Genomic DNA, 108,237 nt, shown 5'->3' with positions numbered 1-108,237 from the left:
ACCTTATATAGACAGGTGTGTGCCTTTCCAAATTTCCAATCAATTTACCACAGATGGACTCCAATCAAGTTGTAGAAACATCAAGGATGATCAACGGAAACAGGGTGAACCTGAGCTAAATTTCAAGTCAATTTAGAGTCTCACAGCAAAGGGCATGAACACTTACGTAAATACGTTTTTTTTTTTTTTTTTGCTTTGTCATTACGGATAGATGGATTGTGTCCTGGGTGTCGTGAGGGTGAAATCAGCCGCAGGAAAGCAGAGTTCAATAAAGTGCTTCTTTAACGGAGAACTACGGTCCCCCCACTTACGGGTGCTCAAATCAAATGCCCCAGACACAGGGAAACGAAAAACAGTCCAGCACTAAATACACGAACATGTACATCTAATGCAAACACCAGGGTTACAATAATCAATCCCGCACAAAGAACCAGGCGGGCCGGCTGACTAATAAAGCCTCACTAATACAACCAACTCAAAACAGGTGTACTCAATAAACACATAAGGAGGGGGAGAAAAGAACGGGAAGGGGAGCCAGATTGAAATATAGTATATAGTACAATCAAACCAGATTGAAAAACATTTTTCCTCATGTTAGGGGTGTATACGGGAGGCGAAGTCAGGTGCAGGAGAGCAGAGTGTAGTAAACGCACTTTAATAATTAATTCCATTCCAGGAGTGGCTTCGTAAGAAGCATTTCAAGGTCCTGGAGTGGCCTAGCCAGTCTCCAGATCTCAACCCCATAGAAAATCTTTGGAGGGAGTTGAAAGTCCGTGTTGCTCAGCAACAGCCCCAAAACATCACTGCTCTAGAGGAGATCTGCATGGAGGAATGGGCCAAAATACCAGCAACAGTGTGTGAAAACCTTGTGAAGACTTACAGAAAACGTTTGACCTCTGTCATTGCCAACAAAGGATATATAACAAAGTATTGAGATAAACTTTTGTTATTGACCAAATACTTATTTTCCACCATAATTTGCTAATTAATTAATAAAAAATCCTAAAATGTGATTTTCTGGATTTCTTTTCCTCATTTTGCCTGTCATAGTTGAAGTGTACCTATGATGAAAATGACAGGCCTCTCTCATCTTTTTAAGTGGGAGAACATGCACAATTGGTACCTGACTAAATACTTTTTTGCCCCACTGTAAAAACATAAACGTGCCAAAACCACGGAACATAACAAAAGTCTGACGATATCCACATAACAATCAATAATTACACACAAAGACATGGAGAGGAACAGATGACTAAATACATGCAGTGTGATTATGGAATGAAAACCAGGTGTGAAACAAGACAAAACAAATGGATATATGAGAAATGGAGCGGTGATGGCTAGAAAGCCGGTGATGTCGCTCGCCGAACGCCACCCGAACAAGGAGAGGAGCCGACTTCGGCGGAAGTCGTGACACCTCATCATTTTTAAAATGAGACTGTAACGTAACAAAATGTGGAAAAATGGAAGGGGTCTGAATATTTTATTTATTTTACCTCTATTTAACGAGGCAAGTCACTTAAGAACATATTGTTATTTACAATGACGGCCTACCAAAAGGCAAAATGCCTCCTGCTGGGACGGATATATATATGGGGCTGAGATAAGAAATATATATACATATACATAAATACAATTTAAATATTTTTGTTAATAAATAGTTATAGGACAAAACACACATCACAACAAGAGAGACACCACAACACTACATAAAGAGAGACCTAAGACAACAGCATGGCATGGCAGCAACACATGACAACAACATGGTAGCAAGACAACATGGTAGCAGCACAACATGGTAGCAGCACAACATGGTAGCAGCACAGAAAATGGTACAAACATGATTGGGTACAGACAACAGCACAAAGGGCAATGTAGAGACAACAGTGCATCCCGCAAAGCAGCCACAACTGTCAGTAAGAGTGTCCATGATTGAGTCTTTGAACGAAGAGATGGAGATGAAACTGTCCAGTTTGAGTGTTTGTTGCAGCTCGTTCCAGTCGCTAGCTGCAGCAAACTGAAAAGAAGAGTGACCCAGGGATGTGTGTGCTTTGGGGACCTTTAACAGAATGTGACTGGCAGAACGGGTGTTGTATGTGGAGGATGAGGGCTGCAGTAGATATCTCAGATAGGGGGAAGTGAGACCTAAGAGTGTTTTATAAATAAAAATCAACCACATGGTCTTGTGACAGATATACAGAGATGACCAATTTACCGAGGAGTATAGAGTGCAGTGATGTGTCATTTAAGGAGCATTGGTGGCAAATCTGATGGCCGAATGGTAAAGAATATCTAGCCACTCGAGAGCACCATTACCTGCCGATCTATAAATTATGTCTCCGTAATCTAGCATGGATAGGATGGTCATCTGAATCAGGGTTAGTTTGGCAGCTGGGGTGAAAGAGGAGCGATTACAATAGAGGAAACCAAGTCTAGATTTGAATTTACCGTCTAGCCATACTCCCAAGTACTTGTATGAAGTGACTACCTCAAGCTCTAAACCCTCAGAGGTAGTAATCACGCCGGTGGGTGGAGGGGCATTCTTCTTACCAAACCACATGACGTTTGTTTTGGAGGTGTTCAAAACAAGATTAAGGGCAGAGAAAGCTTGTTGGACACTAAGAAAGATTTGTTGTAGAGCGTTTAACACAAAATCCGAGGAGGGGCCAGCTGTATAAGACTGTATCATCTGCATATAATGGATGAGAAAGATTCCTACTGCCCTGAGCTATGTTGTTGATGTAAATTGAGAAGAGCGTGGGGCCTAAGATCGAGCCTTGGTGTACTCCCTTGTTGACAGGCAGTGCCTGAGACAGCAGATTTGCTGACTTCATACACTGCACTCTTTGAGAGAGGTAGTTATCAAACCAGGCCAAATACTATAGACATCAAGAAAGCCAGTCAGTTGATTATTGACAAGTTTTTCCAACACTTTTGATAAACAGGGCAAAATAGAATTAGGCCTATGACAGTTAGTATCAGCTTGATCTCCCCCTTTATTTCAAGGATGAACAGTGGATGCCTTCAAAGCAATGGGAACCTCCCCAGAAAGGAGAGACGGGTTAAAAAGGTTGGAGAAAGGCTTGGTGATGATAGGGGCTGCAACCTTAAAGAAGAAAGGGTCTAAACCATCTGACCCAGTTTTTTTAGGGTCAAGTTTAAGGAGCTCCTTTAGCACCTCGGACTCAGTGACTGCCTGCAGGGGGAAAGTTTGTAGAGGGGCAGGGGAAAAAGAGGGAGAAGCATCGGGGATAGTCGCATTAGAAGGGGTGGGAGATGAGGGAATTGAGGAAATGTTGGATGGGCAAGGAGGCATGGCTGAATCAAATAGGAATCCTGACTTAATGAAGCGGTGATTAAAGATCTCAGCCATGTGCTTTTTGTCAGTAACAACCACATCATCAACTTTAAGGGACATTGTGGACCTGTGAGGAGGAGGGTTTAGTCTCCAGGTCTTTAACCATTTTCCAGAACTTCTTGGATTTAGAACCACAGAGAGAGAACTGCACCTTTAAGTAACTAACTTTGGCCTTCCATATAGCCTGAGTGCACTTATTTCTCATTTGCCTGAACGAGAGACAGTCAGCCTGAGTATGCGTGTTCAGAGCCTTTCACCAAATGGATTTCTTGAGATGGAGTAACTTATTAAGATCACAGTCGAACCAGGGGCTGAACCTATTTTCAAATCTAATGTTCTTCATGGGGGACATGTTTGTTAACAATCCCACGGAAAACATTTTTAAAAAATGCTCCAAGAGTCTTCGACAGAGGAGATCAAGCTGATTCTATATAAATTTACAGAGGCCAGTTCATGAAGGAAGGTTTGCTCACTAAAGTTTTTTTTTTTAGCAAGCGTCTAACAAATCAGGACAGGTCATTTCACTGAGCAGCCACTACTATTAACCAGATCTTTGATACAAGTCCCTATGAGACCTGGTCGACAGTAGTGCAACGTAGAGAACAGAGTGCAACGCAGACAAGGATGTAACACAGCTATAAATCAGACGTTTTAACTACACTACCGGTCAAAATAACACCTACCCAATCCAGGGTTTTTCTTAATTAAAAAAAAATATATTTTCTACATTGTAGAATAATAGTGAAGACATCAAAACTATGAAATAACACATATGGAATCAAAAAAATAAAAAATAATGCGAAAACAAATCAAAATATATTTTAGATTTCAGATTCTTCAAATAGCCACCCTTTGCCTTGATGACAGGCCATTACTGTTGTTGTTGAACATTTTACGTTTTGGACGGCTGAATTGGCATCACTGCTCACATGGCCCTTTTCTCCGACAGCTGCCATCTCGCTCTCTGTAGTTATATAATCTTCCAGGCTTAACAACATATTTTGCAATATAAAGTGACACAACCACAGAAGGGGGAGGATCGCGAAAAGGCAACACGCGCCACTGTTCTACTGTTTGAAAGGAATAGGGGAGGATGTACTGATAGGATAGAAAGGAATAGGGAAGAATGTACTGATAGGATAGCTACCACTATTATCTCAATAGAACTGCAATACAGACAGAAAACCACAGAGAGAGAGAGAAACAGAGGGAAAGAGAGAGAGAGAGAAACAGAGGGAAAGAGAGAGAGAGAAACAGAGGGAAAGAGAGAGAAAGAAAGAGACCAAAACAGAGGGAAAGAGAGAGATAAACAGAGGGAAAGAGAGAGGAACAGAGAGAGGGAAAGAGAGAGGGAAAGAGAGAGAAACAGAGAGAGAGAGAGAGAGAAACAGAGGGAAAGAGAAACAGAGAGAGAGAAAGAAAGGGAAAGAGAGAAAAAAGAGGGAAAGAGAGAGAAACAGAGGGAAAGAGAGAGAAACAGAGGGAAAGAGAGAAAAAGAGGGAAAGAGAGAAACAGAAAGAGAGAGAGAGACACAAAGAGAGTTTATGCATAATAACAAAAGCATTCAGATAGTACCAGTGAATTCGGAGGTCATTATAGATAATTATAGCAGACTAATGCAGCCAAAGTCTGCATTCCAAATGACACCATATTCTCTATCAAGTCTCATAGATCTCTGGTCAACAGTAGTGCATTATATAAGCCCCGGTCAACCGTTGTGCACTATATACAGAATGGGATGGCATTTGGGATGCAAACAAAGGCTAATGTCTTTGCATAAGAAGACAGTGGAGTGTGGTGGATGGTGGTACTGAGACACACATAAAGCTAATGTTGTCTTTACACAAGAAGACAGTGTAGTGTGGTGAACGGTGGTACTGAGACACACATAAAGCTAATGTTGTCTTTACACAAGAAGACAGTGTAGTGTGGTGAACGGTGGTACTGAGACACACATAAAGCTAATGTTGTCTTTACACAAGAAGACAATGTAGTGTGGTGAACGGTGGTACTGAGACACACATAAAGCTAATGTTGTCTTTACACAAGAAGACAGTGTAGTGTGGTGGCTGGTGGTGGTGAGACACACATAAAGCTAATGTTGTCTTTACACAAGAAGACAGTAGAGTGTGGTGAACGGTGGTACTGAGACACACATAAAGCTAATGTTGTCTTTACACAAGAAGACAGTGTAGTGTGGTGAACGGTGGTACTGAGACACACATAAAGCTAATGTTGTCTTTACACAAGAAGACAGTACAGTGTGGTGAATGGTGGTACTGAGACACACATAAAGCTAATGTTGTCTTTACACAAGAAGACAGTGTAGTGTGGTGAACGGTGGTACTGAGACACACATAAAGCTAATGTTGTCTTTACACAAGAAGACAGTACAGTGTGGTGAATGGTGTTACTGAGACACAACGCTTTTTCCAAACTGGCAGCGGGATGAAAAAAAACAATGCTTTCTTGGGGTTTCACCCAGCGAGGTTCACATGCCTCGCCACTGTATCAACCCTGACCCCGGCCCAATCTCAGCTTGGGGATAAACTGCTGTCAGAGGGTTATTATTAGTCTGTGGGAAAAAGAAGAAGACTTGGCCTGCATTCCAAATGCCATTCACAGTGCTCTGGTCAAATGTAGTGCCTTTTAATAGGGACGCAGCCTTGGCCCTCTTGGCTGTTCATTTTCTATTCTCTCAAGAACAAACTTCCTGTCAGTGAGAAAAACTTGCTAATATCTTACAGCATCTATTTACTGGGGTGGCAGGGTAGCCTAGTGGTTAGCGCGGTGGACTAGTAACTGGAAGGTTGCAAGTTCAAATCCCTGAGCTGACAAGGTACAAATCTGTCATTCTGCCCCCTGAACAGGCAGTTAACCCACTGTTCCTAGGACGTCTAAGAAAATAAGAATTTGTAAGAACTGACTTGCCTAGTTAAATAAAGGTTAAAAAATAAACTGATAGCTCTAATCAGTGGTAGCCTGGGCCTGCTGTAGGGAATTCTGGGAACCCTGATTTAGACAGTGTCTGGGTCTTGAGAGGTAGAGAGGCCTTTTAGATCACAATGAATATAATATAAATGAATATAATATATATATGAATGTACATGAACAGGGGTGGATGGGTGGAGGCTGATCCTAGATCAGCACTCCTACTCTGAGAGGCTTGATTACATACAGCCCCTGGTCTTGACCCCATCACTGCAGTTTGTTGTATCCATACAGACACACTTCAAATCATTTGAATGAACAGTGTCAAATAAAATTGATTGATTGATTGATTGATTTAGGCCTGCCGGATAGTAGTCCTACATCTTGCAACAACAACAAAAAATAAGCCAAGAATTAACCGATGATACACACTGTCTGTGTATTCTTCCCAGTCTTGCCATCTCCTCCACCCCAGCAATGGAAAATTCCAGAAGTTTTAGTGGCTGGTGTGAGACAGTAAAAGTCTAGAGAATGTGTTAAACACTGCCATCTAGTGGTGGGAATACTACAGGACGCAAAGAGTTCAAAGATTCTCTCCTTGGCCTTCTCATTTCGGTAAAAAAAAAGTCAGTCCTCCACCCTCTCTCCTCCGTGACCCAGAAGCCTGATAAGTGGTCTAGGAGATGTCAGTTTGTTAGTAGGCAAACTGAAGAGTATCCTCCCCTCCTCCATGGCCACCTTTCACCGGGGAGAAGGAAAGTATACGCATGTTTAAAAATGATATGTTAATTATTTTATCTATAAAAAAAAAATGTCTTGTACAACTAACTTCATATGTTTTTATCAAATTAGTTTTTTTTCCATTCAAATGAGCATCAAAGAAGAGTGAATTTAAACAATAACAATAACAATAACGAGTACTGATGTTATTGTTATTTACAGCTGAGGACATGGTTCTTCTCTTAGCATAGTTCACATGTTCATCAGAAAAATGTTTAAATAAAGACTAACAACTTTGAGACAGAAATACAGGCTGAGTTATTGTACAATACAGGTGTAAGAACATAGTACAGAGGAGCTTGTGAAATTATCCTGGTTTGTGTTATTTGGAACAATCCTGAATGAAAATCATCCCCTGGGTTAATTACACCGGAGGCTGCCGTGGGGACAACGGCTCGTAATGGCCGGAACGGAGTCAATGGAATTGCATGACACAGCTGGAGACCACGTGTTTGATACCATTCCACGAATTCCGCTCCAGGCATTACCTCGAGCTCGTTCTCTCCCCAATTAAGAAGTCACCAACCTCCTGTGGTTAATTTCCTTCACTGTATTGGAGAATATCAACGTCTTAAACAATTCCCACAGCGATTCCCACAGCGATTCCCACAGCGATTCCCACAGCGATTCCCACAGCGATTCCCACAGCGATTCCCACAGCGATTCCCACAGCGATTCCCACAGCGATTCAACTAAAACACCAGTCCAAATAATACTCCTTAAAACCATTGGTCACTCAAAACGAGCAAAATTTAACAACTAAAACACCAGTCCAAATAATACTCCTTAAAACCATTGGTCACTCAAAACGAGCAAAATTTAACAACTAAAACACCAGGCCGAAAAATACTCCTTAAAACCATTGGTCACTCAAAACGAGCAAAATTTAACAACTAAAACACCAGGCCGAAAAATACTCCTTAAAACCATTGGTCACTCAAAACGAGCAAAATTTAACAACTAAAACACCAGGCCGAAAAATACTCCTTAAAACCATTGGTCACTCAAAACGAGCAAAATTTAACAACTAAAACACCAGTCCGAATAATACTCCTTAAAACCATTGGTCACTCAAAACGAGCAAAATTTAACAACTAAAACACCAGGCCGAAAAATACTCCTTAAAACCATTGGTCACTCAAAACGAGCAAAATTTAACAACTAAAACACCAGGCCGAAAAATACTCCTTAAAACCATTGGTCACTCAAAACGAGCAAAATTTAACAACTAAAACACCAGTCCAAATAATACTCCTTAAAACCATTGGTCACTCAAAACGAGCAAAATTTAACAACTAAATACAAACGTCTCTGCATCTGCAATTTGACGACAACAAAAAACACAATTGAAAACAAGTCCTTGCTTCTCCGTCAGGATCCATGAACATAACAGGAGCTGCTAGCCCACCCTGAGGGGCGGAGCTACCAGGACGACACCATCCCCTCTGACAAACAACATGGAGATGTTCCTGTTTGTTGCCTGGGAAACAGAAAAACACATTAAGTTGCCGTCCTGACCCTTCTTATAATTTTGCACGCCCAATTTTTCAGTTTTTGATTTGTTAAAAAAGTTTGAAATATCCAATAAATGTCGTTCCACTTCATGATTGTGTCCCACTTGTTGTTGATTCCTCACAAAAAAATACAGTTTTATATCTTTATGTTTGAAGCCTGAAATGTGGCAAAAGGTCGCAAAGTTCAAGGGGGCTGAATACTTTCGCAAGGCACTGTATATATATAAATATATATGTGTGTATGTGTAGAATAAGTGTTTAAACCATGTATATTATGCTGCCTGAACTTCTGTTGTATCCATGTTGATGCTCCTTTTATGTTTCTCCTGACAGTCTCCTACGTTTAAGGGATTTTTGTGACTAATGACTAAACTATGTATACATTTCAATCAGAACTATGACTAAACAGAATACTACTATGTTACTGTATGGATGTATGAATCTTATTATAATCATAATACTGAATGTAAATGTGCGTAGTTTTCATCCAGAATTAGAAGGACGGTCTGTTCCTTGTTAGAAACGAATGGAGCTATCGTCAGACTGGCTGGAATGCTGTGTTCCTTACAGGACATCCTGTCTCGACCCAGGGAGGGGAGAGACCTTGGGCCAGTAGTAGATTATTTAACAGGTGGTGGACGATGTGGGAAGGTTTGTGAACTATACTGCCATTGTATCGGAGTGGAGGAAGGACAGTTTAAAACCTATGACGTCATTTTTTGTTTATAATAACCTGTTGTAAATTGTACCATGATCAGTGCTCTCGAGAATAAACGCTATTGATTGATTTTGAGACTGGTCTCTGTCTATTTTATGAAAATAAGTATCTTACAAATTCTTAGAAATGGGCAGAGTTTTTTAACTGAATTGGTTGATTAACATATAGGAATAAAATTCCTTTAGCAGTTTTGTAGACATTGCTAGAGTGGATTTCCACAGCTCCGTAAAACTCTAATTAGCATTAGAACTCCAAGTTCCTGGGGTTCAATTTAGCAGGGGGCACAGATACGAAACCACTGTAAATAGCTTTGGATTAGTTCAAAGGTCAAGACTGATTCTACAGTGGCAAGTGTCAAGTTAGTCCTCTAGTTTGGCAAGACAGGAAGTTGAAGTCAGGAGTTTACATACGCCTTAGCCAAATACATTTAAACTCAGTTTCACAATTCATGACATTTAATCCTAGTAAAAATTCCCTGTCTTAGGTCAGTTAGTATCACCACTTTATTTTAAGAATGTGTAATGTCAGAATAATAGCAAAGATAATGATTTATTTCAGGTTTTATTTCTTTCATCATATTCCCAGTGGGTCAGTTTACATACGCTCAATTAGTATTCTGTAGCATTGCCTTTAAATTGCTTAACTTGGGTCAAATGTTTTGGGTAGCCTTCCACAAGCTTCCCACAATAGGTTGCGTGAATTTTAGCCCATTTCTCCAAACAGAGCTGTTGTAACTGAGTCAGATGTGTAGGCCTCAGGTGTGTATGATTGAGGTCAGGGCTTTGTGATGGCCACTCCAATACCTTGACTTAGTTGTCCTTAAGTCATTTTGCCGCAACTTTGGAAGTATGCTTGGGGTCATTGTCCATGGAAGACCCATTTGCGACCAAGCTTTAACTTCCTAACTGATGTCTTGAGATGTTGCTTCAATATATATGCACATCATTTTCCTGCCTCATGATGCCATCTATTTTGTGAAGTGCACCAGTCCCTCCTGCTGCAAAGCACCCCCACAACATGATGCTGCAACCCCCGTGCTTCACGGTTGGGATGGTGTTCTTCGGCTTGAAGGCCTCCCCCTTTATCATCTAAATTATTTACATAACATTGGTAAATATGGCCAAACAGTTCTATTATTGTTTCATCAGACCAGAGGACATTTCTCCAAAAGTACGATATTTGTCCCCATGTGCAGTTGCAAACCGTAGTCTGGCTTTTTTATGGCGGTTTTGGAGCAGTGACTTCTTCCTTGCTGAGCTTTTCAGGTTATGTCGATATAGGACTCGTTTTACTGTGGATATATATACTTTTGTACCTGTTTCCCTCCAGCATCTTCACAAGGTCCTTTGCTGTTGTTCTGGGATTGATTTGCACTTTTCGCACCAAAGTACGTTCATCTCTTGGAGACGGAATGTGTCTCCTTCCTGAGCAGTATGACGGCTAACGCTAACCCTGGTCACATGGTGTTTATACTTGCGTACATTATTTGTACAGATGAACGTGGTACCTTCAGGTGTTTGGAAATTGCTCCCAAGGATGAACCAGACTTGTGGACGTCTTGGTTGATTTCTTTTGATTTTCCGATGATGTCAAGCAAAGAGGCACTGAGTTTGAAGGTAGGCCTTGAAATACATCCACAAGTACACCTCCAATTGACTCAAATTATGTCAATTAGCCAATCAGAAGCTTCTAAAGCCATGACATCATTTTCCAAACTGTTTAAAGGCACAGTCAACAAAGTGTATATAAACTTCTGACCCACTGGAATTGTGATGGAGTGAATTATTGTAACGCTCGTCGTTGGAATGAGGTGAGGACCAAAGCGCAGCGTGGTAAGTGTTCATCTTATTTAATGAAATAATGAAATTAATGAAAGAACTGAATAACAAACAACCAAAACTGTTCTATCTGGTGCAGACACACAAAGACTGAAAATAACCACCCACAAAACACAATCGAAAACAGGCTACCTAAATATGGTTCTCAAACAGGGACAACGATTGACAGCTGCCTCTGATTGAGAACCATACCAGGCCAAACACAGAAATAGAAAATCATAGAAAAACTAACATAGACAACCCACCCAACTCACGCCCTGACCATACTAAAACAAAAGACAAAACAAAGGAACTAAGGTCAGAACGTGACAATTATAAGTGAAATAATCTGTCTGTAAACAATTGTTGGAAAATTGACTTGTGTCATACAAAAAGTAGATGTCCTAACTGACTTGCCAAAACTACAGTTTGTTAACAATAAATGTGTGGAGTGGTTGAAAAACTAGTTTTAATGATTCCAACCTAAGTGTATGTAAACTTCAGACTTCAACTGTATCTGCTCTGTATACACTGATCCAGGCAACCAAGTCAAAGGATGATCACCACTGTCTTAACGGCTGCTACTCACGTGCAATCTGCCCCGGAGTTCTCTGTCATTCCTCATCTTCACATATATCCTCTCATCCAGACTGAGAACCGATCAGATCCAGAGGCTCCTCCACTGTGTTGCTGATGATTTGCTGCAACAGAGACCAGATTAGATTTTGGTTTTATGCCCACTTAAAAATGGTAAACTATCAGTGAGAGTAATGTACTCATTCCCATTAGCACAGGGCAGCACACAGTTGGTCCAGCTTCGTCCGGTTTGGCCGGGGTAGGCCGTCATTGTAAATAAGAATTTGTTCTTAGCGGACTTGTTAAGTTAAATAAAGGTTTGTCTTCATGGTTGTCAATAAGGAGCCTAAGGTTAGAATCACTTTTTATGCATAGATATTAAATGTAGACTTGAAGATGCTTGATGTCACACGAAGGCCTCTGAAAACTACGTAACACATGAATGTATTTTGCATGATTTGTCCAACAACAACATCTGGTCCAGTGCGTTAGCGCTCTGGACTACAGCTATTCAAACCTATTTAGCACCATCCATGACCAACCCTATGCAAGTAAACCACTGTAAGTCTTCTATAAGTAGGTCTGGTCCTTTATGGCACAGGAGAAACTGCAGAGTTGCTTGTTCACATTCTCTAGTGTCACACACACACACACATTACATGACCAAAAGTATGTGGACATCTGATTGTCAAAGATCTCATTCCAAAATCACAGGATTTATTTATTTAACTAGCCTAAACACAGTGAGTTAACTGCCTTGTTCAGGGGTAGAACGATAGATTTCAACATTGTCAGCTCTGGGATTCGATCTTGCAACCTTTCGGTAACAAGTCCAACACACTAACCACTAGGCTACCTGCCACCCATTAATATGGAGTTGGTCTCCCCTTTGTTGCTAAACTCAGCAGAAAAAGAACCCTCCCATTTTCAGGACCCTGTCTTTCAAATATAATTTGTAAAAATCCAAATAACTACACAGATCTTCATTGTAAAGGGTTTAAACACTGTTTCTCATGATTCTTCAATGAACAGTGAACAATGATCATGCACCAGTGGAACAGTCGTTAAGACACTAACAGCTTACAGACGGTAGGCAATTAAGGTCACAGTTATGAAAACTTAGGACACTAAAGAGGCCTTTCTACTGACTCTGAAAAACGCCAAAAGAAAGATTCCCAGGGTCATTGCTCATCTGCGTGAATGTGCCTTAGGCATGCTGCAAGGAGGCATGAGGACTGCAGATGCGGCCAGGGCAATACATTGCCAGGTCCGTACTGTGAGACGCCTAAGACAGCGCTACAGGGAGACCGGACGGACAGCTTATTGTCCTCACAGTGGCAGACCACGTGTAACAACACCTGCACAAGATCGGTACATCCGAACATCACACCTGCGGGACAGGTACAAGATGGCAACAACAACTGCCCGAGTTACACCAGGAACGCACAATCCCTCCATCAGTGCCTAGACTTTCCGCAATAGGCTGAGAGTCTGGACTGAGGGTTTGTAGGCCTGTTGTAAGGCAGGTCCTCACCAGACATCACCGGCAACAACGTCGCCTATAGGCACAAACCCACCATCGCTGGACCAGACAAGACTGGAAAAAAGTGCTCTTCACTGACGAGTCGCAGTTTTGTCTCATCAGGAGTGATGGTTGGATTTGCGTTTATCGTCGAAGGAATGAGCTTTACACCAAGGCCTGTACTCTGGTGGGGGATCGATTTGGAGGTGGAGGGTCCGTCATGGTCTGGGGCAGTGTGTCACAGCATCATCGGACTGAGCTTGTTGTCTTGAAGGCAATCTCAACGCTGTGCATTACAGGGAAGACATCCCCCTCCCTCATGTGGTACCCTTCCTGCAGGCTCATCCTGACATGATCCTCCAGCATGACAATGCCACCAGCCATACTGCTCGTTCTGTGCGTGATTTCCTGCAAGACAAGAATATCAGTGTTCTGCCATGGCCAACGAAGAGCCTGGATCTTAATCCCATTGAGCACGTCTGGGACCTGTTGGATCGGAGGGTGAGGGCTAGAGCCATTTCCCCCAGAAATGTTCAGGAACTTGCAGGTGCCTTGGTGGAAGAGTGGGGTAAAATCTCAAAGCAATAACTGGTAAATCTGGTGCAGTTCATGAGGAGGAGATGCACTGCAGTATTTAATGCAGCTGGTGGCCACACCAGATACTGACTGTTACTTTTGATTTGATTCTCCCTTTTGTTCAGGGACACATTATTCCATTTCTGTAAGTCACATGTCTGTGAAACTTATTCTGTTTATGTCTCAGTTGAATAATGTTGTGTTCAAACAAATATTTACACATGTTAAGTTTTCTGAAAATAAATGCAGTTGACAGTGAGAGTATCTTTTTTTTGCTGAGTTTATAAAAGCCTCCACTCTTCTGAGAAGGCTTGCTGCAGGGGATCTGCTTCTATTCAGCCACGAGCATTAGTGAGGTCTGGCACTGATGTTGTGGCTCGCGATTAGGCGTGGCTCGCAGTCGGCGTTCCAATTCATCAAAAAGGTGTTTGATTGGGTTGAGGTCAGGGCTCTGTGCAGGCATGTCAAGTTCTTCCACACTGATCTCGACAAACCATTTCTGAATGGACCTCACCTTGTGCATTGCCATACTGAAACAGGAAAGGGCCTTCCCCAAACTGTTGCCACAAAGTTGGAAGCACAGAATCATCTCTCATGTATGCTGTAGCGTTCAGATTTCCCTTCACTAGAACTAAGGGGCTTAGCTCTAACTATAAAAAGCAGCCCAAGACCATTATTCCTCCTCCACCAAAACTAGTTAGCAAAAGATTCTCTATGCACTGGGGCAGGTAGCGTTCTCCTGGCATCCTCCAAACCCAGATTAGTCCATCAGATGCTGAAGCGTGATTCATCACACCCGAGAACACGTTTCCACTGCTCCAGAGTCCAATGGCGGCAAGCTTTACACCACTCCAGCCGACGCTTGGCATTGTGCATGGTGATCTTAGGCTTGTGTGTGGCTGTTCGGCCATGGAAAACCATTTCATGAAGCTCCCAATGAACAGATCCCGAGTTGAAGTTGCTTCCAGAGGCAGCTTGTAACACTGTAGTTAGTGAGGGAGATTTCCAGATTCAGAGATTTTTGTAGTTCGTTCCAGTCATTGGCAGCAGAGAACTGGAAGGAGAGGCGGCCAAAGGAAGAATTGGTTTTGGGGGTGACCAGAGAGATATACCTGCTAAAGCGCGTGCTACAGGTGGGAGATGCTATGGTGACCAGCGAGCTGAGATAAGGGGGGACTTTACCTAGCAGGGTCTTGTAGATGACCTGGAGCCAGTGGGTTTGGCAACGAGTATGAAGCGAGGGCCAGCCAACGAGAGCGTACAGGTCGCAGTGGTGGGTAGTATATGGGGCTTTGGTGACAAAACAGATGGCACTGTGATAGACTGCATCCAATTTATTGAGTAGGGTATTGGAGGCTATTTTGTAAATGACATCGCCGAATCGGTAGGATGGTCAGTTTTACAAGGGTATGTTTGGCAGCATGAGTGAAGGATGCTTTGTTGCGAAATAGGAAGCCAATTCTAGATTTAACTTTGGATTGGAGATGTTTGATGTGAGTCTGGAAGGAGAGTCTAACAGTCTAACCAGTCTTTACAGTCTAACCAGACACCTAGGTATTTGTAGTTGTCCACATATTCTAAGTCAGAACCCTCCAGAGTAGTGATGTTGGACGGGCGGGCAGGTGCAGGCAGCAATTGGTTGAAGAGCATGCATTTAGTTTTACTTGTATTTAAGAGCAATTGGAGGCCACGGAAGGAGAGTTGTATGGCATTGAAGCTCGTCTGGAGGGTTGTTTACAGAACTTGAATTGTTGCATCTCATTTGTGTTTCTATCCTCTGGTGACTAGCTAGCTAAATTTCCTAAATTTGCCGTCGCTGTCTATCGTTGTCTCTGATTGAGAATCATACTTAGGCAGCTTTTTCCCACCTGTGTTTTGTGGGTAGTTGTTTTCTGTTTTGTGTGTCTGCACAAGACAGGACTGTTTTGTTTTGTTCCACTTTGTTATTTTGTTTCAGTGTTCAGTTTGAATAAATAATCATGAACACGTACCACGCTGCGCTTTGGTCCACTCCTCCTCCTCCTTCTTCTTCAGACGAGCGTGACATTAGCCATGGACAGAGATAGGGATTTGGACGTTCAATTAATATGCCTTACTGGCCAATGATTATAATGGCGAATCTGAATCAACCTTAAATTCATACATTGTGCCTCTGGCCTGAGAGGATGGAATTTCAATATGAAGCTAGATGTAGTAGGCTAATGTTAACTAGCTGGCTAATCTTTGCACATGAAAGTAAGTTAGCCTTGCGAGCAAGCATTTTAGCCAGGTAGCCTAGGATAGAAAAACTAAAAGTGTTTAGTTTTTGACAGTCATAGACCGTTTCGGCAACATGAAAAAGAGAAGGATGGAATTGGCGTTTCTCTACAAGTAGGATGAGACAACATGTTTTTCTCCTGTGACGATCTGAAGCATCAGGTTACAGTGGGTCCTCTCTACAGTGTGCTCGCTCTCTCTCTCTCTCTCTCTCTCTCTCTCTCTCTGTCTTTCTCGTAGAGGGGGAATGTCATGACTCTCCTGTGAAGATCTGGACCTTCTTTTTTATATTTTCAGTGGTATTGTTAACAAACACGCACCCATAAAGAAAATGAGAATTAAAAACAGGTTCAGCCCCTGGTTCGACCGTGATCTTGCAGAGTTACACCACCTCGAGAATTCCATTTGGTGAAAGGCTCTGCACCAGCATACTCAGGCTGACTGTCTCTCGTTCAGGCAAATGAGAAATAAGTGCACTCAGGCTATCCGGAAGGCCAAAGTTAGTTACTTAAAGATGCAGTTCTCTCTCTGTGGGTCTAACCCCAAGAAGTTCTGGAAGTTCTCTTCCTTTAAAGTTAAAGTTGAGGATGTGTTTGTTTCTGACAAGAAGCACATGGCTGAGCTCTTTAATCACCACTTCATTAAGTCAGGATTCCTATTTGACTCAGCCATGTCTCCTTGCCCATCCAACATTTCCTCATCTCCCACCCCTTCTAATGCGACTATCCCCGTTGCTTCTCCCTCTTTTTCCCCTGCCCCACTACAAAATTTCTCCCTGCAGGCAGTCACTGAGTCCGAGGTGCTAAATGAGCTCCTGAAACTTGACCCCAAAAAAAACATCTGGGTCAGATGGTTTAGACCCTTTCGTCTTTAAGGTTGCAGCCCCTATCATCACCAAGTCTATCTCCAAACTTTTTAACCTGTCTCTCCTTTCTGGGGAGGTTCTCATTGCTTGGAAGGCATCCACTGTTCATCCTTTAAATCAAGGGGGAGATCAAGCTGATACTAACTGTCATAGCCCTAAAACTTGTCAATAATCAACTGACTGGCTTTCTTGATGTCTATAGTATTCTCTCTGGTATACAATTTGTTTTCCGGATGTGGATATGGATGTTTCACTGCAACCTTAAAGGTCCTCAATGATGTCACCATTGCCCTTGATTCTAAGCAATGTTGTGCTGCTATTTTTATTGACTTGGCCAAAGCTTTTCATACGGTAGACCATTCCATTCCTGTGGGCCGGCTAAGGAGTATTGGTGTCTCTGAGGGGTCTTTGGCCTGGTTTGCTAACTACCTCTCTCAAAGAGTGCAGTGTTTAAAGTCAGAACGTCTGCTGTCTCAGCCACTGCCTGTCACCAAAGGAGTACCCCAAGGCTCAGTGCTAGGCCCCACACTCTTCTCAATTTATATTAGTAACAATTTACATCAACAACATAGCTCAAGCAGTAGGAATATCTCTCATCCATTTATATGCAGATGATAGTCTTATACTCAGCTGGCCCCTACCCTAACTGTGTGTTAAATGCTCTACAACCAAGCTTTCTTAGTGTCCAACGAGCTTTCTCTGCCATCAACCTTGTTCTGAACACCTCCAAAACAAAGGTCATGTGATTTGGTAAGAAGAATGCTCCTCTACCCACCAGTGTGATTACTACCTCTGAGGGTTTAGAGCTTGAGATAGTCACTTCATACAGGTACTCATACAGGTACGGTGCACTGTCCTTCTCTCAGCACATATCAAAGCTGCAGACTTGGTTTCCTCTATCGTAATCGCTCCTCTTTCACCTCAGCTGCCAAACTAACCCTGATTCAGATGACCATCCTACCCCATGTTAGATTACCGAGATGTAATTTATAGATCGGCAGATAAGGGTGCTCTCTAGCGGCTAGATGTTCTTTACCATTCGGCCATCAGATTTGCCACCAATGCTCCTTGTAGGACACATCACTGCACTCTATACTCCTCTGTAAACTGGTCATCTCTGTGTACCTGCCGCAAGACCCACTGGTTGATACTTATTTATAAAACCCTCTTAGGCCTCACTCCACCCTATATGAGATATCTACACTAGCCCTCATCCTCCACATACAACACCCGTTCTGCCAGTCACGTTCTGTTAAAGGTCCCCAAAGCACACACATCCCTGGGTTGCTCGTCTTTTCAGTTCGTTGCAATTAGCGACTGGAACGAGCAGCAACAAACACTCAAACTGGACGGTTTTATCTCCATCTCTTCATGGACACTCTTACTGACAGTTGTGACTGCTTTGCGTGATGTATTGTTGTCTCTACCTCTTGACCTTTGTGCTGTTGTCTGTGCCCAATCATGTTTGTACCATGTTTTGTGCTGCTACCATGTTGTGTTACTACCATGTTGTTTTTATGTTGTGTTGCTACCATGCTGTGTTGTCATGTGTTGCTGCCTTGCTATGTTGTTGTCTGAGGTCTCTCTTTATGTAGTGTTGTGTTGTCTCTCTTGTCATGATGTGTGTTTTGTCCTATATTTATATATATTTATATATATAAGAACAAATTCTTATTTACAATGACGGCCTACCAAAAGGCAAAAGGCCTCCGGCGTGGACGAGGACTGGGATTAAATATATATATATATATATATATATATATATATATATATATATTTAATCCCAGTCCTCGTCCACGCCGGAGGCCTTTTGCCTTTTGGTAGGCCGTCATTGTAAATAAGAATTTGTTCTTAACTGACTTGCCTAGTTAAATAAAAAAATAACACATGTAACATTTCTTACATGCATAATGCTTTGTGGACTCCACGGGACCGATGTTGCTCTCCGGTTTTGTGATGAAACAAAAGTGTGATTGAATTTATTCTGCCACTGTGTCTTCTTATTGTCTCGGCCTTAGGCCTACAGTACATTCTGAAAGTATTCAGACCCTTTGACCTTTTCCACATTTTGTTATGTTACAGACTTCTTGTAAAATTGATTCAATTTATTTTTTCCCTTATCAATCTACACACATACCGCCTCCCAATGACAATACAAAAAAAGGCTGTTTTAGTAATTTTAGTACATTTATTAAAAGTTAAAAACAGAATGTTAGAGCAAAAACCAAGCCATGAGGTCTGTGTCGATTGTGTCAAGGCACAGATCTGGGGAAGGGTAACAAACAAATTCTGCAGCATTGAAAGTCCCCAAGAACACAGCGGCCTCCATCATTCTTAAATGGATGAGGTTTGGAACCACCAAGACTCCTCCTAGAGCTTGCCGCCCGGCCAAACTGAGCAATCGGGGGAGAAGGGCCTAGGTCAGGGAGGTGACCAAGAACCTGATGGTCACTCTGACAGAGCTCCAGAGTTCCTCTGTGGAGATAGGAGAACCTTCCAGAAGGACAACCATCTCTGCAGCACTCCACCAATCAGGCCTTTATGGTAGAGTGGCAAGACGGAAGCCACTCCTCAGTAAAAGGCACACGACAGCCCTCTTGGAGTTTGCCAAAAGGCACCTAAAGATTCTCAGACCATGAGATACAAGATTCTCAGGTTTGATGAAAGCAAGATTGAACTTGTTCGCCTGAATGCCAAACATCACGTCAGGAGGAAACCTGGCACCATCCCGACGGTGAAGCACGGTGGTGGCAGCATCATGCTGTGGAGATGTTTTTCAGCAGCAGGGACTGGGAGACAGGATTGAGGGAAAGATTAACAGAGAAAAGGACAGAGAGATCCTTGATGGAAACCTGCTCCAGAGCATTCAGAACCTCAGACTGGGGCAAAGGATTACCTTCCAACAGGACAATGACCATAAACACACAGTCAAGACAACTCAGGAGGGGCTTCAGGACATGTCTCTGAATGTCCTTCAGTGGCCCGACCACAGCCCGGACTTGAACCCGATTGAACATCTCTGGAGAGACCAGAGAAAATACCTGTGCAGCGACGCTCCTCATCCGACCTGACAAAGCTTGAGAGGATCTGCAGAGAAGAATGGGAGAAACTCCCCAAATACAGGTGTGCCAAGCTTGTAGCGTCACACCCAAGAAGACTTGAGGCTGTAATCGCTGCTAAAGGTGCTTCAACAAGTAAAGGGTCTGAATACTTATGAAAATTTGATATTTGCAAACATTTCTAAAAACTTGTTTTTGCTATGTCATGTGATGTCATTATGGGGTATTGTGTGTAGATTGATGAGGTGGGAAAAAAAACAATTGTTTCAATTTTAGGATAAGGATGTGTGATGTAACAAAATGTGGAAAAAGTCAAGAGTTCTGAAATGTTTCTAAATGCACTGTATATATCACGGTGGCAAGGCATATGAACTAACAGGTTATAGAGCAAACAACAAAATTATCACAACACACAGGTTGTAATATAGCAATTTTGTTTGCTGGCTTCCCCAGTGATTTTACACATGCACCTCTACTGTTCCTCGGCCCAATTTACTAGTCTGGCTGTCTCTGGCCTCTCCATCACCTAGATATAATAAAAGAGCTCACCATTCTCGCAGTAACTCATTTCCCAGGATTCCTTGCGGTAAAAGGTATGTTCGATTTGTTCACAGAAGCAGGAGGACACACGAGATGCAGTTACAGATTGTCATGGAAATTCTAACCAGAACGAAAGAGAGACTGTAGATTCTTCGAACAACTATTATATTATAAAATTTGCAAATCTGGAGCAATTAAAAAATCCCTCCATGGTGCAGAGTTAAGGCTCAACGAACAAGAGTTGGGTCTCAGCTTTTATAGGTAGGTACAACCTCGTTTGTCTACGTGGCAGTTTAGCAGGTGTGTGAGGTCATGGTGGGTACATGTAAACTTTATTTAACTAGGCAAGTCAGTTAAGAACAAATTCTTATTTTCAATGACAGCCTACCGGGGAACAGTGCCTTGTTCAGGGGCAGAATGACAGATTTTTACATTGTCAGCTCGGGGATTTGAACCAACAACCTTTCAGTTACTGGCTCTAACCACTAGGCTACCTGCCGCAAACATAGCATACAAAACAAGGGATATCAACATAGCATTCAAAACAAGGGATATCAACATAGCATTCAAAACAAGGGATATCAACATAGCATACAAAACAAGGGATATCAACATAGCATTCAAAACAAGGGATATCAACATAGCATTCAAAACAAGGGATATCAACATAGCATACAAAACAAGGGATATCAACATAGCATACAAAACAAGTGATATCAACAGTTTTGTTACTATCTAGCTGCTGCTGCTCAAACTAGCCTCTGATCTTCATATCTCCACATAGCTGTGCCCTTGAAAGAAACGAAAAGGACAGGATGGACCAAAAACTGTGGTCACTCTCAGACGGCCCTTTGTCTTTGGTCGCGTGACTAAATTACACAAAGACAAGAGTGAAAAAACACTAGCTTCTTCATACATGACAGAAACAGACAGTGGAAATGACACAGTTTGTCATTTTCCCACCATAAGTGTGACACCTACAAATGTCAATCATGTTGAATTCATGAATGCCGATTGTCATAACAGTAGTGGTGTATGGGTAAAATCACTGGGGAAGCCAAGCCAGGGGGGGGGGGGGGGAACCTATGTGTTGTGATAATTGTGATGTTCCATCCTCTTAGGCCAGGGGCACAATGTATGAATTTATGGTTGGATCCGATTCACCAATATAATCATAGGCCAGTACGGATAATTAAGTAAAACCACAAGTTCGAGATGCAGCAATTCAAATTTTCTTCTGGCAATGACGTTTGGTTTCATGTGATGTGATTAGATCGAAGCCAAATCCAAACTGGCTTCCCTTTGCATTTTTTAGGGGGTGGACCAGGATCATTTACAGTTCAGCTTGCTCAGTTTAGCTCACCGCTGATTGGCTGTTATTGTATATATTTGTTTTCATCAAGGGAGGCCAAAATGCTATGTGGCTTCGCTTGCATTCAATGCTATGGGCGGCAACAAAATCACTCTTTTTCACAAGACTGCAGTCAGATAGATGGGCTACACATACAGAGACAGAGGGGGCGCTGTTTCGCTCGTTCGGGGCTTTCTCTAGTGTGATACATTCATCCTCTTGTAATTATTTTATGTTTTTCTTGATCAATGGAAGTCTGGCTTCCCTTGGCATCCATGAATACACGCCACTGCAATAGCGTAGTGTTGCCTTTTGCGTTATAGCCTGGTTGAAATGTGTCGCACGTCCACATGTCATTCGGTGAGTTTTCATAATTGCACACGTGACTGAAACCGATATACGGCTTTTTTTTTTCCACGCGTCCCCCGCCACGCGTGAGAGAATCTATAGGCTTCACTGTAGAGTCCGGGGATTACGCGTCACATAACTGCAGTAGACTACAGCCTCCTCGTTCTCACTGGTACCATCATCACATACCGCGCTGCTGATCATTTAAGCAGGAGAACTAGTGTCTGCCAATTTTAGCATTTTTATTTTATGTAAGCTACCCGAGGGGAATGAGTCCTCCGTTTGCGGTTGTTGCGGTGTTGGCCGCTTGCCTTTGCGGTGTGCCTCTGCTGGTGGTTTGTAGTGACCATCTAAATTACAGACCCATCATCGGTAAGCCCTTCCGAATCAATCTATTGGGTGAATTTGTATGTATGAGTGTATGAGTGTATCTGGAATGTTCCTTATATGCTGCTGCTGGTAATGTGTTATTCTAGAATGTTCTGGGACCATCATTGGAGCCTACCAATTTCCAACACGAAATTGTCAATTTTCTAGGAAGTGAAACAAGAGAAACTCACTTCAGAATGTCATCTTGATTGTATAGATTTGATAAATATCAAATATATGTTTTATAACTTTTCACTGATCAACGTTAATCCTCATGTAGCCATTGCAGAGTTATAGACCGGCTGCTCAATATTTCGCCTTCTAAAAAGCAGGTTATTTAGAAATGCCTCGGGTGTATATAGGCTAAGTAGCAAAATAGTCTGTTGAAATCGCCCATAGACGTTGTTGAGAGAGAGAGATAAGACGAACAATGAATCTGTGAGATGATGATGATGATGATGATGGCTGTATATATTAACCACACCTGTCTTCACAGTAACCTTTAACCCTATCCATCAGCTTTAAAGCAAACCAAGTGGAGGGTTTGTTGCTGTTTTTTTTTTTTTTTTTGCTATTCAAAGGAATTGGGCCTTGTCCAAGAAACAGGAGCCTATCCCCTGTTCCTGTAGCGCGAGGCAACTTGATGTACAACTACACCCACCTAGACATTATGCTAGTCTTGTTGTAGTTTTTTAATGGAAAGTGTATTGTTATTTCAGGTGTCCTGGCCCAGGAGAACATAGTAGGAGACCCTCATGCTCAGGGATCCTCCTACATCGCTGCTTCCTATGTGAAGTACCTGGAGAGTGCCGGAGCCCGAGTTGTTCCCATAAGAATACACCAAACAGATGAAGAATATGAGAAGATATTTCACTCCATAAACGGGTGAGTGAAATTATTGCTCGCTTATTATGTTTACTGTAAAGAGATGCCTTCATTCGGATAATTAAAATGCCAGGGACTATAGGCGATTTGAGGCGGCAGGGTTGCAAGTTCAAACCCCCGAGCTGACAAGGTACAAATCTGTCGTTCTGCCCCTGAACAGGCAGTTAACCCACTGTTCCTAGGCCGTCATTGAAAATAAGAATTTGTTCTTAACTGACTTGCCTAGTTAAATAAAGGTTCTAAAAAAAAAAAATTCTGAATGATTCTGATTGGTTGATTCTGATTGGTTGATTGGTTGTTTTAGGTTGCTGCTACCAGGAGGGGACGTAGATCTGGAGACGTCCCAGTTCAGTCGATTGTCAAAGATCTTCTATGATCTGGCCATCAAGGTACATAATATAATAAATGTATCAGTTCCGTACCCACCAAAATCCAATTAGGTTTTTATCCCTGATTGACGATGGCTGTTTTTGAAATTGTTTTCAGTAACTTATATAACAGTTTTAAATGTTGAGTATTCTGTTTGTTTCAGTTTAAGACTGCTCCCTTGACCCTTGACCTTTCTATAAACAGTGTAGTGGTGGAGTGTCCATTAGATTGCTTCCACCTGTTGGGCAGAACGTCCGGTTGATTCGTGGTCCTCTTGTCGTCGTTGTCTTCCTCTCTCCATGCAGGCCAACGATGCGTCCGATTACTTCCCTATTTGGGGTACGTGCCAAGGTCTTCAGCAGATGACCGTACTGACCAGCAACAAGAACCTCCTGACTCTAACAGACACCAAGGCTGTGGCCCTGCCTCTCACATTCACCCCAGGTCAGAGACAACACCACGTTTCTGTAGACTTCAGGAGTGAAGGCCTGTGTTTGTCTATGAATATTGATATTGTGCCTTGTACACTGCACAGACCAAGTTTCCCCTCCATAGGAGTACAGGGCTGTGTTCATTTGGGCAGCAAATAGAAATAAAAACATCATGTTTGCCATTGCTTGACTAAATGCCAGGGAGAAAAAACGTTCCCTGGACCAAAAGAAACTGATCTTGACAATCCATTTTTGACCTTTTTTAAAACTAGAATCTACAGTTGAAATAATAACCCCAGAGGCCAAAACAGTGAAGGATGGGCCTGGAGAAATGTAACTACTCTCAGATTCACAGCCAGCGCAATGGATGCAAGGACTGACCATCCATGATATATTATAGATTTATCATGTGTTGAGGCTATACATTGTTTACATTCACATTGTTTTCCAAACGTTAGAACAAAAAAAAAGGTTTATATTTTGGGGTTCTGATTGGGTACGACAGGCATTTTATGTTATATTCTTTAAGAATCAACAGGTGTATATATAAAATGTATGGAGCAACTAAGGATTCAAGCTTTTAATATTTGAGTTACTTTTGTTTACCACAGCTTCACAGAACAGCCGTCTGTTCAAGACCTTCCCCGGTAGCCTGCTACAGTCTCTGTCCGAGGACAACATCACCTCCAACTTCCACAGCTGGAGTCTGTCGCTACAGGTACTGTCTGATGACGTCAGTAAACACACATATGTCTCTGGTACTGTCTGACTGCTGGCTGACTTGTTTTTAGGACTGATAGACTTGTTCTTAGGAAAGGAAAGAGTACAGAAGTGACCACATAGTGTTTGAACAAACAATATTCTATAGAATTAAAATGCCTCTTTTTAAAAAATGTTAATTTATTGATTTAAAGACCGCTGTGTTTCGGGCAGCATGGTATTCATCAGGGTGAAGGCCATGCTGCCCAAACAACTCATCTGTTCGAAGGAGTTTGTTACATTGAACATGCCATACAAATAAAGGCATTTGTATTACATGAAGAGTGCCTTGGTCATCCTCGTTTTTTGTTGACCAATGAACCCCTTTTTTTTACCAAAGAGCAGCGATCTACAGAGCCCTACTATTGTGTTCTTATCAGTGCTTTCTTCCTAGTCTTTTCTACAAGCATTATTCTGTATGTGAATTATTCATCTTGTCAAAACACTGAGCTGAAAGTGTAATACCACCTTCTCTTTCCGAGAATATCTGAAGACTTGTTTGAATGTCTGTGCGTCAGAGTTACCATGTACAGATTACCTCAACGGGCCTGTGTGTCAGAGTTACCATGTACAGATTACCTCAACTGGCCTGTGTGTCAGAGTTACCATGTACAGATTACCTCAACTGGCCTGTGTGTCAGAGTTACCATGTACAGATTACCTCAACTAGCCTGTGTGTCAGTTACCATGTACAGATTACCTCAACTAGCCTGTGTGTCAGAGTTACCATGTACAGATTACCTCAACTGGCCTGTGTGTCAGAGTTACCATGTACAGATTACCTCAACTGGCCTGTGTGTCAGAGTTACCATGTACAGATTACCTCAACTAGCCTGTGTGTCAGTCACTTCGCCCCCACCTACATGTACAGATTACCTCAACTGGCCTGTACCCCCCCCCCCCCCCGCACACTGACTCTGTACCGTTACCCCCCTGTATATAGCCTCGTTATTCTTATTGTGTTACTTTTTTTATTTTAGTCTACTTGGTAAATATGTTCTTCTTGAACTGCACTGTTGGTTAAGGGCTTGTAAGTATTTCAAGGTAAAGTCTACACTTGTTGTATTCGGCGCATGTGACAAAGTTTGATTTGAATATATATATTGTCCTATTCCTTTGTAGACATTTCAGTTTCCTGTTTCCTAGACTAGAGCAAAATAAATATGTATGTATTTCTCAGCAACAATGTAACCTTTTTTTTTAAATTATTTTTTAAATTCCGGAACATTCCAAAATAACTGAATGTAATGATTCATGTCACCAGAACTACAGCCGGAATGTCAAACTGAAACGTTTCTACAAGATTCTGACCACCAACACAGACGGCAGGAGAGAGTTCGTTTCTACCATGGAAGGTACTGTACGGTGTCTGAGCATGGCCAGAGGGACTTTAGTCACAAGGTTAATTTGGCAGTCAAATGTTGTCAGTGTTACTGGTAGGACTTATCACTTTTCAGCTGATATCTGTTAAGCTGGTCTTGGACAAACGTTTTACTGTATTTGAACAGACTGTTTACTGTAGGTAAACATTATGTAACCATGGGATCCCTGCAGATGTGTGTGTGTGTGTGTGCAATCCTTCACAAGCAGGGTATGTTGATTCACACGTATTCAACTCATGGGTGATGTTTTTACAATACATTTACTTCTGTGTGTTTTATCAATCGGTCATGTCCACAAGACTCCAGGTGCTAATCAGCCACACTGTACCAGGATACTAATGATCTGTTTTCTGCTGTCTAATGGCCCACACTGTCCCTGGATACTGGACTGATCTGTTTTCTGCTGTCTAATGGCCCACACTGTACCTGGATACTAGAGTTGTTCTAGTATATATGTTCTCATGTCTGTTTTCCTGTTCTAGCATACCACTATCCATTCTATGCTGTCCAGTGGCACCCTGAGAAGAGTCCCTTTGAGTGGGTAGATAAACCAGGCATGGTCCACTCTGCTGCCTCCGTCAGAGCATCCTTCTACACAGCACACTTCTTTGTCTCCGAGGGTGAGTTATTTTAGTCCACTTTTCTTGGTGAGGGACTGTACAACGCTGGCCTGGTGAGGGACTGTAGATTAGTTATTGGACTGCACGACGCTGGCCTGGTGAGGGACTGTACAACGCTGGCCTGGTGAGGGACGGTAGATTAGTTATTGGACTGTACGACGCTGGCCTGGTGAGGAACTGTAGATTAGTTATTGGACTGCACGACGCTGGCCTGGTGAGGGACTGTACAACGCTGGCCTGGTGAGGGACGGTAGATTAGTTATTGGACTGTACGACGCTGGCCTGGTGAGGAACTGTAGATGAGTTATTGGACTGTACGAGGCTGGCCTGGTGAGGGACTGTACAACGCTGGCCTGGTGAGGGACTGTACAACGCTGGCCTGGTGAGGGACTGTACAACGCTGGCCTGGTGAGGGACGGTAGATTAGTTATTGGACTGTACGAGGCTGGCCTGGTGAGGGACTGTATATGAGTTATTGGACTGTACGAGGCTGGCCTGGTGAGGGACTGTATATGAGTTATTGGACTGTACGAGGCTGGCCTGGTGAGGGACTGTACAGTTATTGGACTGTACGACGCTGGCCTGGTGAGGGACTGTACAGTTATTGGACTATACAACGCTGGCCTGGTGAGGGCCGACAGATGGCCATCTTTCTGGTAAGAATAGTATGCCAAGGGCCTCCCGGGTGGCGCAGTGGTTAAGGGCGCTGTACTGCAGCGCCAGCTGTGCCTTCAGAGTCCCTGGGTTCTGCCGTAACCGGCCGCGACCGGGAGGTTCGTGGGGCGACACACAATTGGCCTAGCGTCGCCCGGGTTAGGGAGGGCTTGGTCGGTAGGGGTGTCCTTGTCTCATCGCGCACCAGCGACTCCTGTGGCGGGCTGGGCGCAGTGTACGCTAACCAAGGTGGCCAGGTGCACGGTGTTTCCTCCGACACATTGGTGCGGCTGGCTTCCGGGTTGGATGCGCGCTGTTTTAAGAAGGAGTGCGGCTGGTTGGGTTGTGTATCGGAGGACGCATGACATTCAGCCTTCGTCTCTCCCGAGCCCGTACGGGAGTTGTAGCGATGAGACAAGATAGTAGCTACTCACAATTGGATACTACGAAATTGGGGGGAAAAAAGAGGTAAAATTCAAAAAAAAAAAAAAAAAAAAAAAAAAGATTATGATTAAGGAGGCGGGGTGTGAATTCCACACAATCAAATGTCGACCGCATTATCTACCAAGGGAATTCTCTTCGATTATAATCACAGCCGCATATATTCCCCCCAAAGCAGACGCATCAATGGCTCTGAACGAACTTCAGTTTATGTAAACTTTATGTAAAATGGAAACCACATATACTGAGGCTGCATTCATTGTAGCTGGGGATTTTAACAAGGCTAATCTGAAAACAAGACTCCCTAAATTCTATCAGCATATCGATTGTGCTACCAGGGCTGGCAAAACCCTGGATAATTGTTATTCTTACTTCCGTGACGCATATAAGGCCCTCCCCCGCCCTCCTTTTGGAAAAGCTGACCACGACTCCATTTTGTTGCTCCCTGCCTATAGACAGAGACTAAAACAGGAAGCTCCCGCTCTCAGGTCTGTTCAACACTGGTCCGACCGATCTGATTCCACGCTTCAAGATTGCTTCGATCACGTGGACTGGGATATGTTCCGCATTGCATCCAACAACAACATTGACGAATACGCTGATTCGGTGAGCGAGTTTATTAGCAAGTGCATCGGTGATGTCGTCGCGAGACCGAAAGTGCAAACCACTGCTTTTAATCAGGGCAAGGTGACCGGAAACATGACCGAATACAGTGTACCTATTCCCTCCGCAAGGCAATCAAACAAGCTAAGCGTCAGTATAGCGACAAAGTAGAGTCGCAATTCAACGGCTCAGACACACAAGGTATGTGGCGGGTCTACAGTCAATCACAGATTACAAAAAGAAAACCAGCCCCGTCGTGGATGAACTTGCTCCCAGACAGACTAAACAACTTCTTTGCTCGCTTTGAGGACAATGCAGTATGACTGACACGGCCCGCTACCAAAACTTGTGGACTCTCCTTCACTGCAGTCGACGTGAGTAAAACATTTAAACGTGTTAACCCTCGCAAGGCTGCAGGCCCAGACGGCATCCCCAGCTGCGTCCTCGGAGCATGCGCAGACCAGCTGGCTGGTGTGTTTATGGACATATTTGATCAATCCTTATCCCAGTCTGCTCTTCCCACATGCTTCAAGAGGGCCACCATTGTTCCTGTTCCCAAGAAAGCTAAGGAACTGAGCTAAACGACTACCGCCCCGTAGCACTCACTTCCGTCATCATGAAGTGCTTTGAGAGACTAGTCAAGGACCATGTCACGTCCACCCTACCTGACACCCTAGAGCCACTCCAATTTGCCCAAATAGGTCCACAGACGACGCAATCGCAACCACACTGCCCTAACCCATCTGGACAAGAGGAATACCTATGTGAGAATGCTGTTCATCGACTACAGCTCAGCATTTAACAGCATAGTACCCTCCAAAATCGTCATCAAGCTCGAGAGCCTAGGTCTCGACCCCGCCCTGTGCAACTGAGTACTGGACATCCTGGTGGTGAGGGTAGGTAACATCTCCACCCTGCTGAGGGAGGAGGTGAGGGCCCTCTGAGTGTGGTGTCAGGAAAATAACCTCCCACTCAACAAAACAAAGGAGATGATCGTGGACTTCAGGAAACAGCAGAGGGAGCACCCCCTATTTACATTGACGGGACAGTAGTGGAGAGGGTAGTAAGTTTTAAGTTCCTCGACGTTCACATCACGGACAAACTGAATTGGTCCACCCACACAGACAGCATGGTGAAGAAGGCGCAGCAGCGCCTCTTCAACCTCAGGAGGCTGAAGAAATTCGGCTTGTCACCAAAAGCACTCAAACTTTTATAGATGCACAATCGAGAGCATCCTGTCGGGCTGTATCACCGCCTGGTACGGCAACTGCTCCGCCCACAACCGTAAGGCTCTCCAGAGGGTAGTGAGGTCTGCACAACGCATCACCGGGGGCAAACTACCTACCCTCCAGGACACCAACACCACCCGATGTCACAGGAAGGCCATAAAGATCAACAAGGACAACAACCACCCGAGCCACTGCCTGTTCACCCCGCTATCATCCAGAAGGCGAGGTCAGTACAGGTGCATCAAAGCGGGGACCGAGAGACTGAAAAACAGCTTCTATCTCAAGGCCATCAGACTGTTAAACAGCCACCACTAACATTGAGTGGCTGCTGCCAACACACTGACTCAACTCCAGCCACTTTAATAATGGGAATTGATGGGAAATTATGTAAAATATATCACTAGCCACTTTAAACAATGCTACCTAATATAATGTTTACATACCCTACATTATTCATCTCATATGTATATACTGTACTCGATATCATCTACTGCATCTTGCCTATGCTGTTCTGTACCATCACTCATTCATATCTTTATGTACATATTCTTTATCCCTTTACACTTGTGTGTATAAGGTAGTAGTTGTGAAATTGTTAGGTTAGATTACTCGTTGGTTTTTACTGCATTGTCGGAACTAGAAGCACAAGCATTTCGCTACACTCGCATTAACATCTGCTAACCAAGTGTATGTGACAAATAAAATTTGATTTGAAGCACCTTTGGCAGCGATTACAGCCTCAAGTCTTCTTGGGTATGACGCTACAAGCTTGGCACACCTGTATTTGGGGAGTTTCCCCCAGACGTGACACTTGGTATTCAGGCCAAAGAGTTCATTCTTGGTTTCATCAGACCAGAGAATCTTGTTTCTTATGGTCTGAGAGTCCTTTAGGCTACTTTTGGCAAACTCCAAGCAGGCTGGCATGTGCCTTTTACTGAGGAGTGGCTTCCGTCTGGCCACTCTACCATAATGGCCTGATTGGTGGAGTGCTGCAGAGATGGTTGTGCTTCTGGAAGGTTCTCCCATCTCCACAGAGGAGCTCAGTCAGTGACCATCGGGTTCTTGGTCACCTCCCTGACCAAGGCCTTTCTCCACCGATTGCTCAGTTTGACCGGGCAGCCAGCTCTAGGAAGGGTCTTGGTGGTTTCAAACTTCTTCCATTTAAGAATGATGGAGGCCACTGTGTTCTTGGGGACCTTCAATGCTGCAGACTTTTTTTGGTACCTTTCCCCAGATCTGTGCCTCGACACAATCCTCTCTCTACGGACAATTCCTTCGACCTCATGGCCTGGTTTTTGCTCTGACATGCACTGTCAACTGTGGGACCTTATATAGACAGGTGTGTGTGCCTTTCCAAATTATGCCCAATCAATTTCATTTACCACAGGTGGACTCCAAGTTGTAGAAACATCTCAAGGATGATCAATGGAAACAGGATGTACCTGAGCTCATTTTCGAGTCTCATAGCAAAATATCAGAATACTTATGTCAATTAAGCTGTTTTTGTTTTTATACATTTGCAAACATTTCTAAACCAGTTTTCACTTTGTCATTATTGGGTGTGTAGATTGAGGGGGGAAATATAAAAAAAATTCATTTTAGAATAAGTAAGAATAATAATAAGGCTGTAAAGTAACAAAACGTGGAAAAAGTCAAGGAGTCTGAATACTTTCCGAATGCCCTGTACACGTATGTATTGGACACTAGCCTGGTCCGACGTGGGTTTGAGTTGAGCCAACTCCGTATTATTGTAATGCAACAGTATGGTTGGTTACACATACACCGAAAACAAATATTAACTTAAGTATTGGTCCCATGTTTCATTTTATTTTATTTTTTATTATATAGATCCCAGAAATGTTCTACACACGCAAGAAGCTTTTTTTCTCTCATATGTTGTACCCACAATTTTGTTTACATCCCTTACCAAGATAATCCATCCACCTGACAGGTGTGGCGTGTCAAAAAAGCTGATTTTTAAACAGCATGATCATTGCACAGGTGCACCTTGTGCTGTGGACAAAAGGCCACTCTAAAATGTGCAGTTTTGTCACACAATACAATGTGTTAAGATGTCTTAAGTTTTGATGGAACGTGGCAATTTGGCATGCTGACTGCGGGAATATCCACCAGAGCTGTTGCCAGAGACATTTTATGTGAATTGTTCTACCATAAGCCACCTCCAACATCATTTTAGAGAATTTGGCAGCATGTCCAACCGGCCTCACAACCGCAGACCACGTGTAACCATGCCAGCCCAGGACCTCCACATCCGGCACAACCAAATAATTTCTGCACAAACTGTCCGACGCCACCTCAGGAAAGCTCATCTGTGTGCTAATCATCCTCACCAGGGTCTTGACCTGATTGCAGTTCGGCGTCGTCACCAACTTCAGTGGGCAAATGCTCACCTTCAATGGCCGCTGGCACGCTGGAGAAGTGTGCTCTTCATGGCTAAAGTTTCAACTGTACCGGGCAGACGGTTTGTATGGCGTTTGTGGGCGAGCGGTTTGCTGATGTCAACGTTGTGAACAGAGTGCCCCATGGTGGCGGTGGGGTTATGGGATGGGCAGGCATAAGCTACGGACAACGAACACAATTTTGTATTTTATTGATGGCAATTTGAATACACAGAGATACCGTGACGAGATCCTGAGGCTAATTGTCGTGCCATTCATCTGCTGCCATCACCTCATGTTTCAGCATGATAATGCACGGCCTCATGTCACAAGGACCTGTACACAATTCCTGGAAGCTGAAAATGTCCCAGTTCTTCCATGGCCTGCATACTCACCAGACATGTCACCCATTGAGCATGTTTGGGATGCTCTGGATCAACGTGTAGGACAGCGTGTTCCATTTCCCGCCAATGTAAAGCAACTTTGCACGGCCATTGAAGAGGAGTGGGACAACATTCTACAGGCCACAATCAACAGCCTGATCAAATCTATGCGAAGGAGTTGTGTCGCACTGCATGAGGCAAATGGTGGTCACACCAGATACTGACCGGTTTTCTGATCCACGCCCCTAACTGTTTTTTTTTTAATAGGTACACTATCTGGGACCAACCAATTTTAAGGTATCTGTGACCCAACGGATGCATATCTGTATTCCCAGTCATGTGAAATCCATGGATTAGGGTCTAATTAATGTATTTCAATTGACTGATTTTCTTTATATAAACTGTAACTCAGTAATTGTTGCATTTTTATTCAGTGTAGTAGGCCTGTAGATGTGGGAGTATGTTAGCGGTTAAACACAGTTGGCTAATATCTTCTGTTGTCCTACTCATCCTCCTATTCACAGCCATGAAGAATCATCACAAGTTCTCTTCAGCCAGTGAGGAGGAGAGGGCTCTCATCTACAACTATTCTCCTGTATTCACAGGTCTAGATGGTATATTTGTGCAAAATTATTACTTTGATTAGATTTAACAATTTGATTTATAGTCTCTTTAAACTGTAAAATAAACTGCATTTGTATTTGAGCTCTGATTAGCTGTAAAAAATAAAATGTTTTGGATCAGTCTTTATTGCCGATGTTGCTGTTGGATGATTCTAAAAATGTTTTTTTTTTTTTTTTTAACTTGGTTTGGAGTCTTGATGTGTTTTTAAAAAATGTTGAAATGTATTGGATGTGAAGATATCGTTTTTATTAATGGGGAAAATATGTACATTCTTACTGCCATTATGACAACTTGACTGTAACGTCTGAAAACAGAACCTGAAAACTGCCTGCACACGAATGCAAAAAGTATTCTGAATTCATCTGTTTGTGATGCATGTGATAGCACATTTTAGTGCCATCACAATAGTGTTTTTTTTATTGTTTACTCACCCAAATTAATGGACAATAAAGTCTGCAAACAGAACCTTGTTGGCATTTGTTTCTTATAGCTCGATGCCAGCTGACTGGCCCAATATATATTATTCAGAATATTCAGATTCAAGCACATATACACAAGTACCTCCAGAATTGGGAGGTTATTTCTATAGTATACACTAGATGGCGCAATTGTATAATTTCATTAATTCAATTCAATTCAAGGGGCTTTATTGGCATGGGAAACATGTGTTAACATTGCCAAAGCAAGTGAGGTAGATAATTATCATATATCATATAGGCTACAAGCAATCCGACTATATATAAGTACTACCAAAGCAGCATTTCACAAATGTTTATTTTTTTTCCATACATTACATGATACATAACAAAACAGTGAAAAATTTAAACTAACATGAAATTTAAAAAAAAAAGTTAAACACAAAATAATGAACATTTATAAAATCAATAACATATACTTCTAAACTTCTCTCTAGCCGACTCTCACTCGGTGTTAGCAATGGAACCTGGGGATAATTCTTATGCAAATGACATACGAGAAACCTGACATTTTAACACCACTGAGCAGCTCATATGATAGAGACAATGGCGCAGGAGCAATACAAGGAACTGCCCACACACAGACCGACGGAGCTGCCCACACACAGACCTACGGAGCTGCCCACACACAGACCTACGGCTGGTTTCCCAACAAGCCTAGTCCTGGACTAAAACATTTTCAAGTGAGATTTTTCCCATTAATAATGACAAAAGAGACCGAGTTCAGACCCACCAATCCAGAACATCAGAGCCTACTCTTGAACTTTCCTGGGTCGTGTTCATTAGGGAACTCAATGTAAAAAAAAAAAAAATTTACGAACGTTTGTTATTGGACCAGATCCCAAGTAGTCCTTCCCTGATTGTCAGTTTTCTTCCGTTTGTTGCCTAATGAACACAACCCAGGAGAGTTCAACTGTCCAATACAGATTTTTTTTTTTTTATTTCACCTTTATTTAACCAGGTAGGCCAGTTGAGAACAAGTTCTCATTTACAACTGCGACCTGGCCAAGATAAAGCATAGCAGTGTGAACAGACAACACAGAGTTACACATGGAGTAAATAATTAACAAGTCAATAACACACAACAAAAAAATATATATATACAGATTTTAAAGAGCACATTGTGGCTATCTGCTTGTCTAGCGCAAAATAAAACAAAACAGGAGATGTTATTCCTCCCTCCCTCCCTCCCTCTCATCAGCCATCCCACTCTCCTTCCAGCCACCCCTCTCATCCATTCCTCCCTCCCCTCAGCCATCCCACTCTCTCTTCCTCTCATCCAGCCATTCCTCCATCCAATCCCATCCATCCCTCAACTAAAGCGTTAGTTTAGTACCACAGGAGATTGCAGAGGTGGAGGGCGGCTCATAATGTCTGGAATGGAGTAAACGGAACGGGGGCAAACACCAGGTGTTTTTTTTCTTTTTTATGTTCCATTTCTTCTTTTCAGGCCATTACTATGAGTCCGTCCTCCTCAATTAAGGTGCTACCAACCCCCTGTGTTTAGTAGCTTATCACTACCATATAAGATTGGACTATTCTTTGGGATGATTTCACACACACACACACACACACACACACACACACACACACACACACACACACACACACACACACACACACACACACACACACACACACACACACACACACACACACACACTTAGCTTGTATTTACGGATTTAAGCGTTTCTAACACTCCTCGGCTAAGCACAGTGTACGCTATGAGAGATGTGAACCATCTTGGTGCTATTGATTTCTCTCAAAAAAAAGATCTGAGCTCTATAGCTGACTGCGGACTAAAAACAAAAACACATATCCCACCATTTTGATGCAGAGACAATACTGTCAAGGCAGAGAAGATATATTTAAACCACAGTATGTCATTAGCTTCAGGGCCTCAGCAGAAATACTAGCAGCATGACATTACATTCATATTTACATGCCTTCTACAGTAAAGAGCCAAAAACATTATTCGCTGTGCTTATGATAAATTAATATATATATATAAATATTTATAAAATTGTAGGGGGGGGTTATCAAAGGGAAGCATCATAAATATGGCCAGCCTCTGTTGTTTTGCAGCCTGGTTACCAGAGGTGATTGTGCTTTAGCCAATCCCTTGTTTGTTACCATGACAGCCCTCAGTTGTTTTGCAGCCTGGTTACCAGAGGTGATTGTGCTTTAGCCAATCCCTTGTTTGTTACCGTGCCACAGCAGCCAGAGATGACTTGCTAAAGCAATCAGATCAGGCAACCAAGCTAGATATTTGGCAAACTCAGTCTCGATTGTAAGGAGGCTGGGTATAACGGATGCTTCCAAATGATCGTGTGGCTTTGAACTACGATCAGTGTGAACAGATCAGATACAGAGATGGCATTCCAACTTTACGTAATAAAAGAAGAGCACAAAGCGTTTAACTCTGCATTCAAACATGTTAAACTAAATGCAATATTTCTAATAACTTCAGTAGTTCAACTACGAACATTTATACACGTAACAGAGGGATAACGTCTCTATTCGCTTCAACATCAATGTTTCCTCATTCTGAAAAGTCCCTGTCGCTGTACAGTGTTAAGTAATAGATGCGAATCATGCTTAGTTGACAAAAAAAAAAAGGAAAGCAGAGTAGATGATCAAGACCATATCATATAATCATAGCCAATTGATAAAACGTCTAAGTAGCTTTAATAAAGTTGTTTAAGTGACTTCTGATTACTATACTTTGTCTTTCTGTACTGAACACAAAAAATATATATATATATAAATGCAACATGCAACAATTTCAACGATTTTACTGAGTTACAAGTTCATATAAGGAAATCGGTCAATTGAAATTAATTCGTTAGACCCTAATCTATGGATTTCACATGACTGGGCAGGGGCGCAGCCATGGGGAGCAAGGCCCAGCCAAAAAGATTGAGTTTTTCCTCACAAAAGGGCTTTATTACAGACAGAAATAGTCCTCAGTTTCATCAGCTGTCCGGGGAGGCTGGTCTCAGACGATCCCGCAGGTGAAGAAGCCAGATGTGGAAGTCCTGGGCTGGCGTGGTTACACACGGTCTGCGGTTGTGAGGCCGATTGGACATTCTGACAAATTCTCTAAAACGACGTTGACGGTGGCTTATGGTAGAGAAATGAACATTCAATTCTCTGGCAAGAGCTCTGGTTTAGAGTGGCATTTTATTGTCCCCAGCACAAGCTGCACCTGTTTAATGATCTAATGCTGATTTAATGCTGTTTAATCAGCTTCTTGATATGCCACACCTGTCAGGTGGATGGATTACTTTGTCAAAGGAGAAATGCTCACTAGACTATAAACAAATTTGTGCACAAAATTTAAGGAAAATAAGCTTTTTGTGCATATGGCACATTTCTGGGATCTTTATTTCAGCTCATGAAACATGGGACCAACACTTTACATGTTGCGTTTATATTTTTGCTCTGTATAATTTGACAGCCGATGCATTCACAAGTTTCACAACACTGATGTTTTGCGTCTTCATCTTGAGTTCTCTTTTCTAGCCTAGTCCGACTCCCAGGTCTGTTTGTGCTGTCTTGCCACGCCAAATGTGACAGTGACCATAGAAGTTGGCAAGACAGCACAAACAGATCTGGATCCAGGCTACCTTCTCCTCTTCCACTCTTCTTCTCTCTACTAAAGGTGTGTATCCTCTTCCATATTATCCTCTTCCACTCTTCTTCTCTCTACTAAAGGTGTGTATCCTCTTCTATAGTATCCTCTTCCACTCTTCTTCTCTCTACTAAAGGTGTGTATCCTCTTCCATATTATCCTCTTCCACTCTTCTTCTCTCTACTAAAGGTGTGTATCCTCTTCCATATTATCCTCTTCCTTCACTCCAGGTTTGTTGACCAGGACCTGCCAGCCACTACTCCCTCCCTCCCCCCCAGACCCAGCCGTCAGTCCGTTGGCGTGGCGATGTTTCTTCTCCTGTATCTCTGGCTGCCCCCCCCCGTCACTCGTCACATCCAGGGTAGGGTTGTCATGGCAGCCGTTCTCCACAAAATGGAATTCCTCGCCTCGAGTCTTGGGAGGGAAAGGAGAAGAAAGAGGAGAAGTTTTTACATAATCAAAACATAACATTTGAAATAATTAAAAAGAAAAACAATAATAATACATTTACAAGAAATGAAATAACTGAAGAGTAACAACCACACCATCATAATTCATCCATACAGTCAATCAATCAATGAATCAATCAATACCATTTATCAATCAATCAATCAATACCATTTATCAATAATAATACATTTACAAGAAATTAAATAACTGAAGAGAAACAACCACACCATCATAATTCATCCATACAGTCATAAAGCTATTGATCAATGAATCAATCAATACCATTTATCAATCAATGAATCAATCAATACCATTTATCAATCAATGAATCAACACCATTTATTAATCAATCAATACCATTAATCAATCAATGAATCAATCAATACCATTTATCAATCAATCAATCAATACCATTTATCAATCAATCAATCAATACCATTTATCAATCAATCAATCAATACCATTTATCAATCAATACCATTTATCAATCAATACCATTTATCTATCAATCAATACCATTAATCAATGAATCAATAAATACCATTTATCAATGAATGAATGAATCAATCAATCAATTCCATTTATCAATCAATGAATGAATGAATCAATCAATACCATTTATCAATCAATCAATCACCATTTATCAATCAATTAATCAATCAATCAATCAATACCATTTATCAATCAATTAATCAATCAATCAATACCATTTATCAAATAATAACAATCAATCAATCAATACAATTTATCAAATAATAACAATCAATCAATACAATTTATCAAATAATAACAATCAATCAATCAATCAATACCATTTATCAAATAATAACAATCAATCAATACCATTTATCAAATAATAAAAATCAATCAATACCATTTATCAATCAATAAATCAATCAATCAATACAATTTATCAAATAATAACAATCAATCAATCAATACCATTTATCAAATAATAACAATCAATCAATCAATCAATACCATTTATCAGTCAATTAATCAATCAATTCAATGTTATTCATTTAGCCCTTCTTTTTTTTTTTACAACAACATTGTCACAAAGTGCTTTACAGTAAATCTACAGTAAGTAAATCTACAGTAAGTAAATCTACAGTAAATCTACAGTAAGTAAATCTACAGTAAATCTACAGTAAGTAAATCTACAGTAAGTAAATCTACAGTAAGTAAATCTACAGTAAATCTACAGTAAGTAAATCTACAGTAAGTAAATCTACAGTAAATCTACAGTAAGTAAATCTACAGTAAATCTACAGTAAGTAAATCTACAGTAAGTAAATCTACAGTAAGTAAATCTACAGTAAGTAAATCTACAGTAAGTATATCTACAGTAAGTAAATCTACGGTAAATCTACAGTAAGTAAATCTACAGTAAATCTACACCTACCATAGTCTTGATCTTAGGCAGGCGTCTCTGCCAGAAGATATAGATGAGACCAGACGCGATGATGACCACACAGACAGAACCTATGATCACCAGGACCACGAACAGCTTCCCGTAGTCACTACGAGTCTGACTGGGCCTGGAGTGACAGGTGTTAGCGCTGCTGTAGTTCTGGATACCAATCTGGAACCAGACACACTGAACAGTTCAGTTTCATTCAGACAGAATCCGTTTATACTTCGGACGGAGACCAGGCCGACCCATTTACAACCTTACACAAAGTCAGAAGGATCCAATTACAACCTTACATAGAAACAGAAGGATCTTACCTCGTGCAAACCTCTCCTGATTTCGCCTAACATTGACAACATATCCTTGGTGGCAATAACTCCTAAAAGACAGTCAGAAACCACACAAAAAAATGTTACTAAATAGCACACGAGTGAGCAACCGCATGAGAATACAGTGTTGGAGACATCTACGTGTATATCTTCATGTCATTTGACGAAGTTTGGCTCGGGATCACATATTTCACAGTATTTCTATGAAACCTAGGTTTGAGAGCTTGACTGTAATGAGAAAGTGGGCCCCAGCTCTCTGGGCCCCAGCTCTCTGGGCCCCAGCTCTCTGATGTATCTGGTACCGTGTTCGTTGGCCAGCGTGACGAGCAGCTGGTGGTCCTGTCTGGTGGGTTTAGAGAGAGAGATGAGCCAGGAGCCCTGAGGACTGTTCATCTTCCTAGAGAAGGTTGTCTCTAGCAGCTCCAAGAGGCGGTCTCCACTCTCCACACGGAACTCATCCTGAACATAAAACACAACAGGAGAGGTCAGAGGTTAACAGTGAAAAAAAACTAAAGGGGGCATCAGGTGACCTGGTTGTTGTCAGATCGATTTGGTTTGTGCTGTAGTTAGCTGTATAGAGGATCCAGCTGAAACAAGGACAAGAGGACAAGGTAGAAACAAACAGACATACAAAATATGCAACTGTTTAACATACAAAATGGTATTCTGTGGGGAAAAAAAGAGAAGGTTGTGTGGTGATGACTCATGCTGTACGGAATAAATCTGCCTGCCAACTATGCCGTTGAACTAATCATGCTCCTTTGATGCGCTGCTGTTTTGTGGATCGGAGGGTTTCTGTCTTCCTCCCTGCTGGGTACTTGTGATTACTCTGTAGCGGTTGGCGTGACAACCAAAAAGGTCACATTGATTATAATTGCACGGCTTTCTGTTGTTTCCATGGTGACGGAGGGACTCTTGGGTGATGGAGAGGGATGATTTGGGGGGGGGGGGGGGTGGAGAGGATTTGATTTAGATTTATTAGGATCCCCATTAGCCGACTCTAATGGCAACAGCTAGTCTTACTGGGGTCTGACAAAACAAAAAAGATATTACAGACAAAAGAGGATGGAGAAGAGGGGGGGTGGGGGTGGAGAGGAGGGGGGATGAGATGGATGGGGGTGGGGGATGGAGAGGAGAGGGATGAGGGTGGAGAGGAGGGGGGGATGAGGGGTTGAGGGTGGGGGGGTGGAGAGGAGGGGGTGAGGGTGGAGGGTGGAAAGGAGGGGGTGAGGGTGAGGGGGGAGAGGAGGGGGTGAGGGTGGAGGGTGGAGAGGAGGGGGTGAGGAGAATGTTGTAAACTGACTGTCAGAGGAAAGAAAGGGATCCTGGTTGTCTCACAGTGAAAGGGCTCCTGGTTGTCTCACAGTGAAAGGGCTCCTGGGTTGTCTCACAGTGAAAGGGCTCCTGGTTGTCTCACAGTGAAAGGGCTCCTGGGTTGCCTCACAGTGAAAGGGCTCCTGGTTGTCTCACAGTGAAAGGGCTCCTGGTTGTCTCACAGTGAAAGGGCTCCTGGTTGTCTCACAGTGAAAGGGCTCCTGGTTGTCTCACAGTGAAAGGGCTCCTGGTTGTCTCACAGTGAAAGGGCTCCTGGGTTGTCTCACAGTGAAAGGGCTCCTGGTTGTCTCACAGTGAAAGGGCTCCTGGGTTGTCTCACAGTGAAAGGGCTCCTGGTTGTCTCACAGTGAAAGGGCTCCTGGGTTGCCTCACAGTGAAAGGGCTCCTGGTTGTCTCACAGTGAAAGGGCTCCTGGTTGTCTCACAGTGAAAGGGCTCCTGGGTTGTCTCACAGTGAAAGGGCTCCTGGGTTGTCTCACAGTGAAAGGGCTCCTGGTTGTCTCACAGTGAAAGGGCTCCTGGTTGTCTCACAGTGAAAGGGCTCCTGGTTGTCTCACAGTGAAAGGGCTCCTGGGTTGCCTCACAGTGAAAGGGCTCCTGGGTTGCCTCACAGTGAAAGGGCTCCTGGGTTGTCTCACAGTGAAAGGGCTCCTGTGTTTCCTCGCAGTGAAAGGGCTCCTGGTTGTCTCACAGTGAAAGGGCTCCTGGGTTGTCTCACAGTGAAAGGGCTCCTGGTTGTCTCACAGTGAAAGGGCTCCTGGGTTGTCTCACAGTGAAAGGGCTCCTGGTTGTCTCACAGTGAAAGGGCTCCTGGGTTGCCTCACAGTGAAAGGGCTCCTGGTTCCCTCACAGTGAAAGGGCTCCTGGTTCCCTCACAGTGAAAGGGCTCCTGGGTTGCCTAACAGTGAAGGACAACAATGGAGCTGTCTGGATCTATAGCCTGGTTAGACCAGACTGTACGCTACACACACAAGTGTTCAGGCTGGTTTAACCAGGATACCATCTAATGGCATCCCATCATGCCCTGTTGATTCAATTACACATTTACAAAATCAGAACTCATCCCAACAAATGATTCTAAGAAACATCAGCAATTACAGTGCTGCAATATTACGGTCCTAAAATATGTTTACGATGTCACCTGGTGGCTAGACACGTTGTGGTTACTCACACAGTCAACGTTGTCTGACATGTTGAGGATGACGTACCCCTTCCCAGCCAGATCGCTCCAGTCCACACAGATCACCTGGTGGTTACATTAAGAGAGGAGGTGAAAGGGAGTTAGTAAGAGGCTGTCAAACCAATCAAAAACTTCAAAATATATGGGGCTGAATGATACACAGTACCATAGTGTGACCGGTCGGGTTCAAACCAGTCTCCTGTGTGCCACAAGAACGCCGAACTGAAGTTTGGTCATTACCTCAGGGGGCTAACAAGTCTTCAAGGAAAGGCTACTCCTCATAGGATCATAGTTTACTGAACCACCTCCTCTACTACATTATAGATTAGACATACTACTGAACCACCTCCTCTACTACATTATAGATTAGACATACTACTGAACCACCTCAGATACATTATAGATTAGACATACTACTGAACCACCTCAGATACATTATAGATTAGACATACTACTGAACCACCTCCTCTACTACATTATAGATTAGACATACTACTGAACCACCTCCACTACTACATTATAGATTAGACATACTACTGAACCACCTCAGATACATCATAGATTAGACATACTACTGAACCACCTCCTCTACTACATTATAGATTAGACATACTACTGAACCACCTCCTCTACTACATTATAGATTAGACATACTACTGAACCACCCCCTCCACTACATTATAGATTAGACATACTACTGAACCACCTCCACTACTACATTATAGATTAGACATACTACTGAACCACCTCAGATACATTATAGATTAGACATACTACTGAACCACCTCCTCTACTACATTATAGATTAGACATACTACTGAACCACCTCCTCTACTACATTATAGATTAGACATACTACTGAACCACCTCCTCTACTACATTATAGATTAGACATACTACTGAACCACCTCCTCCACTACATTATAGATTAGACATACTACTGAACCACCTCCACTACTACATTATAGATTAGACATACTACTGAACCACCTCCTCTACTACATTATAGATTAGACATACTACTGAACCACCTCCTCTACTACATTATAGATTAGACATACTACTGAACCACCTCCTCTACTACATTATAGATTAGACATACTACTGAACCACCTCCTCTACTACATTATAGATTAGACATACTACTGAACCACCTCCTCTACTACATTATAGATTAGACATACTACTGAACCACCCCCTCCACTACATTATAGATTAGACATACTACTGAACCACCTCCTCTACTACATTATAGATTAGACATACTACTGAACCACCTCCTCCACTACATTATAGATTAGACATACTACTGAACCACCTCCTCTACTACATTATAGATTAGACATACTACTGAACCACCTCCTCTACTACATTATAGATTAGACATACTACTGAACCACCTCCTCTACTACATTATAGATTAGACATACTACTGAACCACCTCCTCTACTACATTATAGATTAGACATACTACTGAACCACCTCCTCTACTACATTATAGATTAGACATACTACTGAACCACCTCCTCTACTACATTATAGATTAGACATACTACTGAACCACCTCCTCTACTACATTATAGATGAGACATACTACTGAACCACCTCCTCTACTACATTATAGATTAGACATACTACTGAACCACCTCCTCCGCTACATTATAGATTAGACATACTACTGAACCACCTCCTCTACTACATTATAGATTAGACATACTACTGAACCACCTCCTCTACTACATTATAGATTAGACATACTACTGAACCACCTCCTCTACTACATTATAGATTAGACAGACTACTGAACCACCTCCTCTACTACATTATAGATTAGACATACTACTGAACCACCTCCTCTACTACATTATAGATTAGACATACTACTGAACCACCTCCTCTACTACATTATAGATGAGACATACTACTGAACCACCTCCACTACTACATTATAGATTAGACATACTACTGAACCACCTCAGATACATTATAGATGAGACATACTACTGAACCACCTCCTCCGCTACATTATAGATTAGACAGACTACTGAACCACCTCCTCTACTACATTATAGATTAGACATACTACTGAACCACCTCCTCTACTACATTATAGATTAGACATACTACTGAACCACCTCCTCTACTACATTATAGATTAGACATACTACTGAACCACCTCCTCTACTACATTATAGATTAGACATACTACTGAACCACCTCCACTACTACATTATAGATTAGACATACTACTGAACCACCTCCTCCGCTACATTATAGATTAGACAGACTACTGAACCACCTCCTCTACTACATTATAGATTAGACATACTACTGAACCACCTCCACTACTACATTAGAGATTAGACATACTACTGAACCACCTCCTCCGCTACATTATAGATTAGACAGACTACTGAACCACCTCCTCTACTACATTATAGATTAGACATACTACTGAACCACCTCCTCTACTACATTATAGATTAGACATACTACTGAACCACCTCCACTACTGCATTAGAGATTAGACATACTACTGAACCACCTCCTCCGCTACATTATAGATTAGACAGACTACTGAACCACCTCCTCTACTACATTATAGATTAGACATACTACTGAACCACCTCAGATACATTATAGATTAGACATACTACTGAACCACCTCCTCTACTACATTATAGATTAGACATACTACTGAACCACCTCCTCTACTACATTATAGATTAGACATACTACTGAACCACCTCCTCTACTACATTATAGATTAGACAGACTACTGAACCACCTCCTCTACTACATTATAGATTAGACATACTACTGAACCACCTCCTCCACTACATTATAGATTAGACATACTACTGAACCACCTCCTCTACTACATTATAGATTAGACATACTACTGAACCACCTCCTCTACTACATTATAGATTAGACATACTACTGAACCACCTCCTCTACTACATTATTGATTAGACATACTACTGAACCACCTCCTCTACTACATTATAGATTAGACATACTACTGAACCACCTCCTCTACTACATTATAGATTAGACATACTACTGAACCACCTCCACTACTACATTATAGATTAGACATACTACTGAACCACCTCAGATACATTATAGATGAGACATACTACTGAACCACCTCCTCTACTACATTATAGATTAGACATACTACTGAACCACCTCAGATACATTATAGATGAGACATACTACTGAACCACCTCCTCCGCTACATTATAGATTAGACATACTACTGAACCACCTCCTCTACTACATTATAGATTAGACATACTACTGAACCACCTCCACTACTACATTATAGATTAGACATACTACTGAACCACCTCAGATACATTATAGATTAGACATACTACTGAACCACCTCCTCTACTACATTATAGATTAGACATACTACTGAACCACCTCCACTACTACATTATAGATTAGACATACTACTGAACCACCTCAGATACATTATAGATGAGACATACTACTGAACCACCTCCTCTACTACATTATAGATTAGACATACTACTGAACCACCTCCTCCGCTACATTATAGATTAGACATACTACTGAACCACCTCCTCTACTACATTATAGATTAGACATACTACTGAACCACCTCCTCTACTACATTATAGATTAGACATACTACTGAACCACCTCCTCTACTACATTATAGATTAGACATACTACTGAACCACCTCCTCTACTACATTATAGATTAGACAGACTACTGAACCACCTCCTCTACTACATTATAGATTAGACATACTACTGAACCACCTCCACTACTACATTAGAGATTAGACATACTACTGAACCACCTCCTCTACTACATTATAGATTAGACATACTACTGAACCACCTCCTCTACTACATTATAGATTAGACATACTACTGAACCACCTCCACTACTACATTATAGATTAGACATACTACTGAACCACCTCCTCCGCTACATTATAGATTAGACAGACTACTGAACCACCTCCTCTACTACATTATAGATTAGACATACTACTGAACCACCTCCACTACTACATTAGAGATTAGACATACTACTGAACCACCTCCTCCGCTACATTATAGATTAGACAGACTACTGAACCACCTCCTCTACTACATTATAGATTAGACATACTACTGAACCACCTCCTCTACTACATTATAGATTAGACATACTACTGAACCACCTCCACTACTACATTAGAGATTAGACATACTACTGAACCACCTCCTCCGCTACATTATAGATTAGACAGACTACTGAACCACCTCCTCTACTACATTATAGATTAGACATACTACTGAACCACCTCAGATACATTATAGATTAGACATACTACTGAACCACCTCCTCTACTACATTATAGATTAGACATACTACTGAACCACCTCAGATACATTATAGATGAGACATACTACTGAACCACCTCCTCCACTACATTATAGATTAGACATACTACTGAACCACCTCAGATACATTATAGATGAGACATACTACTGAACCACCTCCTCTACTACATTATAGATGAGACATACTACTGAACCACCTCCTCTACTACATTATAGATGAGACATACTACTGAACCACCTCCTCCACTACATTATAGATTAGACATACTACTGAACCACCTCAGATACATTATAGATGAGACATACTACTGAACCACCTCCTCTACTACATTATAGATTAGACATACTACTGAACCACCTCAGATACATTAGAGATTAGACATACTACTGAACCACCTCCTCTACTACATTATAGATTAGACAGACTACTGAACCACCTCCTCTACTACATTATAGATTAGACAGACTACTGAACCACCTCCTCTACTACATTATAGATTAGACATACTACTGAACCACCTCCTCTACTACATTATAGATTAGACATACTACTGAACCACCTCCTCTACTACATTATAGATGAGACATACTACTGAACCACCTCCTCTACTACATTATAGATTAGACATACTACTGAACCACCTCCTCCGCTACATTATAGATTAGACAGACTACTGAACCACCTCCTCTACTACATTATAGATTAGACATACTACTGAACCACCTCCTCTACTACATTATAGATTAGACATACTACTGAACCACCTCCTCCGCTACATTATAGATTAGACAGACTACTGAACCACCTCCTCTACTACATTATAGATTAGACATACTACTGAACCACCTCCTCTACTACATTATAGATTAGACATACTACTGAACCACCTCCTCTACTACATTATAGATTAGACATACTACTGAACCACCTCCTCTACTACATTATAGATTAGACATACTACTGAACCACCTCCTATACTACATTATAGATTAGACATACTACTGAACCTGCTGTATCTCCTGTGAGAAGTGTGCACCACGGAGGAGCTCTGCCTCCGTTAACAGCTCTTTTCCTCCATGCCTGACCTCCTGCTCCTCCTCATCATGCTTCTTTTCCTCCTCCTGCCTCCTCTCCTTCTCCTGGATCTCCTTCCCAGCGAACATCTCCTCGTCCTCCAGACGGAGCGCTGAATCCTCCGTGACATCGACCGTTGGCGCCAGAGACGCCAAGGGGGCTGTGGTCAGGGGAGAGATGTCACCTCCTCTCCCTGCTCTTCCCGATTCACTCCTAGGTCTTCCAAGGACCACTGCCTCCTCTTCCTCTTCCTCCTCCTCCTCCTGGTCTTCTGTATGGGTGTTGTCCGACTGGAGAGGCCCAAGGCTGGGGAAGACACCTACCTCTGGGAGGGTTGGTCTGGAGGTGGAGGCATCAGGCTCAGGGGTGGAACTCTCCCTCTCCTCCTCCTCCTCCTCCTCCTCATCTGCTACGTCTACCTCCACTGTGTCTTCAGGAGTTGATTGAGAACCCCCGTACACTGGGACGTATTGTGGGTCTAAGGTGGTTGAGTCTACAGGAACCAGAGGGTCAGCAGCAGGGGTTGTGGGGGTGTTGGAGGTTGGGGTGGTGGTGGTGTTGGATGTGGTGGTGTTGGAGGTGGGGGTGTTGGAGGTGGGGGTGTTGGATGTGGTGGTGTTGGATGTGGTGGTGTTGGATGTGGTGGTGTTGGATGTGGTGGTGTTGGAGGTGGTGGTAGGCATGCTCTGGTTCTGGCCGTAGCCAGCCTCCAGGGGGAGGCCGCTGGACTCTCTCTCCATCTCCCATAGCTCCCGCTCCTGCCTCTCCACCGCATCCTTGAAGGGAGAGGTGTGATTACCCTGTCTGGGTTCCTCCATAGGAGAGGTGGAGGTCTGGGAGAGGGTCTGACTGTAACCTGAGACGAACAAGAAGAAATGGTAGTACTTGACTTTACAGTACAGAGATGACCTGGTATTTACTAGTACACACAGTCATAACCTATGATTTATTATAATGAACGCTCCTTAACTCTGTGTAGTGAAATATGTCAGTGTGACTGGGACACATGTATTATCCACAACACAAACAGACTGTCAATCCCTAGTGTTGCTTGATTTACAATAGACTGGGAGGCACCCCCCCCCCCCCCCCCCCCCCCCCCCCCTCCCCCCAATACAGTCACACTGAAATATGATGTTCATATAGAACCGATTTCCCGGACATAAATCAAATCCATTTTTATTGGTCACATACACGTGTTTTGCAGATGTTCTTGCGGGTGTAACGAAATGCTTGTGTGTCTAGCTCCGACAGTGCAGTAATATCTAACAATTTCACAACATATACCCAATACACACAAATATAAGTAAAGGAATGTAATTAAGAATATATACATTTATGGACGAGCAATGTCAGAGCGGCATAGACTAAGATACAGTAGAATAGTGTAGAATACAGTAAATACATATGAGATGAGTAATACATGTATGTAAACATTATTAAAGTGACTAGTGTTCCATTTATTAAAGTGGCCAGTGATTTCAAGTCAATGTATATAGGGCAGCAGCCTAAGGTCCTGTTATTGACTGATAGGACTATTACTCAGTCATCGGCTTCATCAATAAGTGCATCGATGACGTCGTCTCCACGGTGACCGTACGTACATATCCCAACCAGAAGCCATGGATTACAGGCAACATCCGCATCGAGCTAAAGGCTAGAGCTGCCGCTTTCAAGGACAGGGAGACTAATCCGGACGCTTATAAGAAATCGTCTGCCACACTGGTACCGCAGTGAAACATATCCCCATCCCCGTTCTTCTGCGCAATGCAAGGAATCATACTCAACTCAACTCAAGGAATCATCCTCAACTCAACTCAGCTCAAGGAATCATACTCAACTCAAGGAATCATACTCAACTCAACTCAACTCAAGGAATCATACTCAACTCAAGGAATCATACTCAACTCAACTTTCTCTCAGTGCAGACATAATGTAAAATAATTCTGCAGTACCCAGCCTGTACCCAGCCTTTACCCAGCCTTTACCCAGCCTGTACCCAGCCTTTACCCAGCCTGTACCCAGCCTGTACCCAGCCTTTACCCAGCCTTTACCCAGCCTGTACCTAGCCTGTACCCAGCCTGTACCCAGCCTGTACCCAGCCTGTACCCAGCCTTTACCCAGCCTGTACCCAGCCTTTACCCAGCCTGTACCCAGCCTTTACCCAGCCTGTACCCAGCCTGTACCCAGCCTGTACCCAGCCTGTACCCAGCCTGTACCCAGCCTTTACCCAGCCTGTACCCAGCCTGTACCCAGCCTGTACCTAGCCTTTACCCAGCCTTTACCCAGCCTTTACCCAGCCTTTACCCAGCCTGTACCCAGCCTGTACCCAGCCTTTACCCAGCCTGTACCCAGCCTGTACCCAGCCTGTATCCAGCCTGTACCCAGCCTGTACCCAGCCTGTACCCAGCCTGTACCCAGCCTGTACCTAGCCTGTACCAAGCCTTTACCCAGCCTGTACCCAGCCTTTACCCAGCCTTTACCCAGCCTGTACCCAGCCTGTACCCAGCCTTTACCCAGCCTGTACCCAGCCTGTACCCAGCCTGTACCCAGCCTGTACCTAGCCTGTACCTAGCCTGTACCCAGCCTGTACCTAGCCTGTACCCAGCCTGTACCCAGCCTTTACCCAGCCTTTACCCAGCCTTTACCCAGCCCACCACAATAAACAGTTCTGGGAATAAATACACCCATCTCAGCAATATCATCTTAATTTATATAGTGTGAGTGGTGGTGAGCATCTAGTGCTGCTGTTTGGGACATATTACCTGCTGCCATATATTCACTCTAAGATCATCCCTGTCCTCTTCTCACGAAAGAGTGGACAAGATATAACAGGGGAACTCTGATGTCAGACAGAAAGGACACACCACTGTCACATACATAGTCTACGTACCTCTGAGGGACTTCCTGTCTAGACCAGTGATGTTGACTTGGTCTCTGACATCATCCCAGAGATGAACAGAGGACTGCAGAGGCTTGTTGTCGTCATTGAATAACCCCGAGGACTCCTGTCCCTGGGAGGTTAGGCCTGGTACTGTGGTGGGGCTGCCTGGAACTACAGAGAAGAAGAATACTTATTTACTTTATTGTCCACAAACACTCCGTGGATTATTTTGGGGATTAAATGCCTTGCTCTAGGATGATGATGCTAGGACTATGCCCCCAATAGATTTCCCTGTCGGGCATAGGATTTGAACCAGCAACCCTTTGGTTCCTGGTCCACTACTCTAATGTACCGGTCATCCTCTCCGGCTGCTCCTCCACATCTTGGTCCATGAGGGACAGAGGAGAGGGCTGGGAGGTGGACAGCAAGGTGGGTGGTCCCATCCCATCACTCAGCAGGGCATCACATGACAGTAGGAAAAATAGTGTGGAGCCTGGAAAGAGAGAGAAGGAAAGAGAAGAGGAAAGGAAGGAAAGAGGAGGAAAGAAGGAAAGAGAGAGAAGGAAATAGAGAGAGAGAGAGAGAGAGAGAGAGAGAGACAGAGAGATTTCCATCCATTACTAGGTAAGTACCAGCTTACATCGGGCTGTGAAATAAAGCATTACTAAAATAAGATGTCCTTACAAATAGAGACTCCAGTCACCCAAGTTATAGACTCTTTTCCCTGGTACTGCACGGCAAGCGGTACCGGAGCTCCAAGTCTAGGACCAAAAGGCTCATCAACAGATTCTACCCCCAAGCCATTAGACTGCTGAACAATTCATACAAATCGCCACTGGACAATTTACATTGACTGACCCCCCCACCCCTATTTGTTTGTTTGTTACCTATATATAGTCACTTTCTTCTTCTTCAACTGCAATGTTGGTTAAGGGCTTGTTATTAAGCATTTTACGGTCAAATCTGCACTTGTTGTATTCGGCGCCTGTGGCAAATAAAGTTTGGTTAGATTTGATTTGAAATAGAAGGTAATACTCTAAATGTGTAGTCTTTTTCTCTGTGTTTTTCCATATTGTTAAATTGAGTTGTCTTAATGGGGTCTGCGTGTGGTCCCGTGTGGCTCAGTTGGTAGAGCATGGCACTTGCAACGTCAATGTTGTGGGTTCGATTCCCACAGAGGACCAGTACGTGAAAATGTATACGTGCACTTCTGTAAGTTGCTCTGGATAAGAGTGTCTGTAAAATGACTAAAAGCAGGTAATGCATGTGACAGATGGATATTAAGCTACTAAGCACTTGAGTGACACCTGTCAGTCTTTGACCTGTTAAGAAATGTGCTCCTGTCTGGTCCCAGTTTTAACCACAAATGGCTTAATACAGTCTAGAGTCCAATCAGCTTAATTCCACACTGTTTGAATATGTTGAACTATGAGCTCACACTGGGCTAAGCTCCCCTGTGGCTCCGTCACCAACCACATGACAAGAAGACTGAGATTCATTCCTTGTTCTCAAAATACATTTCCCATCCTAGCCATGGCTTTCTAAATGCTGAGTCACAGAGCCTTACAGTTACTGTAGATAAGTAAGTCTGGCTCCTCTTTGACCAGGACAGTGAGGTCACAGATACATGGCAGAAAGCATCACCAAGACAGAGGTTTAGGCTATTCCTTATTCCCAAAACACACTTTCCAGGCTGTGGCTTTCTAAATGCTGAGTCACAGAGGCTTGTGGTTAGATAAGGACACGCCTTTACAGCTGGCATGGCTTCTATCACTGACTCAAACTCAAACACATCTCTGTTCTCTTCCTGGGTTGGTTCTGTCTGTCTGTCGGCTCTACAAACACATCCCTGTTCTCTTCCTGGGTTGGTTCTGTCTGTCTGTCGGCTCTACAAACACATCCCTGTTCTCTTCCTGGTGTCTGTCTGTCTGTCTGTCGGCTCTACAAACACATCTCTGTTCTCTTCCTGGTGTCTGTCTGTCTGTCGGCTCTACAAACACATCCCTGTTCTCTTCCTGGGTTGGTTCTGTCTGTCTGTCGGCTCTACAAACACATCCCTGTTCTCTTCCTGGTGTCTGTCTGTCTGTCGGCTCTACAAACACATCTCTGTTCTCTTCCTGGGTTGGTTCTGTCTGTCTGTCAGCTCTACAAACACATCCCTGTTCTCTTCCTGGTGTCTGTCTGTCTGTCGGCTCTACAAACACATCTCTGTTCTCTTCCTGGGTTGGTTCTGTCTGTCTGTCGGCTCTACAAACACATCTCTGTTCTCTTCCTGGTGTCTGTCTGTCTGTCGGCTCTACAAACACATCCCTGTTCTCTTCCTGGGTTGGTTCTGTCTGTCTGTCTGTCTGTCGGCTCTACAAACACATCTCTGTTCTCTTCCTGGGTTGGTTCTGTCTGTCTGTCGGCTCTACAAACACATCTCTGTTCTCTTCCTGGTGTCTGTCTGTCTGTCGGCTCTACAAACACATCCCTGTTCTCTTCCTGGGTTGGTTCTGTCTGTCTGTCTGTCTGTCGGCTCTACAAACACATCCCTGTTCTCTTCCTGGGTTGGTTCTGTCTGTCTGTCTGTCTGTCTGTCTGTCTGTCTGTCTGTCAGCTCTACAAACACATCCCTGTTCTCTTCCTGGGTTGGTTCTGTCTGTCTGTCTGTCGGCTCTACAAACACATCCCTGTTCTCTTCCTGGGTTGGTTCTGTCTGTCTGTCTGTCTGTCGGCTCTACAAACACATCCCTGTTGTTTGGGGCCACTGGCCGCTTCAAAGTGGAAATTATAAACTTCAGAAGCCTTTTAACCTCGAAAAGCTAACAAATGGAATTGTTTTAAGATGGTCATACCATTAATCATTTAGCTATTTTGATTTAGAATTGTAGGCCCCCTTTAGCTATAAAAAAAACAATTTATAAAACAATTATTTGATAAAATATTGAATTTGGCCTTTACTACTATAGCTCATAGAAACACATGAAATAACACATTCATAAATGGCATAAAAGACGGTCCAAAAATCTATCATAAGGAATGAGGGTTTTGTAATAAGTGTCTGTCCTATATCTAGGAGATATAAGAAAGCTCACAAAATATTTGTGTGTTTTTTTTGGACACATATTTAACCCCTTATATTTGTTGGCACGAAACTACCTCCAGACTTCCATTCATTCATATGGGTTAACTTCCAAACTCGTAGGGCAGAACGGAGAACACTATTGTCTTATTGAGAGTCTTATCTTTCTATAGAGAGGTCAGTCATAGGCCTTCCGAGTGGTGCAGTGGTCTAAGGCATTCCATTGTAGTGCTTGAGTTGTCACTACCAACCTGGGTTCAATCCCAGGCTGTGTCACAGCCGTGCGTGACCGGGCGACCCATGAGGAGGCGCACAATTGGCCCAGCGTCATCCGTTTTACATTTTCTGCATTGCCGGAAAGTTATCCTGCAACAGGCTGATCAAATTAAGATCCTCCTCTGAGTCCCCAGAACTTCTGGTGTGACTAACTGGGTTTGAACCTGTGTCTCAACCATGAGGCTGTGTTAGCACGCCGAGCTAAAGGCTGAAGCTCAGGGAGCTAACAAGTCTTCCGGCAGGTCTCAGGCAATGTAAGGAATCATGGGAACGTGTTTCACTGAACCACATACTGGCCAACTATTATAGTACTGGTCTGGTTGTGTACTCTCTGAGTTTCCACATGGCTGTCTGCGTCTAACCTTGGGTACGTCCCAATGACACCTCAATTACCTATACAGTGCACTACTTTAGAGCAGGGCCCATAGGGAAAAGAGGCCCTTTTTTCACCAAGGGGCTGACGCAATAATGTGATCTACATCTAGCTTCAGGGACAAGACTAGGACATATGTATTCTACATCTAGCTTCAAAATCAAGACTAGGAGATATGTTTTCTACATCTAGCTTCAAGGTCAAGACTAGGAGATATGTATTCTACATCTAGCTTGCTTCAGGGACAAGACTAGGAGATATGTATTCTACATCTAGCTTCAAGGACAAGACTAGGAGATATGTATTCTACATCTAGCTTCAAGGTCAAGACTAGGAGATATGTATTCTACATCTAGCTTCAAGGTCAAGACTAGGAGATATGTATTCTACATCTAGCTTCAAGGTCAAGACTAGGAGATATGTATTCTACATCTAGCTTCAAGGACAAGACTAGGAGATATGTATTCTACATCTAGCTTCAAGGTCAAGACTAGGAGATATGTATTCTACATCTAGCTTCAAGGACAAGACTAGGAGATATGTATTCTACATCTAGCTTCAAGGACAAGACTAGGAGATATGTATTCTACATCTAGCTTCAAGGACAAGACTAGGAGATATGTATTCTACATCTAGCTTCAAGGTCAAGACTTGGACAGCTGTATTCTATATCTAGCTTCAAGGTCAAGACTTGGACATCACCCAGGACTGAGACAAAACTTTACTTTGAATGCCACTTCATTGACCCATGACAGATAGAAAGGCTAAGTACTACTGACCATAATAATTCATACTCACACAACAACAACAACAAGAGCAACAACAACAAGCGCAACAACAACAACAAGAGCAACAACAACAACAAGAGCAACAACAAGCGCAACAACAACAACAAGAGCAACTACAACAAGACACTAAGTCATACCAAACAGATACCAGAAAACTGTTTATTTGACTTGGAACAGGATCTATGGAGGATCCCAGATGGTGATAAATATTGATTCCACAGTAAATCCAATGATTTCCTTCCCTGACATCTCTCTGTTGCAGGCCAACTTCCTGTGTAGCTATTGTTGCTCCTTGTGTTATGTAGCAGCACTTTGCAGGGAAATAATGTGGTTCTTTGCTCTCCTGCTGAGATCTGGAAGGGGCAATGTTGTTAAAACCTCTTGAATATGCATATAATTGCTGCTAGCTGTTTGTAATGTTTTGTCTGCTGGGAGCTGTCCTCGCATAATCGCATGGTTTGCTTTCACCGTAAAGCTTTTTTGAAATCTGACACGCCAGGTGGATTAACACCAAGCTAAGCTGTGTTTTGGTATATTGCATTTGTGAATTCATGAAAATGTCATATTTTTTGTAATTTAATTTGAATTTGGCGCTCTGCAATTCCCCCGGATGTTGACGAAAATGATCCCGCTAAAGGGATCGGTGCTCCAAGAGGTTTTAACCATCTGGTCTGGACCTAAGGAACCACGTCCTTCAAATGTGCACTGCACTCACAGGCACTGCACCACATTGGGCATTGACTGTGTGATTCTTGTGTGTGTGTGTGTGTCAGCTACTTTGTTCTCTCTATCTCAGGATTTCCAACGTCGTCTTCTTCATGGGGGTCAATATATTGATTAAAGACTATTATTCTCTGCTCTCAATAGTTTCCAGGATGCTGCTGTATGTGCACTCACTCACAATCCCTGCATCCCATTGGACATAATTCACATCCTTCACAATCCCTGCATCCCATTGGACATCCTTCACAATCCCTGCATGCCATTGGACATCACTCACAATCCCTGCATCCCATTGGACATCCTTCACAATCCCTGCATCCCATTGGACATCCTTCACAATCACTGCATCCCATTGGACATCCTTCACATCCTTCACAATCCCTGCATCCCATTGGACATCCTTCACAATCCCTGCATCCCATTGGACATCCTTCACAATCCCTGCATCCCATTGGACATCCTTCACAATCCCTGCATCCCATTGGACATCCTTCACAATCCCTGCATCCCATTGGACATCCTTCACAATCCCTGCATCCCATTGGACATCCTTCACAATCCCTGCATCCCATTGGACATCCTTCACAATCCCTGCATCCCATTGGACATCCTTCACAATCCCTGCATCCCATTGGACATCTTTCACATCCTTCACAATCACTGCATCCCATTGGACATCCTTCACAATCCCTGCATCCCATTGGACATCCTTCACATCCTTCACAATCCCTGCATCCCATTGGACATCCTTCACAATCACTGCATCCCATTGGACTTGACATTGATTGTGTGATTCTTCATCTTTAACCCATGTCATATGCATCTTTAGCCAATGGTGTATAGCTAGCTGATTGTTCTGAAGAGTTCTCTCAGGACTTCCACTGTCGTCTTCTATCTCCTTCTTCTACCCAATCAGAAGGGTGATGTACATCTGATGGGGGTCAATACCATGATGAATGGCTATTCAACCAGCCGAGAATACTGTCCAATAGGATGATAGGAGAATGGGCAGCAGACAGAGGTTAGTGGACTTTGCAGCACTGCATTGGCAGATAGGGAGCTTTAAGGGTAGATATTATGATGACCTTAACCCTTCACATGGGCACTCAATCACTGCAACACACCACACTGGACATTGACTGTATGCCTCTTCATAATTATCTTTAGCCAAAGCGCGGGTACATACACTACAGGTCAAAGGTTTTAGAACACCTACTCATTCAAGGGTTATTCTTTATTTTCATAAAACTATTTTCTACATTGTAGAATAATAGTGAAGACATCAAAACTATGAAATAACACATATGGAATCATGTAGGAACCAAGGAAAATGTGTTAAACAAATCAAAATATATTTTATATTTGAGATTCTTCAAATAGCCACGCTTTGCCTTGATGACAGATTTTCACACTCTTTGGCATTCTCTCAACCAGCTTCACCTGGCATGCTTTTCCAACAGTCTTGAAGGGGTTCCAACATACGCTGAGCACTTGTTGGCTGCTTTTCAATCACTCTACGTTCCGACTCATCCCAAACCATCTCAATTTGATTGAAGTTGGTTGATTGTGGAGGCCAGGTCATCTGATGCAGCACTCTCCTTCTTGGTCAAATAGCCTTTTACACAGCCTGGAGGTGTGTTGGGTCATTGTCCTGTTGAAAAACAAATGATAGTCCCACTAAGCCCAAACCTGATGGGATGGCGTATCACTGCAGAATGCTGTAGTAGCCATGCTGGTTAAGTGCGCCTTGAATTCTAAATAAATCACAGACAGTGTCACCAGCAAAGCACACCCACATCATAACACCTCCTCCGCCATGCTTTACAGTGGGAAATAAACATGCAGAGATCATCCGTTCACCCACACAGCGTCTAACAAAGACACGGCGGTTGGAACCAAACATCTCCAATTTGGACTCTGGACTAAAAGGGCAAATTTCCACCAGTCTAATGTCCATTGCTCGTGTTTCTTGGCCCAATCAAGTCTCTTCTTATTATTGGTGTCCATTAGTAGTAGTTTCTTTGCAGCAATTCAACCATGAAGGCCTGATTCACACAGTCTCCTCTGAACAGTTGATGTTGAGATGTGTCTGTTACTTAAACTCTGTGAAGCATTTATTTGGGCTGCAATTTCTGCGGCTGGTAACTCTAATGAACTTATCCTCTGCAGCAGAGGTAACTCTGGGTCTTCCTTTCCTGTGGCGGTCCTCATGAGAGCCAGTTTCATCATAGCGCCTGATGGTTTTTGCAACTGCACTTGAAGAACATTTCAAAGTTCTTGACATTTTCTGGATAGACTGACCTTCATGTCTTAAAAGTAATGATGAACTGTCATTTCTCTTTGCTTATTTGAGCTGTTCTTGTCATAATATGGACTTGGTCTTATACCAAATAGGGCTATCTTCTGTAAACCAACCCTACCATGTCACAACACAAATGATTGGCTCAAATGCATTAAGAAGGAAAGAAATTCCACAAATTACCTTTTAAGAAGGCACACCTGTTAAGTTAATTGAAATGCATTCCAGGTGACTACCTCGTGAAGCTGGTTGAGAGAATGCCAAGAGTGTGCAAAGCTGTCATCAAGGCAAAGGGTGGCTATTGGAAGAATCTCATTTGTTTAACACTTTTTTGGTGACTACATGATTCCATATGTGTTATATCATAGTTTTGATGTCTTCACAATTATTATACAATGTAGAATATAGTTTTAAAAAATAAAGAAAAACCCTTGAATGAGTAGGTTTTCTAAAACTTTTGACCGGTAGTATAAACTCTGTGTGTGTGATTCACACAAGTGCTTCGGCTGCTTCATCTCTATAGCGTGCTCTCTATCTCCTTATATCCATATCATTCCACATCAGTGATCAATCACTTACCTGTCCTGCTAAGTACATTCATGAGGGTCAATAGTATGATTAATGACTATTCTACCTGCTTTGAATGGGTTCCAGGATGCTGCTGTGTCCTGTAGGAGGATGGCAGGGCTACAGACAGAGGGAGGTTGACTTTGCAGCACTGTGTAGGCAGCTTTAGCTGTGGGTAGTAGTGAAATGCATAGTGCCTGTTCTCTGGCTGCCTACAGTGTACATTTCTCACAGCAGAAAACTGTTGAAAGTGAACAGGCTGAGATTAGCAGGTGTATATGTGTATACAGTGCATTCGGAAAGTATTTAGACTTCTTGACTTTTTCCACATTTTGTTACGTTAAGGCCTTATTCTAAAATTGATTACATTCATGTTTTTCCTCATCAATCTACACACAAACCCTATAATGACATCTCAATACCCCATAATGACATCACAATACCCCATAATGACATCACAATTCCCCATAATGACATCACAATTCCCTATAATGACATCACAATTCCCCATAATGACATCACAATTCCCCATAATGACATCACAATTCCCCATAATGACATCACAATTCCCCATAATGACAAAGAGAAAAGTTTTTTTTATTCAGACCCTTTGCTAAGAGACTTGCAATTTAGCTCAGGTGCATCCTGTTTCCATTGACCTTCCTTGAGATGTTTCTGTAACTTGAGTGGAGTCCACCTGTGGTAAATTGATTGGACATGATTTGGAAAGGCACACACCTGTCGATATAATGTCCCACAGTTGACAGTGCATGTCAGAGCAAAAACCAAGCCAGGAAGTCGAAGGAATTGTCTGTAGAGCTCAGAGACAGGATTGTGTCGAGGTACAGATCTGGGGAAGGGTACCAAAGCATTTCTGCAGCATTGAAGGTCCCCTAGAACACAGTGGCCTCCATCATTCTTAAATGGAAGAAGTTTGGAACCACCAAGACTCTTCCTAGAGCTGGCTGCCCGGCCAAACTGAGCAATCGGGGGAGAAGAGCCTTGGTGGTTCCAAACTTCTTCCATTTAAGAATGATGGAGGCCACTGTGTTCTAGGGGACCTTCAATGGTGACCAAGAACCCGATGGTCACTCTGACAGAGCTCTAAAGTTCCTCTGTGGAGATGGGAGAACCTTCCAGAAGGACAACCATCTCTGCAGCACTCCACCAATCAGGCCATTATGGTAGAGTGGCCATACAGAAGCCACTCCTCAGTAGAAGGCTCATGACATCCCGCTTGGAGTTTGCCAAACGGCATCTAAAGACTCTCAGACCATGAGAAACAAGATTCTCTGGTCTGATGAAACCAAGATTGAACTCTTTCGCCTGAATGCCGAAGCATCACATCTGGAGGAAACCTGAGACCATCCCTACCGTGAAGCATGGTGGTGGCAGCACCATGCTGTGGGAATGTTTTTTCAGCGGCAGGGACTGGGAGACTAGTCAAGATCGAGGGAAAGATGAACAGAGCAAAGTACAGAGAGATCCTAGATGAAAACCTGCTCCAGAGCATTCAGGACCTCAGACTGAGGTGAAGGTTCACCCTTCCAACAGAATAACAACCCTAAGCACACAGCCAAGACAACATAGCAGTGGCTTCAGGACAAGTTTCAGAATGACCTTGAGTGGCCCAGCCAGACCCTGGACTTGAAACCGAACTAACGTCTCTGGAGAGACCTGAAAATAGCTATACAGCGACACTCCCCATCCAACCTGACAGAGCTTGAGAGGATCTACAGAGAAGATTGGGAGAAACTCCCCAAATTCAGGTATGCCAAGCTTGTAGCATCATACCCAAGAACATTCGAGGCTGTAATCGCTGCCAAAGGTGCTTCGACAAAGTACTGAGTAAAAGGTCTGAATACTTATGTAAATGTCATATTTGTATTTTATTTAGTTATTTATTTATACTATTGCTAAAATCTCAAACCTGTTTTTGCTTTGTCATTGTGGGGTATTGTGTGTAGATTGATGAGGAAAAAAACAATTGAATCCATTTTAGAATAAGGCTGTTACGTTAAAAATATGTGGTGAAAGTCAGAGGATCTGAATACTTTCCAAATGTAATATAATAATAAAATAATCATTGAGAATATAGTCACTGAGAAACAATCACGGTTTTGGATATTGAATCCTTCCTGATGTCGTGAGCCAGCCAGCCAGCCAGCCAGCCAGCCAGCCAGCCAGCCAGCGCGCGCAGTGGAAAGCATTGTGTTGAAGTAAACACATTTCGCAGAGCCAGTGGAGGGAGGGAGTTTCAGAAAAGCCTATAGGCTACTGTACCGAAGTGCTGTCCTTGTTCTTTTGTGCCTGCATAGTGCTTAAAACAGATGTCAGCACTACCGTAAATGTCAGCACTACTGTAAATGTCAGCACTACTGTAAATGTCAGCACTGGACCAATAGAGCGACATGGTAATATTCTCATTGGCTGTTATGGAAATAGGACAGAAAATAATACAATCCCCTCATAAAAAAACGATGAAGTTGGTAAATGATTTCCCTGAGTCTGGATGTGGTGAAAGGATATAGAAAAAGGGTGTAGCCTGGTTCCATACCAGTAGGCCAACTCCTCTGACTACCGCTTTCATTGAACCATAAGGAGGCTCCTCTGACTACCGTTTTCATTGAACCATAAGGAGACTCCTCGGACTACCGCTTTCATTGAACCATAAGGAGACTCCTCTGACTACCGTTTTCATTGAACCATAAGGAGGCTCCTCTGACTACCGCTTTCATTGAACCATAAGGAGACTCCTCTGACTACCGTTTTCATTGAACCATAAGGAGGCTCCTCTGACTACCATTTTCATTGAACCATAAGGAGACTCCTCTGACTACCGTTTTCATTGAACCATAAGGAGACTCCTCTGACTACCGTTTTCATTGAACCATAAGGAGGCTCCTCTGACTACTGTTTTCATTGAACCATAAGGAGACTCCTCTGACTACCGTTTTCATTGAACCATAAGGAGACTCCTCGGACTACCGTTTTCATTGAACCATAAGGAGACTCCTCGGACTACCGTTTTCATTGAACCATAAGGAGACTCCTCTGACTACCGTTTTCATTGAACCATAAGGAGACTCCTCTGACTACCGTTTTCATTGAACCATAAGGAGACTCCTCTGACTACCGTTTTCATTGAACCATAAGGAGACTCCTCTGACTACCGTTTTTATTGAACACAAGTAGACTCCTCTGACTACCGTTTTCATTGAACCATAAGGAGACTCCTCTGACTACCGTTTTCATTGAACCATAAGGAGGCTCCTCTGACTACTGTTTTCATTGAACCATAAGGAGGCTCCTCTGACTACCGTTTTCATTGAACCATAAGGAGACTCCTCTGACTACCATTTTCATTGAACCATAAGGAGACTCCTCTGACTACCGTTTTCATTGAACCATAAGGAGGCTCCTCTGACTACCGTTTTCATTGAACCATAAGGAGACTCCTCTGACTACCATTTTCATTGAACCATAAGGAGACTCCTCTGACTACCGTTTTTATTGAACACAAGTAGACTCCTCTGACTACCGTTTTCATTGAACCATACAAGGAGTTGGCTAGAGCACTGAGTGGCAACACTAATTAGTGGCCTCTTTTGTAATGGTTTACAATGTTCCATGCAATCAATATCTGTCAGGCACAGTGTCACTACAATTAAACTATGGGTTGAGGGGGTTGAGTGGTAAAGCCACTTAACTCAGAAGGAAAACACGTGCTCCACTGACTGTCAAGATAAATGTGTGTGCTCTCTAGTAACGGGATAACCTCCAACCCGGTTTGACTGTGCTGTGCTCGTCCTGTCCAGTATAATGACTAGCCTGTAGGAACTTCATTACAGCCTACATATAACTGGGTTTCCTTAGATAATCAATTCTAGATCTAAACAATCCAGCTCCTCGTGAGTTGGGTGTTGCTTCTCAACTGTCTGAGGACAGACAGACTTGTTTGTCTAGGCTGTGTACTACACAGGAACAGGAAAACATTGGTACTGTACTGTAAACTATCATATTTATTGTTTTGACATCTATTATAAATCTGAATAATCTCATGATGTCAGATTAACAAAAATAAAAACAATCCTATATTTAAAAACACGCTGGTTTCATGTTTAAACACAGGTCTAATTGAATTCACTACTGCACCAATCAGTGGGTCCACTTTTATAATTAGCCTCACAATGAGTCACATTCAACATTCTCTTCTTTTCAAGTAGGAGATATGACAGAGCATAACTACATGGGTTTTCTTTGGATACATACAGGCCTCCCTTTGTTGGGCAACAGACTTATGATGACAATTTTATGCATCTGTGAATATTGCATTGGAAAACACGGCGTGTGATTTATGATCGCTGCAGAAACGCACTCAGTGCATATTGAGCTTTTGTTGATGATTCATAGTAGGAAGATGATCCTGTTAGAAAACACGAATAACCATCATTTAAACAATTACAAATGATACATTTTTTTGTATCAATGTTTCAACAACCAAGCAATATTCAATTGAAAGAGACTGAGCGCGTAGTTTACATTGATTTGGGCTATCATGCGACACCAATAACAGGTACTACACTACAGTAGCGGCGCAGACCTGCCATAATAAAAACAAGACTTACCGAATAAAAGCGGGCGAAGCAGGCCTACCATGACTGCAGCGAAAACAATTCCACACTATTTAGAACTATTGTTGCTCGTTGTTTTTCAGCTGTAGCGGGCGGAGAGAACGCACCTCATCGCATACTGGCTGGTTAAGAAAAACGCTAACCGTGATAAGGGTCTGAATTTGGATGCTCCGGTTCACGATTATCTGCGTCTCTCTCAGCGCTATGTGTGTGTGGAGACAGGCTCGCACTGATAGATGCTGCCACTATGGTGCTTTCAATACAACTCGGAAACTCGGTATCTCCGAGTTAAAAATGTATGTACGTTATTGGTCTATTCTGATATTTTCCAAATGGGAAACTCCGGCACCATTTCTTCAACGAGTGTGCAAGTCGGACATTTCCGAGTTGTCTTGATATGACAACGCCTCTATGTGCGGGCAAATCAAATCAAATTTTATTTGTCACATACACATGGTTAGCAGATGTTAATGCGAGTGTAGCGAAATGCTTGTGCTTCTAGTTCCGACAGAGTAAGTCACATAATGTAAACAATGAAACTTCAGAGGTAAACCCTCTCGTCTGAATTAAATGTTGACAGTCACATTCTTTCGTGTAAATGATAGCACGGGTGCAGTGATTAATTTAAACTAGAATAACAGGCCTTTATGTATTCTACCAATTGTACCCCACACACCCACAATTGGGTTTTCTGATAAAAGAGCTGTAGAGATGCAACCTGGTCTCAGAGCATATCGTATTATTCTTTTTTTAGACACCCTATTTAGTATGACATGTTATGTTTTGTATTAACTTGTGGGTGTCCATCGTGGTATGATATGTTACGAAAGTGCAATTCCTACAATGTTACAAATTACATTTCGTAAAATATGTCTATATCTATGACGGACATCCACAAATGTGTTGTAGCTAACGTTAGCCATGTGGCTAATGCTAACGTTAGCTAGCTCTAGGGGTTAAGGTTAGGAGTTAGGTTAAAGGTTTAGGATAAGGGTTAGCTAAAAGGTCAAGGTTAGGAGAAGGGTTAAGGTTAGGGGAAGGGTTAGCAAACATACAAAGTAGAAAAAAATATATATTTAGTTGCTAACTAGCTCAAATGCTAAAGTTGTCTGTGATGAGATTCGAACTCGCACACTCCTTTCATTTGTGTTAAGTAAACGTAGCGTGTCAAACTAATTTGAGTGTCATAGTACGTCTAGTCTATGCTACGTCTAGTCTATGAGACCAGGCTGAGATATACAGCAGGCTAGGAGTGTAATTCACTGATAGACGAGATGTAGAGACAAAATCAAATCAACTCATTTTATCTGTCCCGTGCGTCATAAACAACCGGTGAGACTACGAGTGAAACGCTTACATACGGGTCCTTTTCTAACAATGCAAAGTAAAAAACAAAACAAACAAAGAAATAGTGACACAGGGAATACATGTCACAGCAAATAGCAATGACAGGTGATTGCGGTAGCCATGTAGTGCATTCAGAGAGTATTCAGACCCCGTTGACTTTTTCCACATTTTGTTACGTTACAGCCTTATTCAAAAACGAATTATATCACCCCCCCCCCCACCCCTCATCAATCTACATACAATACCCCAGAACGAAAAAGAGAAAACCTATGGTAGAGTGGCCAGACAGAAGCCACTCCTCAGAAAAAAGGCACGTGACAGCTCACTTGGAGTTTTCCCAAAAGGCACCTAAAAGGACTATCAGACCATAAGAAACAAGATTCTCAGGTCTGATGAAACCAAGATTGAACTCTTTCGCCTGAATGCCAAGCGTCACGTCTGGAGGAAACCTGGCACCATCCCTACGGTGAAGCATGGTGGTGGCATCATCATGCTGTGGGGATGTTTTTCAGCGGCAGGGACTGGGAGACTAGTCAGGGTCGAGAGAAAGATGAACGGAGCAAAGTACAGAGAGATCCTAGATGAAAACCTGCTCCAGAGTGCTCAGGACCCCAGACTGGGGTAAAGGTTCACCTTCCAACAGGACAACAAACCTAACCCGATCTAACATCTCTGGAGAGACCTGAAAAAAGCTGTGCAGCAACGCTCCCCATCCAACCTGGTAAAGTTTGAGAGGATCTGCAGAGAAGAATGGTAGAAACTCCCCAAATACAGGTGTGCCAAGCTTGTAGCGTCATACCCAATAGTATAGTATAGGGCCTGAATACTTATGTAAATGTTATATTTCAATTTTGTATTTTCAATACATTTGCAAATATTTCTAAAAACATATTTTTGCTTTGTCATTATGGGGTATTGTGTGTAGATTGATGAGGGGGGGGGGACGATTTAATCCATTTTAGAATCAGGCTGTAACGTAATAAAATGTGTGGGAAAAAAAATCAAGGGGTCTGAATACTTTTTGAATGCACCGACGATGTCATCAATGACATCATCAATGCACTTAATGAAGATGGTGACTGGGGTAAACTCAATGTTATCGGATGAATCCCGTAACATAACAGTTGAAGTCGAAAGTTTATGTACACTTAGGTTGGAGTTATTAAAACTCGTCTTTCAACCACTCCACAAATTTCTTGTTAACAAACTAAAGTTTACCATGGGTTATAAGAACTGAATGTGGCAATTCTCAAATGAATCAAACCACTATTTTTGATTCAATAAATTGTGTCTGTAAACGCTTTCCAAACCAGTTATAATTCAAACATACTTTCCTAACCCCCAAATGAGTCTAAATAATAGACAAGACAGAGTATTTTTTTTTTTTACAACTTTCAAATTGGTGATTAAAACAGAGATGAATATGCATATATTTAGATGGATTTCTTTAAATCGATCCTTATTTTCTGAACCCGTTCTCTCAAATGTATGCTAGTCTGGCAACAAAATGTACATTAGTAAAGATAAAATGTACTGAACACCCTCTTGAAAACACCCAAGAGAAAATCTGTCGGTATAGAAAGTGGGAGAGTATTCAGCATGCGTAATGCAAAAGCCCGTTACACACCTTCATAAGGTAAAGCCAGAATACCAACTACTGAGACGTGTGTAGGAAAGGTCATTTCTTTTTTTTTTTCTTTTTTAATCGGAAAAAGGGGCCTTGGTAAATAGTATGCTCTGCGGTTTTAGCATGACACAGTCGACCTCAGGACAGCAAAAAAAACGTGAGATTTCCTTAACATCAGATCACGCACCACTACACCTACAGATGTCGATGCCTTGCAGCGACGGCAGGTGACAAATCGGCCACAAAGGTCGATTTAGGTCCTTTAAGCTTAAAAAGGACCTATATTTATTTGTTAAATTTAACTAGGCAAGTCAGTTAAGAACAAATTCGTATTTTACAATGACGGCCTACACCCGGGCCAAACCCTCCCCTAACCCAAACCGGACGACACTGGGCCAATTGTCCGCCGCGCTATGGGACTCCTAATCACAGCTGGTTGTGATACAGCCTGGAATCAAACCAGGGTGTGACACCTCTAGCACAGAGATGCAAGTGCCTTAGACGGCTGCGCCACTCGGAGATCTCGTCTTCAGTACATTCAGGGTGATGACATGCTTCAACAAATGACATTTATTACCAAAACATTATCACAGAATTCTAGTCACAGACCAGAACAGGAAGTCATGAAGGTCATCAGAAAGTCATTGGTCCAGAAGAAAATAATATTACATCATATTTCAGTGTCAAGAAGATCATCTGACCTGAAATCAGATTATCTAATAAAAATAAGACATTAATACTCAGTTGCACGTCAAAAAGTCAGTTACAAAAAACACACAAGCTGTGTTCCAAAATGTAAAAGTAGAAAGTAGTTTGGAATGAAGGTATATAGGCTACGTTCACAAAACTTGGTACATTAACAGATACAAATTGTAACATTGATCGCATTAAAATTGGGCCATTTTGTTCCCTATTAGGATTCTTCTTTTAACCAACAACAGGATGACAAACATTTACAACTATTTACACATCCAGACAGGCTGTGTCCCCCGAAAAATAAATCACACCCCTATGGGCCCTATTCAAAAGTAGTACCCTACATATGGAAAGGGTGAATTTAGAACACAGACAGAGGCTAGTCTTTTTTTTTTTTTACCCAGGAAACAGATTTAAAACTGCTGCAGGATCAGCTTCTTCTTCGTGTCGTGAGAGAACTTGTTGGATCGGAACGCGTCGCTGTCATAGAACACTGACAGGTTGTGGATGCTGATCTGTCTGGCCTGGGGAAGGAGAGAACAGAACAATAATTCATAAACTATAGCAGTGTTGACAACAACATGTTAACAAGATATTTCCCCCCCCCCCCCCCGAGGGGAAGAATAGAAATAGATAGAGTTGAATCAAGTTGACATGTTTGAGATTATGCCAAAGGTTAGCATCTCGCTAGACAACAGATGAGCGAGAGGAGACGAAACCATCAGACTATTGAGATGGCACCGTGATTAGCAGCTTGGTATAATAGTACATTACCGAGGAAGACATTTTACATCATTCGTTAAGACAACCCCATGACCAACTGCTCATTACCTTGTCCACCAGGTCTTTCTCTGGGATCTCGATGGTGTCCTGCTGTGCTCCGTACCGGTTCCTCTGATACGCCACCTGCTCTGACACCAGCTGCTTCAGGATGAACAGCAGCAACTCATTGTTGTCTCGTCTGAACGCCAGGTAACGGGCAAACGTCTAGAGCGAAGAAGAGGAAGAAGTTGGTTTCAGAGTAAACAGCAGCCAGTTGTCCTGTTTGAAAACCAGTAAATGAGGGAGGAAGACGGGTTGATTTCAGGATGTCACTAGAGGAAGTGACTAGCAAGCCTCCTCCTAGGACTGGTTTCCCAGACACCAATTCATATCCATTGAAAGTGAACTTTTGTCGAGGACCCAGGCCCCCAATGTCGAGGACCCGAGGCCCCCAAGGTCGACGACCCGAGGCCCCCAAGGTCGACGACCCGAGGCCCCCAAGGTCGACGACCCGAGGCCCCCAAGGTCGAGGAGTCCGTTCCAGTGCTTACCTTCCTCATGCTCCTCATGACGCTGAACTTCTGAGTGTCGATGAAGCTCTCCAGCATGACTCTGATGGCCATGTTGACATCATCCTCCACTACGTAGTCTCGGAGGTGCATCCTGGCGTGGGCTTCCGCCATGCGGATCATAGACTCGATGTGACGCACCGTGATGGGGATGCTGCCTGTCGCCTAGAGAGGAATACATAGATCTATTACTGATAATAAACCCATGATGAGACACTGGATGTAACGGGGAGCCTGTCTGTCTCCTAGAGAGGAATACATAGATCTATTACTGATAATAAACCCATGATGAGACACTGGATGTGATGGGGAGCCTGTCTGTCTCCTAGAGAGGAATACATAGATCTATTACTGATAATAAACCCATGATGAGACACTGGATGTAACGGGGAGCCTGTCTGTCTCCTAGAGAGGAATACATAGATCTATTACTGATAATAAACCCATGATGAGACACTGGATGTAACGGGGAGCCTGTCTGTCTCCTAGAGAGGAATACATAGATCTATTACTGATAATAAACCCATGATGAGACACTGGATGTGATGGGGAGCCTGTCTGTCTCCTAGAGAGGAATACATAGATCTATTACTGATAATAAACCCATGATGAGACACTGGATGTGATGGGGAGCCTGTCTGTCTCCTACTCAGTAATAACACACACAAGACGGTACACCAACAGGGATGTGATCAGAACCAAATAAAATCAGAGAAGATATCCAGCTGTGACTCACTATTGATCCAACAGCAGGATGCTGACAGTCCCCTTACAGCAGACAAAGCGATTGATTATTATTGATTCCAGGGTTAAGATCCATTCTTAAAATCATTTTTTTTATTTTTAAAGTCAAGACATTCCAATTCGCATTACGGTTGTTCAGGTCTGTCGAATGAGTGTCATTAAGCCTGTCTCTAGGCTCTGGGATCGAAACTCACCCGGCTAACAGGATTGTAGTACGCAGGATTCAAACACCGTTTCACACAGAGAACCTTGATTTCCAGCTTTTTTGTTCGGAACAGCCAATAGCTAACAAGACTTTTTGTAATTGTGGCGATACTAGACTAGTCACAGACTCACCATGGACTCTTTGCGCAGGTCGCTGTAGATACAAGCCACTTTATCCTGGTCCATCTGGTTGAGTTTGGGCCGCACTCTTTCCTTGGAGTACATGATGTATTTCCTCAGCAGCTCCTGGGGGATAGGAGGCACGTCTGTGGTGTTGGGCAGAACCACTTCCTCCAAGCCAGCCATGCCAGCTTCCTTGTTGCTGGGGTGATGCTTAATGTGGCTGCCCACCACGAAACGAGCCAGCATCTCATCCTGTTGTAGTAAAAAGGAGAGAGAGCGAGACACAGAGAGACACAGAGAGAGACACAGAGAGAGAGAGAGAGACACAGAGAGAGAGAGAGAGACACAGAGAGAGACAGAGAGACAGAGAGACAGAGAGACAGAGAGACAGAGAGACAGAGAGACAGAGAGACAGAGAGACAGAGAGACAGAGAGACAGAGAGACAGAGAGACAGAGAGACAGAGAGAGAGAGAGAGAGAGAGAGAGAGAGAGAGAGATGTTGAGTTGTGTGTTTTTGTAGAGTATTAATTAAGCAACAGTAGTTATATTACAATCCAGTTTGTACCAATATTACGAAAAATGTATGAAGGAAGTTAGCATTCGGACACTAGTTGATATGCAGCTTTACCTGCACTGGATCCACAGTATCTCTGACCACACACAGGATGTCAAAACGAGACACGATAGGCTCAGTCAGATCCACGTTCTCAGAGAAGGTCAGAGACGGGTCGTAGCGACCACCGATAGGGTTGGCAGCAGCGATGATAGTACAGCGTGCCTGGAGCGAGGTGACGATGCCAGCCTTGGAGATGGAGATGCTCTGTTGTTCCATGGCCTCATGGATACTGGTTCTGTCTGCATCGTTCATCTGGACAGGGGAGATTTTTGTTAAGCCTCAGAAGCCGCAGAAGAGACCCCCCAAAGCCCTGAGCAGAAGAGACTCCCTCATCCTGACCAGAAGAGACCCCCTCATCCTGACCAGAAGAGACCCCCTCATCCTGAGCAGAAGAGACCCCCCAAAGCCCTGAGCAGAAGAGACTCCCTCATCCTGACCAGAAGAGACCCCCTCATCCTGACCAGAAGAGACCCCCTCATCCTGAGCAGAAGAGACCCCCCAAAGCCCTGAGCAGAAGAGACTCCCTCATCCTGACCAGAAGAGACTCCCTCATCCTGACCAGAAGAGACTCCCTCATCCTGACCAGAAGAGACTCCCTCATCCTGACCAGAAGAGACCCCCTCATCCTGACCAGAAGAGACCCCCTCATCCTGACCAGAAGAGACCCCCTCATCCTGACCAGAAGAGACCCCCTCATCCTGAGCAGAAGAGACCCCCCAAAGCCCTGAGCAGAAGAGACTCCCTCATCCTGACCAGAAGAGACTCCCTCATCCTGACCAGAAGAGACTCCCTCATCCTGACCAGAAGAGACTCCCTCATCCTGACCAGAAGAGACTCCCTCATCCTGACCAGAAGAGACCCCCTCATCCTGACCAGAAGAGACCCCCTCATCCTGACCAGAAGAGACCCCCTCATCCTGACCAGAAGAGACCCCCTCATCCTGAGCAGAAGAGACCCCCCCCATCCTGAGCAGAAGAGACCCCCCCCATCCTGAGCAGAAGAGACCCCCCCAAAGCCCTGACCAGAAGAGACCCCCTCCATCCTGACCAGAAGAGACCCCCTCATCCTGACCAGAAGAGACCCCCTCATCCTGACCAGAAGAGACCCCCTCATCCTGACCAGAAGAGACCCCCTCATCCTGAGCAGAAGAGACCCCCCAAAGCCCTGAGCAGAAGAGACTCCCTCATCCTGACCAGAAGAGACTCCCTCATCCTGACCAGAAGAGACTCCCTCATCCTGACCAGAAGAGACCCCCTCATCCTGACCAGAAGAGACCCCCTCATCCTGACCAGAAGAGACCCCCTCATCCTGACCAGAAGAGACCCCCTCATCCTGAGCAGAAGAGACCCCCCCCATCCTGAGCAGAAGAGACCCCCCCCATCCTGAGCAGAAGAGACCCCCCCCATCCTGAGCAGAAGAGACCCCCCCAAAGCCCTGACCAGAAGAGACCCCCTCCATCCTGACCAGAAGAGACCCCCTCATCCTGACCAGAAGAGACCCCCTCATCCTGACCAGAAGAGACCCCCTCATCCTGACCAGAAGAGACCCCCTCATCCTGACCAGAAGAGACCCCCTCATCCTGACCAGAAGAGACCCCCTCATCCTGACCAGAAGAGACCCCCTCATCCTGACCAGAAGAGACCCCCTCATCCTGACCAGAAGAGACCCCCTCATCCTGACCAGAAGAGACCCCCTCATCCTGACCAGAAGAGACCCCCTCATCCTGACCAGAAGAGACCCCCTCATCCTGACCAGAAGAGACCACCCCCATCCTGACCAGAAGAGACCACCCCCATCCTGACAAGAGCCCCCCCCCCCATCCTGACAAGAGCCCCCCCCCCCCCCCATCCTGACAAGAGCCCCCCCCAGAAGAGCCCCCCCCAGAAGAGACCACCCCCACCCTGACCAGAAGAGACCCCCCCCACCCTGACCAGAAGAGACCCCCCCAGAAGAGACCACCCCCACCCTGACCAGAAGAGACCCCCCCCAGAAGAGACCACCCCCATCCTGACCAGAAGAGACCACCCCCAGAAGAGATCACCCCCATCCTGACCAGAAGAGACCCCCCCCAGAAGAGACCACCCCCATCCTGACCAGAAGAGACCCCCCCCAGAAGAGACCCCCCCCCCCCCAGAAGAGACCACCCCCATCCTGACCAGAAGAGACCCCCCCCAGAAGAGACCACCCCCATCCTGACCAGAAGAGACCACCCCCATCCTGACCAGAAGAGACCCTCCCCGCCCTACTCATGAGAAATGTGAATATCACAAGCTCCTCCCCCATCCATCAGCAGATGGTTATAAAAATAATCCCCCTCACCTTATCAAACTCGTCGATGAGACAGACTCCTCTGTCTGCTAACACCAGGGCTCCAGCCTCCAGGGTCCACTCCCTGGTGACCGGGTGTCTCTGTACGTAGGCGGTCAGGCCCACAGCGGAGGCTCCCTGGCCTGTGGTGAACACCGCTCTGCTGGCCACCTTCTCAACGTACTTCAAGAACTGGGACTTGGCCGTACCGGGGTCACCGCACAGGAGCACGTTAAGGTCCCCACGAACCTTGTGTTTCCCACCTAGAAGAGAGAGCATGGATGGTTTTGAATAGTGTTGTGGATGGTTTTAAATAGTGTTGTGTGTATATATATATATATATTTTTTTTACTCCTTTTTTCTCCCCAATTTCGTGATATCCAATTGGTAATAGTTAGTCTCATCGCTGCAACTCCTGTACGGGAGAGGCGAAGGTCGAGAGCCATGCGTCCTCCAAAACACAACACAAGCCGCGCTGCTTCTTAACACAGCGTGCATCCAACCCGGAAGCCAGCCGCACCAATGTGTCGGAGGCTACACCGTGCACCTGGCTACCTGGTCAGCGCGCACTGCATGGGATTGTGGGAATAGCCTCGTCTATTGTCCACAAACCTGGATTCTTGGGCTCTCCACCAAACAGAGCCAGAGCCAGGCCTCTCTTGATGTCCTCGTGGCCGTAGATGGAGGGGCCGATACTGGCAAAGATCTGCGGAGAGACAGTGGACAGACCAGGGGATGAATAGGGTATATTAAATGATATGAGGAACGACAACACGACTAGATAAGGAGTTCTTAAAAGCCCTTCTAGCTACGGGTAATTGACAACCAACATTTACACAATGAGCTTCTCCGGTACTTTAGTTGACCTTCTAGCCAATAGTTCTGAAAGTAGCACCCACGAGCCAAAAGTGGTCTCCGAAAATTGCATCTGTCACGTATATGCGCACTAAAGTATGTGGACACCCCTGCAAATGAGTGGATTCGGACATTTCAGCCACACCCACTGCTGGCCGGTTTATACAATCTCCATAGACAAGCAGTAGAATAGACTTACTGAAAAGCTCAGTGACTTTCAACGTGGCACCGTCATAGGATGCCACCTTTCCAACAAGTCAGTTCATCAAATTTCTGTCCTGCTAGAGCTGTGGAAACGTTTAGGAGCAACAACGGCTCAGCCGCGAAGTGGTAGGCCGCACAAGCTCACAGAACAGGACTGCCGAGCGCTGAAGAGCGTAGTCCGTCCTCGGTTGCAACTCTCACTACCGACTTCCAAACAGCTTCTGGAAGTAACGTCAGCACAAGAACTGTTCGTCGGGAGCTTCATGAAATGGGTTTCCGTGGCAGAGCAGCCGCACACACAAGCCTAAGATCACCATGTGCAATGCCAAGCGTCATCTAGAGCGCTGTAAAGCTCGCCGCCATTGGACTCTTGGAGCAGTGGAGACGTGTTCTCGGGAGTGATGAATCACACTTCACCACATCACACCAGCAGGGTGCGGCTGAAATATCCAAATCCACAAATTTGAAGGGGTGTCCACATACGCACAAAAATATCTCTCTCTCTCTCTCTCAGCAGGGTCCTCCTAACTCACCCTCTCCCCGATGCGCTCGTCCTTAGACAGCGCCACGATGGCCTTGACGTCCTCGTCAGTGAGCTCGGCCACGGCCACTTTGTTGTCTCTCCGAGCGATGTGATTGGCCATGATGACCGTAGCGAACACTGGGAAGCCGTTGGCCGTGTTCAGAGAGCCGTCGTAGTTGTTGTTGTAGATGCCCGTCAGTTCCTGCGGGGGGGGAAAAAAAGTTAGAATGTTACTTTTGGGAAAATATTATTTTCAAAAAATGAAAAAAGGATCGCTCTGAGCTTTTTAAAACTTTTGCCCCAAATATGAAGAGTTGCTTTGGTATTTTTACTAGTATGAACAAACACATGAATGTTCAAAATGGGGTCAAACAATATGGTACATCAACCTATGAAACCGTACGTTATAATGGAGTCCTCAGGTACATCTACCTATGAAACCATACATTATAATGGAGTCCTCAGGTACATCAACCTATGAAACCGTACGTTATAATGGAGTCCTCAGGTACATCAACCTATGAAACCGTACGTTATAATGGAGTCCTCAGGTACATCAACCTATGAAACCGTACGTTATAATGGAGTCCTCAGGTACGTCAACCTATGAAACCGTACGTTATAATGGAGTCCTCAGGTACGTCAACCTATGAAACCGTACGTTATAATGGAGTCCTCAGGTACGTCAACCTATGAAACCATACGTTATAATGGAGTCCTCAGGTACGTCAACCTATGAAACCGTACGTTATAATGGAGTCCTCAGGTACATCTACCTATGAAACCATACGTTATAATGGAGTCCTCAGGTACATCTACCTATGAAACCATACGTTATAATGGGAGTCCTCAGGTACATCTACCTATGAAACCACACATTATAATGGAGTCCTCAGGTACATCTACCTATGAAACCACACATTATAATGGAGTCCTCAGGTACATCTACCTATGAAACCACACGTTATAATGGAGTCCTCAGGTACATCTACCTATGAAACCACACGTTATAATGGAGTCCTCAGGTACATCTACCTATGAAACCATACGTTATAATGGGAGTCCTCAGGTACATCTACCTATGAAACCACACATTATAATGGAGTCCTCAGGTACATCTACCTATGAAACCACACATTATAATGGAGTCCTCAGGTACATCTACCTATGAAACCACACATTATAATGGAGTCCTCAGGTACATCTACCTATGAAACCACACATTATAATGGAGTCCTCAGGTACATCTACCTATGAAACCACACATTATAATGGAGTCCTCAGGTCCCTGTACATCAACCAACTACCAAAAAAAAAAAAAAATTAGTTAGTTCTGTTAGAAGTCAGACTCACTATTTCGTCTCCAGGTTTGCATTGGTCCACCAGGTCAGCCAACAGGATGGCATCTTTGGAGCGTGGGAGGCGGCCAGCGGCGATCTTCCCAGGGCTCTCCTGGATGGTGATTCGCTGGTAGTTCTGGTACACAGTCTGTGGAAGAAGTGTTATTATTCCACTTTTTTCCCTTCCTGTATTTATTAAATGGAAATCAAGTCAACAGGGTCATACATGTGTCAAGAGCCTGATTGGTCGACTGGCACTCGGCTTCACTTCCTCGTTCTAATCTCATTCGATCCTCCATTGGTTCACACACCTAGATTCTGTATTGCTATTGGTCCACTACCTTAGAGCACATCTATTTGGTCGGCTAGACTCACCAACTCCATGTTGATGTCAAAAGGGCCAAAGGACTGGCACTCAGGGCAAGACCCTGGCTTCACTTCCTGGTTCTGGGACTGTAAGAAGGGCCCCAGGATGAAGTTACACTTGTTACAGTTGTACTTGACCATTCCCAGCTGAGGTAGAACACCTGTACAGCAGGTCACCACTCCACTGGTACGGATCAACTGGTTCAGGTGGAGTTGTCTAGGGAGGACAAGAGGGGAAAATAACAACGGATCGTGTATTGGAAAGAGGCAAATCAATTATATTAGTCCTATAGAGGGGGTGTGGTGCAAGAGGCCCCACAGAGTATCAGCCTATGTGCATGGGAGTTCACGTCGCGCTAATATTCTACCTCAAATCACATTTATAAAGATCTTCTTTACATCAGCTGATATCTCAAAGTGCTGTACAGAAACCTCAGCCTAAAACGCCAAACAGCAAGCAATGCAGGTGTAGAAGCCCGGTGGCTAGGAAAAACTCCCTAGAAAGGCCAAAACCTAGGAAGAAACCTAGAGAGGAACCAGGCTATGAGGGGTGGCCAGTCCTCTTCTGGCTGTGCCGGGTGGAGATTATAAACCTAGAGAGGAACCAGGCTATGAGGGGTGGCCAGTTCTCTTCTGGCTGTGCCGGGTGGAGATTATAAACCTAGAGAGGAACCAGGCTATGAGGGGTGGCCAGTTCTCTTCTGGCTGTGCCAGGTGGAGATTATAAACCTAGAGAGGAACCAGGCTATGAGGGGTGGCCAGTTCTCTTCTGGCTGTGCCGGGTGGAGATTATAAACCTAGAGAGGAACCAGGCTATGAGGGGTGGCCAGTTCTCTTCTGGCTGTGCCAGGTGGAGATTATAAACCTAGAGAGGAACCAGGCTATGAGGGGTGGCCAGTTCTCTTCTGGCTGTGCCGGGTGGAGATTATAAACCTAGAGAGGAACCAGGCTATGAGGGGTGGCCAGTTCTCTTCTGGCTGTGCCAGGTGGAGATTATAAACCTAGAGAGGAACCAGGCTATGAGGGGTGGCCAGTTCTCTTCTGGCTGTGCCGGGTAGAGATAACAGTACATCGCCAATAAGGCCAGATGGCTCTTTCAAGGATGATCGAACTTTCATAGATGACCAGCAGGGTCAAATAATAGCTCTGTAACAAATGTAGACGAGATTAGCCTCGGTCTTTGTTGTTGAAAAAGTGTCTACTTTGTGTCACTGAGTCTACTTTTAAAATCAGTATTAACCTGAGGGATCTCAGCTCCTCGACGAGGGGCAGGTTGCAGATCCTGACGTGGATCTCCTGAGCGATGCGGTCGTATTTGGGGTACATGGCCAGGACTACTTCCTTGGCTGCCTCGTCAAATATTTTCAGCATCTCAGTAGGCGCCTCGGGCAGGAAGTAGGCCAGGACATGCTCCCTGGCCGCTAGGTCCTCGTAGTTCACCACCAGACTCTCCTTGTTCTCTGGAAGTTTTAAATATATTATCATTGGTTATTTACATAAATAAAAAATGTATTTCCCCCCCCCCCCCCCAGCATTTCAGTAGGTGCCTCGGGCAGGAAGTAGACCAGGACATCCTCCTTGGCTGCTATGTCCTGATAGCTCACCAGTCCTTGTCCTCTGTGTGAAATGTCAGATAGATTAGTCTAGTACTTGTATTGAATACCTTTACACATGTCGGTGATCTTCTCCTTGAACACATTGTGGCCATTCTCATCCACGTGGGTGCGCAGGAAGTTCTTAAAACGGTGGTATATCTCCAGACGAGGAGCGGCCATGACCACCCACTCCCTGACTGAGTGACCCTACAACCAACCAATCACAGGGAAATAAAGACATTTAAAAATCTGAAAAAATAAAAAGATAAAAACTACTTTTTCTTCTTTCTTTCTTTCTTTCTTTCTTACCTTCATGTCCTCCAGGTTCTCAATGCTCTCAATCATCTCCTCATCCTCTCCCTCCACCCCGGACCCATCTGCAGCCCGCTCAGCCAGGCGACGCCTCCGAGCCGGACGCTCATCCTCATCCTCACTGTCTGTTAACAAGAAGAGAATTGAGTAGAAATGAGTAGAGTTAATTGACGCGGTAAGCTTCGGATAATTCTCATCCTCACTGTTACGATGAACAGAAACGTTTGGGAAGAAAGGTGAATGATTAGTGGAAGTCGTTGATACAGCAAGGTTTGGAGTTACTTCATACATTACACAACGACGTAAGATGACGACGATATAGTATTTAGGCCTAATGCAGTATCTTCGTAGACAAAGACTACGGGCCAAACTTAGAGGTCTTAAAGGGCCGACAGTATATTCGGCTCTCTGGGCCTTTACCATGTGTGACGACCCTCCCACTCTGTCTGCCGTATTTTGTCTTTGTTCTTGTTTCCTTATTAGGATGCCGGTGGGCGGAGTTGAGAGGGTCGTCAGCTACATGGGAAACACCTGGGCCCAGGTGTTTCCCCAGGATAAATACACCCCTTCCCCATTCATGGAGGAGACTCTCTCCATGCAGACATTTGTAGATTGTGTTGTGGTTCTTGGTGGCCTTTTGTTTGTTTGCTTTGGCACCTTTCAACACCCTGCATTATCACATTCATGCATGCAAAACACTCACTTACACTACTGATTACACACATCATTGTATATTTTCCTTAGTTTCTTTAGTTAATAAATATATATTTTGTTACTCCTTATCTCCACGTTGTCTCCCTTTGTTACGGGCTTTGAGCCGGTTCGTGACACATGACATACTCTCTATACAGAATATATACACCATAGGACAGTCCTCTCTTGAGTTTGCCACCCCTCGAGATATATATATAATATCCTAATTTCCTCAGCCTACCCTCCTTGTCCCTGAATCTCAATGTATATAATATATAAACATCCTCACCATAAAGTAGACCTCTCCTCAGCCTGCCTCCCTGCTCCCTGTCTCTTCTCCTCATGGCGTCCTCAGCAGCAGCCCTGGCTCCAGGAGACAGCTCCGACAGCTCCTCGTCAAGATCCAGACCCTCCTCCTCATACCTGTCTAGCTCAGGGATGGCTCGGTAGTCCCTGTATTGGGGGGGGGGGGAGAGAGAGATGGCATCAGTGTGGTGAACATGAAAATGCTTTGATAATATAAAAGCAACCAGAACACTATGTAAAGAACTACGTCTTAAGTCAGGATGAGATAAACGACAAGGATCAATTCCACTTTAAATGAATGTATTTTATTTAACTAGGCAAGTCAGTTAAGGACAAATTCTTATTTACAATGACGGCCTACCAAAAGGCCTCAAGCGGGGGGGGGGGGGGGGGGGGGGGGAGGCCAGGCTGGGAGTATAAATAAATAAATAAAATAATAAATATATATATATGACAAAACACAAATCACCAGGAGAGACAACATAGCAAGGCAGCAACACATGACAACACAGCATCGTAGCAACACAACATGGTAGCAGCACAAAACATGGTACAAACATTATTGGGCACAGACAACAACACAAAGGTCAAGAAGGTAGAGACAACAATACATCATGCAAAGCAGCTACACCTGTCAGTAAGAGTGTCCATGATTGAATCCCTAAAAGGTGTTGAATACTTTTTTTTATTGCAGTCATGTTACACAGCAGCACAAGGAAGATGAACACACAGTAAGACCCGTAACCTAGCTAGTTTACCAGAGTTACATTGAGTTAGCTAGAATGAAATAAACACCTCCCCTTGCTCACCTCTCCATCGCATCTCCGATCAGTTCCTCCCCATCTCCCTCCTCCTCCTCCCCTGGCAGAGGACCATCACCCAGGAGCCCCTCGGACTCGTCCTCGAAGGGGGGCAGGTCTCTCCCTGGGCTGGAGGTCTGGTCTCCCCGTCTGGAACCATGGCTGGGGCTGATCGCCATGTGAGATGACTCAGATGAATCCTGACAAAGAGGAGAATAGCCAGACCCTTGTTAAAAATCGATTAGCTAAACTTTACTAGTTATTTATGTGATGACTTATATCATAACAATGTTATTGTAACAAGATGTAACAACTAACGTAGTAAACAAAGAGCTAACGTTAATTAGCTAGCGAACATGAGCTATATAAATTAAACGTTTCATTTTTCAAGTTAGTTACCAGGGTCTCTCTAGTTAGCTTGCTAACTATGATGGTGACAATGGAGTGCTCGTACGCCGACTGATGGCTGACAACCTGGCAATCAAACTAGCTAGCTAGCTAACTACTAGCTATCGCACAATACAATTCTAGATTAAACGATTTGTATCACTTTTAACATGGCCAATGAAAATGTATAAATCATAAACTTAATAAAATGTACTTTCTATCACTTACATCTAGTTATGAGCGGTCTAAGGCACTGCCATCTCAGTACTAGGGGCGTCACTACAGACCCTGGTTAGATCCCGGGTCGTATCACCATTGCGACCTGTACGCTCTCGTTGGCTGGCCCTCGCTTCATACTCGTCGCCAAACCCACTGGCTCCATGTCATCTACAAGACCCTGCTAGGTAAAGTCCCCCCTTATCTCAGCTCGCTGGTCACCATAGCATCTCCCACCTGTAGCACACGCTCCAGCAGGTATATCTCTCTAGTCACCCCCAAAACCAATTCTTTCTTTGGCCGCCTCTCCTTCCAGTTCTCTGCTGCCAATGACTGGAACGAACTACAAAAATCTCTGAAACTGGAAACACTTATCTCCCTCACTAGCTTTAAGCACCAACTGTCAGAACAGCTCACAGATTACTGCACCTGTACATAGCCCACCTATAATTTAGCCCTATCAACTACCTCTTTCCCAACTGTATTTAATTTATTTATTTATTTTGCTCCTTTGCACCCCATTATTTTTATTTCTACTTTGCACATTCTTCCATTGCAAAGCTACCATTCCAGTGTTTTACTTGCTATATTGTATTTACCTTGCCACCAAGGCCTTTTTTTTGCCTTTACCTCCCTTATCTCACCTCATTTGCTCACATTGTATAAAGACTTATTTATACTTTATTATTGACTGTATGTTTGTTTTACTCCATGTGTAACTCTGTGTTGTTGTATCTGTCGAACTGCTTTGCTTTATCTTGGCCAGGTCGCAATTGTAAATGAGAACTTGTTCTCAACTTGCCTACCTGGTTAAATAAAGGTAAAATAAATAAATAAATCACAACCCTGCCGTTATCGTGAGTCCCATATGGCGACGCACAACTGGCTCAGCTTCAGCCGGGTGAGGCGGTCATTGTAAATAAGATTTTGTTTTTAACTGACTTGCCTAGTTAAATTGGCAAGTAACATAGCTAGCTAAGATTAGTGGGCAAGACAACGTTGCTAGCTAATCTGCTTCCTGTCATGTTCTTCTGCTCTTTACTTTACTAAAGAGCAAAAAGAGAACACGCGCAAAGCTAGCTAACCAATCACAGGAGATAAACAGCCACCTGTGAACTTTTATATTAGCATGCAATGTTAATATAAAACTATTTTCTATAATAATCACTCACCGCCATTGTGTATCGCCGGCTTGTCTCCGCTGCTTCTACGCAAGTGTTTTTTTTCTGACCACTGACTTTTCCCGCGAAATCTTCACGTGGTATGGAAAGCGCGCGAAACCTCATGAATATGTACGTTGAAAACCAAACTCAGTATTATGATTGGTCGGCGCTAATTAATGGCTCTGTGATTGGTCAGTCCTATGGAGATAATTTAGGTGCACTCGTTTTGGTTCGCCCAGCAAGCCGGAAGCTCCGGGTTACCGCTTGTATAACTTCCGTCATAGGACCAACTGATAATTAAATTGGGCAACGCTGTCACGCTTGAGCAGATTTTTGTGTGAAATACACGTTTAATGTTCTTTTTTCTAGGAGTGACAATTTATATAACAAATCTACTTTCAAAACATAAAATATTTGACAACATATTACATTTTAATAGATCAAGAACTGTAATTCTAAATATTTGATCATGTATTGCATTTAAACATAATTATAGTACTCTCATACAGTCATTGATTTCACATCAGTGCATGGTTCATTTTCCCTGTATAAAAGACATGAATAGCACATCACAATATTAATTTGTAATTATTTCATTGTAAATCAAGATGGTTGGATTAATAACACTATTTTACAGTACATAACATCAGTCAAACACCTCTAAAGAAAATATACAGCGCAGGTACAGTGACAGCAAGCGCAACGTAAGCCAGAACAGCGTTGTACATGGTAGTCTGGTTTATCTGAGCCTCAAGTCTTTTCTCCGTCTGGTCAATTCCTTGCATAACACTCTCTGTTTCACATACAAACATCTGTGAATCTTGTTGACTTATCACGACAGGTGGCTTCTCTTCTCTATGATACGTCTCAATTAAATTCTTCACGTCCTTGAGTTCCGACTCAACCTTCCCAACACCCTGGTCAAGCTGCCCAAGCTGGGGCTGGACTCCTTCTATAAGAACCTGTGCCTTCTGGCTATAGAGCAATATCTCTTTTAGAACTGTCTCAGAGGCACTTGGAGAGGGTTGGGGTGGAGGCGGAACCACGATGGGTTCCGGAACCAGAACAGGACCTGCCACTGGCTTCTTCACATCTTTCTCAGCCTGAGCTGCTCTATGCTGTAGTGCCGTCCTCAGGGTGTCTATAAGGCCTCTCAGTTCCTCTTGTTGAGTCTTATGCATACTGGCCTGGACTTTGATAGCTTCCTGTAGGTTGACTGGTCCTTTCTGGGCCTCTAGTAGTAAAGTCTTCAGCTCCTGTAGGCGTACCCTGTTGACATAGGTAGAACCCATGACCCCTATGAAGGTACCGAGTACAGAGCCTATCACGGACCAGTTCTTGGTGCGCTCCGTCCGCGTCCGTTCTTTCTCGTGGCTCTCACGTACACCCGCTGAGAATAAGGCAAACTTCTCCCTTTCAGCCCCCTCTGCGTTTTCGTAGGCTGTTCGCATGCGACGTTCCTCCTGTGGTCAAGACATTGTGAGAATGTTTGCTTCTTTAAATAGAGAGCAACACTACAGATGTGTGTATGTTCCATTTTTATTCTGTGTTGACATTTGTTACCTGCAGCAACTTGTGCTCCAGCGTGGCCAGCTCCAGGTAGTGGGCCTCCTCTCGTGAGACCCGATCCAGTCGATCTCTCACCTCCTTCAGCCGGACCTGCAGGGCCTCCAGGCTGCCATGGGCCTCACGCACCATCCCTCTGGCCACCATGAAGGCCTTTTCTGCCTACAGAAAAAACATGACAACATTTACAAGATCAGGAAAGAGATACATAATCTGACCAAACTCTGGGTCCCAAGACAAACCAGGGTTTTCTCCTGGTCAGGTCATGGAAAACTCAGTGGAGAGATGGTAAGACAAGATAGATACAGTGAAAAATGCATCAAAACCTCCAGTTCAATACACCTGGCTTGCATATTGTCTTACCTCTGTAACTTTAGACTGGGCATATCTGACTTCATTCAGGCCTACAAACTCCTCGTACCTCTCCCACCAGTAGTTAACTGTGTTTGAGGCAGTGCTCATAGACTTCTGCCCCCATTGCTTCCCCAAGTCAGTCAGATTCTGTATTGTAGCTATGGCATGCTCCTGAATAGGCACAGCAGGTTTATCTACTCGGTCATCTTTTGGCTGTGGTGGTTTCTGTTGTTGTGTGCTGTAGCTCCTGCTGGAATACACAGTCCCGCTGACCGTCCAAGGGATGTGGAAACGGTAGAGACATGATGTTCCATGGCACCATGGTGTGAGCGGTTTCCCTCCGGACCTCATTGAGAAGCCAGTCGGTTATATTCACTATGACACTACAGCAGAAGACATTGGAGCTGCCACCTGTAAAACAGTACAGTCAAACCCTGTATCAAAGTACAGTATATGGGTGGGCTGTTGAGGTTCGATGTATCAATGAATGTTCATAAATATTTTTTAACACTGCTCATTTGACCACTACAATGCTGATGTTTATGCAATTCATTGAAAATCTATGGCCATTTTGGATGTTATGCATGATGCAGTGGCTGAGACCCCCAATCAATTACCATAGAGAACGGGCTAGCGAGCAAAGCTACCTAGCTAGCTACAGAGCTGACAGTTTGCAAACTTGCTTTAAGGCAACCCAAGCCTAAATTAACGTCATGTTCTACTCGTAGCTATTCATCTCTCTGATTTTTATTTGTACCTAAAAAAGTATAATCACGTACCGGTTGTCTTCAAGCGTTGATTGTTCGGCAAATTATCAGCTGGCTACAGAACGTGAATGATGCTTTTATGATCAGGCGCATCGCAAACATCCTGCATCCGGTTTAGAGCGGAAGTAAGGTCCTAACAGCGCGGATTAGTAAGCAACTGCTAATACGCTAGCTCAGTTGTTTAATTGAGATTTTATTGAAAAGTATCAAATATGTCCGGAAGAGAAGGTGAGATACACATTTACATTTTTTTTTTACATAAAGCTCGATATTTATTTTCAGAGGAAACGTAATATTGCCTCTACTAGATTGAAGAAAAGTTTCGACTTCGACTGTCCAGACTAGCTAACTAGCAACTCGTGCAATGCATTGCAATGTAGCTAGATACTGTAGCTTGAGTAGCTGGCGCCTGTCAAGCCATGCCAAAGCAAAGAGATGGCCATGCTACTTAGGCTAGAAAGTTCAATCTATTTACAGGGATGGCATTCGTATGTACCATATATGTTCATATATTGTTGATTGCTCGTACTAACATATGCTTGCTAATACATGCATCACAGTTATGCTAGATGGTTAGCTAGCTGTGTAATGTGTACATTTCTCCCACATGTCTTAATCAAGTTTAGCTAGTTACGTAGCATGCTACCTTCTGGGCTTTGTGTGATGCTCATATGCGGTATTGATTCATATTAATTCAATGAGATATGTTCTTGTCTTACAGGTGGTAAGAAGAAGCCTTTAAAAGCTGCCAAGAAAGCGACTAAGGAGATGGATGATGTAAGTCATTGTGTTGATGGCACAATGTTGTTCTATGTAGCCTATATCATTCTGAAGGAACGCTCAGGATATTTTGAAAATTCGAATACATTAAAATGTGGACCGGTGTTATTTCCATTGTAATCCTGAGCAGGTTTGCTTTGTCAAATCCAGGATGAAATGGCCTTCAAACAAAAGCAGAAAGAAGACCAGAAAGCCTTGGAGGCGTTGAAGACGAAAGCAGCAGGAAAAGGACCTTTGAGTAAAGAATAATGTATTTGTTCTTGTTGACAATAAGAATCTAATCAGGATTCCTCACTTTTTCTGATGAAACTGAACAATACCCCAAAATTAAATCAAAGGGTGAACTTTCAACTTGCCCCAAATCTACCCAACCACCCATTCACTGACTCCAGATATATAGTATTATTTACCCATGCCAATGTTTCACACGTTTTTATACTGCAGACATAACAAAAAAGTATCTCAAGTACTGAGGAGAATAGGCCTATTGATTCTCAACACTAGGTGGCAGTGTTAGCTTTTTTTTGGGGGGGGGGGGGGGTATTCTTGCCTGATATTCAATGTACTCTGCTTGCCACCGGTGTCTTTGAGTCTATACATTAGTGCCTCACTACATGAGTTTTCTACAAAAAGTTATACATATTTCAGATGGTTTTCCTCAACTTCTCCATTTTGTTTCAGCTGGTGGCGGAATCAAGAAGTCTGGAAAGAAGTGATTTGGCGTTAGAAGATCATGCACTCATTTGCTGAATCACAGCCCCCCCCCCATATTTTTTTTCTTGTTTGGGTCCATTGAATGAGTACAATACATGAAATGATCCTTTTTAAAAATAATTTCCAGTGTGTTCTTGTAAAGGAAAAAGTTCTGTACTATTAAAGTCTTGTAACTACTGTTGTATTTATACTCCTCTGTAATCTTTGAGATTCAGTCAGGAAACACATCATCATTAGATCAATAGCTACACTATACATACCAACATGATGTTGTGACGGCCCCGTTACAACGTGTAGCACAAATATAGTGTGTTATGGTCAAATGTAATCGGTTTCACTTCTTCCAAGCTTGGCCACCTGCATCTTTAGCATCTGTATCTGTAAATCCAGCTTCTCTCGTTGAGGTTCTCTCTTCCGTTCCCTAAATTCTCTTCATACAGTCCAATTTTGCCCATGAACTGTTTCCCAGTTCCAGGAAGTTAGTTTTCTTATCTACAATTCATTTTATTGTTCTGATTTTGACACCGGATTTTGGAATGTGTGTGGAGTGATGTGTGTTTAAAAGATGTTGCTTGTTTACCTCATTTAGATGATTTTTCCTTAAGAGGAAAGTTTGGGAGATTCAGAATAAAGCGCAATGATGCTGCTTGCTGTATTTAGTTGGTGTCTGTCCTTTCAGCTGTACCTCAACAGGGTAATTAATGGTCACTCGCCTGATAAAGCATGATAGATGTGGAGATGTAAGCCAGAGGGTTCACCTTTTACATGTATTTCTAGCGTAGACAGAGGGTCACACTGTAGGCTACTAAAGTGTTAATTTCATATAGTTTATAATATTGTTAATCAAACCATCTGCCAGGATTAAACTTGGCTTGTGTTGTCTGGCGTGTGTACATCCATCTTCTTTAGAACATACATATATGCCTTTTGAAACTAGGATACAGTGCCTTGCGAAAGTATTCGGCCCCCTTGAACTTTGCGACCTTTTGCCACATTTCAGGCTTCAAACATAAAGATATAAAACTGTATTTTTTTTTGTGAAGAATCAACAACAAGTGGGACACAATCATGAAGTGGAACGACATTTATTGGATATTTCAAACTTTTTTAACAAATCAAAAACGGAAAAATTGGGCGTGCCAAATTATCCACATCTTCAGCCTGGTTGTACTCATTGCAAGGCGCTGACCAAGTCCACCAAATCATCCCTTTTCAGCACAAACAACGCAACACATTTAATAGCATTAGTCCTGCATTATATATATATATTTATCAGATCACAATGTAAAAGATGCAGGGCATCAGATAGAGCTTTATGAGGGTAAAGTTGTACCTGTACGGAAACACACTGCTCCTTGTATCTGTTTCTTCCCAGACGAGTGCTGATTTTCAGTGTAGTGTTGCTTCTTACTGGACCTATTTGGACAAGATCAAATGACACACTTGTAAATGAATCATTATTATCATGTAGGGCCAGGATTTTTCCTGACCTGACAAGGGGGCCTTATTTATATATTTATAGTGTCTCATGGTCTGGAAAAACATCCGGCTACTGATATGACCAGGGTTCAGTACTGAACTATACTCTCCTGTACTGAAATATACTCTACTGTACTGAACTATACTCTACTGAACTAAACTACACTTTCCTATGCTGAACTATACTCTACTGTACTAAGCTATACTCTACGGTACAGAACTATACTCTATGAACGATACTGTACTGAACTATACTCTATGAACTATACTCTACTGAACTAAACTACACTTTCCTATGCTGAACTATACTCTACTGTACTAAGCTATACTCTACGGTACAGAACTATACTCTATGAACAATACTGTACTGAACTATACTCTATGAACTATACTCTGCTGTTCTAAACTATACTTTCCTATGCTGAACTATACTCTACTGTACTAAGCTATACTCTACGGTCCAGAACTATACTCTATGAACAATACTCGACTGAACTGAACTATACTCTACTGAACTATACTCTACTGAACTGAACTATACTCGACTGTACTGAACTACACTCGACTGTACTGAACTATACTCTATGAACAATACTCGACTGAACTGAACTATACTCTACTGAACTATACTCTACTGAACTGAACTATACTCTACTGAACTGAACTATACTCTACTGTACTGAACTATACTCTACTGTACTGAACTATACTCTACTGAACTATACTCGACTGTACTGAACTATACTCTACTGTACTGAACTATACTTGACTGAACTATACTCTACTGAACTATACTCGACTGTACTGAACTCTACTGAACTGAACTATACTCTACTGAACTATACTCTACTGAACTATACTCGACTGTACTGAACTATACTTGACTGAACTATACTCTACTGAACTATACTCGACTGTACTGAACTATACTCTACTGAACTATACTCTACTGAACTATACTCGACTGTACTGAACTATACTCGACTGAACTATACTCGACTGTACTGAACTATACTCGACTGTACTGAACTATACTCGACTGTACTGAACTATACTCGACTGTACTGAACTATACTCTACTGAACTATACTCTACTGAACTATACTCGACTGTACTGAACTATACTCGACTGTACTGAACTATACTCTACTGAACTATACTCTACTGAACTATACTCTACTGAACTGAACTATACTCTACTGAACTATACTCTACTGAACTATACTCGACTGTACTGAACTATACTCGACTGAACTATACTCGACTGTACTGAACTATACTCGACTGTACTGAACTATACTCGACTGTACTGAACTATACTCTACTGAACTATACTCGACTGTACTGAACTATACTCGACTGTACTGAACTATACTCGACTGTACTGAACTATACTCTACTGAACTATACTCTACTGAACTGAACTATACTCTACTGAACTATACTCTACTGTACTGAACTATACTCTGCTGAACTGAACTATACTCTACTGGACTCTACTGAACTATACTCTACTGAACTGAACTATACTCTACTGAACTATACTCTACTGAACTATACTCGACTGTACTGAACTATACTCTACTGTACTGAACTATACTTGACTGAACTATACTCTACTGAATTGAACTATACTCTACTGAACTATACTCGACTGTACTGAACTATACTCTACTGTACTGAACTATACTCTACTGTACTGAACTATACTCTACTGTACTGAACTATACTCTACTGAACTGAACTATACTCTACTTTCCTGTACTGGACTATACTATACTGTACGAAACTATAGTCTACTGTGCCACACTATACTCTACTGAACTATACTCTACAGTACTGGACTGGACTATACTCTACTGTACTGAACTATACTCTACTGTCCTCTACTCTACTGTACTGAACTCTACTCTACTGTACTGAACTCTACCTTCCTGTGCTGAACTCTACTCTACTGTACTGAACTCTACTCTACTGTACTGAACTATACTTTCCTGTGCTGAACTATACTCACCATCTCAAGCTTTATATTAATAATATGTGTAGAGTAAATTGCCACAGTAGATTATCTCTGGAAAATGAGGACATAACTAATTTCAGTTGCACGGAATGATTGTCAATTCAATCTTAGGCCTTGTTCACATGCTGGTTGTAGCTATAGGCGTGCTGATTTCAACCAGTTAGCAACTCTGAAATTCCTGAATTCCAACTGGCATGTGAGCAGGACATTAGTCTGCTCAAATCAGGTTTCACTGCTCAAAACGTCTGCCTCCTGTCATTGAAGCCATGGAAGTTCTAGGTCGTACTGCAGGCATTGTTAGCAGAAAACAGGATCCCTCATTATAGTGTATGGAAAAATTTAGATCTTTGTGTAAACCCCCTAAATCAGATCTTAGATAAGCCTCAATGTAAGTGAAATCGGATTTTGTTGTCTAACAACACATTGTGTCAGTACCTGTAGAGGAAGACAAACTGTTCCTTGTAGGTGTCGCGCCCCAGTCTGGTACTCTTCACCATGGTGTAAGGATGCTTCTTGTTGGCCCTGCCAAAAGGATATAACACATATTATAAACTGGGTGGTTCCAACCCTGAATGCTGATTGGCAGACGTCCGTGATATATCAGACCGTATATCACTGGTATGACAAAGCATTTATGTTTACTGCTTTAATTACATTGGTAACCAGTTTATAATAGCAATAAGTCACCTCGGGGGTTTGTGATATATGGCCAATATACCACGGCTAAGGGTTGTATCCAGGAACTCTGCGTTGCAGAGTAATTGCTTCTAATAAACCAGTTATATTGCTTCTAATAAACTAGATGTGTGTGCTTGAACTGATCATTTAAAAATCCCACACAGAAGAAGTTATAAGGATAATTTAGTTGCTAATGGCAGGATGCAGTACCCCGGTCGGCCTTCAACTTGAGTTACTCAATGAGTGATAGTATTGAAAGACTATAGCCAATACGCATAGGCTGTCACCTAAAATGTGGCATGTAGGCTAATAATTTATTGGTGCTGTTCGGTTATCAAATCAATTTAATTAGCTATTCTGGTAAATGGCAGTGGTGCCCTAGCAGATGGCATTTGGGCCCTAGCAGATGGTGTTGGTGCCCTAGCAGATGGCATTGGTGCCCTAGCAGATGGCATTTGGGCCCTAGCAGATGGTGTTGGTGCCCTAGCAGATGGCGTTGGTGCCCTAGCAGATGGCGTTGGTGCCCTAGCAGATGGCGTTGGTGCCCTAGCAGATGGTATTGGTGCCCTAGCAGATGGCGTTGGTGGCATTGGAGCCCTAGCAGACGGCGTTGGTGCCCTAGCAGATAGCGTTGGTGCCGTAGCAGATGGCATTGGCGCACTAGCAGATGGTGTTGGTGCCCTAGCAGATTGTGTTGGTGCCCTAGCAGATGGCGTTGGTGCCCTAGCAGATGGCCTTGGTGCCCTAGCAGATGGCATTGGTGCCCTAGCAGATGGTGTTGGTGCCCTAGCAGATGGCATTGGTGCCCTAGCAGATGGTGTTGGTGCACTAGCAGATGGCGTTGGTGCCCTAGCAGATGGCATTGGTGCATTGGTGCCCTAGCAGATGGCGTTGGTGCCCTAGCAGATGGCATTGGTGCCCTAGCAGATGGCGTTGGTGCCCCAGCAGATGGCATTGGTGCCCTAGCAGATGGCGTTGGTGCCCTAGCAGATGGCGTTGGGGCCATAGCAGATGGCATTGGTGCACTAGCAGAAGGTGTTGGTGCCCTAGCAGATGGCGTTGGGGCCATAGCAGATGGTGTTGGTGCCCTAGCAGATGGCGTTGGGGCCATAGCAGATGGCATTGGTGCACTAGCAGAAGGTGTTGGTGCCCTAGCAGATGGCGTTGGTGCCCTAGCAGATGGCATTGGTGCCTAGCAGATGGCATTGGTGCATTGGTGCCCTAGCAGATGGCGTTGGTGCCCTAGCAGATGGCATTGGTGCCCTAGCAGATGGCGTTGGTGCCCTAGCAGATGGCATTGGTGCCCTAGCAGATGGCATTGTTGCCCTAGCAGATGGTGCTGGTGCCCTAGCAGATGGCGTTGGGGCCATAGCAGATGGCATTGGTGCCCTAGCAGATGGCATTGGTGCCCTAGCAGATGGTGTTGGTGCCCTAGCAGATGGTGTTGGTGCCCTAGCAGATGGCGTTGGTGCCCTAGCAGATGGCGTTGGTGCCCTAGCAGATGGCATTGGTGCCTAGCAGATGGCATTGGTGCCCTAGCAGATGGCGTTGGTGCCCTAGCAGATGGCATTGGTGCCCTAGCAGATGGCGTTGGTGCCCTAGCAGATGGCATTGGTGCCCTAGCAGATGGCATTGGTGCCCTAGCAGATGGCGTTGGGGCCATAGCAGATGGCGTTGGGGCCATAGCAGATGGCATTGATGCACTAGCAGAAGGTGTTGGTGCCCTAGCAGATGGCGTTGGTGCCCTAGCAGATGGCATTGGTGCCCTAGCAGATGGCATTGGTGCCCTAGCAGATGGTGTTGGTGCCCTAGCAGATGGCATTGGTGCCCTAGCAGATGGCATTGGTGCCCTAGCAGATGGCATCGGTGCCCTAGCAGATGGCGTTGGTGCCCTAGCAGGTTGGGCCCCTCTTAAAAGCTAAATGGTCTTGCAGGCCATTCAGATTTACAGTAACTTCTGAGCCACTCATAGACTACCCATGATGACAGATGAGAAATACCTATTCCAGATACATACTGTGGTTATACAGTATTCTGTAGCCCCGGGGCTATCCTGTCAGAGTTGACATCGCTAGGTGTCTCTGCTATGTACTATAGTGTATAAACCGTAAAAGTCAGGAAAAGCCTCAAGCTTTTTTTTCCTTCACTAAAATTACAAAACAACACACAAACATGACAAAATAATATTTTTTTTAGGCCCTGTTTACATTTATTGTTATGACAAAAAAAAATTGCGCATGGAAGGCCAATCCTGTTCATGACATGTTGGAAACGTGCCCTGATGATCAGAGGGGCCCAAAAAAATGGGGGGCCTTGTGGTTTAGTTTGTTCTGGTGGTGTAAGTGGCCTCTCTAACACATATAGCCTATAGACTCTAACCGGCTGCAGCCTAGGTTTAACTCCAGAACCCTGCTCTTTCAGAAAACTCTCTCCTCTTTATCTGTCCCTCTATCCTGTCTAATAAACATTAACAAAATATGGAAGGAGTGGGGGGGGCTGCCCCACTCCCTAATAAATAATAGAAATAAGGGGCTCTGGATACACTGGGACCAGATGACAGGTTCCCAACACTATAGGTAACTCTAGATCCAATAATAACATGGTCACTATCTCAAATATGTTTTTGGTGCGCTACATAGAACCTGGTCTGTAAGTAACTAAGTCATATGTTTACATATTTCAGCACACAAATGTCACTGTGACAAGGAAATGGGAAGAAAATATGCAAACACATAGATAACTTCCACACCGCAAACTGTTCTTCAGATACAGGAAGTGCTAATGTTATAAAGCTTTAGTCACAACCTAGGTATACAGGGAGAGAGATGGTTATGTAGTGCAGTTCAGGCCATACAACGTTCTCTCTGAAGAGGATTTCTGCTGTTTACGAAAGGCATCAGAGCATCCTTCAACTCCTGGGTACATCTTCATAACACGGTAATTAATTTGAATAATGAAAATGTAATATACGGTTCAAATAGACTAAATATGGAACTATTATCAATCGACCTTATTCAATAAATATCCTTTGAGGAAATGTCATAAAATTGTTTGTAATATCATTATTTTGTACCAACAAAAACAAAAACTGAGGAAAAGAGATTTGCATAATATTTCATGTTGATGTTCTTCGTGTGAAAAACTGCTGTGAGACTGCACAGGAAGCTACTGTGTGCATATGTCAGATGTTTTGAGGCTTCTGCTCTTCTTGAGGTCAGACAGTCTGCAAGGCTAGTGTTCTCCTTTCTGTCTTTAAAGCCTTTTGGTCTGATATCTATTGACAATTTACAGCTGAATTAAATGACCAGGACTGAACCGGACTCCGATGAACACTTTGTGGGGACTATAATAGCAAATAATTTCTAGCAGATCATTTCTACCCTAAAACATCAGGAAGTCTAAACTCTTTTTGTATGGTAAAGAGAACGGAAACATACAGTGCCTTGCGAAAGTATTCGGCCCCCTTGAACTTTGCGACCTTTTGCCACATTTCAGGCTTCAAACATAAAGATATAAAACTGTATTTTTTTGTGAAGAATCAACAACAAGTGGGACACAATCATGAAGTGGACCGACATTTATTGGATATTTCAAACTTTTTCAACAAATCAAAAACTGAAAAATTGGCCGTGCAAAATTATTCAGCCCCTTTACTTTCAGTGCAGCAAACTCTCTCCAGAAGTTCAGTGAGGATCTCTGAATGATCCAATGTTGACCTAAATGACTAATGATGATAAATACAATCCACCTGTGTGGAATCAAGTCTCCGTATAAATGCACCTGCACTGTGATAGTCTCAGAGGTCCGTTAAAAGCGCAGAGAGCATCATGAAGAACAAGGAACACACCAGGCAGGTCCGAGATACTGTTGTGATGAAGTTTAAAGCCGGATTTGGATACAAAAAGATTTCCCAAGCTTTAAACATCCCAAGGAGCACTGTGCAAGCGATAATATTGAAATGGAAGGAGTATCAGACCACTGCAAATCTACCAAGACCTGGCCGTCCCTCTAAACTTTCAGCTCATACAAGGAGAAGACTGATCAGAGATGCAGCCAAGAGGCCCATGATCACCCTGGATGAACTGCAGAGATCTACAGCTGAGGTGGGAGACTCTGTCCATAGGACAACAATCAGTCGTATATTGCACAAATCTGGCCTTTATGGAAGAGTGGCAAGAAGAAAGCCATTTCTTAAAGATATCCATAATAAGTGTTGTTTAAAGTTTGCCACAAGCCACCTGGGAGACACACCAAACATGTGGAAGAAGGTGCTCTGGTCAGATGAAACCAAAATTGAACTTTTTGGCAACAATGCAAAACGTTATGTTTGGCGTAAAAGCAACACAGCTGAACACACCATCCCCACTGTCAAACATGGTGGTGGCAGCATCATGGTTTGGGCCTGCTTTTCTTCAGCAGGGACAGGGAAGATGGTTAAAATTGATGGGAAGATGAATGGAGCCAAATACAGGACCATTCTGGAAGAAAACCTGATGGAGTCTGCAAAAGACCTGAGACTGGGATGGAGATTTGTCTTCCAACAAGACAATGATCCAAAACATAAAGCAAAATCTACAATAGAATGGTTCAAAAATAAACATATCCAGGTGTTAGAATGGCCAAGTCAAAGTCCAGACCTGAATCCAATCGAGAATCTGTGGAAAGAACTGAAAACTGCTGTTCTCAAATGCTCTCCATCCAACCTCACTGAGCTTGAGCTGTTTTGCAAGGAGGAATGGGAAAAAAATTCAGTCTCTCGATGTGCAAAACTGATAGAGACATACACCAAGTGACTTACAGCTGTAATCGCAGCAAAAGGTGGCGCTACAAAGTATTAACTTAAGGGGGCTGAATAATTTTGCACGGCCAATTTTTCAGTTTTTGATTTGTTAAAAAAGTTTGAAATATCCAATAAATGTCGTTCCACTTCATGATTGTGTCCCACTTGTTGTTGATTCTTCACAAAAAAATACAGTTTTATATCTTTATGTTTGAAGCCTGAAATGTGGCAAAAGGTTGCAAAGTTCAAGGGGGCCGAATACTTTCGCAAGGCACTGTATACTGCACTAATAAGATTTGTTTTGTGTGTGCAATATCTGATTTTTTTTTACAAATCATCTTGGCTGACATATACAGACAGTTTATAGACAAGACTCTATACCAACTACTAAGATGTATCATAACTGCTCTATTACCCGAAGCAATCATGAAGGTGGCGTCCTTCAACGTCAGAAGATTGGGCACAAGCAAAGTGGCTGATAAGAATGTCCTGAAATATCTCATCAAGGTGATTATTCTCTCATTGTTCTGGAAAAACATTCACATTCTCTATTCATACTTAATATTCAACATTGAGTCTGTCATTATATTATATTTAATTCATTCCCATTCTATTCTATTCCATATGGCCAGATTGTGTCCCGTTACAGTGTCTTCTTGATCCTAGAAGTGGTTGATAGGACTGGCCAGGCCATGACAACGTTCCTTAAAGAGCTAAATGACACAAGGTATTTTCTCCATCTCTGACCTAAAACATACAATAATACCTGGATCCCTAGCAATTCTCCTGTATACATGTCATATATCCACATCTATATAATACAGTGATTAATACCTTACTGTTCTATGTAATCTATGCCACTGAAATAAAAGGCATTTAAGCAATAAGGCACAAGGGGGTTTGTGGTATATGGCCAATATACCACGACTAAGGGCTGTTCATGGGCACGACGCAAACCCCCGAGGTGACTTATTGCTATTGTAAACTGGTTACCAACGTAATTACAGCAGTAAAAATAAATGCTTTGTCATACCAGTGATATACGGTCTGATATATCACGGCCGTCGGCCAATCAGCATTCAGGGTTGGAACCACCCAGTTTATAATATGTGTTATATCCTTTTGGCAGGGCCAACAAGAAGCATCCTTACACCATGGTGAAGAGTACCAGACTGGGGCGCGACACCTACAAGGAACAGTTTGTCTTCCTCTACAGGTACTGACACAATGTGTTGTTAGGCAAGCTTACAATTGGCTCATTCATCTTCCCCCTCGTCTCCCCTGTAACTATTCCCCAGGTCGTTGCTGTAAATGAGAATGTGGGAGGATGAGAAGTATGAGGATGAGAAAATAAAAAATAAAAGACAACAAAATCCGATTTTCACTTACATTGAGGCTTATCTAAGATCTGAAATTAACTGATCCTTTTAGATAATAATGAACAAGTGTACATAAACAGCAATGGGGACCTGATCCTAGATCAGTATTCCCACTCAGGGACACTATGAATACGAGCCCTGTAGATGAACTTGAACACGTGTAGGAGACCTGATCCTAGATCAGTATTCCTACTCAGGGACACTATGAATATGAGCCCTGTAGATGAACGTGATAAGCTGTAAGTTGACAGATGCCTCATGTATTGTTGGTGCCAGAGAGGACCATGTGAAGCTGACTGACAGCTATCAGTATAAGGACAACCAGGTGGGAGACGAGGACGCCTTCGCTAGAGAGCCCTACATCCTCCGCTTCACCTGTCTCAATACAGGTAGTATTATAGTAATGTCTTCACTAGAGAGCCCTGTTTCACCTGTCTCAATACAGGTAGTATTATAGTAATGTCTTCACTAGAGAGCCCTGTTTCACCTGTCTCAATACAGGTAGTATTATAGTAATTTCTTCACTAAAGAGCCCTGTTTCACCTGTCTCAATACAGGTAGTATTATAGTAATGTCTTCACTAGAGAGCTCTGTTTCACCTGTCTCAATACAGGTAGTATTATAGTAATGTCTTCACTAGAGAGCCCTGTTTCACCTGTCTCAATACAGGTAGTATTATAGTAATGTCTTCACTAAAGAGCCCTGTTTCACCTGTCTCAATACAGGTAGTATTATAGTAATGTCTTCACTAGAGAGCTCTGTTTCACCTGTCTCAATACAGGTAGTATTATAGTAATGTCTTCACTAGAGAGCTCTGTTTCACCTGTTTCAATACAGGTAGTATTATAGTAATGTCTTCACTAGAGAGCTCTGTTTCACCTGTCTCAATACAGGTAGTATCATAGTAATGTCTTCACTAGAGAGCTCTGTTTCACCTGTCTCAATACAGGTAGTATTATAGTAATGTCTTCACTAGAGAGCTCTGTTTCACCTGTCTCAATACAGGTAGTATTATAGTAATGTCTTCACTAAAGAGCTCTGTTTCACCTGTCTCAATACAGGTAGTATTATAGTAATGTCTTCACTAGAGAGCACTGTTTCACCTGTCTCAATACAGGTAGTGTTATAGTAATGTCTTCACTAGAGAGCTCTGTTTCACCTGTCTCAATACAGGTAGTGTTATAGTAATGTCTTCACTAGAGAGCTCTGTTTCACCTGTCTCAATACAGGTAGTATTATAGTAATGTCTTCACTAGAGAGCTCTGTTTCACCTGTCTCAATACAGGTAGTATTATAGTAATGTCTTCACTAGAGAGCTCTGTTTCACCTGTCTCAATACAGGTAGTGTTATAGTAATGTCTTCACTAGAGAGCTCTGTTTCACCTGTCTCAATACAGGTAGTATTATAGTAATGTCTTCACTAGAGAGCTCTGTTTCACCTGTCTCAATACAGGTAGTATTATAGTAATGTCTTCACTAGAGAGCTCTGTTTCACCTGTCTCAATACAGGTAGTATTATAGTAATGTCTTCACTAGAGAGCACTGTTTCACCTGTCTCAATACAGGTAGTGTTATAGTAATGTCTTCACTAGAGAGCTCTGTTTCACCTGTCTCAATACAGGTAGTGTTATAGTAATGTCTTCACTAGAGAGCTCTGTTTCACCTGTCTCAATACAGGTAGTATTATAGTAATGTCTTCACTAGAGAGCTCTGTTTCACCTGTCTCAATACAGGTAGTATTATAGTAATGTCTTCACTAGAGAGCTCTGTTTCACCTGTCTCAATACAGGTAGTGTTATAGTAATGTCTTCACTAGAGAGCTCTGTTTCACCTGTTTCAATACAGGTAGTATTATAGTAATGTCTTCACTAGAGAGCCCTGTTTCACCTGTCTCAATACAGGTAGTATTATAGTAATGTCTTCACTAGAGAGCTCTGTTTCACCTGTCTCAATACAGGTAGTATTATAGTAATGTCTTCACTAGAGAGCACTGTTTCACCTGTCTCAATACAGGTAGTATTATAGTAATGTCTTCACTAGAGAGCCCTGTTTCACCTGTCTCAATACAGGTAGTATTATAGTAATGTCTTCACTAGAGAGCACTGTTTCACCTGTCTCAATACAGGTAGTGTTATAGTAATGTCTTCACTAGAGAGCTCTGTTTCACCTGTTTCAATACAGGTAGTGTTATAGTAATGTCTTCACTAGAGAGCTCTGTTTCACCTGTCTCAATACAGGTAGTATTATAGTAATGTCTTCACTAGAGAGCTCTGTTTCACCTGTTTCAATACAGGTAGTATTATAGTAATGTCTTCACTAGAGAGCTCTGTTTCACCTGTTTCAATACAGGTAGTATTATAGTAATGTCTTCACTAGAGAGCTCTGTTTCACCTGTCTCAATACAGGTAGTGTTATAGTAATGTCTTCACTAGAGAGCTCTGTTTCACCTGTCTCAATACAGGTAGTGTTATAGTAATGTCTTCACTAGAGAGCTCTGTTTCACCTGTCTCAATACAGGTAGTATTATAGTAATGTCTTCACTAGAGAGCTCTGTTTCACCTGTCTCAATACAGGTAGTGGTATAGTCATGTCTTCACTAAAGAGCCCTGTTTCACCTGTCTCAATACAGGTAGTATTATAGTAATGTCTTCACTAGAGAGCTCTGTTTCACCTGTCTCAATACAGGTAGTGTTATAGTAATGTCTTCACTAGAGAGCTCTGTTTCACCTGTCTCAATACAGGTAGTATTATAGTAATGTCTTCACTAGAGAGCTCTGCTTCACCTGTCTCAATACAGGTAGTGTTATAGTAATGTCTTCACTAGAGAGCTCTGTTTCACCTGTCTCAATACAGGTAGTATTATAGTAATGTCTTCACTAGAGAGCTCTGTTTCACCTGTCTCAATACAGGTAGTGTTATAGTAATGTCTTCACTAGAGAGCTCTGTTTCACCTGTCTCAATACAGGTAGTATTATAGTAATGTCTTCACTAGAGAGCTCTGTTTCACCTGTCTCAATACAGGTAGTGTTATAGTAATGTCTTCACTAGAGAGCCCTGTTTCACCTGTCTCAATACAGGTAGTATTGTAGTAATGTCTTCACTAGAGAGCTCTGTTTCACCTGTCTCAATACAGGTAGTGGTATAGTCATGTCTTCACGTACGTTATTATTTATTTACCATCTATCCTCTTTAGTTCCTATTTGTATATTTATCCTATATGATTGGTACGTCAGTAATACTATAGTATCTGAGGGGTGATAGAGACTGGTTGGTACATCAGTAATACTATAGTATCTAAGGGGTGATAGAGACTGGTTGGTACATCAGTAATACTATAGTATCTAAGGGGTGATAGAGACTGGTTGGTACATCAGTAATACTATAGTATCTGAGGGGTGATAGAGACTGGTTGGTACATCAGTAATACTATAGTATCTGAGGGGTGATAGAGACTGGTTGGTACATCAGTAATACTATAGTATCTGAGGGGTGATAGAGACTGGTTGGTACATCAGTAATACTATAGTATCTGAGGGGTGATAGAGACTGGTTGGTACATCAGTAATACTATAGTATCTGAGGGGTGATAGAGACTGGTTGGTACATCAGTAATACTATAGTATCTGAGGGGTGATAGAGACTGGTTGTAGTATTACTATAGTATCTGAGGGGTGATAGAGACTGGTTGGTACATCAGTATTACTATAGTATCTGAGGGGTAATAGAGACTGGTTGGTACATCAGTAATACTATAGTATCTAAGCGGTGATAGAGACTGGTTGGTACATCAGAAATACTATAGTATCTGAGGGGTGATAGAGACTGGTTGGTACATCAGTAATACTATAGTATCTGAGGGGTGATAGAGACTGGTTGGTACATCAGAAATACTATAGTATCTGAGGGGTGATAGAGACTGGTTGGTACATCAGTAATACTATAGTATCTAAGGGGTGATAGAGACTGGTTGGTACATCAGTAATACTATAGTATCTGAGGGGTGATAGAGACTGGTTGGTACATCAGTATTACTATAGTATCTGAGGGGTGATAGAGACTGGTTGGTACATCAGTAATACTATAGTATCTGAGGAGTGATAGAGACGGTTTGGTACATCAGTATTACTATAGTATCTGAGGGGTAATAGAGACTGGTTGGTACATCAGTAATACTATAGTATCTAAGCGGTGATAGAGACTGGTTGGTACATCAGAAATACTATAGTATCTGAGGGGTGATAGAGACTGGTTGGTACATCAGTAATACTATAGTATCTGAGGGGTGATAGAGACTGGTTGTAGTATTACTATAGTATCTGAGGGGTGATAGAGACTGGTTGGTACATCAGTATTACTATAGTATCTGAGGGGTAATAGAGACTGGTTGGTACATCAGTAATACTATAGTATCTGAGGGGTGATAGAGACTGGTTGGTACATCAGTAATACTATAGTATCTGAGGGGTGATAGAGACTGGTTGGTACATCAGTAATACTATAGTATCTGAGGGGTGATAGAGACTGGTTGTAGTATTACTATAGTATCTGAGGGGTGATAGAGACTGGTTGGTACATCAGTATTACTATAGTATCTGAGGGGTAATAGAGACTGGTTGGTACATCAGTAATACTATAGTATCTGAGTGGTGATAGAGACTGGTTGGTACATCAGTAATACTATAGTATCTGAGGGGTGATAGAGACTGGTTGGTACATCAGTAATACTATAGTATCTAAGGGGTGATAGAGACTGGTTGGTACATCAGAAATACTATAGTATCTGAGGGGTGATAGAGACTGGTTGGTACATCAGTAATACTATAGTATCTGAGGGGTGATAGAGACTGGTTGGTACATCAGTAATACTATAGTATCTAAGGGGTGATAGAGACTGGTTGGTACATCAGTAATACTATAGTATCTGAGGGGTGATAGAGACTGGTTGGTACATCAGAAATACTATAGTATCTGAGCGGTGATAGAGACTGGTTGGTACATCAGTAATACTATAGTATCTGAGGGGTGATAGAGACTGGTTGGTACATCAGTAATACTATAGTATCTAAGGGGTGATAGAGACTGGTTGGTACATCAGTAATACTATAGTATCTGAGGGGTGATAGAGACTGGTTGGTACATCAGTATTACTATAGTATCTGAGGGGTGATAGAGACTGGTTGGTACATCAGTAATACTATAGTATCTGAGGAGTGATAGAGACTGTTTGGTACATCAGTAATACTATAGTATATGAGGAGTGATAGAGACTGGTTGGTACATCAGTAATACTATAGTATCTGAGGGGTGATAGAGACTGGTTGGTACATCAGTAATACTATAGTATCTAAGGGGTGATAGAGACTGGTTGGTACATCAGTAATACTATAGTATCTGAGGGGTGATAGAGACTGGTTGGTACATCAGAAATACTATAGTATCTGAGCGGTGATAGAGACTGGTTGGTACATCAGTAATACTATAGTATCTGAGGGGTGATAGAGACTGGTTGGTACATCAGTAATACTATAGTATCTAAGGGGTGATAGAGACTGGTTGGTACATCAGTAATACTATAGTATCTGAGGGGTGATAGAGACTGGTTGGTACATCAGTATTACTATAGTATCTGAGGGGTGATAGAGACTGGTTGGTACATCAGTAATACTATAGTATCTGAGGAGTGATAGAGACTGTTTGGTACATCAGTAATACTATAGTATATGAGGAGTGATAGAGACTGGTTGGTACATAAGACGTTAATGGTTATCTGTAGGAGCCAGATGGCTTTGGAATGTGCTGAGTGGATGGGAGGAAGTCACAGGATTGCTATAGGGGATACAGGTGGAGAGCTTTGGATTAGGCATCAAGGGGGTTGAGGTCAGGTCAGGTCACCTTAAGGGGAATGGTTTATTACTCGTATCCCTTCCTCTTCCTGTCGAACTATAACAGATCTAAAGTGTTGGAGAGAAGGAGGAGTGCATCTAAACTGGAGTTTACAGTGCCTTGCGAAAGTATTCGGCCCCCTTGAACTTTGCGACCTTTTGCCACATTTCAGGCTTCAAACATAAAGATATAAAACTGTATTTTTTTGTTAAGAATCAACAACAAGTGGGACACAATCATGAAGTGGAACGACATTTATTGGATATTTCAAACTTTTTTAACAAATCAAAAACTGAAAAATTGGGCGTGCAAAATTATTCAGCCCCTTTACTTTCAGTGCAGCAAACTCTCTCCAGAAGTTCAGTGAGGATCTCTGAATGATCCAATGTTGACCTAAATGACTAATGATGATAAATACAATCCACCTGTGTGTAATCAAGTCTCCGTATAAATGCACCTGCACTGTGATAGTCTCAGAGGTCCGTTAAAAGCGCAGAGAGCATCATGAAGAACAAGGAACACACCAGGCAGGTCCGAGATACTGTTGTGAAGAAGTTTAAAGCCGGATTTGGATACAAAAAGATTTCCCAAGCTTTAAACATCCCAAGGAGCACTGTGCAAGCGATAATATTGAAATGGATGGAGTATCAGACCACTGCAAATCTACCAAGACCTGGCCGTCCCTCTAAACTTTCAGCTCATACAAGGAGAAGACTGATCAGAGATGCAGCCAAGAGGCCCATGATCACTCTGGATGAACTGCAGAGATCTACAGCTGAGGTGGGAGACTCTGTCCATAGGACAACAATCAGTTGTATATTGCACAAATCTGGCCTTTATGAAAGAGTGGCAAGAAGAAAGCCATTTCTTAAAGATATCCATAAAAAGTGTAGTTTAAAGTTTGCCACAAGCCACCTGGGAGACACACCAAACATGTGGAAGAAGGTGCTCTGGTCAGATGAAACCAAAATTTAACTTTTTGGCAACAATGCAAAACGTTATGTTTGGCGTAAAAGCAACACAGCTCATCACCCTGAACACACCATGCCCACTGTCAAACATGGTGGACAATGATCCAAAAAAATCTACAAAATCTACAATGGAATGGTTCAAAAATAAACATTTCCAGGTGTTAGAATGGCCAAGTCAAAGTCCAGACCTGAATCCAATCGAGAATCTGTGGAAAGAACTGAAAACTGCTGTTCACAAATTCTCTCCATCCAACCTTACTGAGCTCGAGCTGTTTTGCAAGGAGGAATGGGAAAAAATGTCAGTCTCTCAATGTGCAAAACTGATAGAGACATACCCCAAGCGACTTACAGCTGTAATCGCAGCAAAAGGTGGCGCTACAAAGTATTAACTTAAGGGGGCTGAATAATTTTGCACGCCCAATTTTTCAGTTTTTGATTTGTTAAAAAAGTTTGAAATATCCAATAAATGTCGTTCCACTTCATGATTGTGTCCCACTTGTATTTGATTCTTCACAAAAAAATACAGTTTTATATCTTTATGTTTGAAGCCTGAAATGTGGCAAAAGGTCGCAAAGTTCAAGGGGGCCGAATACTTTCGCAAGGCACTGTATATACTGCGTTGGTGGAAACATGCTTTGTCTAATGTATTGATCCTCTGGGAAGAATAAACTTGGTTAAGCTTTCATAATGTCCGTAGAGTTTTTTACTCCGAGAATTAGAACCTAACACGTAACTCTGGCAGAGGTTTTTTTTCTGATCAGGTGATGTGGTCAGGAATTACTCCTAACCCCTACTACGGTACCTACTCCAGACTGTTCACAGTAGTTGGGAGTTGGGTTCTAGAACAATTCCTTTCAGGATATGACATGATGGCTCTATATCCTATAGTGCTGAAAGACCTCGTGTTGATCCCGGTGCACACCAAGCCTGAAGACTCTGTGAAGGAATTGGATGAGCTGTACGACGTCGTGAAAGTAGTGAAGAGGAAGTGGAAGACTGATGTAGGTTTACGCACTAAATGCTCACCTGGGTACACACACTTCTTATTCTGAAAGTTAAGGTTCGCTGACACGTTAAGGTTCCAATAGTTTCCACTCATTTGTAGTTCATAAGTGTGTATATAAGTAGCTAATAAAGGTATTTATTATGTCTTATTAGTCATATATTACACCTAAATTAAGTGTTTTCTTATTCAAACATTGTCATGTGCTACTGGAAAATCCTTTTAAAACCTCCTTGTTAGCCATAATAAAGACATATTAGTATTTAATAAAGGGTGAGTTACACAGGAACAATATTCTTAGTGAGCTGTCTCAATGTGGGACTACTAAGGACATAGTACATAAAATGTGTTCCCTGTTCTAAAGTGTAACGAAAGATAACGCTTTAGAACAGGGAACACATATTGAGGTACTATGACCTTATTAGTTCCACATTGAGAACGCTCACTAAGAGTCTGTTTCTTGTGTAATTTGCTCTTTATTAAATACTGTATCAAATCAAATCAAATCAAATGTATTTATATAGCCCTTCGTACATCAGCTGATATCTCAAAGTGCTTATACAGAAACCCAGCCTAAAACCCCAAACAGCAAGCAATGCAGGTGTAGAAGCACGGTGGCTAGGAAAAACTCCCTAGAAAGGCCAAAACCTAGGAAGAAACCTAGAGAGGAACCAACAATGAGGTTATTAAGTAAGTTTGATGTTTGATTAAGAAAACCCTTAATTAAGTTATAATATATGACTAATAAGACATAATAAAGGCCTTATTGGCTACTTATATACACACTTATACACTACAAATGAATAGCTAACGTGCACCTTAAAAAGTGTTATCCACTTTTTTTAACACAACATTATATCATTGTTGACAGCATTTAGCTTAAAATCAAGAGAATATAGAAGTAATTTAAAAAATATATATATTTTTTTATTTCTTTGTAATCTTTATTATTTTCCTTTAAAAATTTTTTTTTATTATTTTTTAAAAAATATTTTTTTTCTTCATAGAAATACTTTAGTGTGATGTCACTGCTTGTGTCTCTGGCAGAACATCATGATCCTGGGCGATTTCAATGCGGACGGAAGTTATGTCACCAAGAAAGGCATGACGAATATCCGTATCCGTAGTGACAAGAAGTTCCACTGGGTGATTGGAGATGATGTGGACACCACAGCCAACACAAGCAACGACCACACCTACGACAGGTAGACCTACTCCAAATAGGTTATAGACTCAAGGTGTACGACAAAAAAGGTTATGAATTGGATCAAATACATCAAATATGGTACAATATATCATCCTTTCTCAAAAATGTTATCCAAAAGAACCCTATGAAATTAATGGAAATGGTTCATTGTTAAGCAAAGTTTTATAAACATATCTGTTCAATATTGCAAACAGGACCTCTGAAGACACATATCATCATGTCATTTCTTTAGCCATTGTGGAATATTTTTGTTTCCTTTGCTTCCTATCAGGATTGTGATGTACGGGGATGATATGTTGGAGGCGATGGTCCCCAACTCAGCCAAGCCCTTCAACTACCACAAAGCCTTTCACTTATCTGAAGCTATGGTACGTCATATTTCATCTTTCAGCCATCTGTTTTCCATCTTGGACTAAAAACATTTTCAATTGAGATGTTTTTTTTAATAGTGTTTTTAGGTAATCCCTTACTACATAAATATTTCACTCCCTCAAATGATGCAGGCTTTGAGTATCAGTGACCACTACCCTGTAGAGGTGGAGCTGACGACGGCTGAAACTGTACCACAGAAGAAAGAGGAAAAAGAGATAGAGGAAGTAGAGACTCCCAGTGTAAATCCAATACCACGGAAGAAGAAAAGACTCGTGAGAAAGTTAATAGGGAAGTCAAAACAAGCCTAGATGTATATAAATAATTATATTCTAACTGTAAATCTGTTTCTGTTTGTTTCAAATGTTTCAAGTGCTTTACTTAATAAAGACCTACATGCAATATTCTATGTAGGAAATGTTATTTTACGATAAAACATTTTCTCAGTAAACCAATTCAGGTTGTCTGTTCATCTTCATCAGAAAATATATTTTCAACGTAGAAATAGGTCACAAAAAAAAACAACAACTGGCTAACAACACAGTGTGAAACTGATGCAGCTACAACTGTTTGTGAGTGTATTCTAACCACACTTCTGGTGGTTGACAGTGCTGCATATAGTGTACTGTAATGTACTACAGCAGACACTGCACAGCAGGATGGAGAGAGATGACACCATTTCTCCAAGGAGTTACCACGGAATTGTGGGCCGGTCCGCAAAAGGACAGACCTGTTTACACACTCAGCTCAGAAAGACAATCTGGACACCGCTCTAATATCTTGTATAATGAGATATAAACTCATGAGATATAAAAAAAATAAACATCCCTTTTTCAGGACCCTGTCTTTCAAAGATCATTCGTAAAAATCAAAATAACTTCACAGATCTTCATTGTAAAGGGTTTAAACACTGTTTCCCATGCTTGTTCAATGAAGCATAAACAATTAAGGAACATGCACCAGTGGAACGGTCGTTAAGACACTAACAGCTTACAGACGGTAGGCAATGAAGGTCACAGTTATGAAAACTTAGGACACTAAAGAGGCCTTTCTACTGACTCTGAAAAACACCAAAAGAAAAATATCCAGGGTCCCTACACATCTGTGGCCAGGGCAATAAATTGCAATGTCATTACTGTGACACGCCTAAGACAGCACTACAGGGAGACAGGATGGACAGCTGATCGTCCTCGTAGTGGCAGACCACGTGTAACAACACCTGCACAGGATCGGTACATCCGAACATCACACCTGCGGGTCAGGTACAGGATGGCAACAACAACTGCCTGAGATATATCAGGAACGCACAATCCCTCCATCAGTGCTCAGACTGTCCGCAATAGGCTGAGAGTGGCTGGACTGAGCGCTTGTAGGCCTGTTGTAAGGCAGGTCCTCACCAGACATCACCAACAACAATGTTGCCTATGGGCACAAACCCACCGTCGCTGGACCAGACAGGACTGGCAAAAAGTGCTCTTCATTGACGAGTCGCGGTTTTGTCACACCAGGGGTGATGGTCGGATTCGCGTTTATCGCAAAGGAATCAGCGTTACACCGAGGCCTGTACTCTGGAGCGGGATCGATTTGGAGGTGGAGGGTCCGTCATGGTCTGGGGCGGTGTGTCACAGCATCATCGGACTGAGCTTGTTGTTATTGCAGGCAATCTCAACGCTGTGCGTTACAGGGAAGACATCCTCCTCCCTCATGTGGTACCATTCCTGCAGGCTCATCCTGACATGACCCTCCAGCATGACAATGCCACCAGCCATACTGCTCGTTCTGTGCATGATTAACTGCAAGACAGGAATGTCAGTGTTCTGCCATGGCCATCTGTCACGCCCTGACCATAGAGAGCTTTTTTCTATGTTGGTTAGGTCGGGGTGTGACTAGAGTGGATCATCTAGGTAATTATATTTCTATGTTGGCCTGGTATGGTTCCCAATCAGAGGCAGCTGTTTATCGTTGTCTCTGATTGGGGATCATATTTAGGCAGCCATTTCCCCTTTGTGTTTTGTGGGATCTTGACTTTGTATAGTTGCCTGTTAGCACTATAACAGCTTCACGTTTTGTTTTGTGCATTTATTGTTTTCTTTGAGTTTCACGTCATAATAAAGAGGATGGAACCATACCACGCTGCATCTTGGTCCACTCATTATGACGATCGTGACACCAGCGAAGAACCCGGATCTCAATCCCATTGAGCGCGTCTGGGACCTGTTGGGTTGGAGGGTGAGGGCTAGGGCCATTCCCCCCAGAAATGTCCGGGAACTTGCAGGTGCCTTGGTAGATGAGTGGGGTAACATCTCAAAGCAAGAACTGGCAAATCTGGTGCAGTCCATGAGGAGGAGATGCACTGCAGTACTTAATGCAGCTGGTGGCCACATCAGATACTGACTGTTACTTTTGATTTTGACCCCCCCCCCCTCCTCAGGGACACATTATTAAATTTCTGTTAGTCACATGTCTGTGGAACTTGTTCAGTTTATGTCTAAGTTGTTGAATCTTGTTGTGTTCATACAAATATTTACAAATGTTCAGTTTGCTGAAAATAAACGCAGTTGACAGTGAGGACTTTTCTTTTTATGCTTAGTTTATATGACAAAACCAAAATTATTGTAGCCAGAAATAGTGAACTTAAGAAGTAATCAATGAGTCATAGCTAAACAAAACAAAAAAGTGCTATTTTGCTACGCAGCTGGAAGGAGGGAGGAGAGGGAGAGAGAGAGAGAGGGGAGGGAGAGAGAAAATAGAGAGGGAGAAAGAGGGGGGAGAGAGAGAGGGATGAGAGAGAGTGAAAATATAGAGTGAGAGAGAGGGGAGGGAGAGAGAAAATAGAGAGGGAGAAAGAGGGGGAGAGAGAGAGAGGGGAGGGAGAGAGTGGGGGAGAGAGAGAATAGAGAGGGAGAAAGAGGGGGGGAGAGAGAGAGGGGGGAGGGAGAGAGAAAATAGAGAGGGAGAAAGAGGGGGGAGAGAGAGAGGGATGAGAGAGAGTGAAAATATAGAGGGAGAGAGAGGGGAGGGAGAGAGAAAATAGAGAGGGAGAAAGAGGGGGAGAGAGAGAGAGGGGAGGGAGAGAGTGGGGGAGAGAGAGAATAGAGAGGGAGAAAGAGGGGGGGAGAGAGAGAGGGGGGAGGGAGAGAGAAAATAGAGAGGGAGAAAGAGGGGGAGAGAGAGAGGGGGGGAGGGAGAGAGAAAATAGAGAGGGAGAAAGAGGGGGAGAGAGAGAGAGAGAGAGGGGAGGGAGAGAGCAAATAGAGAGGGAGAAAGAGGGGGGGAGAGAGGGTTCCCAGTGAATAC

The 108,237-nt window shown here is 43.0% G+C and overlaps 6 protein-coding genes across 6 annotated transcripts; 3 read left to right on the top strand and 3 right to left on the bottom strand.

Moving 5' to 3' along the window:
- Positions 1–22,003: 22,003 nt before the first annotated feature.
- Positions 22,004–33,825, top strand: zgc:171566. Its single transcript, XM_021570146.2, has 8 exons — positions 22,004–22,584; positions 23,301–23,466; positions 23,771–23,855; positions 24,141–24,279; positions 24,878–24,984; positions 26,290–26,380; positions 26,890–27,027; positions 33,261–33,825. Exons 1-8 carry the CDS (start codon positions 22,482–22,484, stop codon positions 33,380–33,382), a joined length of 951 nt encoding a protein of 316 aa, XP_021425821.2. The 5' UTR covers positions 22,004–22,481; the 3' UTR covers positions 33,383–33,825.
- A 290-nt stretch (positions 33,826–34,115) lies between these two features.
- LOC110493295 (podocalyxin-like protein 2) lies at positions 34,116–63,612 on the bottom strand. The gene is made up of 9 exons (XM_036950925.1): positions 63,229–63,612; positions 50,863–51,003; positions 50,520–50,681; positions 47,560–48,482; positions 42,169–42,243; positions 39,966–40,122; positions 39,652–39,713; positions 39,326–39,505; positions 34,116–37,884 (listed from the first exon to the last, which is right to left on the bottom strand). Exons 1-9 carry the CDS (start codon positions 63,257–63,259, stop codon positions 37,654–37,656), a joined length of 1,962 nt encoding a protein of 653 aa, XP_036806820.1. The 5' UTR covers positions 63,260–63,612; the 3' UTR covers positions 34,116–37,653.
- Positions 63,613–66,763: 3,151 nt separating this feature from the next.
- On the bottom strand, positions 66,764–81,155 carry LOC110493296 (DNA replication licensing factor mcm2). The gene is made up of 16 exons (XM_036950923.1): positions 81,000–81,155; positions 79,234–79,424; positions 78,408–78,571; positions 77,423–77,550; positions 77,182–77,320; positions 76,759–76,978; positions 75,528–75,735; positions 75,166–75,300; positions 73,823–74,014; positions 72,843–72,936; positions 72,243–72,493; positions 69,936–70,175; positions 69,316–69,558; positions 68,218–68,400; positions 67,736–67,891; positions 66,764–67,428 (listed from the first exon to the last, which is right to left on the bottom strand). The coding sequence occupies exons 1-16, from the start codon at positions 81,111–81,113 to the stop codon at positions 67,318–67,320; spliced, it is 2,769 nt and encodes a 922-aa protein (XP_036806818.1). The 5' UTR covers positions 81,114–81,155; the 3' UTR covers positions 66,764–67,317.
- A 161-nt stretch (positions 81,156–81,316) lies between these two features.
- On the bottom strand, positions 81,317–83,781 carry LOC110494814 (mitochondrial potassium channel-like). Its single transcript, XM_036950924.1, has 4 exons — positions 83,690–83,781; positions 82,920–83,321; positions 82,554–82,718; positions 81,317–82,453 (listed from the first exon to the last, which is right to left on the bottom strand). Exons 2-4 carry the CDS (start codon positions 83,259–83,261, stop codon positions 81,641–81,643), a joined length of 1,320 nt encoding a protein of 439 aa, XP_036806819.1. The 5' UTR covers positions 83,262–83,321; positions 83,690–83,781; the 3' UTR covers positions 81,317–81,640.
- On the top strand, positions 83,752–85,826 carry LOC110494815 (translation machinery-associated protein 7). Its single transcript, XM_021570147.2, has 4 exons — positions 83,752–83,905; positions 84,399–84,454; positions 84,608–84,695; positions 85,139–85,826. The coding sequence occupies exons 1-4, from the start codon at positions 83,890–83,892 to the stop codon at positions 85,171–85,173; spliced, it is 195 nt and encodes a 64-aa protein (XP_021425822.1). The 5' UTR covers positions 83,752–83,889; the 3' UTR covers positions 85,174–85,826.
- A 6,337-nt stretch (positions 85,827–92,163) lies between these two features.
- dnsl3 (Deoxyribonuclease gamma) lies at positions 92,164–105,393 on the top strand. Its single transcript, NM_001165127.1, is given in 9 exon segments — positions 92,164–92,285; positions 94,550–94,635; positions 94,761–94,855; positions 95,258–95,344; positions 95,784–95,896; positions 103,250–103,362; positions 104,412–104,569; positions 104,843–104,939; positions 105,075–105,393. Coding segments are annotated over 8 exon segments (921 nt in total). The 5' UTR covers positions 92,164–92,285; positions 94,550–94,554; the 3' UTR covers positions 105,252–105,393.
- The last annotated feature ends 2,844 nt before the right edge of the window (positions 105,394–108,237 follow it).

Source organism: Oncorhynchus mykiss, chromosome 17 (assembly GCF_013265735.2).
Source record: "Oncorhynchus mykiss isolate Arlee chromosome 17, USDA_OmykA_1.1, whole genome shotgun sequence".
Taxonomy (NCBI): domain Eukaryota; kingdom Metazoa; phylum Chordata; class Actinopteri; order Salmoniformes; family Salmonidae; genus Oncorhynchus; species Oncorhynchus mykiss.
The sequence above is the reverse complement of the archived record's forward strand: the minus strand, read 5'-3'. Positions and strand labels throughout refer to the sequence as shown.

What these genes read in the sequence shown, in the direction of transcription:
- LOC110493296 (XM_036950923.1), bottom strand. Translation starts at nt 81,113, where the DNA reads ATGAGGTTTCGCGCGCTTTCCATACCACGTGAAGATTTCGCGGGAAAA. An exon ending in GAGGAGCTGAGATCCCTCAG is followed by an intron (nt 75,736 to 76,758) that starts GTTAATACTGAT and finishes TGTCCTCCCTAG; the next exon opens with ACAACTCCACCTGAACCAGT. An exon ending in GCAAACCTGGAGACGAAATA is followed by an intron (nt 74,015 to 75,165) that starts GTGAGTCTGACT and finishes CCCCCCCCGCAG; the next exon opens with GAACTGACGGGCATCTACAA.
- zgc:171566 (XM_021570146.2), top strand. Translation starts at nt 22,482, where the DNA reads ATGAGTCCTCCGTTTGCGGTTGTTGCGGTGTTGGCCGCTTGCCTTTGC. An exon ending in AAATTACAGACCCATCATCG is followed by an intron (nt 22,585 to 23,300) that starts GTAAGCCCTTCC and finishes TTGTTATTTCAG; the next exon opens with GTGTCCTGGCCCAGGAGAAC. An exon ending in ATATTTCACTCCATAAACGG is followed by an intron (nt 23,467 to 23,770) that starts GTGAGTGAAATT and finishes TGGTTGTTTTAG; the next exon opens with GTTGCTGCTACCAGGAGGGG.
- LOC110493295 (XM_036950925.1), bottom strand. Translation starts at nt 63,259, where the DNA reads ATGGTAGGCCTGCTTCGCCCGCTTTTATTCG. An exon ending in GCAGCCGGAGAGGATGACCG is followed by an intron (nt 50,682 to 50,862) that starts GTACATTAGAGT and finishes TCTTCTCTGTAG; the next exon opens with TTCCAGGCAGCCCCACCACA. An exon ending in TCAGGAGAGGTTTGCACGAG is followed by an intron (nt 39,506 to 39,651) that starts GTAAGATCCTTC and finishes GTCTGGTTCCAG; the next exon opens with ATTGGTATCCAGAACTACAG.
- LOC110494815 (XM_021570147.2), top strand. An exon ending in CGACTAAGGAGATGGATGAT is followed by an intron (nt 84,455 to 84,607) that starts GTAAGTCATTGT and finishes TGTCAAATCCAG; the next exon opens with GATGAAATGGCCTTCAAACA. An exon ending in AGCAGGAAAAGGACCTTTGA is followed by an intron (nt 84,696 to 85,138) that starts GTAAAGAATAAT and finishes ATTTTGTTTCAG; the next exon opens with CTGGTGGCGGAATCAAGAAG.
- LOC110494814 (XM_036950924.1), bottom strand. Translation starts at nt 83,261, where the DNA reads ATGAGGTCCGGAGGGAAACCGCTCACACCATGGTGCCATGGAACATCA. An exon ending in CCCAGTCTAAAGTTACAGAG is followed by an intron (nt 82,719 to 82,919) that starts GTAAGACAATAT and finishes TTTTTTCTGTAG; the next exon opens with GCAGAAAAGGCCTTCATGGT. An exon ending in TGGAGCACAAGTTGCTGCAG is followed by an intron (nt 82,454 to 82,553) that starts GTAACAAATGTC and finishes TCTTGACCACAG; the next exon opens with GAGGAACGTCGCATGCGAAC.